At 37.2% G+C, this 115,000-nt stretch overlaps 1 protein-coding gene across 1 annotated transcript; it reads left to right on the plus strand.

The window, feature by feature from the left end:
• Positions 1-48,412: 48,412 nt before the first annotated feature.
• Positions 48,413-106,743, plus strand: LOC131068948 (uncharacterized). Its single transcript, XM_058004235.2, has 3 exons — positions 48,413-49,125; positions 105,220-105,257; positions 105,344-106,743. Exons 1-3 carry the CDS (start codon positions 48,978-48,980, stop codon positions 106,367-106,369), a joined length of 1,212 nt encoding a protein of 403 aa, XP_057860218.1. The 5' UTR covers positions 48,413-48,977; the 3' UTR covers positions 106,370-106,743.
• Positions 106,744-115,000: the final 8,257 nt, after the last annotated feature.

Genomic DNA, 115,000 nt, shown 5'->3' on the forward strand with positions numbered 1-115,000 from the left:
TTCTTCAACTCCGCCCTATGGTTGCCTTGCATGTGCACTTTCCTCAAAACTCCTTAATTTACACAACATCCTTACAAAATCGTTCTGGATATTAGAGAAAAATCCTTGAAAATTGGGGTCCCTCTATCTTCTTTCTTATTGCATCCTTTTTAGAATATGCCACTTCTTTCTTCTTTGGATGGCCTCACTAGGGCGATGGTTTCTGATTAGATCTTCATATTCATGGTAGAGGCCTTTTACCTTCATTTTCTATGTCCTAAGCTTATTTAGGTATCCCTCTAGATCATACTCCCGATCTTTTCCAACCTTAAGGCGATATGTATCTACCAAGAAATACTTCACTTTATCTAATGTCTCACTTCTAATAGAAAAGTCATCAAATGCAATGAGCCTAGGGAGGTTGTTAATCTCAAAGGATCCGGTTAATACTGAGAGGGGGGGTGAATCAGTATTAACAATAATTTCAAACTTAAAACTTGAACTTGCAAACTTTACCAAATTAATCATAAGCCAGTAATAAACTCTTTACCATTACCGGTAATCATTGATAACCAACTGTTAAATCGGTTTATCAGAACTGCTCATTAAGTGTTCGTCAACATGCATAAACTAAAAGTAAAACATAATAGCACATAAAAACATTCACCATATGAACACCATGTTTTTCACATGGAAACCCAAATAGGGAAAAACCATGGTGGGAATTGGTACCCACGAAAATTGTGCACTATTTCGGAATGCACCTTGTTAGGAGCCTAGCTCGGTTAAAAGCTTACAATGATGCCTTGTTAGGAGCAGACCCTGTTAGGAGTCACCCGGTTAAGGGATTTAGATGATGAGCCCTATTAGGAGCTTTGACATGTTAGGATCAACCTTGTAAGAGGCTTTAACACTTGGATGTTGAGCTACCCGGTTAAGGGATTTACAATGTAAGGCCTGTTAGGACCTACCCAGTTAAGGGATTTTGTTGTTGTGATTGTTAGAGAATAGTGAAAGATCTAGGTATAGCACTTAACTGCTTGCTTGATCAGATCCAATTCTTGCTCCAAATCTGCTACACTCTGGCAGATCTCATACTCTGGTTTGGCTTCACACTCTTTTCAAAACCACTAACACAATAAACATCAACTGTACCGACATAAATAACCTTTACAACTTAGTCGGTTACAAAACCCTAAGACTTACAATATAGATCTGATCTTTACAACTCATTACAGATCATTATTGATCATCATATGGATCATTACAATCAATTACAAATCAATTACAACTGTTGAATGATCACTGCACCTCGATCTGATAAAAAGTCAAACCCTTAGAACACTTCGCTAAGCACTTTGCATATTCCCAAGAAATTCGCTCTCCAAACATGCCAAAACATCTTTCAAACACTTCATATGGTTTATGCCACATCATCACCAGCATTTGAACTTGATTTAGATCACCGCCAAACCAAAAATTATTACCGGTTAAGATAATTCTTTACCGGTCCTTAAACCCTTCTTAAACCCTAGCAAAAATACAACAAAAATCATAAACATGATTTCCGATAACCATAACATGATGCAGTTCTGGTCAGATACATATTACAATGATACAAACTCACGTTCCAAACCACAACACTTCAATCATCACCAATCACCAGATCTAATCAAAACATTTCCTCGTTTACTGGTTAAGGTACTAATTCTTAGTTTCTTGATTCTTTATTGGTAAGGCATTTTCAGTAGACTAAAAAGACTTAGATGACAAAATACAACATAGTAAACATCAGTTGCCATCAATGACAACACAAATAACTGATCAAAGTCATCCAATCATGCAATCTCAATCTCTTCATCACAATGTCATCACAAACAGTCCTTTACCGGTTCAGTCATCATTCTTCAGCTGCATTCATCTGCATCAGTTATGCCAATCATGCCAACAGAGGTGTGTCCCCTTATTCTCTGTTTGAACCCACTTCTTCTCCATCCACAACATTTTCCACTTGAATTCAATGAATGCCAACCTTGGAGAAACAGTAAGTGGTAGAATGTGAGCATCCATATACCTTAATAATTGTGCAATCGGAATACAAGAAAAAAATCTCCAAAATTGTGGGTGAATGCACCCTCTGCAAATTGTATATTTTTTGGTTTAACATATCTTACCCTCAATACTTTTACAATATCCCCAGGAAGCCTTTGAATTTGGAACCCACACTATCCCAACACTTTCACCACAAAATGATCAAAAAATACTGAATAATTGGACCACTTGGACCCCTTATCCCATATTTGGGTCCACCTTTGCACTAGCCATTTGTTACCTAAATCGGGATCACATATATTTTTCTTTAAAGTTGCATCTCAATTAGTCATATTTTGGAAAATAATCATGTGGCACAATAAAGAATAATATTTAAATTCTAATGGAGCTTTCTCATCTTTTGCATTCATCAACCCTTCATGCAACTTATCCTAAATGTATGTTGCAAAATCATACAATTCATTGGACTGTGGATGCTGAATTTTATTGACATCATCATGAAATCTATGGGCATTTTTGACCTTCCACAGTCCATCCCCAAAACCTGGCAGAGAGCATAGTATGTTTTTATAAAATATTTTTCAAATGTAACTAGATCAAAGGGATCCTTCTCAATATTCAAAATATAATTCTTCCTATTTGGTACGTCCTTGTTTTAGTAGTGGGGGATCTCTTCTCATTTGAAAAATTATTTCTTGATGCCATATTCTGCTTCCAACCTCTTCAAGTCAATTGGCTTGAGGGCGCTTCTGTTCAAATCAAAACATTGAATAATTGCATCCCTCACTATATCAACCAAGATATGATCGGTTTTTGTTTTGACTGACATACTTGCAGGGTGGTATTGTTTCCCCAATTGGCCGATCAAAAGTGGCTCTACAGAAACATTGGGGACAACAAGCTTGGCTAGGTCCAAATTCTAGTAGTTTGAGACAAGTGTGGGCTTATCTCTGTTGCTATAGAAATAGTAGAAGATGTCCCACCCCCTTTTAGTGGTAATGGCATCTCTAAACCTCGAGATTTTATCTTAGAAAACATTCTTCAAGGTCTCTTGCATTTTTGACCCCTTAAAGAGCTCCAACAAATCTTGATTCAAGCCCCTTGCATCTCTCCTCTTCTTCTCTTCTAGTTCTTCTAATTTTTTCTCAACCTCCTCGGCTAGTTCTATGGCAGTTTTGGCCAGAGTCGAAGCAGTGGGGGCTTGTGCAAGTTTCTCTTTTTGAGCAGGCAGAGGGTTTTCAGCAACAGGAGGATTTTCTATAGCAGCTTCATCTTGCTCAGAAGATGAAGGGGCAGTTTTCTTAAGCGCCCTCCTTCGTTTCAGCTTTGGTGCCTCAGCCTGACTAGAAGGGTTAGGCTCAGCAACAGGATGAGGTTGTGGATTTTTTGGGTGCTCTTTTCCTCTTTGGCTTGGAGGATTTTGCTTGAGTGGGAGGGTTTAATTTTGCACTTGGAGGGTTTGGCTCAACAACTGATTCATTGGAAATTGCAGGTGATGGATGAACGACTAAAAATGGAATGGCATGGGTGATTTCTGGGTTGGTGGCTTTATTCTTCCTGGACTTTGAGTCCTCTCCTTGTCCGAGAGCTTTCTCAACAGTAGGGCTGGTGGTTTCCTTCCTTTTAGGGGCCATTTATATGTTATAGGGTTATGAATTATGCTTCTCCTCTAAATACAAACCCTACACAACCTCCTAAATTTTTAACAAGGACGTAGAGAGACAGTTTTCACAATTACTTACTTGTTTTCTAAAAGCTCTAAGGATGCAATTGAAGCTTTCAAAATCACTCTAAGTCACTTGGAATTTGAATTCGCTCGATCACTTGGAAGTTGGGTGCATAAATGAGTTATAAAAATTGGTTTTATTGATCGTAGAAGGGCTGCCATTAATTCCTTTGTGCAAACTTTGCGAGTTGGTGGCCTCAAAGTTTAAACTTCACCATTGATCTAAAAATGGATGACTACAATTGCATCTTGAGTTATTTGACTGCTGACATGGTGCCTTTTAACCCCCCTTCACCACCCTTTGATTTTTCTTTTATTTTTAAAAGTAGTGGCTTTAATATATTCCACCACCTTTCTCTATGTTATTTCTCCCTATGGGGTAGTGGGGAGTTCCTTTTCCTTATATCCTCTCATTGTCTCGCTAGCCCGCGGGGTCATGCTTGTTCAATTTTCCTTGCCATAGGGTAGCATAGACAACTTGCTCCTTTATTTCTTTCCTTCATCCTGCTAGCCCGCGGGATGATCATCTTCTTTATATTTGGCCTATGGGGTAGCGGGGTCAAGGCTTTCTCTTAATACTTTTTGTATGCATCTAAAATTGGTCAATGCTCACGGTGTCATTCTTTAACATGTCTGAGTGACCTTATTTTAGGGCTTTCGTATCTTATTAACACTTCTATGTCTCACACTTTACCTTTATCATTTGTCGACATCTTGTCATTCTTCTGCATTTCTTCCCCCTTCGACTGCATTTCTCACATTTTCAATTAGGTCTTGTCGACATCATTTTTTTCAAATTGTGATAGTTGTTCGTGAATCATCCTATCATGTCAATTAGACATTGTCAACCCTAATTGGTGTTGAATTAGGGTTTTGTCCTCGTTCTTTATCATTATCAATCATCATCAATCAATTATCAATCATTTTGGATCATTTTCCATCCATCTTCAAACATCAAATTGTCAATCTCTTATCAATTTGTGACCAAATCGTCATTGGTGTTTTGTCATTTGACCTTCATCAAGTCAACCTTTTATCAATCTTCAATTGATTTGTCATCGGTCTCAATCAATCATCATTTCTCATCAATTTGGATTGATTAGTCTTTGGTTCTTATCAATTGTCATCTATCAATTTGATTCCCCTTGTCAATTATTAATCAATTTGTCATTGATCAATATCGACTCTTTATCAATCATCCAGTCTTCATCATTTAATCATGATCGACCCTATATCAATTGATTTAGTCTTGTCATGACCTAATTGATATCCTTTCATTTCTAATCTATCTCCTAGGGTCCTAGGGTTTTGTGATTTAATCATTTAATCCTAATTAACACTCCCCTCTAGGTTAAATAAATCAATTTAGTTATCCTAGGTCTCTCTTGTAAAAATTAAATATTTCATTTAATTGGCTAATTATATCCCCTTTGTGAACTAATTAATAAATGAGAATTTATTAATTAATGTCACCTAATTTCATAATTTCCTGATTTATAATTTTCCTAATTCCATATTTTCTCTTTTCCACCTATTTACTAATTAGTTTCAAATATAATTTCCACCTAATTATCCCTCTTTAGTTTCCCCTATTTTTGTGCTTCCTTTGTCATAAGATGGAAGCACGATTCTCTCATTCATCGTAAGTGTTGACATAGCAACATGTCAAAGCTCTTGACATGGCAACTTGTCCTCACACTTTGCATTGGAAATTTATCATAGTCATGACATAGAAGGTGCCATAACCCTTCCCTTTTTGAACCATTGTGCCAATTTTGAATGAAATTGCTTTTCTCATCCTCTTTCATGCTAATTTCATCCTTTCATCAATTTGTCTATAAATTGGCCTCTCTCATCATTGATTTTCAACCACATTTTTGAGTATCCTTACATTGTTGTTTTCCCTCTACAATCTTGCTTCCATCACACTTGCAACCTTGTAGGTGATATCCACACAAGTCCCATTTGAAGGAGAAAGAAATCCAATGGAAAATTATGGAGGAGATATTTGCGTTTATAATGGTTTGCATTTGGTTTGATTATCTTGTCTTCATAACTATATTGAGTGCATTAGGACATTTTTCATTGCAATTTAGCTTTGCGGTTAGCTAATTTTTATTGCTTTGATGTTTTCCCGAATTCCTACATACATTTTCTTGGTGAACCTGACATGAACTAACTGGTTTTCTATTTTTTGAGTGCTTCTGAGGTGTTTTGCAGGTCTAATTTGCATAAAAGGAGCCTTTTTTAGGAGTTTCAGGCCTTCTGTGCCTATGCAGGCTACTTTTGTGCATGTTTTACTTAGAGTTGCGCCTGTGTGACATAGACTTGCGCTTGTGTGGCATAGACTCGTGCTTATGCACAACATAGGGTTATTTGTTAATTAAGTTTGAAATCTGTTTGTATCTTCACTATTGAGGGATTGTAAGGTTAAATTAAGCATTAATTCCATCAAACAATGACTTAAAATGAATTCGCCTAGTCCTAATTATGGTGGTTAAAGAACAACAATCCTCACATTTATCTTTTTAATGCAAATTGGTTAAAAGAACTCAAAATATATCAGTTTGGGTGATTAAAATGAACACCAAATTTTGCAAAATGATTCAATTTCATTTCAATTAGTCTAATTATGGTTTTATTAACTCACACAAGGCTAATTAGAATGGAAATGAACAACAATCTTTCACATTAGGGTTGTTAGGCCTTTATGAGTTACAACTTTTGCATTTCATTTTAGTGTGCTTTCAGGGTCCGCATTTTCTTGTTTAGGAATTGCATTACCTTATTTAGACCTAAATCCATCACGGGTCTTTGAAATTGAGACAATATCTTGCTATCTTAGTGGGTTTTAGGGTCAATTAGGCCAATTTTCATTAAAAAAATTAGGGTTTTTAATGCACACTATGACTTTGGTTTCTCAGGATTTGTTCTATGTTTGACAATTTTTTTTTGTTTTGCAGGTGCACTACACTTTTGCGCTTGTGTGAAGTAATTTTGCACATGTGTCACTTATACTTGTGCATGTGTGGTCTAGACTTGTGCCTATATGGCCTAGAATTGCGCTTGTGCAAGGGCAGAACCTGAGGTATAAATCTTGAATTTTTTGTGCAGATCATGTCAATTACTTTTTGTTTTCTATGTTTGGGCTTTCTGTGTTATTGATTATCTGTCCAACAACTTGGCGAATATAAATGAAGACCTAATCAATAAGACTACTAATGCATTTGATGTTGGACTCAGTCAAAGAAATCCTATCAAAAACTGAGTGTTTGTGTTTTGTAGATTAGTGCACATTTCAATTTTCTAAAAGATAAATAACACCATGTTTACTATGTCTTATTTCATTTCGTTTGTGTGGTTTTACCTTTAGAGGGTCTGCCTCTTGATTTGCTTGGCACTTCGCATAGGCATTGGTGAGAGGGAATGACCCAAGTGGTAACAGGCTAAGGCCAAGCTCTTCTGAACCACTATAAATAAATGCATTTGTGAGGAAACTCATAGGCAATGGATGCTCATGTTTCATACCGACATAAGTCTCCCTCAGTATCTATGAGATACGTAAAACCTGAAAGGGGTGGGAGACCTCCTTTAATGGAGCGAAATGCCACATGTATGGCCACCTAAATAGATGCCTTGACTAAAAACCTTCTATTTGTTGACTTATGTGTTGTGATACACGCATGCCTAATAAACCCCTCATGTACCCCTCAATTTGAGGTAGTAAATTCTTGGGAAGTGATGACCTAAGAATTTGAAGCTCGGTATGCCCGTAGAAGTGAGTGTTGTGGAGGGGAGATAATGCTACAAAGATTCTAACTATCCGATTGAATGTGGTATTTCACAAGGGGATTCAACAAATATTGTCCTTGCCAACCTTAGAATTTGTTGTCTAAGGTGCATGATTGTCTTGTGTCAAAGTCCAACAAGCATTTTGTCTTTCATGCTTGTCAAAAGGTGAATCAAAAACAATTTTCACAAGTGGTCATAAACAACCTTGATTTTTCAAAGTTCAATTAAGTTCCCAACAAGTCAAATACAAGTTTCAAATCAAAATAAAACTCAAGCAAACATTTCACATCTTTTTCCAAGTATTCATCCAACATTTATGAACATGGCTTGTCAAAACGTTGGAAATCCTTGTTTCAAAATTCATGTCATTTAGGTTAGGTTTTGCATAGTTCAAACCCTAGGTTTTAGGTCACATAAACATTAGATTTATTTTTAGTTTCCTTATTTTTCACTTAGGTTTAAAATCATTTCCCTAAGTATTCATTTAATTGTCATACTTGAGCTAGGTTTTCACTTAGGTGATATCTTGCATTATCTTTGTCATACCCAAACTAGGTCTTGGTTTAGGTTGCATCTTGCATTATCATTGTTATCCCAAAATTAGGTCTTCAATTAGGTCATATTAATTACATCTCATAAATATTTTCCTTACATATGTCTTTCTTCCATTAGGTCAATATCATTGCATAGTCCCAACCCTAGGTTTGTCTTAAGTTCACATTGTCATACGTTTGCATTTACCCCCCCCCCAATCTCATAACATTAGGTCATATCATATCATTGGTCTAAGTCATTTCCATATCATACCTTAGGTCATATTTTATAGCCCTAGGTCATATCATTGTGTCATAATCATAGCTTTGGTGCATATCATAACATAAGGTCATAACACATCTTGAGGTCATTTTCATATTGTATCTTGGGTCATTGTCATAATCATTGTCCCCTTTCATAATAATCCCAAATTAGGTTTTTTCAAGCTTGAAAATTTCAAAACTTTAGATCAAACCCTAAGTCATTGTTAAGAAGTCTTGACCTTGCCCGATATTTTTTCCTTTTGTCAAACCTAACTTAGTGCCCAAGCATATAGTTGAGACATTGTCATTTGTCCTATTGACATTTGGTCCTTTTGTCCTTCATTGTCTTAAGGTCTTGACTTCATTTCAATTTCCTAAGGGTCACATCTTTAGGGTTGCATTTTAAAGTTTTCCCAAATTTTCAAAACAACAAAAATATAGGTTACATTCTTACCCTAAGTTGCATTTTCATATCCCAAAGTCGCATTTAGTTGCATATCATCGTCATTTTCAAAATCAAAAAGTCCAAAACATAAGTTGCATTAGTTGTATCCGTCATTCAAAAATTCAAAAAAATCCCAAAAAAAAATCTTGCATAGTGTCATGCCTATTGAAAGGAGGTCTAAAGCAAATAAATCACACGAATCAACGTATCAAGCCATGTCTTTTTCGATGGACAATCCTCAAAATATGCAAACACAACAATATCATATTCAAACACTTAATGCAAGCATGGATTCGACAAGTAATACGACACCGCAATATGGGATGATATAATTGGGACCACCACCATATTACAAACCCATATTTATGCCAATGCAACCAAGATGTGGGAGTGTTCCACCAACACCACCAAGAAGTGCACCATTCGACTTTAATCAATTAAACCCACAACATGACATGCAACCTCAAACGACACATGAAGAACAAAATCGTTTACAAGGATTTGGATCAAATAAGGACTTTCAACAAGAAATTGATCCCAATAACTCATCAAATTCTTTGTCAGATTTAGATTATTCAAATGATATTGAAACATTAGTTAACAACCCTAAGATGGAAATAAAAATCAAAAAATTCTTGAGCAAAATACATAAGTTGTTTCCTGACAAGTTTAAGAATATGTTTAATACTGCTATAACTTCAAATGATCAAGCGAACGTTCAAATACAAAATGAAGTTGATAATCTTTTAAGTTTTGAACCTCATCCAAATAAAATGAATGCACAACAAGAGGTTCCAACCACACTACTAGAAAAACATGGCTCTAAATCTTTGAGTGTGAGTATTCCACCAAAGGCAACATTTGAAGTAGTTAATAATCCATTGTACAACACTACACCATATCCAGAAGATCAAATGGTGGTGGCAAAAAACATTGGAAAATGTGATATATCCAAAGACATCACAAGTTCTACAAAGTGGATCACAATCGCAAATGCGAGAACAATTTATGACTGGAATGCTTAATATTATTGATCTTCAAACCAATTCTACGATGCGACAGAGTTCTTATGTGCACTTGAGTTCAATACATGCGACAAATACACATGCACAAATGGCACGTAATTTACAAACATGACCTTCAATAATGGCAACGAAAAGAGCAAGTGGTGGTGCACAAGCACAACAAATATTAAAATAATTGAAAATCACACAATAGGCATCAATAAATGTGCAAACATGTAATGCACAACAGTAGTATCATACTCAACAACAAGCGGCAGTGCCTTCCACGCCATTACAAGTGAATGCAAACTTGCAACAACAATAGTCGTTTGGACAAACCTCACAGCAATTAAATGGGAATGTCATTCTACATATAAAAGTAAAACAACCTAAAGCACATAATCAAATCTTTTTGAAGCTAATGGGGTTTACATCAGGACAACAACATGTGGCACATAATCAACAAATTCCAAATCAAAATCAACAATGTCAGTTCCAACAACAGTATGTTCCTCAATATGAACATCAAGGACGAGCAAGTTATTATATGTCACAACAAAAATAAGCAATCAAATGTGCAAATGTAAGTGCAACAACCTCAAGTACAATACCAACCCCATATGCACATGGCCATTCTGCCTCAGTTAACATAGCAAATGTTCAAAGTATGGCAATCACTCACCAACAAGAGCAATATCAGAATATATACATGCCCGAGACACCAGAGACAGCGAGTTCAAAACATCAACAACCATTCAGGGGTAATGTATATCAACAAAGGGGACAACAGACGATGAATGATGAACCTCCAAGGACCTTGCAATCAGATCCATTAATGCAACAACTTGAGATGATGCGATGAAAAATAGAGGCATTAGAAACCAAAAGTACAAAGAAATTATATACAGAGTAGGACTTGTGTCCTAATCCATTTGGTAAAATCTTGTACATGCCTCCTTTTCCTAAACATTTTGAGGCACCAAACTTTGAGAAATACAAAGGAAAAGGTAATCCAATAGATCACATTTGATCTTTTTACGCAACATGCACTGAAGTGGTTTACGAAGAAACGTATTTGGTGCTCCTTTTTCCACAAAGTCTCGTAGGCCAATCTATGGATTGGTACTCGCATTTACCTAGTAATATCAAATCTTGGCGTGAATTAGCTAAAAAGTTTATCTCTTATTTTGTATTCAACATCGATAATGAGATAACTATGTTGGATCTATGCAACACAAATCAAAATCCAGGAGAACCTTTGATGACATTTTTACAAAGATGGCAAAGCTTGGTTAGTCGATGTTCTATTGATATACCAGAGGAACAACAGGTTAATATTTTTATTCAGAACTTGGTCCCTGAAATGATGTATCAGCTGAAGCTAAAGAGTCCAAGTACTATACAAAAGCTCATTAAAAAAGGAATGAACATTGAGAATGCTCTCATTGCCAAGGGAGTAATCAAAGTCAATAAGGATAATAATTTGAATAGCTCAGGTGATAAGAATAAGTTTTGTTCCAAGAATAAGAATGTCACTAATGATGGTGTACTTGATGCAAGGACCATAATCACGAATCAACCTAAATTTGTTATAAAACGACCAAGTGCTACCAATGCTCCAACTTCTCAACGGACTCAATAGACACAAAACCAAACAAGTAATGTAATATAGTAACCATAAAATCAACAGCGTAATCAGCGGCAATAAGGCCAACAACAAGGTCAACAACGTAGACCTTTCAGGTCAAGAGATGGGCCTCTTCGATAGTTTACACCATTAAGAGAGCCCATTGAATCGGTTATGCAATAACTAATCCAAGCCAATTCCATTAAGCTGTCAGATATCAAAGAGAAACCAACAGTAAAACTATATTGGTGGAATGATAATGCATACTATGAATATCATCGGTCCAAGGGACATAAAACTGCATCATGTTTTCAATTGAAACATCTTATCCAAGATTTGCTTGATCAAGGTGTGATAGAGGTAGATCCATCCACTGTAACTTCTAACGTTGATCATACAATTTTTAAGACTCCCTTACTTGATCAAGACAAAGGAAAAGCCTCGTCTTCAAACCAAAAGAGTAATCTGAATTACACCAACCTAAGTCATAACAATGTCATTAATTGCTTTCGTGCGTCAAATGACTATGTCAACCATAAGAGTTAAAGACCAAGATTCTTCCTGTGCAGTAACTACTCGTCAATCCAAAATAGTCTTAAAAGGAGCACCTTCCAACCCTCCTAAACCAACCTCAACGAGTCAGTACAACCTTCTTGACCATTTGGGAAAGACACCTACACAAATATTTATTCTTAAGTTATTGAGACTGTCCCCCATGCATCGTGTTGTCCTATACAAGACCCTAATTGAGTCAATTGTACCTGCCAATATTTATGCTGACCAATTTCAAGCTTAGATAGGACACCTAGCTACTTCCCAACATATTGCCTTTTCCAATAATGATATTCCTTCCGATAAATTCCATCATAACGATCCTTTACACCTTGAAGTTTTTGTCCATAACTACAAAATCAGACGAGTCTTGATAGACGGTGGAGCAGACCTAAATATCTATACTTTGAGAGTCATCATTGCGCTTGGCTATATTGAAAGTGACATAAAACCATCTAAAAAGATAACAATAAAAGCCTATGATGATAGAGAATTCCCATCCAAAGGAGTGATCTTCTTGCCTTTCAGAGTGGGTCCGATGACAATGGAACCAAAATAACAATCCCAAGAGATCTTAACCCATTTCAATTTTGTGCCAACCTAAAAGATACTCCATAATATCAGGTGCCAATCAACAGAGAGGTGTCTTCGCCTAATTATGTGGATTTCAATGCATTGTTAGAATCAATCAAAGGTAAGATGAAAATAGAATATCAAGGTTGTGGAAAATATTCCATGTCCCAAACATTCCTTATTGGCAAGCTACCTATGTCACCTAAATCACATGGAAAGCCACATTTGTTGAAAAAGGAATCCAAGACAAACATCCAATATCAACCCCCCACCACATTCACAAAGTGGGGTGAGTTAAACAACGAAACTTTAGATGATGATGTATCAAGTTGGATTTATAAGGATGAGGCAGACATAGCAGATACTCCACCTGTCAAATTGCCAGTAGATCAATATGGCAAGGGGTTTACCATCATGCAGAAAAAGGATATGATGGATGTAGTGGTTTGGGACCTGACAAGAAAGGAAGATTGGAGCCCATCATACCTGAAATGCGATAATAAGTTTTTGGGGTTAGGTTTCGCGTCGTTGCAAATTGGAACCTCATCTACCAAAGTGACTGAGTGTGGAAAAGGGTGTGATTTTGATGATGAAACGACACTTAAGGACACCCATCCTGAAACCGACTCTAATTAATGGGAGTGGGATTCTTATTCCTCCAACTCCTATGCCCTATAAAATGTCTTTATTGATCCTGACAATTTACCTATGGAAGACAAACATGAAATTTCTCCTCTCGTTAAAACCTATCCTAAAGCTTGGATACAATCATTTTAGGATCCAAGCATTGAATCCGACATGAGTAGTTCAGATAGTGACACCACTAATATCCATGTCTTCACTATCTTGACCCAAATTATCCTTGAAACTGATGATGGCATGCCCCTTGTATACCCACAACTTATCCAATGGGACCAACGAGGACCACTTAAGCTAGACTATTTCCAGAATGATGAGGCAATTGCATAATTTCTTGAACTCAGAGAAGGGATTCCAGAAGGTGATCATAAGGTCGAATTTGCTATTTACTTAGATTGCACAACATATTTCGGGGAGCCAACTCCATCTTCCAGTCGCAAAAATGAAAAAGAAAATAAAAACAAAAAAAATCAAAAGAATGGGTCTTTGGGTGAAAACCGTAAGGCGCCCTCTGACCATGAAAAAGTAAAAACAAATGACTTACCTGCAGGTGAAAACCTCTCTGAGGCACCCAAAGGTGGAAAATTGGATCTAACCCTGTCAAGTCAAGATAAATCAACATTTCTTGTGGAAATAACCCAAGAAATAAACTTGGGTAGGCCTGAAAACCCTAAGGTCATTCATTTTGTCGCTTCCCTATCAGAATAAGAGAGAATATATTTTTTCAACTTTTTTCTTGAGAAGCAAATCAACTTTGCATGGTCTTACGTAGATATGCCCGACCTTGATCCAGAATTAGTCCTTCATCACTTGCTATCGAAACCAAGTGCCAAACCTGTCAAACAAAAAATCAAAAAAATGCATCTGCACGTGGCCCTATTAGTCAAAGCAGAACTCAAGAAATTGCTGGATGGGGGATTTATCAGACCAATTGATTACGCAGAGTGGATCTTAAATTTGATACTAGTTAGCAAAGCAATTGGGGGCATAAGAATCTGCACTGACTTTAGGGATTTGAACAAAGCATGCCCTAAAGATGATTTTCCTTTGCCTAAGATTGACATCATTGTGGACTTGACCACTGGCTATGAGATGTTGTCATTAATGGATGGATTTTTCGGATATAATCAAATTCATATCGCTCTTGAAGACCAACACAAAATTGCCTTCACTTGTGCTTGGGGTACCTACTGTTGGAATGTGATGCCTTTTGGGGTTAAAATGTTGGAGCGAGATATCAGAGAACCATGACAACAATCTTCCATTATTTTATGTATGATTTTATGGACGACTATGTTGATGATCTATTATGCATATCCCTTACAAGAGATAGTCATCTTTCCATTCTTGGCCCAATTTTTTACCGCATGGAAGAATACAAGCTCAGACTTAATCCAAAGAAATGTGTCTTTGGGGTAACAACTAGAAAACTATTAGGATATATTGTTTCTCACAGAGGCATCGAAGTAGATCCTGCAAAAGTCAAATCAATAATGGATATGCTTCCACCTACAAATCTTTGTCAATTGAGAAGCCTTTAAAGGAAACTACAATCAATCTGGAGATTCATAGCCCAACTAGTAGATAAATGAGATGCTAAAAAGTGCTACAAATTCTAGATGCATGGAGATTAAATTCATGCGTTAGAACAAGAGCTTCAACCAGTTATATCTCCATGGCCCTTTTCTCAATGGGGGTTGGACCTCATTGGAAAGATCCACCCAACATCAGCAAATGGACATAAATTCATCATAATGGCCACAGAGTAATTCACCGAGTGGATAGAGGCTATACCCATGACCTATATCACTGGCACACAGGTTTCCAAGTTCATCTTGAACTATACCATATGCCGATATGAAGTCCCTCTTGCTATAGTCATTGATAATGGTCGTCCATTCAAGAACAAGGATGTCAGAGAACTCTGTGAGGAGTTTCACATTCAACATCACTTCTCAACTCCATATTATCCACAGAGTGCCAAGCCAAGGATTCCAATAGAACCATTATCAAGATACTCAAAAAGGTTGTCAATGATGTTGGTTGGGATTGGCATGTGTAGTTAAATATAGCTTTATGGGCCTTTTGCACTTCAATATGCACCCCTACTGGTGCAACACCTTATTCATTGGTGTATGGTGTGAAAGTTATTTTACCTTTGGAGTTTGAGATTCCATCATTGCGAGTCTCTTTACAACACCTGACAGATGATGAAGCATACAAAGTTTATAGGCTGCATCAGCTTGAGATTTTAGATGAAAGATGTGAGACAACTTTGACACATTTGTGAGCATATCAAAACCGTCTTCGTCGCACCTATAACAAGAAAGTTAGAGGGGACACTTCAAAGTTGGATACTTGGTCTTGAAAGCTAACCCTAAGAATTCACCTGAGATTATCAAAGGAAAATCTGAACCTAATTGGGTTGGGCCTTTCATTGTCACTGTAGCATATGGCTCAGGTGCATATCGGCTTGCCATCCCAAAGGGTGTACCATTATCAGATCCTGTGAATAGCTTGCACATCCAGAAGTATTATACATAATTTTCTTTTAGCAGTTCTCTAATATGATCTTGAGAAAATGACAAAAAAAAATGAAAAAAGTCTAAAAAAAAATAAAAATTGAAAAATACAAAAAAAAATTGAAAAAGGAAAAAATATCACCATAGTGAAAACCTGGTAAACAAGCGCCTTGTGTGAAAGCAAAAAAGTGAAAAATATGAAAAAATGATAAAAAGAGTAAAGAAAAATCCTTTGCCCTCTAGTGAAAACTTGGCAAACAGGCACTTTAGGCAAGTACCGTGGTGAAAACCTGGCAAACGAGCGCCACGTGTAGCAAGGTCGTTGCTCCACCATCTATCATGATTCCCTCTGTATATAGCACAAAGGTTTATCATGCCTATTCATTTTTATTTGACCCAGTATCCTTCTCTAGGCTTATGATTGGTCAACATCAGTCTTTTTCGGTCGATTGTCAATCCTTGTACATATGTTTTTTGTCCTGGTCATTGTACATATTTTGGACCTTAATTGGGGACAAATCCCTTGTCATGATCAATTGACGGAGTTATCATTGTGAAAAACTCGGAAGCTACGACATGTACATAACCTTTAAAGTCCTGAAAAAAATCATATAATGTCTTGAAATACTACAAAAAAAATTGCAAAATGTCCTAAAAAAAAGCACAAAAAAATATTTTTTTTTGCAAAAACCCTAAAAATTGGAAAACATAAAAAATTCAAAAACAATCGCTTTTGTTTCATTTCGCCAATAAATTGTCCCCTTTGTACATAAACAAACATTTGAGCAAACAAAAAACAAATGACATATTAAACACTGCACCTTAACGAAATCACGCTTTAATAGATGAGTTGTTCAACCAACCAAGCATTCAACCTGGTCAATTAGTCGCATCAATCAAAATGACATCAACATTATCAATCCTTTGTCAAATATTATCATGGGTCTTATACACGGTGTGGTATACTCGAAACCATATTGTGTGTTGTCTTAAATGGGGTATTGCATTCCCTGAAACCAGACAACATGATCGTCCTTTTGTCACAACACTGTCACTTTTGACAATGAAGATCAAAATGTTTGTTTGACTTGTTTGAATTTGCGAGTCTTATCTTTTTATTGATTTATCTTTGGCTTTGACCATGTTCCTATGTTGCTCAATGATGTCACTGAGTGATTTAGAGTGACCAGGATGGCTCATGGTCCTTTTTTGTTTTTGTCTTCTGTTTGTGGAGTGTTTCTAGCATTCTGGGGAAAGTATGTCTTAGGTGTTTGTGATAAGTGCGTTCGCATTGTGAACGCCGCACATACCTTGACCTTTAACACATGTAATGTCTTAGGTTGTTTTTGACTCATTCCTTGTCTACAATGTGTCTGTTTTACGCAAAGGGATTGCATTATCGCCCTGGCCTTCATTGCCACGATGCGTCGCATCCATTTTGTCATATCAAATAAAGGTTCTTATCTACTTTTTGTGCATTTGTGAAATCAAAATTTCTCTTCACCACTAACTCTTCTTTGTCTAATTTCCTCTTGGTAACTTTTCTACCATTAGTCCTTTCAGTTAGTTTGATCTAGTACTCTAATGCGCAAAAATATTTGCATCCTGAATTCATTGGTTAATGCATTTGAATATCATAACCATTTATTGCGTCACACAAATACAAATAAATAGAGCATTCTGTGTAACATCATTATTCATTGCATATTATATAAGAGCAAAAATACAAAAACTAGTGTATATTTCATTCATTGCATCACATGAAAATGTACATAAAGCATCCATACATGACATCATATAGACAAAAAATGCAAATCATAACATCATTGCATATTATATATATATATATATATATATATATATATCAAAAGTGTCGGAGTACAAAAATTAGATTGTCAGAGTCTGGTACAGCCCGTAGGATGACTGCCTATAAGATGTCTAAATCATACTGAGCGACTATGTCCCTATCACTATGTGCTCCCTTTGTCCTCATCATCTATGTCCTATCTCAAGGATGAAACTCCTCGTGTCCATGGTCCTAGTTGTGGTGGTTGCTTGTTCTCTCTAGCAATTAGGGGAGGGCGGCATATCTGCAATGGGGCATCATTTTGTCAAATTTTAGGGTTTCTTCCTATGGTCTGCATTTCCTTGTTTTGCATGAAAATTGGGTGCATTTATGTCCTATTCTATCCCCCTTAGGTCCCCTTTTTCCCTAGGATCCCCATCGGCTTCATCGACAAGTTTTTTCGCTTGCACGACTCGCTCAAAACCTATCTTTAGGCACATTTGTGCTTGTGCAGCCTCAACTTGCACCTGTGTGAACACTCACAAGTATAAAAAAAACTTCAAACAAGCGCAAAACTAGCCCACATAGGCACAATTCTCCTATTCATGCCTTGAAACATCCCACGAAATGTCCTAAAAGTATGTACCATTGACCAAAAGTAAAACATGGGTTTTTGAGGCCCTTACCCATCCTATTCCATTGTCTGGTTGTCTGTAATTGTGTACGTGTTCCCTGAGGTGCTCCGCCATTGGAATGATCTCCATATTTATACAATGTCTTTTGTAACGCTTGTATCTTTTGCATCCAATCTCTGATTTGCATTCTGTTTGCACCTGTACTTTTGTGTCGTCGTTGTCGATCAATTGACCTCTTTTTTGGATTTTTTTGGCCAATTCCTCGAGGGGGCATGCATATATCCTAATTTTCATGTGGGGCATATTCCTTGATTGTTCTTTGAAACAACGCTCATAGTCACATTGTCTCAAAGAAGGGCAAAATGTAGGCATCTAAGATTGGTCAATGCTCGCGGTGTCATACTTTAACATGTTCGTGTGACCTTATTTTAGGGTTGTCGCATCTTATTAAGAATTATTCTATGTTGCACACTTGATCTTTAACATTTTTCAACATCTTGTCATTCTTTTGCATTTATTCCCCCTTTAACTGTATTTCTCCCATTTTCAATTAGGTCTTGTTGACACCATTTTTTAAATTGTGATCTTTGTTCATGAAACATCCTATCATGTCAATTGGAAATCCTCAACCCTAATTGGTGTAGAATTAGGGTTTTGTCCTCATTCTTTATCATTATCAATCATTGTTGATCAATTATCAATCATTTTGGATCATTTTGCATCCCTCTTCGATCATCAATTTATCTATCTCTTATCAATTTGCGACCAATTCATCATTGGTCTTTTGTCATTCGACCTTCATCAAGTCGACCTTTTATCAATCTTCGATCGATTTGTCATCGGTCTCAATCAATCATCATTTCTCGTAAATTTTGGATTGATTAGTCATTGGTCCTTCTCAATTGTCATCTATCAATTTGATTCCCCTTGTCAACTATTGATCAATTTGTCATTGATCAATATCAACTCTTTATCAATCATCAAATCTTCATCATTTAATCATGATCGACCCTATATCAATTGCTTTAGTCTTGTCATGACCTAATTGATAGCCTTTCATTTCTAATCTATCTCCTAGGGTTTTGTGATTTAATCATTTAATCCTAATTAACATTCCCCTCTAGGTTAAATAAATCAATTTATTTATCCTAGGTCTCTCTTGTAACAATTAAATATTTCATTTAATTGGATAATTATGTCCCCTTTGTGAATTAATTAATAAATGAGAATTTATTAATTAATGTCACCTAATTTCCTAATTTCTTCATTTCTAATTTCCTAATTCAATAATTTATCTTTTCCGCCTATTTACTAATTAGGTTCAAATCTAATTTCCACCTAATTATCCCTCTCTAGTTTCCCCTATTTTTGTGCTTCCTTTGTCATAAGATGGAAGCATGATTATCTCATTCATCATGTGTTGACATAGCAACATGTCATAGCTCTTGACATGGCATCTTCTCCTCACACTTTGCATTGGAAATTTGTCATAGTGATGACATAGAAGGTGTCATAACCCTTTACTTTTCGAATCATTGTGCCAATTTCAAATGAAATTGCTTTTCTCGTCCTCTTTCATGCTAATTTCATCCTTTCATCAATTTGTCTATAAATTGGTCTCTCTCATCATTGATTTTCAACCACAATTTTGAGTATCCTTATGTTGTTGTTTTCACTTTGAAATCTTGCTTTCATCACACTTGCAACCTTATAGGTGCTATCCACACAAGTCCCATTTGAAGGAGAAAGAAATCCAATGGAGAATTATGGAGGAGATATCCGCATTTGTAATGGTTTGCATTTGGTTTGATTATCTTGTCTTCATATCTCTATTGAGTGTATTAGGATATTTTTCATTGTGATTTATCTTTGTGGTTAGCTAATGTTTATTGCTTTGATGTTTTCCAGAATTCCTACATACATTTTCTACTATCCCACCAACTCGCATTATGTTTATCAAGTCATTTTGATCCATGCAGGGTGAAGTTACCTTTGTCTTTAAGTTCACCTTTCCATCTCGCAGGATTATTTCTTCTTCACTTTTGCCCCTATGGGGCAACTACTTCACCCTTGCAATACATGTTATCCCACTACCCCGTGGAATACTCTTGTTTAATATAAAGTCATGCAGGGTGAATTTCTTCTTGTTAATGTGCATCCCTCTACCCCGCAGTGTTTTTTCAAGTGCTAAATGGACCTTGTGGGGTGATGGGGAAAGGCATAAAACACAAGCCCCCGCCATCCCGCAACACTTTTACGACGCCCAATATGGCCCTACAGGGGAATAAAAAATTCATCACTTATGTGAGAAATTAGCATGTGGACTTATAGCTGAGGGTAAAGGGGTTGTGGACAAAGCGAGCGCTAGGAAAATGAAACCCAAAACTCAGGAAAAAATTAAACCCCCCCCCCTCCCATATTAAAATGTGACCGACCCGAAATTAAAGACCTAGCACACAAGACTAGTCAAATAATGACTAAGAACCCTCACAACAACAACTTACAATATTGCAACTTGCTACTGTCGGTCAATGACAAAATAGAAAAAAGGTAGGGTACTTTAGCATGAGGCACAAAAGCCTTAAAACCCTAGCAATATTTCAAAACCCTAACCCTGGAGGGGACTTAGGGGGCAAATATAAAGGAAATACAATAAAAAATTTACACTCCTAACATAGTTCACACCTAATTTAGAGCTTATTAGAGATCTATATGGTAGATAGACTATTGTAGTTGGGGCAATTGATCATGCCTCATAATTGCATGCCTTCTCTCATTTTGCTCTAGATAAGCCTAAAGTTCCATTGAGTGGTTTACACTCTGATGAATCTAGAATGGATCAATTATCTAAGAAGTTTGGTCACTTGAACCTATGCGTACTTACATCATCCACCTTGGTTCGTGAGAATTGAGTTGAGATTCCCCCTCTTCCATCATCTTTCATCTTTAGAGATCAACTTAGGTCAACATGATGTTAGATGTCTTCTAGTTCCAACCTTGAGGGATGACTTCTTGGTAAACATTGCACAATTATACATTGAGTCACATATTGCAAATATTAGGGACATGATTGATAATATTTATTTCCTCTTTGATGATATCAACAACCTGCCTATATTCACTTCAACATTGCCTTTGGAAGTTATTTTATAGGTATCTTTATATAGTTGTTTGGACTCGTTTCATCTAATTTGACTTCTTTTGATTAAGACATATGGACCCTTGAGTAGTGTTATGAGGAACTCATCATGAGATGTCTTCTCCAAAGGTAGTCTCTCTACATTCCCCATTGGATTTTTTTCTTCCAAAAGGTTATCAATTTTGGATTATCTTTAGCATTCTTCATTGAGCATTCACTTTTGGTAAAGGAGTTGCTCCCTTGTTTGTGGGGGGGGGGATTCATCATCTCTTATTTTCTCTCTTATGGGGTGATTTTGATTGTACTTATCTAATCAAAGCAATATCTGGGGGGACATGTTGAGTTCTATAGCCTTTTGCACTTGTATGAATTTATTTCCTTTCATCTCTCTTTTGGAAAGGATTTTTTTCCTATGAGATTTTCGTATTTTCTTTGATTATGGGAGATTTTATTTCTTTGCACATGGGAGCCTCATCAAGCCTTGTATTCAAGATCCATTCATGCATTTATCAAAATATTCTTCATTAGTTTTTAGCTTCTCCCTAAGTTGATCTTAAGGGGAGGTTTTGGAGTATAAAGGAAATCACTTCATAATTAATTGATTGTTAATTACTTATCAGGCCCCTTTTACTTTATTCACTTGAACTAAACTTAGGAGTGCTTTTTCTATTATTAGATCGAGTTAAGTATAGGTCATGTTATCTCATTTCATAAGATGAGGACACTTGTCATGGTCTGATTTAATCTTCACCTAAGGTTTGCGCTAAGGTTTCTTTCTCTTTTTTACAAGGATTGTTCATTCATTGTAATCATTCATTGAGGTTTAATGCACTAGTACAATTATCATATTTTGAGCAAATCTATCTACCTGATCTCTGTTTGTGATAGGTATTTCAGTTGTAGGTGATTTCTAGTAGCTATAAGGTTCAATCATCAACTTTGATAGGCCAAAAGGTTAAATGGTGTATAGGTGTTCATGGAAGAAGTGGGGGAAGCTAAGGGTATATCAATAGATAATAAATGAAAATTAGAAAGAAAAAAAAAAGGGGTGTTTGTAGTAAAAAGGGATTGTGCAAAGGTTAAGACACAAGGTTTGTATAATTATATTTAAGAGTGATCATAGAAGCAGTAGGAAAAGGTTAAACATGATAGGGGATGGATGGAACACGATCATAAACTATATAAATGAGAGGGCATGGAGGGTTAATTGGAGTTTTTTAGAAAAAAAAAGGGGGAATATAGACCAAATTTTTGGGCACCAAGTAATTTTGTATGTTTTATTTATACCCCTGACATGGTTTTATGAAGGAAGAAGGATTTGATCCAAACAGTGCCTTTACTAGTGTAATGTTGGGAAAATGAGGTTCACTAGTTTAACCATGCAAAATAGGAACCAAACCCAATGCCATCAATTTCATTATAGCACAACTAAAAGGCCCAACTATAAACCCTTGGAAGAGCTAGGCACAATGGTTGATTTTTCTCTTTTTGTATTTTGATTGATTGGATGATATGGATGTTAAGAACTAGGTTTAATGATGCAATATTGACAATAAGCAACATAAAGAAACAAATGAAGATCTAAGAATCATCTTAGATGTACAAAATTGGAAAGTGGGTATAGAGAGGAACCTATGATATAAATATGAGCTCAAAATGGATGGACACTGTGGCTAGGTGTCCTGGTCTAGACAACTCTTCAAGTACAAAATAAGAATCCAATTGAACTAGAGAGCTTCTGAATTGTCTTTTGATCAATCTATAGGTCAAAACACTTGGACTATGGTGCTATACGCCCTATTCCTTATCCTTTTTGATATCTAATTACCTTTGTCTCTATTTGCACTATTCTCATGTACCCCTAAACTAAGTATTGAACCTATTTTTGAGCCTTCAATTGATGATGAAATTCTCTTGGGATAAGTCCTCAATGTGTTGATGTGACAAAATGATAAATCATCACAAAAATACATTATGAAAATATAATTGAAGATGCCTTGTTGTGGCTTGATGCTCCTTAAACTTAGATATGCTATTGAAGAATAATAATTTCTCTTGAAATGAAACTTGTAGATGATAAGATGAAATAAATTAGGATTGGTGTCTTATATAGAGTTCTCAAGGTATTTTCACTTTTAGATCGACTTACAACAGTCATATCCTAACTTTGAGGATAGATCTGGAAATGTCAAAGATGACACATCACTCACCCAAAATTTCAGCCAAAAATGTTGGACTATAGCAAGAGTTGTCATAGTCCTGAAAAAATAGGCCCAAATTTTAAGGGAAGTGAGAAAATGAAGCCCTGATATTAGATTGATAATTATATTAGGATTGACAACATTTAAATTGGGAAAAAACTGATTTAAAATTTAAAATGAGATTAGACCTATATAGACTTAAAATGTCAGAGGATAAATGACACACTATAAGTAAGGGCTCAAATAGGAATGTGTTGAAGTTTTTAAAATAGGATAAGGCTCATATTCTTGAGTTGAGTATTGTTTCAGGGCAAGGAATGGTCCCAAAATGCTTAGAGGAATGGAAAAACTAAAATGAGTTCTAAAGAGAGTGTGAAATTGGATTCAATTAAAGGATTGTAATTTATGACACTACATTTAGCTCCCACTTTAGCGAGAGTATGAACTTCATACTCTCAATAAAGTAGTAATGAAGAGAAAGAGAATCTGAGAACAAGACAATCTAAGGATATGATGACACTAAGTTTAAGGGATGCACAAGCCCCCAAACATAGGATCCTATCAATCCTTGCAAATAACCTTTGAATATGCATAAAGAAAACACCATTAATACCAAAGAAAACAAAAAATTCTAAGTGAACTAGTTGAAGAGACCTTGACGTCAAAATGCCTCAAACACTAATATCATTCTCAACATGTTATTGCAACAGCACAAGTGGACTTATAGAAATAATAAAGAAGTACACCTATTGAGAAGAGAAAAAACCATGATCCAACCACTAGCAAGGTATATTATACTATGGGTCCATGGAGAGAGAGAGAGAGAGAGAGAGAGAGAGAGAGAGGAGAGAGAGAGAGAGAGAGAGAGAGAGAGAGAGAGAGAGAGAGAGAGAGAGAGAGAGAGAGAGAGAGAGAGAGAGAGAGAGAGAGAGAGTAAGGTATATTATGTTGTGTAATCCATATTGTGCAACAAAATAATCACACTAGCAAGGCACACTATATTAAATCGATGTTTGTGGAGATACAATCAACAATAATAACCAACACCTATGTAGGTGTGGACAATAATGATAACGCTATCAAACCAAACTATAATAGGTGACCAATAAAAAGAGTTTAAATATTTATAACCTCACCTTAGGGGGTGCAATGTAACATAACACTGCCACTTTGAGGGCACATCAAATGAATTATAACAAGCAAAATGGAGGCCTTGTACTACCCCCCCCCCCCCTTCATATGTCAACATAACTCCACGTTGCTCTCTCAAGGAAGACAAAAATCAAGGATAACGCCTTCAACACCAAGGAGACACCCTTAACAAACATACATGTGTTCCGAGCTAGGAAGAAAGATGCTTGTAAAGGAAGTGTTTCTTTAAGCAAGGAAGATAAAGTTTTAGAAGAGATCTTGCAAAAAGTGTAAAGTGATCCTTTTAAAGGATACATGAATATCAAAGAGGGAGGAAGAGGTATTTGCCTAAAGATATCTACCTCTGAAAAGAGAGGACATATTTAATAAATATGATATATTTGAAATTGAGAAAGGGTAAGGAGATCAAGAATATACGCCTTGCTAATCACTATAAAAGGGGATTCATGGTGAAGGATTGCATAGTTTTTATCATTGAGGAGAGATCATTTATATGATACACACACTTTCAAGTAAGGAAGAGGCCCTAATTAAGGATACACACCTCCAAGAAATGATAACATCCTCGTGAAGGACATACAATTCTATGCAATAAAGGAGATCAAGTTATAGAAGATAGAATTTCACAAATGAAAAGTGGATACCAAGGAAGGAGGAACAATTGAAAACTATTCTTTCCCCGCAACATGGAGGCAATGATAACTACTTATGCAACAGAGGGTGGAATTATCTCTCTCACCATTCACCTATCCTTCTCATAGGGTCTTCTGACTTAACAGACAACAGTAAATATCCCAACCTAGCACATGAGGATGCTAGGTCTATCTTGAAAGGGAGTCAATCCCCTCTCCACTCTCTCTGCAGAACACAAAAACTACCATTAAAACTACCCTAACATTACCCATTCCACTTGGTCTTATCTTACAATAAGGTGGAATGGTAATAATTTACATCTTAGACTCTCAACCTCACAGACCACTCGGGTTCAAACACTTCCTGACACAGAAATGATAGGAACTCCTATCTTCCTTACCACCCAAACTCTAGACAAATGCAAGAACAAATTAATTCATAACACCACTAACAGAATATGAATTCTCCTACAGAAAGAGATCCTACAGGCCGAGCAAATAAGAACAAAAAAGAAAAATTCAGAAAACACTCGAGTTGAGCAGCAAAAAATGAAAAGTCTTTATTCCTTCTTCCTCCAGTCTTCTTTCAACAACGTAACATTCAACAACAACACCTACCTCATAGCTTTCAAGGCATTAAAAAACTACAGTTTCTGGACACCAACAGTCATACCATGACTGTTGGTGTTCTAGTTACAACCGACTGAACATCTTTTCCCATTTTATTATCATTGACACAAAACCGACCCTACAAGAAACATATTAGAAATAAATACAAAATGGTCATCATGGACATTTATTCAAACCCAAAATAAATCAAAATCCCTAAAACTCTTAAGTCACTCTTAGACCAAAAATGCCAGTTGGTGCTCCTGCACCAAATAGGCTATTGTGTTGCTCACTAAGTATGATTGTACATGAAATTGTACCACCACGAATGACAATAAGCCCCAAAAAGGTAAGCTACCTTTGTCACATAGTGAGAAGCAACATAATAGGAACTTAAATGTTATTTAGAAAGGGAAATATAAGGGTGTAACTCATTGTCACCCATTATTTGAATGATACCAATTACAATAAGTTGTTGAATCTTACACTCTAAATTATGAATTTCATTAGTGGAATGTCCATGGTTTTGATGCAAATTTCAAAGGGAGAGTAATCAATTTGGCTTGGAGAAGGTCAAATAAAATACTCTCTTGTTGTGATGAAAAGTTCAGAGATAGACATAGATGCATTGGACAATGGGGGGAGGGATGTCTAAAAAGGAAGAGGTTGGAAGCCTAAACCCTCTTTGAAAAAGTGTGATGTAGATTTCTCGTGAGCCTCAAAATTTTGTTGCACATATCCTAAATCATTTCTATTATATATATGTTTAGAACCAAATACAGGCCCATTGAAATGTCTATAGGAAAGGGTTCATTCTTAGTTTTAAAATCTAAAGATCCCTAATCATCATCAAGACATGTATTAGAAGAAGAGTTTGGAATGAATTTAGAAGAAGCTTGGATGAATGAAACACAAGGATCCTATAAGGCTTCATACTTGGATTGGGGGACCTTAAATACTCCCCAATAAAGGAATTTATAAAGTCTAAAGGACCCTAATTATCTTCCAAGAAAGCATTATCAATAGGAGATTGTGTTGTAGAATGACTCATAGTGTGAAAAGAAGATGTACATCCTTCTTTGTCTTGTACAAAATCAATAAGGATTGTGATTAGCTTTGATTGTGTGGAGTTCATTGTCATGTATAAATTTGATTGTGCGATGAAAGGTAGAAGGGACTACTTTTATAACATGAATCCATGGTCTACCTAGATGAAGATTACAATTGAGAGTATCAAGCATGACATGGATACGTGTGGGTAAAGTCACGAGTCGTACTATAATAGGTAATATGATTATACCAAGTGAGCTCCTACCAACATTATCAAGGCCACAAATATAGAGAAAATTAGATTGAAGGAAGGGATAATCCCAATTGATCATATCTAATAATTCAATGCCACAAACATTAAAGCCTAAACCATTGTCAATTAAGGTATGTCTTATCTTACGTTTATGAATGCATGGTGTGATCACAAGGGGCTCATTTTTATTTTCAATCTCCAAGGAAGGAAATTAATCAAGTCTGAGAACATAATATCTTTTGGTCTAGTAGAAGGAGGGGAAACTACATTTTTTAGGGCTTCTTGGATTAACCCATGGTATGATACTCAAGTTTGAATCAAATACCAATGAGAGATATTAGCTAAAGTAGCATGAAGTTGTTAATTCCTTATCAACATGTTGATGAAGAACATTTTTTGGATAGTTATATGTGTGAGCCACTATATGATAGATATGTTGTGACACTTGTTGTTCCATCCTATCTCTTTGAGTTTTTTTTAAAAAAAATTTCCATAGTTCAAGATCTAACCATGAGGTCTCTTTGGTTTCCTAGAAACAATTATAGGTTGGTGTCGAGGTTGAGGGGAATATTGAACAATTTTAGGCTTCACATGAATAGAAACATGGATAACATTGACTTTATTGGGTTCTAAAGCTTTATCTTTAGGAGAAAGAACATTGGAGACATTGTTAGTGATATATTCCTCTTGCACCAAAGAATCCTTATGAGTAGGACAAATTTTGGGAGAGGGACAAGTATAATTCATGAATGTTTCATTTCTAGAAGGGATAAAATCAAGTTAAGTGCTAATAATACCATCCTCTCACTCCAAAGTATTCTCATGAGTAGGACAAACTTTGGGTGAGGGATTATCAATATCCATCAATGCTTCATCTCTAAAAGAGATATCATTTAGGTCCATTAGAAGGTAAAGTGATATTAAGTAAGGTGTTTATAATATCATCCTCTTGCACTAGAATATCCTCATGGGAAAGGTACATTTTAGGAGAAAGATCAACATCATTCCTCAAAGTTCCATCCCTGGGAGGTAGATTTTTGAAATAAGTGTTAATAATATTTTCTTATACCAAAATGTCATCATGAATAGGAGGATCTTTATGAGAGGGATAGAGTAATACAAGGGAGGCCAAACCACTATCAAATCTATGAAATATATGCACCATGAGACAAAATAATTGAAAACACAATGAAAACAATTTGCTTTTTCATACGATAACAATGTGCAAATTTTATAAATTTTTAACCAATGTGAGTACATAAACAATGAACAAATGTATCTAAATAGGAGAATTTCATACAAAAAAATCAGATCTAAAACCAAAAATCAAAAGTTATGCAAATGTAAGAAGTGTTAGGTTTCTGATTAAGCAAAAACGGGTTTTGAGGGGACCCAAAACCCCTTACATCACAGATTTAAAGATAAAGCATTAAAGAAACACAAGAGAACCTAGGACTTAGAAACAAGACTGGTTGCAAACCAAGAGCAAAAAACCTAGTAGCCACCGAAAGACCAGCAAAAGGTCAGCGAGATGCTGGCAAAAACAACACCACAAACCACCTACTTAAAAATGTCTAAAGCCTGGGAGGCCTCCTTCTCAAGCAGTAGCATAGCCTTGGCAGCTTCCTTAAGGTCCAACAAGTCATATGGAAGAGATTCTTCCACCGATTTAGTGCTCTTCCTGGTTCTCCTAGTAGTGTGAGGAGTCAACTTTGAGATCGAGGCCCCAACATTATTTTCCAGATCCACATTTTTCTCATTATGAATACTCTCCAGCCTAGAAACCAAAGCATTCATGTTGATCGCATAAGCTTTCATCATAGCTGCACTATTCTCCATAATTTGGCTGATCTCGTTGTTCTTCTGATCATTTCTGCTCTTTAACAGTTCCACAACCTCACCATTCTTCTTTAAAATATCTAACATCATATTTTTCTCCCCCACAGTCCAAGTAGCATACTCATCAATATCCCATGTTGCCCTCTTATTGTTCGTCATATGCCTATCTTTTTGCTACTTAAGCTCCCCCTCTTCAATTTTGGCATTTGTGGCTCTAAGTTTTAAGTTCAAAGTCTTAATTTTATGGAACATCCACCTATTGAAATGGTAAAGATCAACCGCGGAGCTCCTTATAGTGCCCAATATGTCAATCAAGGTATCTGGCTTGTCCTATAATTCCTTTGAGTCTAAATCCATTGGCTCAGAATCTTGTTCATCATACTCATTCAGAGATAACTTACCCTCCTCCTTAGGATCAGACATATCATCCATGGAATTATCCCTCAATCTAGGAAGTGAACTAGCATTCTCCTCCTCCTCAGAGTCAGACTCCCCATTGTCATCACTAGTTCATACTCCTTATCATCCCCGGAATTATTTTGAATTTGCTTAGCCCTAACCTTACATAACTCATAAATCATGAGGATAAGGCCTTGATGGGCAAGAGGGATCGCTTTAGGGTTTTTAATGAAATCTGCCACATTATCATTCAGAGAAACATGCAAGATAATAAGGGACAAAAATCTTAATGCCAGGTGAAAATGGTTTAAAAGGACAAAATGATAGTTGTAGATTTTTGAAAACCTACCATTGACAGTGACATACTCCATAATTTCCCTAAGCATTTTCCTCCAAAAAAAGTTTTAATTTGAAGAGGGGTAAAGTAAGATTTGTTTGACTTTACTAGGTTATCCCTCTCCACATCAGACTTCGAGAAGGTCTTCACGACACTGTCAGACAGCTTCCGATCCCTAAAGAACTTCATGCCTTCCATAGACATACCTGTCACCTTTGCAATTAACTCCTCATCCAATTTGAAAGTTTGCCGAACAGGGTGACTTTCTTCTTAAACGAACCCTTAACAAAGGCTTTGGAGGCATGATCCTTCTTTCTGTGCAACTTCTCCATGAAACTTGCCACTCCTCCCTTCTGCAACCTCCTCCAAATTTTCTTTTCCTTCTTCCAAGCCTGGCAGCTCGGGGGTTCAATCTTGTTGAAATTGCCACCCATGTTGATGACTAGCCCAAAGATATCAGTCACAATCATACTCTAAAACCTTGACAGTGTAAACAGGGTAAATGAATGCTAAGAGACTCGGTGGATAAAGCCACCCAGAAAGCTTGTGAAAGAGCCAGATCATCCCGTCTAGAAGTTTCCCCCTATCAGAATAATAATTTCCATTCCTGCTCTCGGTAAGAAGTGTTAGGTTGACCAAAATGTAATTTTGGGAAAACATGGTTCACTAGTCTATGATGCAAACTAGGAATCAAACCCAATACCATTCAATTACATTGGAGAACAACCAATAGGGCCAACTACAAATCCTTAGGATATTTGGGCACAATGTTTGATTATTCTCTTCTCTTTTTTTTTAGTGATATGATGAGATGGATGCAAAGAACTAGGCTAAATGATGCAATATTAACAATAAAAAACATAAACATACAAATATAGATCCGAGAAACAACTAAGATGTGCAACACTAAAAGGGGGATGTAGAGAGGAACCTATCATATAAATTTAAGCTCAAAATGGATGGACACCATGGCTAGGTGTCCCAGTCCAAACAACTCTTCAGGTGAAGAATAGGAATCCAACTAAACTTGAGAGCTTCCAAACAATCTTCTAATCAATCTATAGGTCAAAACACCTAGACTTGGCACTAGGTGCCTTAGTCCTTGGCCTTTTTAATATTTAATTGCCTCTATCTCTATTATCCTATCCTCTTGTAGCTTCAAACTGAGTCTTGTACTTGTTTTTGGAACCTTCAAATGATGGTGCAACACTCTTAGGAAAAGTCCTCCATGTGTTGATGCAATAACATGGTAAATCATCACAAAATCTATCATGAAAACATAATTAAAGATTCATTGATGTAGGTTGTTACTCCTTAAACTCATATCTTCTCTTGAAGAATAATAATTTCTCTTAAAATGAAAACTTGTAGATGAGATGTTGAAATTAATTAGGATGATATCTTATATAAGGTTGTCAAGGCATTTTTACTTTTAGGGTTGACTTACAACAACCATATCCCAACTTCGAGGATAGTTGTATAAATGTTAAGGTTGACACATTAGTCCTCCAAAAATTTTAGTCAAAAAGCGTCAAACTATGGCAATAGTTACCATAATCTTGACCAAATAGACTCAAGTTTTAAGGGAAGCGAGATAATAGGGCCTAGATAATGGATCTGTAAATTCTATTAGGATTGATGACATTTAAGTAGGGGAAAAAGTTCTTTGAAACTTAAAATGAGATAGGACCCATGTAGACCTTAAAATGATATAGAAGAAAGGGCACACTAAAAGTAAGGGCCCAAATAGGAATGTGTTGAACTTTTTAAAATATAATATGACTCATATTCTTGAGTTGAGGATTAATTCAAGGCAAGAAATGGTCCTAAAACATGTAGAGGAATGAAAAAACTAAATGAGTGCCAAGGAGGGTGTGAAATTAGACTCATAATTAAAGGAATACATTTTATTGCACTACAACTAGTTAACAAAATATGGAAAACATAGAACATTCATAAGTCATAAAATATCATACATGGAATTCATGTATATCTGTATTATCAAGCATCATTCATGTATATTTCATATAGGTCTTATCTCCCTTTCTATATCCTTGCATATCCCTGTACTATCATTATATTCTCCATCTCTTACATATTACATATTACATCTCTCTCTCTCTCTCTCTCTCTCTCCTCTCTCTCTCCTCTCTCTCTCTCTCTCTCTCTCTCTCTCTCTCTCTCTCTCTCTCTCTCTCTCCTCTCTCTCTCTCTCTCTCTCTCTCTCTCTCTCTCTCTCTCTCTCTCTCTCTCTCTCCTCTCCTCTCTCTCTCTTCTCTCTCATATATATCCTATATTTCTTACATTATATCTTTACCTATACAAATATATATCTGATGGGACACGACCCATTCATATTGCTCCTGGTCTACATGATGTCCATTCAATTTGAGGCTCCACAATCTCTTTTTAGTGAAGTGTTATAGGATTTGTAGTAACTATTCCTGCATTACTATTTTCCTACTAGCATAACTGAAGGATAAATGATGAGAAATATGGGTAAAACCTAAAAGTTGGGTAAGAGATAGAAAAGTATGGTACATTATATAAAATACTTATGTATCACGAATAAATTTCCTCTAGCCTTATGTGTATTAATGCCATGTGTAAGCATGAGGGAAGATGTAATGTATTGATCACCGACGAATTGAACACCATCCTCAACTAAACTAATTAAAGAGTAAAATGTATAACCATAAGATCATTCTTCTTTATGTGTTTATAGGTGACATGTTTGCTCATGTTGGTCAATATGATATGTAGATAAAACATCACAATAATCACATGCACCATATTTTCCAAAAGGTACATTGTAATAAGGCATAAAGATGGTCCACATGACAATTGTCACAGGTATCTATAAATGTTCTAATCAAAATTAAACATAACGAATATGTAATATATCCTAATAATTAACTACTAGGGTTTGAAAGATTAAGATCATTATAGAAGAATCCTTCAGATAACACAAAATCATTAACATCATGCAATGGTAAGCACAAACTATGTTCACTAATTAAGTATCATTAATCTACTTAAGGAGACAAACCATTAAGAGATAATGGCTATAGGGTTATAGAAGTGGGACTATCACAAGATATATGATGGATATCCTTGTCATTTTGTATATGAATATCATGTTATGCTAGATGATAGTAAGAAAAACACATCCTTAGGAGATGTAGCACATACCAATTTTGGGAGTCTCCATTATGGATTTTAGGGAAGGGTACTAGGGGATTAAGATTCGAGACATTGAGATAGATAAAAATGATAATAAAAAAAGATATATTAATAAATTATCAAGAAATGAGAATGTTGTTGATTTTAAATACCAAGGTAACATGCTAAATATATATATATATATATATATATATATATGAAAGTTAATATGAGATCAGTGATCAAAGGCTTAAGACAAATCAATCTCAAGCTTTCTAGGGCCTAGGACAATATTGTGGTTGAGCTATAGTGCAGGGATGAGATCTAGTTTAGGGATGATATCACAAGTGCAATCTAGTCCACTACAAAATGTAAGCTTTATGATCTTTTGAACTTGTTCAGTACTATTTGTACCTAAATGTGCCCAAAAGCTTATGAGTTAACATGGCTTATCCTTTGATGACATAATTTCCTATTGATGAATACTAAGAGGGGGGGGTGAATTAGTATACCAAAAATTATTGTACTTAAACACTTTACTATACTACCAGTAAACTGGTATAACAATTTAGCAGACAAATCGGTTAGCACACATGCAAACCAAATAGCAAATAATGCATTCACCCACAAAAGCACAAACACCATAACACGAGATTTTGACGTGGAAACCCAAATGGGAAAAACCATGGTGAGATGGAACTCGCAAGTAACTATCTGCAGAATAGGAGCCAGACCAGTTAAGGTCATACAATGTTCTTTACCAGAACAGATCCTGTTAGGAATCTCAATCTCTGTTAGGAGATAAGTCTGATTAAAGACTACTTTGCTAGAGGATTTAGTTCCACAGATTTGAACCACCTTGTTAGAGGATTTACAAAAGGCTTTTGGGCCTACCCGGTTAAGGGCTTCAGACTTGTCGAAGATGTGAGTAATCAATAAGTGAGTGATCTAGCAAATAGCACAGATTGCTTGGTTAGATCCTTGATAGCTCATTCCTAATGCATTCCAGCATTACTTCAGTCTTCAACACATTCACTCTCTGCCTCTTCACGGAGACCTGAACTTCTCTTCTATCTTAACACTCACAAAACTCTTCAACCACCTTAAACCCTAGAAACAACATAAAACCCTAGACATGATGTCCTTATAAAGGAATCTTATTTCATGTCAGTCCAATAGGATTACATTACAATTTCCCAGGTTCAATATGTTGGCATATGCACACTCCAATGAGACATTGTAGGTGATTGAAGGTTTTGCCATTGATGGCAACCTTACAATCCTATGACACTGGCAAGGCAATCTACCGGCACCAGCAAAGTTAGATTCTACACCGGCACACAAACCACCGGCACCGACAATGAAAGGAAGCATATCGGCACAGAAGCCGACAAGAATTTTGTTGTTAATATATTTTGTTTATTATTGGAAAATCATTGTAAGCCGACTTGGAAAGTTGTAAAATGACTCTTATATAAGAGAGATCATTGTAGAACATTTTGAGAGAGATGGAGGAATGTAATTAGGCGAAATAAGGCAGACCTATTATACGAATTATAGGTTAAGGGTTTATGTAAGAAGTAGAGCAGAAACCGGTACTGGATCTGGCATTATAGATGCTATTTTGAAGCAGTACAAGACACTCGATTTATATAATCCATTTTGTAAGTTAGTGAGACTTCCCATTTTGTATTTGAGCAGTGAGCTCTACACACTTGGCCTTCCTGCATGTGCAGGCCCCTCTTGTAGCAGTAATATTCTCTTATTGGCTAGTAAGCGAATATTGTGGGTCACAAATCCCACCAAGGTTTTTCCCACACCGGGTTTCCTCATTAAAATATTGTGTTATGGTGTGTTTTTCATGTGGTTGCTTTTGTCTTTATTTATTGCATTACTTTCTGTTTACCAGGGTACAGTATTAATATGCTCTACATGTTTTAAGTTAAGAAAATCTTATAACCAGTTAAATACTGATTCACCCCCCCCTCTCAGTATCTGTGGGAATCCTAACAATTGGTATCAGAGCTTGGTCCTCTATTTTCAGAAGCCTAACAGCTTGAGGAAGATCTTGACACCGGTAGAGATGGAAAACTTGATGAAGCAACTTGAAGGAGCTCTCTCAGACTATGATGCAGAAAAATTAAAAAATATAAAACTTGAAGATGATCTAAAGGCTGCTCAGGATATCATTCAAGCACTTCAAGAAAATCTTACTATTTCAAGAAACAAGAGAAGACAACTTTGTGAAAAGATGCAAAATGAGAATGATGAAAAAGAAACTCTTAATGATATGAAAAACAAGCTGAAGCAAGAGAACATGACAACAAAGAATGAGATGCAGGATATGACTATGAGATTTTGTAAAGAAATTGAAGATAGAAAGAAGAATGAAGAAGACTTGACTAGAAGACTAAGTGATGTTGCAAATGAGAACACAAGACTTAGCTATGAAAATGATTTGTTGAAGACAGATCTGATGCACACACAGAATGACTCAAATGAACTGATGAGGTAGAAAGAAGTCTTAGAAAGAGAACTAGATACTGCAAATCAACATAAAGAGAAATTCAAGAAAAGCTCAGAAGAACTTGGTAACTTGCTAAAGAATCAAAAACCTAAAGGTGACACTTATGGAATTGGCTTTTAATTTGGTGAAAGCTCCGGTACTGCAAACACACAGGATCATAGCAAACCGGTAAGACAACCTACTGCTTATAAATTCAATGGCAAATGCTTTAACCGTAACAAGTATGGTCATAGAGCAAATGAATGTAGATCTAGAAACTATCAGAATACCAATGCACCCACTGGTCAATGTTCAAAATGCAACAAAGTTGGTCATAACTCTGAGAATTGCAGAATGAATGTAAGATGTTATGTTTGTGGAAGATTTGGACATTTATCTAATCAATGCAGAACACAAACCGGCATAGGTTATGGAAAGGCTATTCAGAGAAATAATGTGACTTGTTATGCATGTAACAAAATTGGGCATATTGCTAAATTTTGTAGAAGCAAGTCCTCACCGGTAGACAACAAAGGTCCTAGTTTTAAAGGAAAAGAAAAAGTTGAAGAAGTTAAGCAGGAATTCTCAAAATGATGGATCAGGAAATCAGACCTAAATGGTGTTGGGAATACTCCTCCACCGGTAGAACCAAGCAACACTCCACAGGCAGAACAAAGTAGCACTCCACTGGCAGGAGTCTCTTCATCTAATTGAAGAAAATCTCTTTGAGGGTTTGGCAATCAATGAGACATATGCTATTATTCCCTCGGTTGATGGTGAGAAGTTGAAATTACTTCTATATTGGCACTTATGTTAAGTGATTACTTAACCGACAAGCATTAAATGTGGTAGTTGGCAGTTCGACATTATAAATTAGTATTTTTGGCTCCATTTCACTTCACCGAGCATTCAAATATTCGAAGAGCGTGAAATTTCCAAAGCTAAGGCATTTCGAGCAAAGAGGCAAAGCATTTCAGCAATCAATCTTTCCAAAGGCAGAAAAAGGTATTTATAATCATGGCATCCTCTTCTGTACCTGAATTCATAGCTAACCCTACTGTAGTCAAGGTAATCAAACGCCCTAGGCTCGTATTTCAGTTAGTTCCCGAGATACCTAAAAAGGATGATAATGTTGGTGCATTTTCCCAAATTCCCAAAGGAGTTGTTTTTGCAGAAGACCCTATAATGTACATCCATTGCTATATAGAAGAATTAGGAGATGAAGAAATCAAAAACATGTACAAAATTGTCATATGTGATGACTCTGGAAATGTAAAACCTGAACACAAAATTGTTGAAACCCTAGGATTCACTGAAATTATCTGCATTCTGGAATTCCCCAAGGAAGTGATAAGGATAGTATTGAGCAGGGTTCATGATGAATTCTTTTGGCTAGATTCAATTCATAAAATTACCAAGGAAGTTGTGAAAGCTGTAACAGGGTTACCTTCCACCGGTAACAGACCAGACAAGACAAAGAAGGTCTCAAATGACCTGGTAATGAACCTAACAGGTGCAACATCCGACAAAAGGTCCTTAAGGGTAAATGATGTAACTGACATAAATGTGAGATTCATTAGCATGATTTCAGGTTACAAAGTAACTCATATAAACAAACTTAACTCAGTCTCCAGTTTATGCATAAAAAGTGCACATGATATGGTAAATGAGAATGTGAAAATTGATGTATGTGATTGGTTAAAGGATGATTTGATTGACAATTTAAGGAAGATCAAGAAGGATACGAAAGGAACATTTAGATTTGGCAACTTACTTGTATGCTTAATGCTACACATAACCAAACAAGTGCCCGGTATAGGTATCAAGAACCTTGGATTTGACGTACCGATAGGGAAACAGTTATCAGACTTGTTCAACAACATGGGTGAAAGCAAACAAAAGAATATTGATGAGTATTTTCAAGCACTAAAGGCCAGAATGAACAAAAGAGTCAGATTGTCATAGGAAATTGTTAACAAATACAAAGATGATATATGTTTTGTGATTAAAAAGGATGAGATCTAGATGGAAGCAGTTATCCCAAGAACAATTTGGGTTACTGAAATGGGTTATGAGACAGATGATCACATCATTGAAACATATGCTAAAGCCCTTCTGGAAGCACCAAATGAACCTAAGGAAGAGGTATTTGGTAGTGCTAAGACCATTGAAAGCCAAATTCAATCAAAGAAGAGAGTAAAGAAAGTTGAAGCAACTGTGAGAAGAGGTTCAAGGAAGGCTAAGGCTATCAAAGAAGATGTACTAAAACAAACCGGTATCACTAAAGATGAGTTATAGGCACAAAAACCAGAAACTCACCTCTCACCGGTAGCAACTTCTTCAGAGAGTGACATGCTAGCTGAATTTAAAAGAGTTGTGAGGAAAAGACAACCTTCACTAGTATCCATACCTTCACCTAGAAGAACTAGGCAAAAACAAGAAGCAGTAAGGCCCCCAGTCAAGAAGTCTACTCCTAAGAAGAAAAAGTTGACACCAAAGAAAAGGACTCAACAAAATATTTCTCCGATTGACAGACTGTTGGATGAAATCATAGAAGAAGGACAGTTGAAAAACATCAACAAAATATATGACTCACTATCAGTTGATGATAAAGAAAAGGTTGAAAACAGTGTTATTTTACACTTGGATATCTACAAGAAGTTCTTGATGCAAATTGTAGATAAAGTACCAGATGAACTATTCAAGAGACTGGAAGCAAGAAGACAATCTGTTATAGAGCTTGACAAGAAAATAAAAATTGAAAAATTACTTGCTGTCTACCCAGTTAACTCTCCAAAAGAAATAGATGATCTAATTGCAGAGGCTAATCGGTCAGTATTCTCCACTGCACACCAGCATATTGCACTAATGGTTGGAAGAGTAAATGAGGTTGTAGAAGAAACTGAAAATGCATGGGATATATTCCTTGTTGAGAAAGAAAAACAGGAAGAATATAGAAACCATAAACCAATCAAGGTATATCAAAAAGACAAGGACAAAGGTAAAGGAAAGGTTGGTGGTCCTCCAAGCATCAAAATAAGAGATAACTTATCCCCACTGCCTCTAATTACTCCACCGGTAACAACAACTGAAGATCAACCGACAAATGAGAGTATGGATATAGAGGATACAAATCCTAATCCTGAGGTCTTATACACAGTTGATGTTGATACTCAAAAGGTCAACATTATGATAGACAAGGACACAACCGATAACACAGATATGGCTAGTGAGCCACCGATAGCTGACAACATTGATAACGCTGAAGGTAAACTGACAGATGGGAAAACAGAGACTCCGACAGATCAACAAACAAAGAGACAAGCAGAGCAACAGGCTCCAGAACAACAACAGGTTCATGTGGAAACAGTTCCACTGACAACAAGAGAACAACAAAAACCTTTGCTTAAGGAAATGGAAGCACAGACTGACCTACCAGAGGTCACTGCAAGCAAGGATATTGCTCCCACCGGTGGGATTCAAAATGTTAGCTCTTCAACTGAAGGATTTAAATCAACAAATGTAACTAAAGTTCTTTTGGACTCCATTAAGAAAATAACAGATTGCAGTTCACAGGCATATAAAGCTATAGATGACACAATTCCAGTTTTGAAGATGATAGCTCCAAAATGCAATGTAGATAATAAGGATTCGTTGAGCCAACTCGACACTTTGTCTAAATATATTACTGACAGCACAATGATAGTTGAACAAATAAAGGAGGAAGCATTCAAAGAGAGGTTAGAAAAAGAAAAACATAAATTCTTGGAGGAACAAATAAAGAAGTGTACAAGGCAGTTTGACACACTTCTATCGGAACTGTGCAGCACACTCAAGGAGTTCAAAACATTGTACAAAGACAATTGTAAGACAAACTTTTTAACAGTCGACATAGACAAGAAAATGAGCAAGATACAGAAGGAAATTAATAAACTTGCTGACAATTTTGTTAATTCACCTGATACATTATCAGTTTTTGAGCAAAAGTTAACTAGTTTTGAGGAATAATTATTGAAGCTAAAGAGAGAAAATGAGAGAATAATAAACAAGGCTAAGAATATGAGATTAAGACTAAGTCCAAGATTGGATTATCTAGCATCCTTGAGGAAGGAAATATCTGAGGCACTAGTACAAGGACAAAAAACACCAACAGAGCATATGCAACACCTCACTGGTACAGTTCAAAGAACAGAGGCAGCAATAAAAGACAGTAAGAAGTTTTTGGAAAGCATAAATTTGGTTTTGGCGGATCTTTTTCAAATTGTAACCACCAAGTTACAAGGTTGAGACAGAAAACTACAACTCTATTGATACTTTGACAACCTTTGTCATTGATGCCAAAGGGGGAGTAGTAGTATGAGAAAATAATCAGCAAAAGACTTATCTGCTCAGGGGGAGCTCACATATTTTTGGTACACAATTTTTGGATTACAAGTTTTGGATACACTTTTTGAATTTTCTCATGAGTGTTGCCATCAATGCCAAAGGGGGAGATTGTTGGCATATGCACACTCCAATGAGACATTGTAGGTGATTGAAGGTTTTGTCACTAATGGCAACCTTACAATCCTATGACACTGGCAAGACAATCCACCAGCACCAGCAAAGTTAGATTCTACACCAGCACACAGACCACCGACACTGATAGTGAAAGGAAGCATACCGGCACAGAAGCCGACAGGAATTTTGTTGTTAATATATTTTGTTTATTATTGGAAAATCATTATAAGCCGACTTGGAAAGTTGTAAAATGACTCTTATATAAGAGAGATCACTGTAGAACATTTTGAGAGAGATAGAGGAATGTAATTAGGTGAAATAAGGCAGACCTATTATGTGAATTATAGGTTAAGGGTTTATGTAAGAAGCAGAGCAGAAACCGGTACTGGATATGGCATTATAGATGCTATTTTGAAGCAGTACAAGACACTCGATTTATATAATCTATTTTTTAAGTCAGTGAGACTTCCCATTTTGTATTTGAGTAGTGAGCTCTAGGCACTTGGTCTTCCTGCATGTGCAGGCCCCTCTTGTAGCAGTAATATTCTCTTATTGGCCAGTAAGCGAATATTGTGGGTTACAAATCCCACCGAGGTTTTTCCCACACTGGGTTTCCTCATTAAAATATTGTGTTGTGGTGTGTTTTTCATGTGGTTGCTTTTGTCTCTGTTTATTGCATTACTTTCTGTTTACCGGTACACAATATTAATATGCTCTACATGTTTTAAGTTAAGAAAATATTATAACCGGTTAGATACTCATTCACCCCCCCTCTCAGTATCTGTGGGAATCCTAACACAATGCATCTAGACATATTCTGTAACATGACATAAAAAGCACGGCCAAAGTGTCGGCACCGCCAAACAATCGGTGGATGGTGACTCATCACAAAATGCCAGTTGGTAACTCATCATAGAGTATTACCGGTTCATATAGAATACCGGTTTAAGCAAAATACCGGTTGTCGGTTTGACAAAATGAAGATTGAGAAATATGAGTTGTGCCACTTCGTTCCTTTGTACCGCTTGGGGTCTTCATACTGCTTCAGATCGGTAAACACTTTTTGCAAAACACCGATAGTCTAAAAGACTATAATACATCATACCGGTTGGAACAAATATCGGTTGAGCTTTAACTCATACATACAAAAAGTGATCTCAAATCAAGTGTGTGTCCATCAATGACAATCACAACATCAATCATCAAAAATGCCAACAATCTCCCCCTTTGGCATTGAAGGCAACACGTAGGAAAAAATTTAACATCTAAGTGTTTTACAACAAAAATATGTCATAATCAAAATTACTCCCCCTAAGCATATACACTGTCCCTTTTGTAGAAAATACAATGTATACTACTCCTTAACAGAAATAACATGAAAGTATACATCAAAAAATTCAAAATTTATACTTCTCCCCCTTTGCCAACAATGACAAAAGTATTGCAGACTAACCCCTATTTCATTAGTATTAAAATAATAAGTGTTTATGACAGTAACGAGTAAAACTTGTCAAAAACTGATTTAAAGTCCTGCAAAAATTGCTTCATGGATAAGGACCATGAGTCAAGTAGGGAGGTAGCTACCTCTTTCTCTGTCTGCATCTGGGAGACCTGTTCTTCCATGGCATCTATCATGCTCAACTCTTGAGTGACCGTTAGGGCATCAAGATTTAGATAGCACTTTTGGAGAATTTGCAGTCCTGGCAGTAGGACTAGTTGAAGTTCCTGCAAATTTCATGTCCGGTTGCTTATCTTTGCCTCTAGTCTTGCAGATTGCAGTTGAAGTCGGTGAACAGTTTGACCATATGTGGAAAAGCAATCATATGGCATCTTGAAGGTGCTAATAAATGACTGCATATCAGATTACAGTTTGTTCTTCTGAATGAGCACATCATCACAGAATAAATGAGGTTGGCAAATCTTGCTGAGTAGAAGATTGCCCTCATTCATTGCATCTCTAATGGCCTTTTGTGGCTTCTGGAGATCAGACCGGAGCTCTGTTAGCTTTTTCACCAGGGCAATGTCCAGAGCCTTTTGATGTGCCTTCTTGGCATTTGCTTCTACGACCTCTTCCAGGCTTTGTACCTAGTCTTCTACAATTGAGCATAGGAGCTTCAATTGTGCAAGTGAGGAATTGGTACTGGGAAGGTTCGTACCGGGTATCAAACTGGTAAGTGTTTTCACTGCAGTTTGGATAACATCTTCCTCCTTTTTCCTCCTTAGAGCATCCAATCGCTCTTGAGCGAGCTTAATGCTCTGCAACAACTCTGATTCATTTGCAGACTGGAGATCAATAGGACTGGTAATTGTAGCCGGTTTAGCCTGACTACCAGTTGCTATTAGAGTCTCCACCCGTGTGCTCTTTTCCGCCGCTTCCTTGTCCTTGGCTTTTTGCTAGTCTTCTTGAGCCTTCCTTTGCTCCTCTTCTTCTTTCTTTCTTTTCTCTTCTTCTTGTCTCTTCTCTTCATCTTTTCTCTTCTTCTCTTCTTCATCCTTCTTCTTCTCATCTTCCTTCTTCCTCTTTTCCTCTTCCTGTTTCTTCTCTTCCTCTTTCTGTTTCTTCTCTTCTTTGTTTTCCTCTTCCTTCTTCTTCCTCTCTTCCTCTTGTTTCTTGTTTTCCTCTTATTTTCACTTCTTCTCCTATTCTTTTCTTTTATCCTCTTCCTCTCCTCTTCTTTTCTTTCTTCTTTTTCTCCTCTTTTCTCTTATCCTCTTCCTCTTTCTTCTTTTTCTCCTCTTTTATCTTATCCGCTTCATTTGCCTATTTCTTCTTTTCAGCTTCCTGTTGCTTCTTTTCTTCTTCTGCCTTCTTTTCTTGTCCTGTTCCTTGTGATGGTGCATCATGAGTAACATTTTCACCATCTAAGGTGTCAACATCAACAGGGTCCATTTGTTACTGTGACCGGTTCTTCTTCACTGTCATACACCTCATCCAGTTTGCTAGTTTCCGGTTCTCGCTCAGCTTTTCTATTGGCTTCAGCCACTTGATGCATCTTAAGAGCTTCTTGAGCATGAGTATGTGTATCCTTGATCACTTCTTGACCCTTTCCTTCCAGTAACAGGAGTCTTCTTCTTCTCATGAAGAAGAGGCCTTTGTATTTATTCATAACTTCGAAAAGTTCTTAATTTGATACATTAGGAAAATGTTGAGCAAATATTTTCTCCCTCATTTCCTGTTCCTTTTCTATGGCAATGCGCCATTTATTGTCTAAAGAATTATACAAAGAATCTGGTGTCTCAGATCTAATTTCTGAAGGTGACCGGTCATTAACACACAAATACTTAATGATTTCCTGTTCAACTGCTTCCTTTTCATCATCATTGAAATCATCAAAACAATCAATTAAATCATTCAACACTTTTCTCCTAATATTCTTTATAGTTCTTTGACAATGTGTCAAAGGTTTGTAAGAAGAAATGTCAGTATATACCGGTGTAGATGATGCCAGTTCATTCTTTGTCTTTTTCTTTGTTTGCCTAGTCTTCTTCTTAGGCGGTTCTTCTAACACAGTTTCTTCTGAGTCAGATGTATTGCTTTTTGTCTTCTGCTTCCTCTCAAAGACTTTTGCAGGTGTTGCTTCTGGTTTCTTCTTAACTGGTGACCGCTTGGTCACTTTGGGACTGGCTGTAGTAACCGGTGCCGATGTTGAAGGCACTGCCTTTCCTTTCTTTTTAGAGGGTTCTACAACTGGTGTAACCCTTTCCAAATAGGTGCCGGTTCTTTTTGCCTTAGGATCAAGGGGTGAGGCGATTAGGGTAGAAGCATACCCGTCCAACATATCATTCATTACCTCATAGCCCATTGGCTCTACTTCTTCTTGCCTAGGCTCAATGGCCTCCATTATGCATTCATCCACTTTGATGGTGAAGCATATGTCTTCCTCATACTTTTTGACTAAATCACTGGATATCCTTATCCTTTGGCTCATCTTGCGTCTGAACTCATCAAAGTATTTGTTTAGTGCTTCTGGATAGCTGGTTCCAACTGCTTGTAGACTTTCCTTGATTTGTTTTGTTACTGGTTGGTCGGCACACCATTGAATATCACCTACTCCTGGAAAGTAGCCTTGAAAGTAAAAGAACAACCCAACCAGTAGTTGTCCGAACTTGAATCTCAATGCATTGTCCTGTTTGATCGACTTAAGATTCAACATAAGTTGTCTTTGCATACAAGTGCATAGATCAAACGATGCATCCTCCTCGATCATCCTGTAAGCGGCATTTATCGCTGCAGTAGAGACATAATTAATTCTACTAGCAGAGAACGTCCAGTAACCTATCACCATGCAAGCATACTTGACCAGATCATCCTTGATTGAGTTGAAGGTCATACCACGCGAGTCGCTCACTAAACCGATGAGCTTGGACATTTTAGTCTTGCTAATGTTCCTTAGGGTTGGCACTTCCCCTATATTGCAGAAACTGGTGATGACATGAATTGCTTCCGGTGTGATATCATGCGTCCGATCGAGGTACATCTTATCATCATGTACCCGGCTTAGAATAATGCGAATGTGATCATTCAAAAATTCTTCAAGAAAGTAAACTACATTTTGGAGTTTCTTCTTTTCCAGAATGCTGAATTTTGATTTAATCTTCTTATCCTTTCCGCATAATAGGCTTAGCTGGGAATGGATCACAAGAGACCCTAGGTCTTCAATTTTGCAGTCTATGTAATCAGAAATCCCTTCTTCTACTATAACACCAATCGGTACTTGAGACAAGGCATTATATTTCGACTTTCGTTGTATGAAGTCCATAGAATCAACAGTTGCACTAGAACTATCATGAGATGTGGAAGCCATGATAAACGAAGAATTATGAAAAATACCTCCGCAGATTGAAATTTAGGGCTTCACAATTTGAACTTCGCTTGACACTCCTTTGATTGCAGAGATACCGTTTTGCGTTCTTCACTCCTTCAACAGATGATAGCTTTAGATTCTTCTCCAGATTTTTGATAAACTCTTTGATTCGCAATGTAAATCGCTTTTCCTTCACTTTGTACTTGAAAAACTTATTTGCTCGAAAAAATGATAAGTGAGAAATGATTTCAAAATTCCTTTTAAACAAGTTCTCCACCTACCATAATAAATGCTCCAATATTAGGGTGTAAACCTTAATTTGCCTTTTACCGTTTCCGGTCTTCTATCGACTGACAGGTATCTCATACCGGTTAAGGTCTTTTACCGGTGTAAACCGAGGGTTCGAAGTATTTCGCCATTTGCTCCCCCTAAGCTTTTCTGATGCTTAGTTTGTCAGTTCCGTGATTTCCACACTAGGTGCAGAAACTGGTTCTTCTTGCAACACTCCTGGTTTCTTTTTCCAGGTTTTGTTCATATCCGCTTGAACAGTTTCAATATCAATCTTTCCTTTCGGAGTGATCGGTATGTTATCCGATATGTTCTTTCTTGTTCTGCAGAATCTGACAATGTGACCTGGTTGTTGCAATGATAGCAGACCATTCCAAGTGCTCTCCAAGGTCCATTATTCATGTTACCGTTCTTCCTCCTGCACGTTGCAGCAGTGTAACCATGACAATGACAGATCAAACAGTTCGCTCTCCATCCGGTTGCCGCTTGATAGCCACCTCTTCCTTACTGATGATTAAAGGTATTAAACCAGTTGTGATTCCAGTTCATAAAAGGTTCCGGACCAACTCCTTGAGTCCTCTGAGGATATCTTCCAGTGTTGTTCATAACACACCTGCATTCAGATGCTCTATGCCTAAACTTGTTGCATGCATAACAATTACCATTGAACTTATTGGATCTAGGTACATTGTTTATAAAGTAAGGAAAATTATTGTAGGCTTTGCTCCTACACACATTGGCAGTATGTCCTTCTTTAAGACAGTTAAAGCAAACATGTTTAAAATTTTGCTTACCTTTATCTTTTGATGCCGGTTGTTTCTTCGATGCTCCAGCATTTGCACCAGAGGTCTCACCTTCCTCATGACCGAAATAACCAAGTCCATCAGTATTCTTGACAGGTTTGGCAGATTCAAGCTTTTGCTCTAGCTTAACAGTACTCTTGTTGAACTTAACAAGTATTTCCTTTGACTCAGAGAGTTCTTTGGAAATAGCAGCATTTGTTTCCATCAAGTTTGCATTCTCGAAGATGGCTATGTTCAGTTCTCCTTGCATGTCTTCCTTTTCCACTTTGCTCGCATGGAGTTGAGCAGTTAGGGTACTGATCTCTTGCTTCAGCTTGGGGATTTCATGATCTTTGTCTTTTACCAGATCTTCATCTTTCCTCCAGTTCTCAAGCTCTTGGCACATTCGAATAGTCAGTCCTTCCAACTCTTTTCTCAGGTTGGAATTGGATTCATTCAACTTTTCTACTTCTTGAATTAGGGCTTCCATGTCCGCTTCATCAGAAGAACTATTTTCAGATAGCTCCATCAGTTTTTCAGCATGTTCTCTCCTTTTTGCCTGAGAGGCCTTATATTTGACCATAAGAGCATCATAGGCTTGCTCAGACTGAGTGAGCCGATGAGTAAGTTCCCTCATAGTGTATTCCCCCATATCTCTTTCCAAGTGGTTAAACTTATAGAAAGGTGAGCTCTGATACCAATTGATGAATACTAAGAGGGGGGGGGGGGGGTGAATTAGTATACCAAAAATTACTGTACTTAAACACTTTACTGTACTTAAACCGATACAAGTGAGTGATCTAGCAAATAGCACAGATTGCTTGGTTAGATCCTTGATAGCTCATTCCTAATGCATTCCAGCATTACTTCAGTCTTCAACACATTCACTCTCTGCCTCTTCACGCAGACCTGAACTTCTCTTCTATCTTAACACTCACAAAAACTCTTCAACCACCTTAAACCCTAGCAACGACATAAAACCCTAGACATGATGTCCTTATAAAGGAATCTGATTTCATGTCGGTCGAATAGGATTACATTACAATTTCCTAGGTTCAATGCATCTAGACATATTCTGTAACACGACACAAAAAGCACCACCAAAGTGTCGGCATCGCTAAACAATCAGTGGATGGTAACTCATCACAAAATGTCGGTTGGTAACTCATCATAGAGTATTACCGGTTCATACAGAATACGTGTTTAAGCAAAATATCGGTTGTCGGTTTGACAAAATGAAGACTGGGAAATATGAGTTGTGCCGCTTCGTTCCTTCGTACCGCTTGGGGTCTTCATACCGCTTCAGATCGGTAAACACTTTCTGCAAAACACCGATAGTCTAAAAGACTATAATACATCATACCGGTTGGAACAAATACCGGTTGAGCTTTAACTCATACATACAAAAAGTGATCTCAAATCAAGTGTGTGTCCATCAATGACAATCACAACATCAATCATAAAAAATGCCAACCCTATAAGTTAACATGGAATGTAAATATAATGATGTGATGATTAATGTGTGTCTCTAATGTAAAATCATGCTTGTCAAATCCTTTACTTCTCTTCCAATATCTTCTTGTGATTTCACCCTTTTAAAATACTTGTTATTTTCCCACCCATGGGACTACTTTTAGTAGGTGATGAAAACATTTCTGCAATGACAATTCCATAATTGTCAAAACCCACCATTTCACATGATGTGACGATTCCAACATTTTTAATTTCACTTATGAATTACGTCCATGACGTGGTTTTCTCTCGTGTTATAGTCTCTTCACTTTAGATCCATCATTCATGTTTTCATTCCTCAACTACCTCTTTATTGAACACATTCAACTTTCCAAACATATTATTAAGCAAATATTTAGCCACACATTTGTCAACATCAACCTATTTCATCACATATTTCTTCTTCTTTTTCTTATCTTTAGACAACCCAAAAAATCAAACATAAATTGACATCAATAATAGTCAGCAATACTTAACAGTCGCACATATTTTACCTGTACCACTCATTATCGACCAACTAAACCCCTAAAAACAGATTAACATTACACACAATTAACAAGTTTTAAAGATGCTTGTTGAACCTAGACAAACATGTAGATGACCCCCTTTATCTATTTTACATCTCAACCTTAATTAACCTCGTTCCTTTCTCCAAAGAAACTCACTAACTGACCTAAACCAACATAATCTAATCAAATACCCACTTAATCATCTTCTTTGACTACCTCAACTTCATCAACCACCTTTATCCCAATAATGAATACCAACACAACATGCAGTTGACAATTTGACTAAACTTGACCTAAAGAATTATGTGTTGATTTTTCATGCAAACAATACCGACTTTTGAAAGAACGATATTTAAACGCATCTTAAGAGTCTACCATCTATGTAAAAACCATTTTGACCTTTTAATGTCAAATAAGTTTTAAAATAGATTTCAGAGCATTGAAATGCATAAAACAAAGTATGCTGTATGTTAAGTAAACTCTGACCAAGTAAGTTGAGATCAAGCTGCTACTCCAACCTAATTGCAAAATATTATTAAAAAATAGTAATTTACCCCAAACAAGTACCAAAAATATGAAAACAACGCTTATAAAATCTGAAACCAATTTTTTTAATTGCAAGACGACAACCAATTGAGTGTAATCTCCTGAGAAAGTTTTTCGTTCTTTTTGGTTTTTTTGGTGAGTATAGGTACGAAAGGCTTATGGAAAGAAGACACCCATCTGGAAAAAAGAAACAAATAAATTAGCAGCTTTAAAATCTAAACCACATATCTTTCTTTGCCTTTCGTTTCTCTTTTGCTTTTTTCTGACTGGTCCCAATGGCTGCTGCTGCCTCTTCTTCAAAGATCTGAAATAAAAAAACTAACATAACAAACCAAACTGTTACTGCTGTAATTACAAGCTCTCACATCAGACGAGGGAATAGAAACAATAGCTAAAACGGGTTCCCTGTGCTGTGTGGCCGCAAGGCCGCTTGAATCAACAAACAGCAGGGGTGGGGGAGAGTGGTCGGTGGATCTGAACGACGCCCATTGGAATGGAAGGGCCAATGGAGGCTTCTCTCCACCACTTTCAAGAAGGTGGGATTTCAGGTCTGGGGGAGGAGGGCAGCTGCCACGTGGACACGGGTCGTCATATTCTTCTAGCAGCAAGGGCAGCAGGATTAGCAGGATGAGTGGCAGTGCACACCATCAGTACTCCGTGTCTGATGGAATTGTTTCCTATTTCAGCAGTCCATCCGAGAGTTTCAATGCGCACCAGTGTTGGAGTCCCATGCCACAGGGAGGAGGGGATTTTGTTGCTGCCGCTGCAGTTGCAGGTATTTTAATTTTAAGTTTTGGGTTTGATTTAATGGCGTGTTCTATTTTCGGGTGGAGGCAACACAGACCTAGGAATTTTTGGAATTGAATATTGGAGTTGGTTTCTAGGTCAGATTGGTTGGTTTAGATTTAATCACACCTTTCTGTTTATTTATTATTTGAATGGGCGTTGGTAGCAAACTCAAAGTGTGTTTATCTGAAATTCAATGACTCATGGTATATCAATGTTGCCAATGATTTTTTCTTTTCTTTTGTTGGGCAAATTATGGGCGAGATATGGTGGCCGCTATTTGTGGATTGGATCATATCCATAAGAAATGTAAACATGGGTCATCCTCAACCTCGCAACTGTTTCACCACAAGTTCACAACCTGCAGGATAAAGTTATGATTCGCCTTATTGGGTTGGGAAAATTTGAACCTTCCTCTTGCTTTCGTGAATGTTCGCCCCGATTACAATTACGCCACATTCTCTTGGACTTATTGCCAATTATTTTGGTCTGTACTGCTCATCTGGTTGCCAGTTCTCTTAGGTAGTACTGCCCTACTGAAATTAAAAATGTGTTTGATATTTCCCTTTCCTTTTTCTTGGTAAATCTAGAGAGTGGGCATATAAAACTGACATTGACTTAACCTGAGAGGATTTTTGTTGCCTTTTTTTTGTGTGCTTGTGGCCAAGCCCAACCTGTAATTTTGTGAAATTGAATCTCACATTTTCGTTGGGTGGAATTGCTTTTTCTCTTTTCTTTTGCTTAGCAATTTGCTCGGGGTTAAGGGGTCCGCAGTGTGAGGTTTACAGCAATCACTTTTCCTAGATTTGTAAACTTGGCTCATTCTGTGGAGTACGCTTGGACAACATTTTCAAGTTTTATAAACACGGGTCATTGCTCAAATGAACCTTGTAATCATTATTCTCAATTTTTAAACAGCAGTCACACTCAGATGCATCACATAAACATTACACTATAACTTTACCTTATGTGCTGGACTTATGAGCTGCCTTTTACAGTAGGTAGATTTGAACTTGGGTCACACTGTTGGGGAATGTGTCCCGTTAGAATCACACCCTAACCCTATGGACTGGTAGTACTTTTTTCATAACATTGATGTGTGTGGTACTTTTTTTTTAACTTCTTGGTAAGTCTTTAGTGTAAGAATATCGAAAAACAATGACATAAACCCAGAACCATTTCTTTGGGGGAGTTTTTCTTAGTTGACACATTAGAATTGTGGCATTCTATCATTGGTTGGGAAGCCCGTATTTTTTATTTATTGTATTTTTCTGTTTTGTAAAGTCTGTATTCTTGTGAAGTTGCATTTAGTTTTTGATGGGTAAATCAGTAAACACTAGCGTCCACTTGATACCACTAAAACATGGCTCAATCAACATAGTTGACTACTTTTGAGATGCCTTAATATCCAGTCATCTTAGGTCATTTTATGTATGAGGGCTCTTTTACTTTGAAAAATATAATAAATCAGTTATGCCACGAGACTGGAGGTTTCTTGAGGAATGCTGAACAAATTTAAGCATCCTCAACCTTCTGAGGCTGCATACACTTCATTATCTCAAAATAAACATGAGTCCATCACAACCTCAACTTAAGAGATGATATAAAATAATAAAATCATTGCACTTAGTTCTAATTGTTAAGATTAGGAGTTGTGCACCTTGCAAATTCACATAGAAAATTTATGAATTTATGAATTTAATATTGTAATATTGTGAAAATAATATGTTCACATGGAAAAATGGGCATCCCACATGGAGTGGCACTCTTTGCCACTTGTAAAATGTAATATGACATGTTTTTTCCTCTTCTATGTCATGTAAGATGTGTAAGAGATTCTACGACATTGTAAGATGCAAAAGGTATTGATGACGTGTAATATCATGCAAGAGGTAGATGAAAAGTGGACTTGGAAAAGTTGGAAGACTTTTTGACCTAGTTATGATGTGTAAGAGCAACTTGTAAAAAGGTAGAATATCCCAAAATGGAGCACCCAAATTTGGTGGAGGAATATGTAACATAGTGAGTTACATTCTTATATTGAAATGTTGACCCATCATTGATTTGAGTGTTGGAATTTGGTCCTTGGCTTTGGACAACCAAAGCAAGCTCATGATATTAGAACTATGTAAGAATGTATGGTTTCTAGTTTTGAACTTGCCTATATATTAGATCTTGGAATGGAGGTATCCTAGAAGTTGTTTTTTGCAGGGGGTTATGCTACTAGATTTTCTCTAGACAAAGGTTGAAGGTTGTGATTGAAGGGGCCACTACTTTGAATTGTATTTTAATTTTGAGGTTGAAGATAATACATTGAGTGCTCCTTTGATGTTGAGCTTTTTCCTAGGGGTATACCTTGTGTTGTGTGATCCTTTTTGTGTGTTGCATGTTGTTGCAGAGTCTTTAATGTTACATTCATGTTGTTGCAGGAATCTTGCATGTTGGTATTTTTGTTGAAGTTGTTAGATCTGCTCCTATTTAGCATTTCTTCTCTTTGGGTTAAGTAGGAAGTTACCTTGTGTTGTGTGATCCTTTTTGTGTGTTGCATGTTGTTTTTTTTTAATCTGTAATAGCGATATTTTATTAATATTATAGGAAAAAAAGTTTTACAACAGTTTGCCAGCCAAAATTTGAGCCGGTAGTCAATTCAAACCCTAGCCCCACCCTGCACCTACCGCCCATGCACCACCAAAAAAACCATCGTTCCCTATCACCAAAAGCTAAGAGATGTTTCACCAACATACAGGCCGTCAACTACCCATAGATTGCCCTCCCCCACTCGAGTTACATACTGTTGATGTATATAGCTGCGGGAGTATCCTTTGGAAGCCGACTTCACCCAAATAAGCAATTAGCCTTCGGCTTTGCTTATTTGCATCAGCCGATTCTAATAAAGGAGCGATTATTTTTCTATTTATTTATTTGTATGGGCCGACACATTCTATGGTAGTGCTTCATGTTTTATATAATTGTGGCCGACTTGGTGAAAGCCCGCCAGCTTATATTGATTTGCCTTGTTTCAATATAGCCGACCCTTGGTGAAGGGTTACCTACGGACGGGTATAAATATAGTTCGGCTCTCCTCTCTTTGGCATCGCTTAACACACACAACAGTTCGAATATCCACATCAGATTGAATATTGCCTACAACAATCCGTGTATCTTCTACAACAACTCGTGGATCAACTAGAGAAGACCGATTCATATACAAAGTAAAGTGTGAATTGTTTCATCTAAGCTTCAAGGAGTGAAGCAATTTTGTAAAGACATTTACCTATTTTGATAAATATAATAAGAGACATTTGTTGCTGGGTTTTTTCTCCCTCATGTCGGAGGGGTTTCCCAGGGTATATGCTGTGCAAATTTGATTGAATTATCTTATCTCTGCATTCTATTAATCTGATCATAAAATAACATGGTATCAGAGCGGGTTTAAAGAAAAGATCCTATCAGATTTGTTGAAGCAGTCAAGACAACTCCTCATCTAGGTCAGAGCTTCTTTGGTGTCAGTTTCTTTCATTGCATCTTGGAGACCTGTGGCTATTCTTTTGCAAATGAAGACCGCTCTGTATCGATTCAAATAAAGCATACTTTCAAGTTGTCGGGCATGAGTCCTGGTGTGAAGAATGGTAGATAAGCAATCGTGGCTTCTCTTGGTGTTTGCCGTAAGTCGACAGGGAGCGGATGGTTGAACGGGTATGATTGTTGTATAAACAAAGGCGTTTCTTCAGGTTTTTGCCGCGTATGTGCTTGATGTGAGGAAGGGGACAGCAATATTGTTCATCTCGCTGGTCAATGTCACTGAGTTAAAGGCCACTGCAGGAGAATTATTGGAACTTTATGGGGTCATGAGTTGTGCTTTGACTGTGCGATTCACTTAGGTACGATGATTGAAATAGCGTGGAGTTTTTCCTGTTGAACTGTGCATGGTATTTTTCCTTCACCAAATCAAATAGACAGAGTCTAAGGTGCCGGAACAGATGATAGCACATATTTGGAATGAAGCTACATTCCTTTGTATTATCGTTAGAAATATGTCTTGTAACAGATGATAGTTTCTTCATTGTATGAAGATCGGTTAGCATTTATACAATTGTATGGCTCTTGTGGAAGTTGTGTATGAAAGGAGAGCAGATGAACTACGAGTAGCATTACTGTGGGTATCTATTTCAGACATTATTGAACATCCCTGAGTACTGATAATACCATTTTGAAGATGCCTATTGTAAATCAATGGGGTTTGAGAGTGATTATGCATATTAGTACAACATCAACTGCCGGTGGAGTTAGCATATTATTTTGAAATCTATCTTATTCAAAATCCATTGAAAATCTTGCTTTGGTCGGTACTATCCCTATTTGGAAGGCATTTCCTTTTTTGGCTCCTGTATCTTCACGAGTTCATTATTGGTCAAGGTGTTTATTGTATGGAGTAGAATTTCCTTGAGGCAGCTCACGACTTCAATCATTGGCCATATTGAGGCCATTAATTAAAGCCAAACATGGCGGAAGGAGAACTAATTCCAACAATTGGTTCTCTGGTAGTTGTTGGCAGCGATTGAAAGTTATATATTGCATATTGATATCCATCATTGAGAATGGTATAAGGATGAATCCTAAATCGGTTTCTTTGCCCTCAAGATCTAGCAATATTCCATACTTGGTTGCAACATTATGGAGATGTGTAGACTTATTTTTAAGGGCACAGATCAAGTTTGTGCTGTTCATTCAAAAATCCATATCATCGATCTTCTTCGAATGGTGCCTGTACATGCTATGAGAGTACTGGTCGAGCCCTCAATGGTCCCCATGGAGAAGGTGACTTCATCTACAAGAAATGGATTAAGCTCCGTGAATGCTGAGCTGCTTTCAAATCTTGAGACAGTAAAGTTGGTAGAACTTGGAAAGTTTATAGAGAGCATTCATAGGGATATTGCCAATATGCTTGCAACCTTTTCCGTTCTATGCCTCCAACGTACCATGAAAGCACGGGATCTGAGAAATTAGTTAGAAAATAAGAGGATGCTTGCATGGAGCCTGCATGGAGCTTGCATGGACACTTTTGCAGTTATTGTATGAGGTCTTCCCACAGTATATAATTTCTACTGAATCGGATCCCAGAATAGCAAAGAGGTATTTTTGTAATGAGACTACTTGACTTGTTTGATTCTGAAGATCCTTGTGAGAGAGAGTATTTAAAGACTATATTGCATTGCATTTATGGGAAATATATGATGCACAGGCCTTTCATATGAAAGGCAATCAACAATATATTCTATCATGAATCAGGGAGACACAATGGTATTGGAGAGTTACTAGAAATTATGGGAAGCATAATAAATGGTTTTGCATTGCCTCTCAAAGAAGAATACAGTTATCATTCTGTATCTTCTGCTATCAGTTGAGACTACGAAGTCATACTTCCCTGCAACGACCTCGATCTGCAGGTCAAGGGACATTGCACGCCTAGAGATTTTCCTTTCTAGTCAAGTTGGAAAAAGCAGTGCATCGATAAATTTGAATGGTCAAAGACCATATTCAATTTTATCCAGCCATCACTTCAAATCTCAGTGTTGATGTATTCTGGGTCACTGTTAATATTGGGACATGGGCCTGTGATCATCCCATGAACCTGTAGAAGGAAGGTTTTGAACTGATCTGTGTGCAAGAGCAGCAAGTTCAATAAAGAGATAAGTATCTCATGTTCATGATTTATTTTTTATTTTTTATGTAGTTATTAATAATTCATGCAATGGTGAATCATGTATGCTTCCAGCATTAATTTGTTTATTTCTCTTCGAGTAGCTTGATTCCTTGAACTATTATTAATCTCTCTTTGAAATGCTTTCAGAACGGATCAAGAAGCAAAAGGATGATAAGAGATTGCATAAGGAATTCAAGAGAGGAAGAGCTTGCTATATTCTGTGAGGAAGTCATGCAGGCTGGAAAATGTATGGAGTTACAGCTTACAACCATTAAGACTGAGTTGAGACATCTTGAAGAGGAAGAGCCTATTTGTTTCTTCAAAGAGGTGGAATTAACATTCAGAGGGAGTTTGACAAACCATCTGAGGTAACCTTGGACAAGGACGTCAGAAGGTTGATGCAAGATCTTGAAGCTTCAGAGGGAGTCACATCATCATGAGGATTTGTTAATGCATTCTTCTCCGTGAGAGAGAAGTTTGAGGTGCAAGCCCTTGTTAATGCATTCTTCTTTGTGAGAGAGAAGTTTGAGGTGCAAGCCCTTGTTAATGCATTCTTCTCTGTTAGAGAGAAGTTTGAGGTGCAAGCCCTTGCTAATGCATCTTTCTCTGTGATAGAGAAATTTGAGGTGAAAGCCCTTGTTCCACCCTCTGGGAGTAGCCATGGTAGATGTCATGTTGAGAGACTCCATGACAACATCACTTGTGTTTGTTCACCCTCTGGGAGTAGCCATGGTGACCGTCATGATGAAATGACGACATCACGTTGAGTAACTTCGTGATGGGCACTTGTGTACATATTCATTTCCATACATGAGAGTAGCCATGATGGATGTCATCACGTTGAGTGCCTCCGTGATGAACTCTGTTCCACCTTCTGGGAGTAGCCATGATGGATGTCATTCCATGACAAAGATATCAGGAAGGATTCCTCCCTAGCTAAGAGGCAGTGTTGATGTATATAGCTGCGGGAGTATCCTTTGGAAGCCAAAATAAGCAATTAGCCTTCGGCTTTGCTTATTTGCATCAGCCGATTCTAATAAAGGAGCGATTATTTTTCTATTTATTTATTTGTGTGGGCCGACACATTCTGTGGTAGTGCTTCATGTTTTATATAGTTGTGGCCGACTTGGTGAAAGTCTGCCACCTTATATTGAGTCGCCTTTTCAATATAGCCGACCCTTGGTGAAGGGTTACCTACGAACGGGTATAAATATAGTTCGGCTCCTCTCTTTTGCATCGCTTAACACACACAACAGTTCGAATATCCACATCAGATTGAAGGGTTACCTACGAACGAGTATAAATATAGTTCGGCTCCTCTCTTTGGCATCACTTAACACACACAACAGTTCGAATATCCACATCAGATTGAATATCGCCTATAGCAGTCCGTGTATCTTCTACAGCAGCTTGTGGATCAACTAGAGAAGATTGATTCTTATACAAAGCAAAGTGTGAATCGTTTCATCTAAAGCTTCAAGGAGTGAAGCGATTTTGTAAAGACATTTTGCTATTTTGATAAATATAATAAGAGACATTTTTTGCTTTGTTTTTTCTCCCTCATGTCGGAGGGTTGTCCCAGGGTATATGCTGTGCAAATTTGATTGAATTGTATACTCTCTGCATTCTATTAATCTGATCATAAAATAACACATACATCACATCATTTACAAAAAGTTTTACATAGTCAAAAAAGTAGCCCTTACCCTAAAATAATATCAAGCACTACAAAAAACTTCACCCATATACAATTCACCATAGCTAGTGTGCCCTTGAAGACAAAGATGTATTGCAAAAAAAAACAGTGTCAAAAGGTCGAGAATTCACCACCATTTTCAGAATTTCCGCGCCTTGTTGCCCGCCCTAGTCGTACCACCAGCCTGGTCCCTCCGCACTTGCTGTGAACGCCGACGATCCCTAGTGCTGGGCTCACCACCTACGAATGCCAATGCACCTCCCTTCTGTGCCTCCTTGTTTCTGATGAATGTCTTAATTGTGTCCCACTCGATTAGGGCCTTCGCTCTCCGCTCTTCCCTGTCACAATCCGGTGGCCAATGCATGAACGGAATGAGCTCATAAATTTCCTATGCCCGCGGGTCCTCCATACCTTCCCTCATGTCAAAACCTGCCCTTGGCACTGCCCATTCCAAAATGGAGTCTAGCCCGACAAGCCATTCCTTCTCCAGGATAGAGTTCATTACCCACTTAATTGTTTTTGTGGGTTCACCCAGGTCCAAACTGCAGGCAATCACCATGCAAATGCTGTCCATGTTGGACTTGTATTTGTGCTTGAATTGCAGGATAGTGTCGCCAACTAGAATTTCAATCGCCTTATAAACTCTGCCTCTCCAAATACAAAGAGGCGCTTCAACCTCCTAGCAGAGATTTGGCCATGGAAAGCAACTTGCTGTTGAGAGTTGATAAGCGTGAAATTCGCCTCCATCTTGCTCCCCACCACAAAGAAAACTGTCACACACCTTTGCAAATGCTGCCACCAACACACACACTGGCATTCTTATAATGCCACCTCGCCCAACCCCCTTCCCATCAATCCTACTCCCCTACCTTGTCATAAATATTCACATGCCTCAAGGGACACCACCTCTAATCATCCTGCCAAGTGATCGACCGAAAATCCTCAAAACATACTTCTCCCACCACTTCAAATGATGCCGCCCATTTTGGAAGGACGTCAGCCTCTTGATTGCCCGAACGCCTTACGTGGCTCACCTCATAATTTTGTAAGGAGTCCAACTCAACCTTAATAGCAACAATATATTTTTTTAAGTGCCAAGCCTGGATATCACCAACAATGATTGCATTAATGATTACCAAAGAATCCCCTTCCAAATGAAGGGTGTTTAACCCTAGTTTTTTCCCCATCTTGATCCCGAAAAGGGCCGCTTCTGCCTCCGCCACATTATTCATTCTATTCTCAATTCTTTTTCCTCCTATTGCCACTATGTTCCCCTCCTAGGGCCGAAGGTCCTTGATTCCCTTTGGAAGCCCCATTGAAATTGATTTTATGCCATCCCTCCCTTGGTTTTTCCCAGCTTACCTCCTTCTGGACTTCTCTTCCCAGATGCACCCGGGACTGCTCCTTAACAGGCCGTGTGTTGCATGTTGTTGCATAGTCTTTAATGTTACATTCATGTTGTAATAGGAATCTTGCATGTTGGTTATTTTTGTTGAAATTGTTAGATCTGCTCCTATTTAGCTTTTCTCCTCTCTTTGGGTTAAGTAGGGAGTCTCATAGTTTTACCTAGCGTCCTTTCATGAATGTCAGTGTTTATTTTTTGTTGGCTATCCAAGACATCTTCTAACTACGTCTTGTACTTAGATCCTACAAGTTTTTGAAGTCCTAAAGAATGTTCTTCCACTTTTATGGTTCACTTTAATATACTTTTGCATATCATATTATCAATAATATTGAGTTAATTCATATTAGAGTAGCTACAAATGGTAGGTCTCTCCTTGCCAATATTTTAATAGTTGAACGCTCCTTTCCATTTTGAAAGCTGTTTTATATTCCCATTCAAAATCAACATTTATTGTATTTCAAGTGATTGCTAGGGTTTGTACTTTATTGGTATCCATAAATCATGAAAATCACAAAGAGAGAACTAGGATGCACACCTTCATCCTAACTAAGTCATCTTAAGGGATAACTAAATTAATAAATGAAACTATTAAAGTTAAGCATGCCGCAAGTGCTTATCCTTATCATACTTGGGAATATAGAATGTTTGGATCACAAGAGTCTTAAAAATGAAAGCATACACACAGTAACAGCAACATTATATTGACTTGGTGGTCAGCACCTCCTTCGGGGTTCGCGAAATGGCTTAACCGCCTCTTGTGGATCTGGGTAAGTCTGGTGTTTGTAGCGGGCGTTGATAGCTCGAGCTTTTGGCGCAACGACAAACATACCAACAATTGGTATCAGAGCCTTGGGTCACGGGCTCGAATCCCGGGAGGTCTCCTTCATTCCGTCAGTGTGGATCCCTCAGTCGGTGCTGAGGGGGAGATTGTTGACTTGGTGGTCAGCACCTCCTTCAGGGTTCGCGACATGGCTTAACTGCCTCCCGTGGATCAGGGTAAGTCTGGCGTTTGTAGCGGGCATTGATAGCTCGAGCTTTTGGCGCAACGGAAAACATACCAACACATTAATCAGAAAGAAAAACTTAGATACTTGTCAGTCCTGAGCTCCAGCTCTCCTTATCTCCTGAAGTCCTGCTGGTCCTCTGCTCAGATCTGTTTCCACTAACACTACATGTTTGTTCCTTTCTTCCGCTTCTAGCTTCTGCACTGAGTGCGAGAGGCTCACTGGTTCAGCTTGATTGCCACCTATGCTTTCTAGAATTCTGCTTCAGCCTTGGTAGTGTGGCCCCATTTCTGTTTGAGTTGCAGAAGTCTGATGCAGTCACAGCCTCCAAAGGAGGAAGGACTGGCAAGGCAGGTCAATGGCTGCTGCTAACAATGCTCAGAATAAATCGATCACAAACACTTCTCACATTTCTCATGTTTTGTGGTATCTCCTTACTGCCTTCTTTTACTCTGATATATTCTCTCTAGATAATCCATTCTTGCATTCAGTGCCTCTTGATCAAACAACAGTGCATCTATTGATTTAATAGAGCTTGTCATTTTCAGCTATGCCAACGAGTACATATGCAAGAAGATTGCTCAGAGCTCTCTGCCTTTCACTTTCTTTGGTAGCTTCCAATGCGAATTGGCTTGAAGTGAGTCAATGAGCTGCCCTGCTGAACCATTAGACATGAGTGCAAACTTCACTAATGTGATGGCTTTGGCATCTGCTTCTGTGAATGCAGCCTCTAAGAGGTGGTCAGAAACATATAGGTTTCCAGATTCAGCTATGAACTTATCACTCCAGCGAAATGCCATAGTTTTCGTGCACCACCTCCAACCTAGCATCAAAACCTAGAGAATTAAGAATACAATTCTACTTGCTAAGATGCAAATAGATAGATAAACATATGATCTCGCTTGTGATGAATCTCTTGTGCTATTTTAAATTGCACGAGACCGTGAAATAAATTGTGATGTGAAACTCTCAAACTAAGCTATTTTACTGGTTTTGGTGTAGGTTAAGCTGATTTTTTGGACTGCAAGTTTGTACAGCCTGGTTAGAATTGTTTAAAATAATTAAAAATAAATTATATAAAAAATATGAACTTCATATCTGAATTAACAAAGTCGACCATAATATGCCTAAAATAAACAAACTAGTCATCAAATGCTATCAAATCATTTATGATAATTTATTATTTAATATTTATTCTTTAATTTTTAAGTTGCCGTTGTTAAACAGTGGGTGCGTAGATGGAAATGCTCCAAGTACAGCCTGGAAGCATTGCAGCATCCCATAAATGATTTAAGTATGCCCTGAGTTTGTAATTGATGAATCTGAGGCATGCTTGAGGAGGGCACTGTACCAGGGGCAAATCATATGACACATTCCAAAGCAGTACCGGTACTGATATGAGGGCCTAAATAGAAGAATGTACTTATATTTGGCTTTCAAACACATATCTCCAAAAACTCTAAAAACAAACACCAAAACTTGAGGCCAGTGAGTGCCAACTAAGGTTAATGGGATGGATTTATAATCAGACCATGGCATGAATGGACCAATGCTGTAATGAAATAACTTACACAAATGAGGAAGATAATATGAAATATGTTGCAAATATTTTATAATATCGGAAACTTACACTTCGAGGACACAAACCTCCAAATATCTCTAATGAAAACACACTTCACAATATGATGATAAAAGAAGACTCACTACCTCCTATATATACCCTACTTATGCCTAGGATATCATTTAGTCCAACCTAAATATGACTATATAGGCCCAAGGCTGACCTAACTAACTAAGATAATGTAACCTTATAAGGAGTTAAGGTAGCCACAAGATGACTACTCATAACCATATGTATACTCGAGGATTAAGGGCGTAGCATGCCCCCCTCTTTAGAGAAGCATTGTCCTCAATGCTCACCAAGTGTGGATTCTTCTGAATGAATTCTTCATCTTCCCATGTGGCATCTTCAACTGGTAGATTCTTCCTTTGAATGAAATATTCGTTGAGTGTTCTAGTCCTCAGATTCTTTGTACGTGTTTGAAGAATGAACTTTGGTTCCAATATGATTCTTCCTTCTTCATCTAGCTCTGGTAATATTTGTTTGTGTAGGGATGTTATTCCCTATTACTCTCTTCAAACAAAAACCATGAAAAACTGGATGTATCTTGGTTGTTGGAGGTAACTCCAATTTGTAGGTAACACTACCTATCTTTTGTATGATTTGGTATGGGCCATAATATTTTGGTGATAACTTATTATTCTTTTCCTGTTGTTTCAATGATATTTGCTTCTTCATTTGATTTTGTGCCATGGCCAAATTCTCCTCAAGTCTTGGAAGTACTTGTTGTTGATGAATCATGTGGTACTCCACAACTTGAGCTCTTGGTGACACCCTCAATGATGATGTGATGGAAGGAGGATGTTATCCATGCAGTGCCATAAAAGGAGACATTTTTGATGAACTATGGAAGGAAGTCTTATACTACCATTCTGTTAGTGGTAGCCAATCTACCCATCGTGATTGCTTACCAGAAGTGAAACAACATAGATATCCTTCCAAACACTTATTAACAACCTTAGTTTGCCCATCAAATTGAGGATGGTATGAAGAACTACGAGCCAATTGAGTTCCCAAGCATGAGAATAAATCTCTTCAAAAGTTACTTGTAAATATAGGATCATGGTCACTACCAATAACCTTAGGCGTACCATGGGCTGTGGGCCAAGCTTGATTGGCGAGAGCTTCTTGTGGTAAAGCATGAGGTGCAGTCTCCCCCCAACTCACGTGGTACTAGAGGACGTGTTGCGCCAACATCACCGGTCACGTTAAAAAGTTTACCTGGTGCACTGTAATTTATTAGGGGGGGGGGGGCTACTTGATTCCTGTAGCCTAAAAAGTTAAGCCTTAGGTGTATCATGTATCTTTTGTATATACTCCAAAAATGCTTTTGCCATTGTACTTGCTGTAAAAGGATGTGATAATGTAATAAAATGGGCATATTTAGTTAAGTGGTCCACCACTACCATGATGACATTCTTACCTTGATATCTTGGGAGACTTGTGATAAAATTCCTGGAGACCTCTTTCCAACGCTAGCCAGGAATAACTAAGCACTGCATGAGACCCGGTGTCTTAACTACCTACCCTTTATTTCTTTGGCAAACCAAACATTCAGCCACAAAGTTTTAAATATCCCCTTTTAGTCATTCATAAATATTAAATTAACTATTTTCCCTAAGCTTGTCTGATTAACCCACAGAAGAATAAAATGGGTTAATATTGACCAAAATCCAATTCATCAAAAGGGGACATGACAAGTCTTCCCTCCCAAAATTGCTTGTCCTCAAGCAGTTTAAACATTACCTCAAGGGTTCTAATACCAAAGTGATCTATCATGATAAACTTTATGTCAAACCTTGATCTTGTTCTTATGTGGTGCAACATCTTTTGCCAAGGAACACCTTGCCAACTTGAAGACTCGGATTCTTTTGTACCAATGCCATGAATCAAGCTACAATAACCATGAATTCTGAGCTCTTGGACGTGTAAATATTTGATGCATTCTTTCTCACACTGCAACTGGTCTACATCCTCCCACAAAGAAATACCAAGTGCAGTTTTGTCCATCTTCCTTCTTAACCTTCTGAAGACTCTCTGAACAGTGAACTTGAGTTGAGTGATATAGATGTAGCAATCACCAAGGTGTAACCAACTTACTAATGCTATCGATTGATATGTTATAAATCTCCATTCATTTTTCATCAATATCCTTCCTTTTACAACCTTCTGTCCCAATTGTATACATGCACTAGCACTTGACAATTTGTGCCATAAACACTTGAAACTTATTATTGTGCCACGAATCTGCTTTTTACACTCAATGAAACTGCTATAACCATCAATGCATCCTTCACAACAGCAATTACACAATTTGAAAATAATTACCCTTTTTTCCTTGGAGTTGTGGGGATACTTACTGTAGCTAACAACATTGTTTGTTCCAAACATTACCTGAGCTTTAAGGATGGTGCATGCAACTTCAATATTGGATATATAGCAGCAATAGTGTAGCTGAGAGATATAAATTAACATTATATAACATTAACACATACTCCTCCCACCTCTAAATATTGACCTTGCAAATTGTCCCGGATCTCTAGCTAGTGATGCACTGTCATTGGGAAAATTGTTAAAAAGACTCCTGAAGTTCATGATATTATTAAAAGTAAGATTTTTGCAACATGATGGACTATGATAATATTCATGGCATCCTCTACAACAACCTTCACATATTCTAGAATCAAGTCTTTCATTCATCTCTATACTGCTGAAATACATATTGCAAAAATACTCATCAATTAATCCATCCTTCACCGTAACTTGTAAAAGGTTAATTTCAGTTGCATGGATTGATTTTAAATAGTAGATGCACAATGGAGAAGCAGCAACAAATAATCTACAAGAGCACCAAATCCCACATGCTAAATTTGCAAGCATGATCCCATGAAATGAAAGGATTACCTCTTCAACCTTTCTCAAAGCTTCAAGTGTGGCATTCCCATACTTTCTTATGACGCATCATTTTTATAAAGGATATGAAATTAGTCTATCATGTACCTTGTTTTGCCACAAATTCATTTTTATGGAATGCATTCCCAATTTTAATGACATCCCTTCTCCAAAAGATACATTTAAAGTCAACTAGGATCATATGAAATTGCTTACCTGAGTTTTGAATGACTTCATTACTATAGGCACATGAGAAGTGACATTCTTTGAATCTTGGCATTTGATTCATAGGCTGCAACCATTGAACCATATGATTCTTTACTTCATTTTCCTTTTGCCTTTGTTTATTCAATATGAAATTCCTTGTATAAGTTGCTAATCTGGCAAGCTGAGATTCATCATTACCAACTAGTGTAGACCCCTTGTTATGTGCATGCTCTTTAACGCAATCATCTTGGAGTTCTTGCTCATGATCACATAGGGAAGCAAGTGTTAAGGATAAATATTCATTGCAGCCCATAGAAAATTCTAGAACATACTGTAATCTTCTACCATTAATAGAAAATCCATTTTCTGCAATTGTCAACCTCATGTTCTCAATTTGAATGAAGCCATACCTTCGCATTAACGAAGCTCAATCACCTCCTATTGAAATATCAGATCCTTCCACAAATGGATGTAAGAATTCTGAAATGAAAATAAGATATGATTGGGTTACCTTCATTAGCTCATAAGTTACTTCTTGCATTACATTCTCTTTCATGATTGAAGTACTCTTGATATGATCCAAGTATGATAACTTTGCAATCTTCTTCATGCTAGGAATAATGAAGCCATCTTTTGAATTTGTATCCTTCATGTAAACTCCTCCATATATCCAAGGGTAGAAAACTTGCATGAAGCTTGATTCTAAAAGCACCATGCCAGGCTGAATTGAAGGTTTCCACATATAAAAAATAAGCCTATGTTGCTTATTGGAAGAAATAATGTTTTGCATGCTCTCCTTTATTGCACCACTTTCTGCCAAAAGAGCTTGTACTTCATCTATTAACTCTTCTCTAAGAACATGGAGTATATCATGTTAAGTTCTTTCAAAATTCTGTGATCAAAATAGAAGAGATGGAGATATGATCTGAAAGTTGTATTTTATCTGCTATAGCGTGTTTTAAAGATGCACTACACTTATCAATTTCGGTGTTTGCATCCTCCTCAATGTAAGCATGCTATATAAGTGGATGAGGGGTTATGTAGTGAAGAGATATGTCTTCCCATGTGGGAAAGACACATCTCTTCCCTACGTACCTCTCACCACAGTTATTAAACTAGTCATCGTTTACTTACCTGATCGGAAGGAGTGCGACTTGTTTGAGAATCGCTTTACCACCCAATACCATGAACGGTGTAACTGTTGGTCAAACGCGATAAGTTAACTTTGGTTTTATTTATCATTAGTTAACGTTAACATATTAGTATATTTAATCAAATTAATATATATATATCGGAAGCATGAAATAGTACGATCGACGTTACAAAATTAACACTCCCTCTTAACTAGGGAGGACACATTTCATGTTAGAGAAAACATCACAATTCATCCATTGATTGTGAAGAGAGGAGATATCACACCATAGTGATATCCAGAGATATGGTTCAACAATGAATATCAAGTCTCATGATACTCACCATAACTCATAGTTATCAAGTAAGGTATGTTCACTGGCATCAAGTCACATGATGCCTACCATACTGATAATGATTTCATGGCATGTCCACGAATATTATATTCATAATATTCACCATGAAGATCTCTATCATAATTATGGTTTATTTAATGATATCAACCAACAGATATCTACCATAATGTCTCAGAGATATATATACTATCATGACATGTCCACAGATATCAAGTCACATGATATCCATCAAGATAGTTAAATTGATAATTGTAAAATCGTCACCTTACAATATCAATTTGAAACAAGTGTTCATTATTGAAAAGTCGTCACCCTTCAATAATGTTCACAGAAGGCCCATGCAGTCATGTAGTCTCACACATGACAAATAAAAGAGTTTACACACTAAACATCTTTAAATATATTAGTATATCAGAATAAATGAGACTCTATCTCAAAATTAAATAACATTTTCAACTATACCAAGTTTATCTCTAAAGTGTTCAATCTTGATCTTGGAGAGAGGCTTGGTAAGAATGTCTGCAATTTGATCACCTGTACTAATATAATTCAGTCGGATCACATTCCTTTCCACCATATCTCGAACATAGTGATAAGGAATCTCAATGTGTTTAGACCTGTCATGAAATACTGGATTCATTGAAAGCTTGATGCAACTCTGATTGTCACAGTAGATGACAGTAGGATTTAAGGGCTGACCAAACAGTCCTACAAGCAATTTCCGGAGCCATACAACTTCTCTTGCTCCCATGGAGGCTGCAATGTATTCAGCTTTTGTAGAACTCTGAGCAACTGAAGACTGTTTTCTACATATCCATGAGATCATTCCTGATCCTAAACTGAAGCAACATCCTGATGTGCTTTTCCTGTCAACTATGCTTCCAGCCCAATCAGAATCAGTGAATCCATGTAGGTCAAGTTCTACATGTTTATATTTCAAACCAAAACCAATAGTTCCTTGAAGATATCTCAGAATATGCTTTGCAGCAACAAGATGTATTTCCCTGGGTTCACACATGAATTGACTTAGTGCATTTACAGCGTAACATATATTAGGTCTTGTGTTTACCAAATACATCAAAGATCCAATAATCTGTCTGTAGAGTGTAGGATCTGCAAACTCAAATTCTGCAGCTGTTTCCTTTAGCTTGTGCAAATTTGTCTCCATAGGTGTGGTCATGGATCTACAATCCAACATTCTAAATCTCTTGAGTATATCAATGGTGTATTTTCCTTGATTAAGGATTATACCATCTGCCTGCTGCCAAACTTCCAATCCAAGGAAGTAGTGAAGAATTCCTAAATCTTTCATATCAAAGTCAGAGGCTAATTCTTTCTTACATCGAGAAATACAATTATCCTCTCCTGTGATTAGTAGATCATCAACATAAAGAATAAGAATTAATAATTCACCATTGATTACCTTGTAGTAGAGATTTGGATCTGCTTCATTCTTGAAAAAACCCTAATTCCAAGAGATAGTGATCAATTCTTTCATACCATGCTCTGGGGGCCTGTTTCAGTCCATAAAGAGATTTCTTTAATCTGCAGACATGTGATTCAGCCTTATGAATCACAAAACCTTCAGGTTGCTCCAAATAAACTTCTTCTTCAATCTTACCATTCAGAAAAGCAGTCTTGACATCCATTTGATGGACTTTCCATCCTTTAGATGCCGCAATAGCCAAAACTGCTCGGACATAAGTGTATTTGGCAATAGGAGCAAATGTCTCTTCATAGTCAATACCTTCTTTTTGTGAGAAACCTCTGGCAACAAACCTTGCTTTGTGCTTCTCATTGCTGCCATTTGCTGCATGTTTGATTTTGAAGAGCCATTTAGAAGATACCACCGATTTGCTTTTAGGCCTAGGCACAATATCCCAGACATCCTTTTTTCAGAATTGACTGATACTCTTCTGACATAGCATCTTTCCAAACTTGATGCTTGAGCTCACCTCCAACACAGGAAGGTTCTGCATCAATGATCTCACTCATCAAGGCAATATAACTGGAAAATAGGTTAGGTCTCTTACTTTCTCTGAAGGTCCCCTTTGGAGCAGCATAATTTTCAGCTTCTTGAAGCATCTTTTTAGCCCAAAGTGGTCTCTTCCTAGTTTCGGGATAATTTTCTTCTAAAGGTAAGCCTTGAACTTCATGCTTAGCATCTTCATGGGTCTCCCTCTGAATCTCAGGGGTGGAATCCTCGTCCAAGCTTGTAGGAGGATCTTGGTGTTCTAATTCATTAGAGCTTTTGGACCTCCTGAATGCTATGTCTTCCTCAAAGATGACATCTCTGTTTAGTTCAATTTGTCTTTGACCAGGTATGTATATTCTGTAGGCTTTAGAGGTTTCACTATACCCAACAAATACTCCTTTCTTTCCAGAAGGTTCTAACTTTGACCTCTTTTCTTTGGGGACATGAATATAGACTGGACACCCAAAGATCCAGAAATGACTTATGTCAGGTTTGTTGCCAGTAAAGGCTTCTTCAGGGGTTTTATTGTCAAGAAGAGAATGAGGACATCTATTTTAAATGTACACAGCTGTCCTAGATGCTTCAACCCAAAATGAGGTTTCTATATTTTGGTCAAACAACATAGCCCTAGCAGCTTCTACTATAGTCCTATTCTTTCTTTCAGCTACCCCATTTTGTTGTGGGTTATAAGGTACAGTTAACTTCCTCTTAATCCCAACATTTATACAATAATCTTTAAACATATTAAAAGTGTATTCCCCCTCATTGTCTGTTTTTAAGGTTATGATTTTCTTACCTGTCATATTTTCTGCAAGAGCTTTGAATTCCTTAAATTTAGAAAGGATTTATTCAGACTGTTTGTACCTCAGAAAATATATCCAGGTCTTCCTAGAATAATCATCTACAAATATTACAATATAAAAATACCCCTAATGACGGTACAGACATGGGTCCACATAAATCAGAATGAACTAATTCTAATACATTTTTGGATTTACTGTTGCTAGAATTAAAAGACCCTTTAGTATTCTTTCCCAAGGCACACCCTTTGCAGTCTCCTTTAGATTTTTGACTTAGCTTGGGTAAGCCGATCACCATCTTCTCTATCTTAGGTAGGGCATGGAAATGAAGGTGCCCTAATATTTTGTGCCAAAGTTCATTCGAATCTGGAGTCTCATGAATCAAGGCCAGAGGTGGAGTGGTGCAAAGTCTGTAGAGGCTCCCTTGTCTTACTCCAATGGTGTGGGCTTTATTGATGGTGGAGTTCTTTGGCCAAGCAAGTACCTTTCCTTCCATAAAGGTTAATCTGTAACCCTTATGAAACTGAGACAAGGTTTCTCTTTATACCAGGTACAAATAGAACTCCAGTCAGCTGTAGGGATATGCCTGACTTTAGGTTGATATTGTAGGTTCCTATTCCCATAACTGGATAATTTGAGTCATCACCAATTGTCACTTCTTCATTTAAACTTTCCACAAGTGTACCTAGGTGCTCACGAAATCCAGTGATGTGTCGAGATGCTTCGCTGTCAATCACCCATGTGTTGAAACTGGAGGTGACTTGACTAGAGAGGGCTGAGTAGAAGACTAGCTTCTCGGAATTACTCCCTTTCTTAATTTCTGCCATTGAAGCTTGTTGTTTGTTCCTGTCTGGACACTTCATTGCATAGTGCCCATATTGGTCACATCTGAAACATTGTACTTCAAAAATGTCTCTCTTCTTCTTTGAAGACCTCTTCCCATTTGAGTTGTTGTCCCTCTTTCTCTTAAAGTTCTTCTTCTTTCCTTTCTTGTGGGAATTAGAGTTTAGAGCTTGAATGTCTTCATTACCATTGTTTTGTTTTATTCCTCTCGTGACAAGCCGAGATTCCTCTTGAATGCAATCGGTTCTCAATCTATCAAACTTAGGAAATTTAGAACGAGCACTGATTCCTTGAATGAATGATTCCCATGAGGTAGGAAGTCCATTTAGGGCCATCATAGCAAGTTCTTTGTTGTCTACTAGATGTCCAATAGTGGATAGTTGATCCCTAAGCTCAGTGATCCTCAAGAAATAGGATATAACTGTTTCTCCTTTATTCATCTTTATATGGTGTAGTTGATTCTTTAGGGTGAGAACCTTGCTAGTGTTGTTGATTTCATAAATGTTAGCTAGTGCTTTGAACATCTGAAAGGCCGTCTCATATTTAGAAATGACTGGTACAATGTGGTCTCTTACTGAATCCACAATTATCTTAAGGGCCTTCTCACCGTGTCTTTGCTCCACTGAATTTTCTTTGTATCATTAGAGGGTTCAAGAATTTCACTTTTGACATGGGAGTCAATTTTATTTTCTTTCAAAACAAGCATGATCATGAATTTCCAAGATACCAAATTTGATGCTCCATCTAATCTATCTTCAAACCTAACTCTGGTTGCCATTAGGATTATGGGAATGTGATCTTAGCAAGAGCCTAGTGAAAGTTTATGAGATTGTTACAGAATTTTAATATGATCTTCCTTAACTTCGCTCTGATACCATGTTAAGTTCTTTCAAAATTCTGTGATCAAAATAGAAGAGATGGAGTTATGATCTGAAAGTTGTATTTTATCTGCTATAGCGTGTTTTAAAGATGCACTACACTTATCAATTTCGGTGTATGCATCCTCCTCAATGTAAGCATGCTATATAAGTGGATGAGGGGTTATGTAGTGAAGAGATATGTCTTCCCACGTGGGAAGACACATCTCTTCCCTACGTACCTCTCACCACAGTATATAAGCTAGTCACCGTTTACTTACCCGATCGGAAGGAGTGCGACTTGTTTGAGAATCACTTTACCACCAGATACCATGAACGGTGTAACCGTTGGTCAAACGTGATAAGTTAACTTTGGTTTTATTTATCATTAGTTAAGGTTAACATATTAGTATATTTAATCAAATTAATATATATATATATATATATATATATATATATATATATATATATATATATATATATATATATATATATATATATATATATATCGGAAGCATGAAATAGTACGACCGACGTTACAAAATTAACATATCAAGCAACATACCTTTATTATCAATTGTAGGATTGCATTTTAAGGAGTAATTCATGAATCACAAACATTGGACTCCTACAACTTCATTAGAGTTCACAAAATAACATCGCTGATTTTTTCTTTTTATTCACCTTCGCATCTCGGTAAAATTATTTTAAATTTTTATCTCTATTTTAGCTTTGCATTTGGTAACAATGATATGCTCACTAAAGTGGGGGCAAAATGTAATGTCGTAAATTACACCCCGTGCGATTCTGCACAACACAAGTGTCTTTTATTTATACTGAATGGAGACCTTGTTCAAGAGTTAAAGAATTCCACAAAGAAATCAAATCTTCTATCCTTTTTTCCATTTTTAGCAAACTCCCCAAGCTGACATAATTTTTGTATTGGCATAGGATGAGGCAACAAATCTGAAAATTGAGAATCTTTTCCAAACCTTAGGCTGCTTACTAAGAATTTATTCTCTTTTTTGACATTGATAATTGTGGAAACACCATCATGATTCTATTTTTCTACTTTGGGGCTGCAATCAACATGCTTATCTACCATTTCCATGAGAGAAATTATTGGGACGTTCTCTACACTTTCTTCCATCTGAAAGTCCATTATTGGTGCTATTTTTGAATGTACAGAGGAAAATGCTTGTCTCCTCATCTGGAGCTCCTCACATCCAAATAACAAGGCCTTTCTTTTCTTACATTTATCATGGTTTTGTTGATGCAAGCAATTATTAGACATCAATGAAACATATTTTATTATCAAAAAGTTCTTACCTTCTACCTGCATGTTGGTTATGTCTAAGATACCTGGATTCCACAACATCATCCATGAGGTATTTTGTACTCGTGAAGAATGATTTCCCTTCCACCTTGTATCTCCTATTGCTGGTTTGAACATCCTTGAATTATTTGCAACAACACTTTCATCCTCAAATTGAGACTTCTTAATAGAAAAAGATTCATTTGAATTCACCTTGACTTTGTTACCAAAATCAGCATGCTCCTCTTTTGGAAACTCTAAAAATTTAGCTTGAAAGCCTTCTTGTTCTACCTTCTTCTTTTCATTTCCTAGAATCTCAATGGTTGTTCCTTGGACACCACTAAAATTCATGGGAATAACCTTTTCAATTTTGGACACCTCATATTTGGCATGCAGTCCCAATTTTGAATTAACTTCATCAAAGGAAACACATTCTTCTTGTGAAATCTCATCTATTGAAATATCTTTTTCAATTAAAAATTTATTACATCCAACCTCTAGCTTTGATTCTTCATTTTTTTGTAGAGACATTTCCTTTACTTCATGATCTTGGATCTCCTCCTCCTTTTGATTCTCCTCATGTATTTCTTTATCCTCTCTTAGCTGCTCTTCTTCCTCTCTAGCCTTCACAAATTACCTGTCAAAAGATATTACCCTTTTGAAAGCTGCAGGCTTACCTTGGTATTCTTCAAAGATTCTAATAATCTCTTCATCTCGAGGCATAGTCCTTCCCATACATTCTAGATTTGAAATGTTGGAAATTCTTTAATAATCAGGTATTTTCTACAGACTAATCAGAAAATTTTCTTGCATTGTCATTATGCCTCATTCTCTTAAACATCGATTCAAAGAAACCCACGATTCACATCAATCATTCAATACCCAGCAGGCTCACTAGATTACGCTCTAATACCACTATAATTTCCTCAATCCAAAATTGAAGATTACTCTAAGATCTAGGATTTAGATACACAAATGCTATACCAAATTTTACCGAAAACACCAAAACTAGCTAGCTAGTCTGGCACAGAAGAGGCCAATTTAAATGAGACCTTAGAGAATGTATTGAAACTAATATTTCTGATATGAGCATCATATAATCAGGTCTGAAACTAATTTATTACAACAACAACATAAATATTTTCAAACTCTAATTTTTAAGCAAAACCCAAATAACTATTACAAGCAAATGCCATAATGTCATTGTAATTACCACAAACTGATTTTGTTTGATTTCCAAATGAAAAATACATAGCATATTGTAATGTCCCCTTTTGGGATATCCTATATTTTTCCCTAGAATTCCCAAGAAGCTATGAAGTATATCTAGGAAATGCAAATTGCCAATCTTTAAATCTTGATTTAGATCCCAGCACTTGAAAATATATAAGCCTGCTGACTATTCTTATTAATTGTGAAACTGATTGTTTCTTCCTTGATCGTGTTTGATGTATGAGTACTTCTGCTCTTCTTCAATTGCCTAATTCCTTTTACACTTTCATACTATATTAAGAGACACATCCATTTGAAAAGAGACTCCCATTTTAAGGGTCATATCTCCCCATTGCTTGCCTTATCATTCAAGTCAGATTTGCACTTCTGATTATAGATTAAATGCTGCTTCCTTTTATTCTCTTCCTCTTTTCTCCCCGTATCTAATTGAATTTGTCTTCCCTCTTATATCTTCAAGTGGGGAGGAGTCACACCTCTTCAACATGTTTGCCCTTTGCAATGATCACAACCTTCATAATTACTATTATGGAGACATAATTGGTAAAAAATTAGTTGTATTTACAAATGATCAGGCGATCATTAAATAATGTACAAGGGGACGTTGTTTCTAAATAAGAAACAATCGTTATTAGAAAGAATCTAAAAAATACAATATTTACATTATTGACCATTAATTAACAATAAAGAATATCATTCTAATACCCTCCCTTAATGGTCAATCTGTCAACAACACCAAGCAGCCCCCTGAATTTAGCAAACTTATCTGGACTGAGCGACTTGGTGAGAATATCTGCTGTCTGCTCCGCTGTTGGAACATACAACAACTGAACTGAACCTTCTTCTTCTTTGAATCATCCTGAGACTGACTGGAGCCCTTCTGCTGAGATGACTGGGAGGAGTGAGATTTGCCTTTATCCTTGTGAAAGGATTTGGCTGCAAATGCTTGCTCTGAGGAGGATGAAGTGGCACTGCTACCAAACTGTTGTTTCCAACGATCCTGCTGCAGAAGTTTGGTGCACAACTCTGGAAATTTCAAATCAACATTCGTAGACGTAATGTTGAGAGTCTCTATGAAGTGCTCGTAGGATTTTGGTAGACTCTTTAAGGTTATGACTACCATATCTTCCTCCATTTTTCGACCAATAGCTTCGAGCTGATCTCGAATGTCCTTAATCTTCGTGAGATGCTCCTGTAAGGACATGCGTTCATCCATCATGATGGAGAACAACTGGTTCTTTAGGAAGAACGCTCGGCTTTTGTCGAATGTCTCATGCAATTCCTTCAGATGCTTCCAAATTTCTGAGGCTGACTTGCTAGAAAGAATCTGAGGTAACTGGTCATCTGTGACAGAGAGCTTAAGAAGCATGACAACTTCTCGATTGCGATTATCAAATTTGTCCTGATCTGATCCGGCTGCGGTAGGATGAGATTCTTTGTCCAAAACAAGATCAAGGCAACGATATTCGAAGATTGTTAGCATGCGGTGCTTTGAGGTGTTATAATTCTTGCCATTAAATCATTGTCTGCCTTCCAACATCAAGTTGGTCAATGACGCCATCTTGCACGTTTTCCAATGCATGCAAAATGAGAATCTGAAAAGGCATGAATCTAAAATAGAGGCAGAATCATGTATAGACTTCGAAAAGAACGAAATACGACAGACACGGATTTCGAGATTTTTTTTTGTCTAACCCAAAAGTCTCTGACGACAACCTAGATTAGCTTACAAAAAAACCACAAGGAATCTGAAATCAGAGTGTAGATCCGATGGCTCAAAAATCGAGGCACAGAAAACGATGCACCCAAAAAATCGGATAGTGACCCAGTTGAAGGTTCAAAAAACCCACCACGAATCTGCAGACGGATTTGAAATCTGAGAAAAGACCATAGAGTTGTAGAGAAAACCCTAGGGCATCAAAAGAATGTAGGTCGTGGAAAATATTCCCGCCGAAAAATGCAGACGGAGGTCGCAGAAGAAAATCCGACGAAGAAAGAAATTCGGCTGCCAAAAAAAAACAGTCCCGTCGCTGCTTTACAAGACGCGAGTTCGCAGATTGTGAAAAATGAAGATCAAGTCGGGAAAAAACAGGCTGAAAATCCGACGCTGGAAGGAAAGTCATCGCGCGGGCAGAGACGCAGTTTGAAGCAAGAAAAAATCACAAAACCCACGTCGCACAATGCAGAAAACACTTCGTGTCAGGCTAAACAAAGAGACGGGCCGATGAAGAATTTGTGTCACGTGCAGAGGGTTAATGGCGTCGCGAATACACAACCTCATAATTTTTATTTTTATTTTTGAACCAAAAAAACCGTTCTTCAAAAAACTTAAAAAATTTGTTTCAAAATTTTAATAGAACAATTTTTGTTAATCTGCTTTGATACCATATTATGGAGACATAATTGGTAAAAAATTAGTTGTATTTACAAGTGATTAGATGATCATTAAATAATGTACAAGGGGACAATGCTTCTAAATAAGAAACAATCATTATTAGAAAGAATCTGAAAAATACAATATTTACATTATTGACCATTAATTAACAATAAAGAATATTATTCTAATAATTATCACCTTTTGAAAGAGTCACAACCCTTCATTATTTCTGCCCTTTTGAGATAATCATTTCCTCATTTCCTTCCCATTCCTTCTTCCATTTACCTTTCCTTAATTCCTGTGCTCCATTCTTTTTTTTCCCTTCCTCCTCTTCCAAATGAACTTTTCTCCCCTTTATATCTCATGTTTGAAGAACTCTTCATTAGCATGCCTCTTGACTTTTCATTGAACTTAATTAACTTGTAACTATAGTATATTATATTTTATTATTTATTTATTTATATTTGAATTTAATTATTATTATTTATTATTAAATCCTATTTCAGAAAATGGACATTGCACATATGACCTTATACAAGATTGATAACAGCAACAAACCGCTCAAAACACATCTAGAATCACTGCAGCAACATTAGTAAACCCTTAACACAAACAAGGGAAAACTACTCAAGTCTCAAACTACTGAAATCTTGAAGCTCCAATGCAACCTCTAGATGAAGTTGCTCTATGTGAACAATGGGGTTTCGCCCACTATCCACTTGAACCTCATGGGTTTCCGTCCATAAGCCTCCAATCTCCAATGGGTTTCCGTCTAGTGAAGAATTTTGTAGAATATGAAGTTGATACAAAGAGAAATCGAGAATTCGAAAATGGCACAAAGATCAATCCCCAACATATGCTTTGTATTTATCTTGTCCTTGACCAATATGGTGGGAAAATAATTAATTAGAAACATTACAAATTCCCACTCCACTCTTGCCTTTCAAATTTGCTCTTGGTGGGAAAATCATTAATTAGAAATAATTCAATTTCCCACTCCACTCTTGCCAAATATTCTCTTGGTGGTAAGTCATTAATTAAAATATTTCAATTTCCCACTCCACTCTTACTTGCCAAATTTTCTCTTGGTGGGAAATTTTGTCTGCAAATTCATCAATTAGAAATATTTTAAACTTCCCATTATGGCATAAAATCCAACACCAAGTGTTTCCAAATATTTTAATTGAGTATTTAAATGTCCTTTTAATATTGAAAATATTTGGACATTCATAAATATTAAATTAATTTTCCCCAAGCTTGTCCAATTAACCCATAAAAAATGGGTTAATATTGAGCAAAATCCGATTCAACAAATGGGGACATGACATTGTCCACTCAGCGACAAGGGTTGGCTATCTGTGTTAAATAGATCATACGTGCCCTCATCGAAGATGAAGCCTAGAAAATTTTGCTTCGGCATTACATCTCCTCTGGGTATACAGCTCATTGACTTGCTTGGAAGGAGATTGATTTTCAAACCCTTTGACCATGTAGGATGTTCACATTGAGGGAACTTCTATTGCTAAAAACATGTGGAGAGCTTGGGAGGCCGTCAAACCTTGGCTTTTTTGGAATGGTTTAGGCTTTTGTGATGGCATTTCCATCAATCAATAGAATATTTGGTGGTCTTCTCTTCTACAGGACCAATGTCATCCCTTGGCTCCTTTGCCTTGGGTGCAAGCTTTATAGCTACGCAAAAAAGACATTAAATATTAGGATTTATTCTCCAAAAATTCTGCAAATCTCATGTCATGGAATGAAACAAAGGCTAAGTATCGCCTCTCTAACTAGGGCTGGGAGACTTTTGACACGGCTATAGGGACAATTCTGATTGATATGGTTCACAAAATTTGTATTCAATCTTTGGACCTTGGTGGAAAGATTGGAAGTGGAGTCCAAACATCACCTTTTGTAATTAATAAGCTTCATTTTGGATATCATTGGCTTTCTCCTCATTTGTTCATGGTGCCAATTTTAAACTAGAGATGGCATTTGGAGTCATTGCACTCGATTTGGCAACGCAAATTTTTTACCATCTGATTTGTTGTTTTGGAACCCAACATAGTCCACTTTGCTTGGTGTATTCTTTTCCAAGGCTTATTGATGGGATCGTTGTTAGTTCATATGGGCATTCAAGAGCCTCATTGTGTAATGTCCCCAATTTTTAAGTGACAATTAATTAAATTGATTTTTATTAAGTTGTCAAAAAAATAAATAAAATATTCAAATGATGACTTAATAGTAATTAATATAATTAAATAAAAAAATAAGATAATGTCACTTTATTAAATAAAGTTTTCAAATGTTCAAGTCGGCCTTATCTTCTAGAAAGTTCTCAAAGGTCTTTATAAGGAGACTTGCTAGGAGAAGTAAAGCATGCTTTTGATTTGATAAATGTTTTATGTTTCCTAGAGACGAAAACCTTTCAGGAGTTGATAGAAAGGTTGGATAGAAACCCGACTCTTCTTGGGAATGGATTCGCGACGGAGTTCACAATTGAGTCAAATTTGTAAAATCTCCATTGGAGACTAATTTGTAGAAAATAAGAGATATATGCCGAATGAGGTATGTAATATCTGATTTGGAGAAATAAGGTTTATATCATTTTGAGTATTATAATATCTTTTTGATGTGAGCTTTATTGGAGAATTATGATTATCTGTCGAATAAATAAAGATCTATATTCTAAGAATTGCTGCTTGCTGAATATTGGAAAATATATTTGGGGGGCCTGATTCTTATTGGATTTGTCTTTCCTAAAGTGGATGCTGGAAATCTTTCAATTTCTATTGCTGAGTGAATGACAAAAGTATTTATCGAAGGATTATAGAGTTCATTGTGATATTTGTTTGGAGCAGTAAATGTATTTTGGAATCGCCATTTTAATTACTTGGCCGAAGCTATTCTATGTTTGGCGATTATTTCTTGTATCATGGAATAAATATTTGGCAAGGCAGATACTAGGAACAAGAATCAACATTCTAGAAATCTCTTAGCGGGGACAAAGTTGCATCACTCGATGCTTCATATTAACCCAATATATATTAAGGCAAAGCATTGATGTATCGGGGAATAGATGACACGTGACCTTTTAGTTCAAATAGAGACTCAGTAGCTGGAGATGGAGCTTCCTAGGAGAATGGAGGGAGAGATGAACTAAAGGTTTATCTCCATGATTAGTCAAGTTTCCTATCCTGCTAGGCGTTTCATTTGCCTGAACCTATATTCCTTAATAATTTGCAGTTCCTTGTGCTAAGGAGCTTCTATGGAGTGCAGATGGTTGTCATTCAATACACAAACATAGTAGCAAATTCATCACAGTCGCAGACTGGGGGAAGTTGGAGTTAATCTGCACCACCTTAGCTTGACAAGAGGGTAAGATAATAAGTTGGCGACTTCCAACGCCAAATATTGATTTGCGTCAATCCAATCATTGCCTATACATCATATTGAGGCCTTATCGAGGGGAAGTTGTAAGTCTATTTTGATAGTTTGTACTCCTGAAACTCTCTTATAATAAAGATATTAGTTTTAAAGTTCTTTGCTGAAAAGCTGTGTAATGATTTATATGAAGTTCAAATTGATTTGAATCAAAGTGTGACCAATTATTCCATTTTTAAGGTGTGTTAGTGTTGATTTTAGGTAATCAGATGTTAATCTAGTTACCTAAGTTATAAACCGATTGAGAATAAGCAGAAATAACAATAAGAACACACAACACAAGACACAAGTACCCTGGGAAAACCTCCCTCTTGGAGGAAAAACCCAGCATGAAAGATTCAGATCAGATTCTTAATTATGAGCAGATTACATGAATCAGATTACTTATCTGATTTGGTTGCCAATCTAGGGCAGATTGAACCTAGCATATGCAGCTGTAGTGTGTCTTCAGGGAGAGCAGAATATCGACATCAATTGAAGAGGGAGGTCACTGAAGTATAGCGCATCACCTTGCCCAGCAAGTTGTCCAATGGATTCGCTCTCTAAGATGCCTGATTCGTTGACTGTTCTTGCATAAGACTGATTGCACTTGATAAAAAGGATTATAGAATGAATCTTGTTTATATACAAGATTCATGTTTAAGTCTTTCTTCTAAGTCGGCCTTACTAATTTCCTTTATTTTACATATTTCAATTTGCACTTTGGCGCCCAATTTGGGGCCTACATAACTTGCAACTTGTGACACGTTTCCTGTTTGGGGCCCAGCCCTATGGATTGCTTAACCACACGTTACATTTAGGTGTGTGTTTCACACGTTTCATGTGGAGGAATACATAATGTGTTGCGTGTGAACATTTATGGGTCCACACATTAGGAAATGGTCCTTCACATGATACAACGTATGGCTATTGGGCCCAACCCATTACAAATGAACAATACATAACTAATTCACACGCCACATAGTAAGAATAGGTCCAGCCCTATTGAATTCTAATGTTGCCTTCGGCAATCAGAATTCAACTTTTATTTTTCTACCTAGTTACAAAAACCAACAGCTAGAAGTTGAGGCTTTGTTGCAAAGTAAAACAAGGATATTTCACATTGCCCCTTCTGTGGCAGTTGGAGTCTTTTAAGCACCTTTTTGGGTTTGTCCCAAAGCCTAAAATCTTTGGAGTTGGTTTCATGGCTTTTTTCGTCCTTTTCAACTAGAGCCTTTTTCTTGGTATATGGTTCTTTTGGGAGATTGCCCTTGTATCCCACACAAATTCAACTAGATATGGCATGCTTACGAGGTGGAGATTCTCTTTAGCTTTGTTGATTAACATGTTTCACTATTTTCTAAAGCCATTATTTTTTCTTATGTGTTATTATAGATCCAAGTGCAAATCAACAAAGTTGCCCTGGAAGTGGTTCACCTTTAAGTTCTACTTGATCGTTGGGGGAATGCCCTATTACGAAGAGTAATTGGTAAAAAACTTGAATTAAATTAGATGAAATTGTTAATTTAAACCCTAGGTATGATAATCAGATTTATCTTATTCAATTATGCCCTGGTTTGTATTAGATTTGCAGTAGTTTAGTGAACCAACATGCATTAAATTGTGCCCTAGATTGTAATCAGATTTGCAGAACTTAGTAAGACAACATAAATCAGAAATATGATAGAAGACAAACAAGCATACCCTGGGAAAACCTCCAAGGAGGAAAAACCCAGCATGAAAGACCCACAGGTCAGATTATATATTCTCCTCTAAATAACAGTACAATACTTAGCTCGAATCTGATCTTGACACATCAGATCTGTCCTTGTATGCTTCAATGACTTGCCTCAAGATATGCTATGTCCCCTTGGACAATATTACACCAAACTGAATAATTCGCCCTCTTCCTTAGGTTCACACAGCAGAGCTAATTTGCATTCTGAGTTAATTGAACTTTGATGATGTTGACTTGCAAAATGATCTTTATGTATACGCCTCTTTACTTTATTAAGGTCGGCCCTTTCTTGAAGTCGGCCTCCTTATATTTTAGGCGCTAATGTTATTTGGTGCTAATATTTAATAGATGTGTTTTAGCGTGGATTTAGGATAGGGCCACGTTAGGGTAGGACCCGGTCCTAAAGGAGTTCGGATGTTGCCTTAAGGCAATCCGAATCCCTATACCCTAGTTACAATCAACACTCCCTCTTAACTAGGGAGGAGGAGAATACATAATCTGAACCTTTTACGTTCCATCTAGCACACAAGCATAGAATGGATCTAGCACACAAGCATAGAATTACATCTTCCACCTAGCACACAAGCATAGGATGGTTCTAGCACACAAGCATAGAAAGTGTAATACATCTGTGGGTCTTTACATTATTACAACTATCCATCTAGCACACAAGCATAGATTGGATGAAATTCATTCTTGCACACAAGCAAAGAATGATTCAAAGTGCTACCAATAGTCACTGAGATTGAAGCTCCCTCTCAATCAGGGTTCCGTTTTCCATGACACCGAGTCTAGCTCTGAAGTACTCAAACTTCACTCTAGATAAGGGTTTGGTGAGGATGTCAGCAGTCTGTTCATCTGTGCTAATGTACTTTAGGTGAATGGCGCCTCTCTGCACCATATCCCGAATGTAATGATAGTGTGTTTCCACATGTTTGGACCGATCATGAAATACAGGATTTACTGACATCTTTATACAGCTTTGATTATCACAATGAATGGTGGTAGGATCATTGACTTGACCGAATAATCCAACTAGAAGCTTACAGAGCCACACTGCTTCTCTGGATGCAACAGATGCGGCAATGTATGCAGCTTCTGCAGTGCTTAATGTTACTGAAGATTGCTTCCTGCATGCCCAAGAGATTACTGCGGAGCCCAAGTTGAAGCAGATGCCTGAAGTGCTTTTCTTGTCCTTGACACTTCCTGCCCAATCTGAATCTGAGTAACCTTTCAGGAGGATTGGGGTATTAAGTGTATACTTCAGTCCATAACCAATCGTGCCACGTAGATATCTTAGAATGTGTTTGGCAGCAACCAGGTGAACATGTTTCGGTGAGCTCATGAACTGACTGAGGGCATTCACAGCATAACAGATATCTGGCCTAGTATTGACTAGGTACATCAGGGAGCCAATCAACTGTTTGTACTCAGAAGGATCTACAAAATCTGAGTTAGCTGCAGAAACACTTAACTTCTTTAAGTTAGATTCCATAGGAGTACGCATAGGTTTACAATCTATCATTCTAAATCTTTTCAAAATATCAATAGTGTATTTTCCCTGACTTAGAAAGATTTCATTAGCTCTTTGCCATACTTCTAACCCTAGGAAGTAGTGCATTAGACCTAAATATTTCATTTCAAATTCTGAGGCTAATTCCTTTTTACATCTTATGATTAATTTATTTTCACCCGTGAGAAATAAATCATCTACATACAAAACTAAAATAAGCATCTCATTATTATAAATTTTCAAGTAAATGTTAGCATCAGCATCATTCTTGGAAAACCCTAAACTTAGTAAGTACTTATCAATTCTTTCATACCAAGCGCGAGGAGCCTGTTTGAGCCCGTATAAGGCTTTCTTCAACCTGCAAACATGAGAATCTCTTTTATGGATTACATAACCTTCTGGTTGCTCAATATAGACTTCCTCCTCAATGACTCCATTGAGGAAAGCTGTTTTGACGTCCATTTGATGCAGCTCCCAACCTTTGGCTGCAGCAATAGCTATTATAGACCTAATAGAGGTATATCTAGCAACAGGGGCAAAGGTTTCTTCATAATCTATTCCTTCTTTTTGAGAAAAACCACGAGCTACAAACCTAGCTTTATATTTTTCAATACTACCATCAGCATTATGTTTAATTTTAAACAACCATTTAGAGGAAACGACAGACTTACCTTTGGGTCTGGGTACAATGTCCCAGACATCATTCTTGATGATAGACCCATACTCTTCATCCATGGCTAATTTCCAAGCATGATGGGACATAGCTTCACCGATATTGTGGGGTTCAGATACAATTATATTGCACATCACAGAAATGTAGTTGGCGTGATTTTGGACACTCTTGCTGTTTCTGAAGGTTCCTCTGGGAGCAGCAAACCCTTCAGCATCTTGAATTGTATTTCTAACCCAGAGTGGTCTCTTCTTGCAAACCACAATATCCTGAGGTATATCGGTAGATTGCATGGGTTCTGATGAGTCATTCTGAACTTCCTGATCTAGGAGATCAGTAGACTCCTCCTGTAACTCAGGGTTAGCATCAACAATTGAATCTTGTTTTTCCATCATCATATCATCATTGTTGATTAATGAACCTTTAGATCTTTTGAAAGCAATATCTTCTTCAAAGGTTACATCTCTACTTACCTCAACATACCTTTGACCTGAAATGTAGATCCTGAAAGCTTTGGAAGATTCGTTGTATCCTACTAGGATGCCTTTCTTTCCAGATGGATCCAGCTTGGTTTGTTTTTCTTTAGGCACATGAACATACACAGGGCTTCCAAATATCCTTAGGTGACTGATGTTAGGTTTGATTCCTGAAAATGCTTCTTCAGGTGTTACATTCTTTAGGACTTGATGAGGTCATCTATTCTGAATATAAACTGCGGTTTTGGATGCTTCTGCCCATAGAAAAGGTTGCAAGTCTTGATCATGAATTATGGCTCTTGCAGCTTCAACAATGGTCCCGTTCTTTCTTTCAGCAACTCCATTTTGCTGAGGGTTGTAGGGAACACAAAACTCCCTCTTAATTCCTGCTTTAACACAAAAGTCATAGAAGCTACCTGAGGTGTATTCACCTCCATTGTCAGACCTCAAACATTTAATTCGATTTCCTGTAGTATTTTCAACTAAGGCTTTGAATTCTTTAAATCTGTTTAGGACTTCTTCAGACTCTTTAGATTTAAGAAAATAGATCCATTTTTTCCTAGAGAAATCATCTATGAAGATAACATAATATAAGAACCCACTAGGAAATGCTACTGACATGGGACCACATAAATCTAAATGAATAAGCTCTAACCTTTCTTTAGCCCTACTATCGCTTTTATGAAAGGGATTCTTTACATTCTTACCCATTGCACAACCTTTACAAGCATCATCATGAGATAAACTGAGATTAGGCATACCTTTGACCATTTTACCGAGAGTGGGAAGAGCTTGAAAGTGAAGATGACCCAATCTTCTATGCCATAGCTCGCATGATTCAGGAGTCTCATGAATGAGAGCTTGAATTGGATTGGCTGCAAGCTTATATAAACTATCACATCTATGTCCAATAATACGAGCAGATTTGAAGTTAGATTTTTTAGACCAAGCGAGTACTTTCCCTTCAGAAAATGCTATTTGCAAACCCTTATCTTCTAAAGCCGAAATAGAAATAAGATTTCTTTTAATACCAGGTACAAATAGAATATCACAGAGTTGTAAGGAAATACCAGAATCTAGTTTTAGAGAGGTAGTACCAGAACCTTTTACCGAGTATCGAGCATCATCACCGATTACAACATGAAGATTGGTGTCTTTTTCAATCAGATCTGAGAGATGCTCACGAAATCCTGAGATGTGTCTGGAGGCGCCACTGTCAAGTATCCACGAATTGCTATCCGTAGGAACATTGCTGGAAAGAGCAGAGATAAGAAGGTAGTCTTCACTTTGTTCGGCAACCTCATTTAAGTTAGCTTCCCTTTCCTTTGGGTCATTTTGACAATCTCTGGCATAGTGACCATACTTATCACATCTGAAGCAACGAATGTGAGAGGAATCTCTTGACTTTTTCCTTGGATCATAGGAGGAGGATCTAAAATCTTTGCTTCTCTTTTCTTTCTTCCAATGACCACCTTTCTTAGATTTAGATAAGAGAACATGATTATCTTTGAGAGAGTTTTTGAGTTTTCCTCTTACCTCAATTCGAGATTCCTCTTCGATGCAATCAGATTGAAGACGCTCAAAGTTGGGACGATCAGCTCTTCCACCAATGCTACGAATGAATGGTTCCCATTCATCTGGTAGACCATTTAATGCAATCATAACAAGGTCTTTATCTGAGATTTGGCAATCAAGAGTGCTTAGCTTGTCCTTTAGTTCATTGATCTTCATGAAGTAGGCTATGATTGAATCTTCTTCTTTCATTTTTATGTGTAGAAGTTGCTGTCTTAGGGCAAGAGCCTTGCTGAGATTGTTGACTTCATAGATCCCTTCCAAGTGTTTGATCATTTCTCTGGCAGATGTAAACTTTGATATGACAGTAACAAGATGATTCTTGACGGACTCAATTATGATCCTTCTAGCCTTGAGGGAATCTTTCTTGAACAGTTTCAGCTCTTCAGCATCTTCTGGAGGAGACAGCCTTTCTTCTTCTACAAATTTCAGTAGGTCATTTTCTTCAAGGATCAACAGAATACGAACTTTCCAAGCAGCAAAGTCAATGGCTCCCTCAAGCCTATCTTCAGCCTTTAAACCTGAGATCTTTAATCTGAACACAACAACAGCTATATGCAACAATTGATCTGCTAAAATCAGAAGTTAGTAACACCTAGAGCTCTGATACCATGTTAATTATAAACCCTAGGTATGATAATCAGATTTATCTTATTCAATTATGCCCTGGTTTGTATTAGATTTGTAGTAGTTTAGTGAACCAACATGCATTAAATTGTGCCCTAGATTGTAATCAGATTTGCAGAACTTAGTAAGACAACATAAATCAGAAATATGATAGAAGACAAACAAGCATACCCTGGGAAAACCTCCAAGGAGGAAAAACCCAGCATGAAAGACCCACAGGTCAGATTATATATTCTCCTCTAAATAACAGTACAATACTTAGCTCGAATCTGATCTTGACACATCATATCTGTCCTTGTATGCTTCAATGACTTGCCTCAAGATATGCTATGTCCCCTTGGACAATATTACACCAAACTGAATAATTCACCCTCTTCCTTAGGTTCGCACAGCAGAGCTAATTTGCATTTTGAGTTAATTGAACTTTGATGATGTTGACTTGCAAAATGATCTTTATGTATATGCCTCTTTACTTTATTAAGGTCGGCCCTTTCTTGAAGTCGGCCTCCTTATATTTTAGGCGCTAATGTTATTTGGTGCTAATATTTAATAGATGTGTTTTAGCGTGGATTTAGGATAGGGCCATGTTAGGGTAGGACCCGGTCCTAAAGGAGTTCGGATGTTGCCTTAAGGCAATCCGAACCCCTATACCCTAGTTACAATCAACAGAAATGATCAAGAGATCATTTAAAGAATTACAAAATCGATGTTTCTAAAAAGAAACAATCGAAAAAAGAAACTAACTAATTATTTACAACATATTACAAAATTGACCATTAATTAATAATAATATAACATATTCTAACACCCTCCCTTAATGGTCAATTTGTCAACAACACCAAGCTGCCCCTTGAATTTAGCAAACTTATCTGGGGTGAGAGACTTGGTGAGAATGTTTGCAGTCTAATCCACAGTTGGAACATACTGCAACTGAACTGATCCGTCTTCAACAAGCTTTAGAATAAAATGACAATGAGTTTCCACATGCTTGGTTCTTTCATGGAAGACGGGATTATCACATAACAAGGGAGTCGGACATGCTTGAGATATTTGCATGTCCGCAAACATCCGGCAAAGCCAAACTGCCTCACAAGCTGCCTTAACTGCTCCTCGATACTCTGCTTCTGTCGAAAAGAGAGAGCCACTACTTGCTGCTTTTTACTAGTCCATGTGACTGCACCAAATCCCAAATTGAACACATACCCGGATGTTGATTTCTTGTCATCAACTGTGTTGTTGTGTAGCTAGGTCGGATCCCTTCTAGGGTTGACCTAGTGCACAAAATGCCAAGTGGCTTGTCGGCCTTGGCATTTGGATATCTCAGTTGTATGAGTCTAATTTGGGGCAGGCCCTATTTGGGCGAACCAATCGTGTGTAACTTGTGATTAAGTTAAATGTAACTTGCAACTAAGGGAGACTCATATGTAACTTGTAATATATAGATCTGACCCTATCCTTGGCGCCAAAAGTATATGGCCGAGTTGAGATCTATTAGGAGGTATTGATTCATATATATGCAAGGTCATGATTGCATCAATAGCAATGAATTCAATAACTTGAAGATCATGTAGTGTGCTCGGGGGTGACGATAAGAGCTTATCGTCTATGGTTGGGAAGGCAACAGATCTGATGTTTGCCTGTGGTTAACGAGCACTACCATAAAATCAACATGGTATCAGAGCGGGTTCCTTCTATAGAGCCTAACCGCTTGAAGGTAGATCCTGTGCTTTTGCGAGGGATTTGAAAACAAAGTTTCATAGTTTGGATTATGTGTATGTCAGGGACGCTTTTTGTGGTTACTGGGGCGGTGTGCGCCCTGGGAGGATCTGGTTGTTGATAAGATTGTTAACAATGGCATGGGCCTTGTTCCGCCGGAGCGTGTTGCGAAACTTTATGATGCATTGCACTCGTATTTGACTTGGGCGGGGATCGATGGTGTGGAGGTCGACGTTATTCATATTTTGGAGTTGTTGAGTGAGGGCCTTGGCGGGCTGGTGGAACTGGCTAAGGCTGAGGGAGTTCGTGAGGAAGTACTTCAAGGGAAATGAAGTGATTGCCAGTATGGAGCACTGCAACAACTTTGTGTATCTGGGCATTGAGTAGATCACCCTCGGCCGTGTTGGACGAATCAGAGATTGCATTCAAGGAAGGAAGATTGTTTGCACTTCTTCACAGAGGAAGAATCGACATTCAGTGGGAGTCTGACGTATCGTCAGAAGTAACCTTGGACGAAGAGGTCAGAAGGTTGAGAGGGAGCTTGATGCTTTAGCTTCAGAGGAAGCATGACATTTCAGCTTCAGAGGGAGCCTAACATTCAGCTTCAGAGGAAACCTGCTTCAGAGGGAGCCACATCATCATGAAAATTTTGTTAATGAGTTCTTCTCTGTGAGGGAGAAGTTCAAGGTGCAATCCCTTGTTAATGAGTTCTTCTTTGTGAGGGAGAAGTTCGAGGTGCAATCCCTTGTTAATGCATTCTTCTCTGCGAGGGAAGTTTGAGGTGAAAGCCCTCATTCCACCCTCTGCAAGTAGGTATGGTGGATCCACCCTTTGCAAGTAGGCATGGTGGAGATGCATTCTTCTCTGGGAGAAGTCTGAGGTTAGAGCCCTCATTCCACCCTCAGTGAGTAGGCATGGTGGTAATGCACCCTTCTCTAGGAGAAGGTTGAGGTGAAAGCCCTCTTTCCACCCTCTGCGAGTAGGCATGGTGAGCCCACCCTCTACGAGTAGGTATGGTGGGTATCATGGAAGAAATTCCATGATGTGCTTGTTTACCCTCTGGGAGTAGCTATGGTGAATGTATTATTCATGGGAGTAGCCATGGTGGTAGTCACTATGTGACTTGGTTATTCAGAAGGAATACTCCCTAGCTAAGAGGGAGTGTTGTTGTGTAGCTAGGTCAGATCCCTTCTAGGGCCGACCTAGTGCACAAAATGCCAAGTGGCCTGTCGGCCTTGACATTTGGATATCTCAGTTGTATGAGTCTAATTTGGGGCAGGCCTTATTTGGGCGAACCACTTGTGTGTAACTTGTGATTAAGTTAAATGTAACTTGCAACTAAGGGAGACTCATATGTAACTTGTAATATATAGATCTGACCCTATCCTTGGTGCCAAAAGTATATGGCCGAGTTGAGATCTATTAGGAGGTATTGATTCATATATATGCAAGGTCATGATTGCATCAATAGCAATGAATTCAATCACTTGAAGATCATGTAGTGTGCTCGAGGGTGACGATAAGAGCTTATCGTCTATGTTTGGGAAGGCAACAAATGTGATGTTTGCCTGTGGTTAATGAGCATTACCATAAAATCAACAAACCGAACCTGCCCAATCTGAATCTATGAAACCATTGAGTCTAGGATCGTGACTCCTAGTGTAAAGAAGTCCATAATCAGAAGTGCCTTTTCACATAATGCAGCACACGCTTCGCTGCTAACCAATTATCAGCCTTGGGGGCTGTCATGAAGCGTGAAACGTAGCTCACTGCAAAACTGAGATCAGGTCTAGTGGTAGTGAGATAGATGAGACTACCCACTAGTTGCCTGAATGTTGTTTCAGTTGCCTGAATGTTGTTTCATCTACTAGAAGAGAATTGGACTTGGCTGACAACTTCAGTCTTGTCTCCATAGGCGTGGAAGCAGGTTTACAATCCTACATTCAAAACCTATCAAGCAAGTTCCTGGCATACTTAAGAAGAAATAAAAATTCTACCATTAGTCTGCCAAACCTCAACACCTAAACAATAATGGAGAAGCCCCAAATCTGTCATGTCAAAAGCCTTGCATAGGTCTTGTTTGATTTTTGCAATCAAATGTGTTGAACTGCCAGTAATGATCAAGTCATAAACATAGAGAACAAGAAAGAGAACATCATCACCAGAGTGTTTGATATACAGATTAGTGTGAGAAGGGCAACGTTGAAAACCATGAGTAACCAAGTACTGATTCATCTTGATGTACCATGCTCGAGGAGCCTATTTGAGTCCATAGAGTGCTTTCGTGAGTCTACATACTTGATGTTCTTTGTCGACAACCTTGAAACTAGGAGGTTGCATCATGTAGACTTCTTCCTACAACTCATTGTTGAGGAAGGCACTGTTAGCATCCATCTGATGGACTTTACATCCAAATTAAGCAGCAATAGCGAGAAGAAGACGAATTTTACTCATCTTGGCAGTAGGAGAAAAAGTCTCCTCATAATCAATGCCCTCCCACTGTGTGAATCCTCAAGCAACCAATCTGGCCTTCTATTTATCCAAGGTACCATCTGCATGATACTTGACCTTATACACCCATTTGCAGCTAATGGGCTTCTTCCTTGGAGGAAGATCAGAGTGAACCCAAGTGTTCTTCAAAAGGCTCTAGTATTCTGCATCCATTGCTTGTTCCCACTATGGACTCCCTTTTACCTCTACATATGTCCGAGGCTCATAAATACTATGAATGTTGGCCATGAGAGAAAATTGACTGTAGACTGCTATTTGCTCTTGTTTCTGGAAGATCTACCCTCAATGAGCTCATCAGGATGAAGATCATTGATGGTCTTAGCCCACCATTTAGGCTGGAGAGTAGAAGAACCAACATCGGATGCTGGAGGAATAATTGGAACCGGAGGTGGAACAAGATTTGGAACAGGTGGAAGATTAGCATCATTCAAAGCAAATTCAGGTAGTGCATCATCAAATTCAAAATCTGCATCATCCCTCCCGTCAGGTGAACCAAATGGAAGACAGACACCTAAATCAGAAGCCTTCAAAGGCTGATCCTTAGAATTCTGCTCAGACGAGGAAAGTTGAAATGGTCCTCGTTCTTCATCAAAGACAATTGATTGAAGATAAGACGATCAATGTCTACATCAATTAGCCAATAAGCCTTGTGGTTGTTACTGTACCCTGTAAACATAAGCTTTTGACTCTTGGAATCCAACTTGGAGCGCTTGGCATCTGGAATCCATACATATGCTAAAGAGCCAAAAAAATTCAAATGACTGATCCTGGGTTTGTGACCAGTCCAGGCTTCCTCAGGAGTTTTCCCCTTTTAACAGCATGTGTGGGAGATCGATTAAGGAGATAGACTGCAGTATATACTGCTTCTGCCCAATATTTCTTAGGAACATTCTTGTGTTCCAACATTGACCTAGCCATTTCTGTAATGGTGCGGTTGCGATGTTCTACAACGCCGTTTTGTTGAGGGGTGTATGGTGTGGTTAATTGACGTTTTATGCCATGTTTATCACAAAAAGTGGAGAAAGCAATAGAAGAAAACTCCCCCCCATCAAAATCTTTTTCTACTAAGGCCTTAAATTTCTGAAATACAGGAAACACATCTGATTTCTGTCTAAGAAAGTACACCCACATTTTACTACTGAAATCATCAACAAAAAGCAAGAAATACCTGCACCCAGTAATAGAAGGTGTATTCATTGGACCACATACATCAGCATGGACCAACTGTAGTACCTTAGAGGCTCGCCATGAGTCACCATCCTTGAATGGTGTCTTGTGCTGCTTCCTAGCCTGACAAGCTTCACACACTCGTTGATTCTGAGTTTGAATTTTAGGTAGGTCATGTACAAAATCTTCCCGAACAAGTTGAGCAAGATAGTGAATGTTGAGGTGACCATATCGATGGTGCCAGAGACTGCTGATAGAAGATGATTTAGCTACGAAGGCATGCTCAAGAGAATCACCCATATCCACAAGTTTGTAAAGACCATGATCTTCAATGTCAACAGCTACAGTAGTGCGTGTCGCACGATCTACAATCGAACACTTGTGTGCACGGAATATCACATCAATCTGAGGAGAGTGTTGCATAATTTGGCTCATAGAGAGAAGGTTTAGTTCCATGCCAGGAACGTAGTATACATTGAGAAATATAAGATTCCTCCCACTAGACTGTATCTGAATGTTGCCCTTATACTCTTCACCTCCTCCAAAAATGACTGAATCAGTATAGGGAGAGAATTTTGTAAACCAATCATGCTTGTGAGTGAAATGTCGGGAAGCGCCAAAATCTATATGCCAGGCAGAAGACTTCACATGGTTTGCAGGTCTTTTAGCCATGAAGGCGTAAAAGGCAGACTCTTTCTGCTTTGTGTGCTCAGTGACATTGGCCTTAGGTTGAGACCCTCCCTGCTTCCGCTGTTTGGAAGCCAAACGATTGCAACAATCCTTGATCATGTGGCCATATTTATGACAGTAGTTGCATTGAACCTTCTTCTTTGAAGCATCTTGAGACTGACTGGAGCCCTTCTGCTGAGATGACTGAGATTTGCCTCTATCCTTGTGAAAGGATTTGGTTGCAAAGGCTTGCTCTGAGGAGGATGAAGTGGCACTGCTACCAAACTGTTGTTTCCAATGATCTTGCTACAAAAAGTTTGGTACACAACTCTGGAAATTTTAGATCAACATTTGTTGAAGTAATGTTGAGAGTTTCTATGAAGTGCTAATAGGATTTTGGCAGACTCTTCAAGGTGATGACTACCATATCTTCTTCCTCCATTTTCCGACCAATAGCTTTGAGCTGATCTCGAATACCCTTAATCTTCATGAGATGCTCCTGCAAGGACATACGTTCATCCATCATGATGGAGAACAACTGGTTCTTTAGGAAGAACGCTCGGCTCTTATCGGATTTCTTATGCAATTCCTTCAGGGGCTTCCAAATTTCTGATGCTAACTTGCCAGAGGGAATTTGAGGCAACTGGTCATCTGTGATGGAGAGCTTGAGGAGCATGACAGCTTCTCAATTTTGCTCGTTAAACTTGTCCTGGTCCTGTTCGACCATAGTAGGACGAGACACTTTTCCCAAAACAAGATCAAGGTGGCGGTATTCCAAGATTGTCAACATGCACTGCTTGCAGGTGTTATAATTCTTGCCGTTGAATCTCTGATTGCCTTCCAATATTAAGTTGGTCAATGACGCCATCTTGCACACTTCCCAATGCACGAAAAAACGAAAATCAAAGAGGCAATAGCATAGGATCCGAGGCATGAATCCCAATGTAGAAAACGGAGGCAAATGCAGGTACAGACTTCAAAAAAAAGATGAAGTATGACTCGCACAAATTTCGAGAAAAAATGGTGGATGACCTAGAAAAATATGACGAAAACCCAAAAAAATATGGGAAAAACCCACCAAGAATCTGGCCTTAAAATAATTTTTGGCTAAAAACAGAGGGTTTTCTGTAAAATCCTAGCCGCAGGTTGGAATGTAGCAAAAACCCAGAAATTGAAATCTCAATATGTAGAAATCGCACAAAACACCATACAAAATCCTCAGAGAAAGTGCTGCCAAAAATAAAATGCAAAATCGCATCATAGGTCGCAGAAATCTGTTGCCAAACAGAAAAATCGTGGAAAAAAAAATTCTCGCTGAAAATTTTCATCGCGGAAAAAGGCCGAAAATCACATGCCATCGCGTGTCAAAATCCGTCGCAGAGAAGACACCTAGATGTGTCACTAAAGAAAACGCGAAATTTTTTGCGTCGCATGGCAAAAAGGTTACCAGAAATAGATGCAGGTTGCAGAGGAATCGCATCGCGATTTTAAAAAAATCGTGCAGAGGACGCAGGTCGCAGAAGAGAAAAATGATGGCAGAAGAAAATCACGAAAAATGGTGAAAAAACCAGGTCGCATGAAATAAGAGCGAACACCACCACAAAACAGACCCGCCAAAACCTCGCAGAAAATTATGTTCGAAAATCTGCAGATGAAAAACCAAGAGGCATCAAATTCTAAAAAAGAATTTCAAAATTCTTTAATTCGGCTTTGATACCATATTATGAAGAGTAATTGGTAAAAAAACTTGAATTAAATTAGATGAAATGATCGAGAGATCATTTAAAGAATTACAAAATCGATGTTTTTTAAAAGAAACCATCGAAAAAAGAAACTAACTAATTATTTACAACATATTACAAAATTAACCATTAATTAATAATAATAGTATAACATATTCTAACATGCCCCATGTGTTGTGACCAAAGTTTCCTCATCTCTCTCTTCCTCTCTGGGCTGCTCGCCTGCTTGCGGGCATTGGTGAGGTCAAAGTCTTTCTGCTTGTGGTAACTGTGCTGCTCAATTACAAGCTTCTTTCCCGGTTGGCAAAGACAATTGAGGTCACCAGAGTGTGTTATGGCCTGTTCAGCAACACTTTGCCTCCCTGTCACCTCACCTCCCACAAGTGGAACTCCCATGTGGCCTGTTGGTGGAGCTTCTAGCTAGTTTGATTCCAGCAAGTTTCCTTGGTTGATTCTGAGCATTTCTCCACCCTGTGTTGATAAAGATAAAGATAAAGATGATGAGGGTTGGGACCCTCCCGTGGACACTTTGGACCCTCCTGACATATGGGGTAAGCTGGATGACTGGGACCCTTCTCCTCCCTCCTTTCCTACAGCTGGGTTTTATATGTTTTTTGATCTGGGCAATAGACCTGTTTGGATTCGAGGGGTGTGATTTCATATCCTTTTTTTTTGTGAAATATGCGTTAGATTATTCTTTTATAACTGATAATGCTGACACTTATTCATAAAAAAATTTCTACTATTGACCAAGACTACACTGTTAAACTTGTAGGATCATCTTCTGTGCTGTCTAATGTTTCAATGGCAGCGATGCTGCAAACAAATTGAGCAAAATCTGGGACTGCTTCTGCAGTTGCATTTTTATTCATTCTTCTTAAAAAAGGAGTACCAGGCTCCAGCATTATTTATCAAATGAATAAAAGAAGATATACAAATGCCAGTCAAATTTTGAATGAGCATTTTAGCATATCAATTGAGAGCTTCAGCACCTTCCCAAGCAAGTGATTCAGTAGAGAGCAGAACTTGACAAAGTGGTCCACATGAAGTTGTAGTGCCAGTGTACATGTGTCAGAAATCTGAGCATCTTCACTAAAATCATTGTATTTGTTTTTTAAATCATTGGACTATAAACATAGCAGCACTACTAAAATGGGATTGGCTTGGCAAATCAAAAGCATAAATGGGCTTCAGTTACTTGGGATATAATCATAAAAAACTTTGGAATATAAAGAACACTGAAATATTCATAAAAACATAAACAAGAACATTGCTTTTCTGTTTGATGCAGTCCAAAACAATTATTAGTTTTTGCTTTTCAAAACTAGACCAGGGTTTGGTGGTGGCAGTGCTTAGTGAAATCAATTAGTACATCTTGTGGGGTTTGGGGTAGTGGCCATAGGCTAAAATTAAGGCCCTTCTAGGCCATAGGGATCTTCATGGCATATGCCATTTTTCATAATTTCAGATCTTTTAACCATAGTTTAACTCTTAATGAGTACTGGTGATTTTTTATCAAAAATGAAAATTTCTAGCTTTAACTTGTGAGTCCTCCAAAAGGAATATTTACTGCAAGTTTTACCCCTGGACTTGCACCAATACTTTGCAAGTCCAAGAGCAAAACTCCAATGCTGCAAACATACAGTTTAGAGACACAAAAGTACATGAAAAAAAACATTTTGAACATTGAAAGTACGTGGTTTTTTCCTTTTAAGCCCTACATGCCTAAGGGAGAAGATCAAACCAGTATTTGAGCTGTTTTGAGCAAATTGAAGTGAGTTTATAGCAGACGAGATTGTTGATTATATGGGATTTTCAATTTTAATCGTCATAAATTCATATCAATTATCAGCTGGCTAATGTATTTGCATTGTGATGGGATTTTGTATTCAAATCTGATTATAAAATGCTTTCCCAACATTTTATAGTCTCATTTGATACATTTTGCATAAAGTTTGTGTTTTAAGAAATTTAAATATTTTTTAAAGTTGCTAAGTTTTTGGTTTGATGACTTTTGAGTATACAAACTATTGTTTTAACCAAACTCCAACTCTTTTTTAAATAAATTTTAATTTTTAAATGACTTTTTTTAACAGTCCCCAAGGAACATCATACTGTCCCCAAGATTGTTAGGGATGTCCAGATGTCTCCTGTTAAGGTTTGTAACTTCAGGAGACATCATTTCCTGCAATTTATGTGAGATTTGTCTTGCTGTTTGCATCCTTTCTCAGTTCGTGATTTTGCTCAACCTCTTGAGCTCGTTGTTTGTTGCGGATTATTTCCTTGCTTCCAAGTTGCTGGAAGCATTTTCGTTCTTGTTTATATCTGTCACTGCCCCTCTTGATCATGCACTTATGGATGCTTCACGTCACCAGCTGTTTTTTTATTTTTCCCTTCGTATTTCTTCTGGGAAGAAATTCTTTCATTTAGCCTTCCGTCGGTGTACAAGACTTATGCACATCATTGGCTTTGTGTTTACTGTTGGTGCAAGAGGAGTTATGCATTCTTTAGTAACTGACGTCGAGTTTATGACGTCATATCTCTCCGTCTTCCATCGTCTCTGGCTATCTACGTGTTCTTGTTCTTCCTTATCAGTGTTCAGTGTAACAGCTTGTATGCGGAGTGCAGTTTAACAAATTATATGAAAGTGTGGTGCAATTTTTATGTAGACAATTTATTATATATACTTCAGTGATCATCCGTGTCGGGTTGGAAGAATGCTATATCTGCAGCTACTGTGATTTGTTCGGGCTTTTTCTTTGTTATCTTTGTGTGTATGATTGAGGTCATAATATACATTGTAAAAAGAGTATATGTCGTGTGAATGGGGGAAGCCATTCTCAGAAGTTTATTTTTATTCTGTTGATTGTAGTATCTACCATTGCTTGTGAAGCGTGACAGCACTGTATCAGATTTGTATTGTTATTAAAGCTTATTTTAGTGTGGCTGGGTTTTTCACCCTCAGGTGGAGGGTTTTCCCAAGATACGATTTTGTGTTCTTGTAAGATTTCTTATTTCAGATTTCTGAGTTTTTATCTTTCTGGTTCTAAATTTAACATCTCCTAGTGATTCTGGAGATGGTAGGACATGTCATGATGTTCTCCTAGAGGAGAATGTCCTTAAAGACACCCCTGCTTCTGTAGGGGCATCCTCGAGACAAGCCCTTGTGGGGGGCTTGGATGTGGAGGATAGTGGGGGGGACATTTAATCCCCATCTTGTCATGCCTAGGACGTCCCTGTTTTGGGAAACTGATCAAAAATTTGGCAAACTTTTCCCAGATTACACTTCTTGTATATCCTTTTTTGTTAGATGGAAACTATTAAGAGAATAAGATCATATTGTTAAAGTTAGAACTAGAAACATAAGACACAGAAATCTGAAACTTAGCAAATCTCACAAGAACAAGATACACAGAATTTTATCCTGGGAAAACCCTCCACCTGAGGGTGAAAAACCCAGCCACACCAATAATCAAACTTTTATTGAAGGCACAAATTTGAATACAAAGCTCTCAAGCTTAATCAAGCAAGGATCTAAACATGATTGTTTGCTCTTAACAATCAACAAAATAAGTCAATAACATCTCAGAAAAATTGATGGTTTCTACCATACGACTAGCACATAAGCTCTCTGTAATATGAAATACTCACACATCAATCATATATGAAGAGAAGATACAGAAATGCAGATGAAGATCCAAGGCTTCTCACACAGATGATCTCATAAGCAAATATATATATATTGACTCCCTTATTAACATCTTGCACACTCCCGACAACCTACTAATGCCACAATATATAAGAACAAGGCTCGAAGATATCTCTTGACGGAGGAAGACGGAAAGCTGAACAGCCATAAGCTATCGGCAGTTACAAAGTGAGCCGTTTACATAAACCGGTTATTGAAAGAGCCACATAGGCGATGAAACAATCTGAACCTCTCAACGGATGAAATACGAAAACCGCTGCCAGCACACACGAGACTCCCACGAAGTTGTTATTTCATGCACACATGTCGGTGATGGTTATCAAGGAAGCCTTTACCCTTCCAAAGAATCAAACGCAGAACTCAAAATTGTCGAACAATATAGATTTACAACCATCGCAGGAATAATGAAATCTCCTGCAGCTACAAACATTAACACTCCCTCTTAGCAAAAGAGATATCATTTACGGATTTTCAAGTCATGGAGTCTCTCAACATGACAAACACAATGGCTACACCCATGTGTAAAAACAAAAATTCATCACAGATTCTCTCAACGTGATAGCATCGTGGATTCACTCAACATGATGTTCACCATGGCTACTCCCATGTGTGAAATAAACACAAGCTCTCATCACGGAGTCACTCAATGTGATGTTGTCATGGAGTCTCTCGACATGACATCCACCATGGCTACTCCCAGAGGGTGGAACAAGGGATTTCACCTCAAACTTCTCTCGCAGAGAAGAATGCATTAACAAGAGCTTGCACCTCAAATTTCTCCATCACAGAGAAAAATGCATTACAAGGGCTTTCACCTCAAATTTCTCCATCACAGAGAAAAATGCATTAACCAAATCTTCATGATGACGTGGCTCCCTCTGAACCTGATATCAACCTTCTGACCTCCTCTTCCAAGGTTGCCTCTAATGGAATAACAGGCTCCTTCTAAAGCTAGATGTCAAGTTCCCTCTGAAGCTGAAATGTCAGGCTCCCTCTAAAGCTGAAATGTCAGGCTCCCTCTGAAGTTGAAAAGACCATGATCCTTGGAATATGACCATCCTGAGATTAGAACAAAAACCTCCTCGCAGTTTGCTCCCTCTGAGCCCTCTTGTTGATCAAGAGGTATGTTGGAGCATACCCCAATTCCAAATCTCCCATCAGTAGAGTGACCAACACTTCCAGCAGTATGAAACTTAATGATAGCTCAGATGATGCTTAGATATAGCATTCAGTTGGAAGTTCACAAACACATGTTATGCACCTAGAACATGTGTAGCCTCCACCTATAACAAGCACAAATAGAAATAATGATTCACTATTCCAATGTTATGAAAATTCACGAACATCATTCAAACATAAAAGAAACTTATCTCTTTATTGCCGATTCCCATTGAGTTAGTCCTGTAGCTGAGTCTTATCTTCTCATAAGACTCCTCCAGCACTGTTCTTTATATCAAGAATCTTTTGATATGCATTAAGGTCTACTAAAAAACACCACATATTGAGTGTTCTCTCCTTTGAACAAAACAAAGATTGCAAATTATAGCAACGACAACAATGTGATAAATCATCACAGCAAATACAAGCTGATAGGAATGTGTTGTGACGTTTTCACACATCGCCCCATTGCAAATGGTGACCCTTGCTTTTTTGCTTTTAGGGTTTGTTTTTTTTAGGTCTTTTAGGGTTTTGTTAGTTAAGCCTTTGCATTTTGAGTGCTGTCGGGAAGATCAATAGGATAGCAGGTCCTGCTGGAGTAAAGTCCTGATCCTGAAATTTGGCTAAGTCTGGAATGTCCTGATCCTGAATTTGACTAAGTCTGGAAACTGAAAAACCTCAAAAAACTAGATTTTGCAATATAACTCCTGGAGGTCTGAGAGTTCGAAAAGTCAAATTTCGCTCCTGACCCTCTCCAAGGGTCCAAGGCGAATCGCTCATGTCCCTCACCAAGGGTCCAAAGCGAAAAAGCTTAGTGGAGTCATTCCTGACCTTGTTTGGACAAATTGAGACATCAAAGGCATGATGGAGGACAAAATGAACGTGATAGAGCATCCAGAATTGATTAAGGACGATGAAATGATGAAGTATTCGTCTAGAAAGGTAAATTCGCTCCTGTCCCTCACCAAGGGACCAAAGCGATTTTATTCATATACACATTTTTAGACCTTGTTTGGACTCGAACTTTTATTCATGGCGTGTAAAGAGATGATATTTTCCTCAGCGAAGGAAATTTGAAGTGAAAAGTAAAAAGATTTGGCCCTGAGAGCAAAAATCGCTCCTGTCCCTCACTGAAGGACCGGAGCTTGAATTCCAATTTCGCATTATCCTCGCAAGATTTAAGTGGTTTCGCGATTTGAGGAGGTCAAGGGGAGTGTGCTCTGTCCGTTGAATATAATTTAAGTGGGCCACAAAGGAGAAAATCAACCTAAATGACAAGTTTGCTTCTGTCCCTCACCAAGGTGACTGGCTAGGGCGCTCCTGTCCCTCTCCAAGGGACCAGAGCGATTTTCCCTCGAGACAAGATTCGGGCAAGAGAAAAACAAGTTTTACGTTTGAGGTGGGTGAAGGAAGACGCAATCGATCCGTTGAAGATAATTTTTGAAGCTAGCAAAGGACGAATTGGCTTGTAATTGCAAAAGTGCTCCCGTCCCTCACTGAAGGACCGGAGCTTGAATTTCAAATTTGCACTGTTCTTGCCGGATCAAGACAATTTTATGATTTGAAGAGACCAAGGAAAACATGATTTATCCATTGAATATAATTTGGAAGGCTAACAAAGGACGGATAAGCTTGGATTTGCAAAATAGCTCCTGTCCCTCGCCAAGGGACCAGGGCGAAAATGCTTTAAAGTGCACTCATTTCAAAGATCGAATAAATTGAACTCGAAATTCTAAGTAAAAATGCCATCTTGGACGTCAAAAATGAGGTCTTGGACGTAAAAAACAAGAAGTGTGAGGTCTAGAATGCGATCGCTCCTGTCCCTCACCAAGGGACCAGAGCGATCTTGTTAATAGCCATTATTTTTCATGATTGGGCGCCAAATATCCTTCAAATTACATTAAATGCCAGATTCGATAAAACCTTGAAATATTTTTGGCATTTAATAAAAGCGCATGGTATTTAATAATTAATTTTGAGCCTAAAAAATCGAATTTTTTAATTATAAAGGCATTTAAAATTAATTATTATTATTTTAAAAAAATAAAATAAAATTGGAGCGCTTGGGGTATTATTTAATGTTTTTATCAAGTCGGCCTCTTCTTTTATTAATTTTTATTTATCTTTTGGCCTATTTTTCCAAGTCGGCCCATGGAAATAAAATGGTGAGCGCTCTATATATTTGAGGCATGTTTTTCATTATTCAAATCATTCACTCATCATTTCAAGTGCGATTTGGAAGAGCAATTTGAGGAGCGAATTTCTACCAGGAGTGGAGACTAAGAAGGGCGAAATTCATCTTGAAGGCTATTGGAGAGGCGTATTTCTTGCTAGATTGGAGGATAAATTCCAGATGTTTTGAAGGTATTTGAAGGCGAATTTCCAGATCTTGAAGAAGCTAGTGGAAGATGGAATTCTTTTCCAAGCTAAAGGGGGCGCATTTTGCTAAAGGGAGTCTTGATCTACATTTTGCCTAGTGAATTCTCCTATTTTTGCATCATTTTTTAGAATTAATTCCCAAGTGGAGGTATGGCATAATCACCTTGGCACCATTTTTGAAGATTTAAATTTTGCTTTGAAAATCCTAAATTAGGAAATGATAACTCAAGATTTATCATGAGGTTTCCTAAATTAAAATCTTGAATCTTCCCTTTAAAGTTTAATTTTTTAGATTTCAAGATATATTATTAATTGTGAAATGTTGTGTAGGTATCAAGATGGCGACTCCAAAGCTCGAAAGATCTACAAGTCGAAAGACTCTTCTCCAAGGACGGTCAAGCAAGGACAAGGGTGACCTCCTCCAGCCTAGCATCGACAAGGACGACCTTCTTTGGACTAACGTCATCAAGGGCGACTTCTCCAATCCAGTATTCCAAGGCGAGGTACAACAATCATCCTGCAAATCAAGGACACAAGAAGTTAGAACAAGGGTTCGTTGAAGAAGCAAATAATTTCAGATGAATTAATTAAAGCTAGCTTCTCAACAACATTAAGTTGAATATCTACCAAGTTACAAGTGTCAGACAAGGTGGCATCCCAGTCATCGCTCATCCAGTCAGTGTGGTCCACCTCAGCATTTCCAGATTCAATGTACCTAACTCATGGAAGGTGGCACAAACTTCGATGTACCTACCCCAGCTATCCATTGGTGGAATTTTCTAGAGAGGACATGTGTCCAAGCAATACAATTTTATCATTGGTCAAGCATTAAATGTTATGTAATGGTTGTAACAAACCCTAATTAGGGTTTTCATTGTTGAATCTTGGCCATTGATCTCGAATTGATCTAAGCCATCGAATTGTATTGAGGGCACTATATAAGCCTTGGCATTTCATTTTGTAAAGAGCAATAGTTAGAATAGTTAGGAATAGTTGGAAGCAGTTAGAAGATAGAGAGAGAATAGCAATTAGAGTAGAGTAGAGAGAGAAGGCAAAGATTGTTGCCAAGATGTTGTTGTAAAAGACTTGTAACTTCATTGAAGAAATGGTGAAATTTATGGGTCGATTCGACAATTTGCATGGTCTTTATACTTCTCATGTTTGATTTTATGATTAGATGAGTGGAAGAAATGTGCTTGATTGATGGTGAAATTCGTATATCCATACTACTAGCAGTTTGTTGATTGCAGACTTGCCTTGCGTAGTCAACTGGAATCATTCAGCTTAAGCTTAACTTCAATTGTCGCTTCTTCATCGATATGCATCAACTTAATGGTGTCTATGCCTGCAGTGATGATTTGAACATCATAAAGCTTTCCTTCGAAGATCGCACTAACCTTGTGGAGATGTTCCTATGATGTCAAAACAAGACTTAGTTAGAATTTCATCAAAGATCATTCATTGCTCTTATCTTCTTAGTGTTAGGATTAGATCCTCTCCTCGCCCTCTGTCTTTTTTCCTTTTTTCAAATCTAAGCTAGTGAAAATCCTGTGTTCTAGCAATATTCAAAGCAAATCAGAAGTTCAGGCATCAAATGTAAGTCCCCTTGTGATTCCAGCAAATCACATCATACCACAAAGAGCTTATCCACACGTAGAGACCCTACATACAAGAACCTTGAAGTCATCCCGATTGATCCTTTTCGCGACATCTTCAGCATTCGGAGGCTTTACTCAAGAGAGGATAAGGTACCTTTAGGTATTTTATTCTGTGTTTGATAGTGTACAAAATACACGTCAACAAAATGCAGATGCCAGATAAGAGCAATGACACACAGAAGGTGTGATCTTGTCCTTCCAAAACAATAAAACGGACCTCACACGATGTGATATCGCAATGCAGAGATCCTGTTGAGTTTTGCAGGGCTGCTCAAAAAATTCGAAATAGGAAGAAATGAAGTCGCAACTTAGAGAAAGGTGAAGTCTTCAGAAAAAACATAGTTTGAATAACATCAAACAATAAACAAGCAACCCTCCCAGATTCCTGAGACCTCCTGTGAGAGAGATAGCCTCAAACCTTGCTCTGATAGCATGCTAAAGTTAGAACTAGAAACGTAAGACACATAAATCTGAAACTTAGCAAATCTCACAAGAACAAGATACACAAAATTTCATCCTGGGAAAACCCTCCACCCGAGGGTGAAAAACCCAACCACACCCAAAATCAAACTTTTATTGAAGGCACAAATTTGAATACAAAGCTCTCAAGCTTAATCAAGCAAGGATTTAAACATGATTGTTTGCACTTAACAATCAACAGAATAAGTCAATAACATCTCAGAAAAACTGATGGTTTCTACCATATGGCTAGCACATAAGCTCTCTGTAATATGAAATACTCATACATCAATCATATATGAAGAGAAGATACAGAAATGCAGATGAAGATCCAAGGCTTCTCACACGGATGATCTCATAAGCAAATATATATATATATATATATATCGACTCCCTTATTAACATCTTGCACACTCCTGACAACCTGCTAATGCTACAATATATAAGACTAAGCCTCGAAGATATCTCTTGATGGAGGAAGACAGAAAGCTGAAGAGCCATAAGCTATCGGCAGTTACAAAGTGAGCCGTTACTGTAAACCGGTTATCAAAAGAGCCACATAGGCGATGAAACAATCTGAACCTCTCAATGGATGAAATACGAAAACCGCTGCCAGCACACACAAGACTCCCACAAAGTTGTTATTTCATGCACACAGGTCGGTGATGGTTATCAAGGAAGCCGTTACCCTTCTAAAGAATCAAACGCAGAACTCAAAATTGTTGAACAATAGAGATTCACAACCATCGCAGGAATAATGAAATCTCCTGCAGCTACAAACATTAACACATATATTTCAAACACAAGAAGCATTTATATCCTTTATTTCAAAAAGATTTAGATGTATATCCTATTAAAAGGTTGTGTCAATAAACAAATCTAGAAGTCTTAAATCAAGAGAATGATCTGCACATTTCACATAAGGCTTTTTATTTCCAATACAGCAAAACCATCTCTGTAAAGCAATGATTCTTAGAAGAGGAGAAATTTTAGCAGGTTAAGTCTTATTTGAGTGTAAGATGGTTTCATGGATTTGCAAGACATTATATGGCCCTTACCCAAGTCATCTATGATCGATGTCCAAAGGTAAGCTGCAAAGAGGATGTTAATTAAGAGTCATAGCCTAGGTGGGCATCTGTAAACTAATATGAGTAATAGGTTGACACAAATGATAAGGAAAAGAGAAATTTGGGAAATATAAGGAGACTTGAAAATCATGCCTTGGCTATAAATTACCGTGTAATTATTAGCTATATGTAAAGTACAATCAACTTAGAACAAGAGTAAAGATGCAATGTGAGAAATATTGCCAAAATAAGTAACCCAATGAATAAACAGTGGCGGGGTTAATTTTATGTCTTCCGTTACACGCTTTTTAATGTTTAGGGACTTCCCCATAAAAGTATAAATAATATTGGGTTTGAAGCCAATTGTTAGGGGTTTTGACTTTTGACTCTTCCATATTTTGCTTTAAAACAAGGACTATGTCTAGCATGACTTGACCTCAGATCATAATCATGGCAAATCTGTCTCACCACAAAGCTATGACCCACTGGATATATGTCAATTTTATGTTGTTTACTATTTTGTGGATATGTTGTGATAAGTCAAAGTCGTAACTTTTCATAAAATTTAAAAATTGGTAATTTACTATATACTAAAAGTGGGTTAGTAATATTCATACATATATTCTGCATAATTGATAATTTGATATTATGAAGCATTCGAGTATCCCCTTCTGTTGTAATGTGCATATTAGTTTCAAGATCCTTTATGAATTATATTGCTGTATATGGATCATGATATATGAAGCTTTCCTATGTTATTGAAGTGATTAGAGATCAGAATTACAATATTGTAGAAATGGATGGACTAATCTATACATAGATACTGAATAGTTGATGTCATAATTGTTGACTAGGTTGAAAGGATCGGAATACTAAGAGGGTGGGGTGAATCAGTATTCCCACAGATATAAAAACTTTTACCAAACTTTAATCTTCCGCTAAAATATCAAACTTCATCAAACATGCTTAACAAATATAAAACAACAAATCTAAAATAAACATGAAGAACACAACCACAAGAGAAACATCGGATTTTATACGTGGGAAACCCAAATGGGAAAAACCATAGAGAGTGTTAACTCTGACGAGAATATAACTAGTTATATGGTGTTTACAAAAAGGGGTGGCTCACTGCTAAATTACAAAACGGCTCACTGCCGAACTGCTCATTGCAAAGATATAAAAGACGGCTCACTGTCGGAATGCTCACTGCAACAGAAAAGGTTGAACTGAAAAGGATTGCATCTCCAAATGCATGAGATCAGTTCCAAGATTAAGCTCAAATCACAATTTACAAACCCTACAACAAATCCAGTTAAATATCTCTATACAACTGTCCTGCAGCAGGTTTGGTGAAGGACTATTGCACCACTGCAACACTATCTGCCTTCGCTGTCTGCAACTCACATTTCACACTCTGCTTCTCTGCTATCTTCGCTGCTATGTCTCTTTTGCATATACACCTCATATATTTCCTTAATCTCTTGTATATCTTTCACAACACATGCTACTACATATATATATACCGGAGGATACAAATACGGAACAGTGTGTCGGCCAAGCCCAACACGTTATCCAACATAAACAAGACACTCACGTCAGCCTCCGCAAGATCTCTACACGCTTCCTTTTTTACCCTTCATTTTCCAATGCATATACCGAGATTACCGGAATGGGACAGGGTCATCCGGACCCAAAGATACTGACCCATTATCACTAAATGTAAGCACAACATCTCCAAATTCCAAAGATACAGACTACACATATGCCAAGAATACCACAACATGAAACTCGAAGAGATACAACTAACATGACCAAAACAACTAATTTTGGAACACATAATTGATACCGGGCCAATGAGAACTCATAATTCTGGAACAAAGATCTTCCAAAAATTACTTCAGAAATCACTTCATTATATCACCTCCATCATAACATCTGCCCATAGCAAAAACATCTGTCCATAACAAAAGAACTGCACATACCGACTGCATACAATGTCCGGATAGTACAGAACTGCAAATACCGTCCGGTCCAAACCGGATAACTGGTTTGACATCAATGACAACAATGTTCACACAAGTCTAACAATAATCATTCTCTCTAAAGCATATTCTGGCATGCGCTTTTGTAGAGTATGTGGTAGTTTTGATATCCTTTTACAATTTTTTTTCTATATATGAATTATGAATAAGAAATTAGAAGGTACTCCAATGTTTTGTAAACTGTTCCTGACGTGATTAAAGATCAGAATTATATTATTTAGTTGATTTGTGTTGTCATTATTGTACTAATTTCTGGGTATTATAGTGATTTGCATACTATTAGTTATTGCTTGAGTGCTTGAAATTCTGTTTAGTTATTATCCTTTAAATTCTGATAAAAAATTGCAGTTGCTAACTTATATTCTTTGTTACAGAATCAAGATCTGCCTCCTCATTTCGATCATACAAAGAGGTAATTGATGTTATGCCTACTGCATCCAAATTGTGAGAGGACCATGAAAAATGCAATTGAATAAATCTGGTTCTTTGGTTTTCCAGGGATGCCTTGGCACTGGAGCATCCACGTGTCCATGTAGTGCTGATTCTGCATCATCTTATTCAGACATTGGGGATTGTGAGCAAAATGCAGTCATACATTTTCCTCCTGCACATAAAGGATTTTCTGGTCGTTACTCTTTTATGTCAAAGCCAGTCCATCCAATGCCTTTTCCAGATCAGGTTATGGAAACTGATGGTCAAGTGGTAAATAGCCATAGATATACATCTACCGAGTGGAGGAATTCATTTCGATGGCCTGATAGTTCTGTTCATGAACTGAAACCTTTTGGAGATGACTTTGGCTCAATGCAATCCTTTCCTGAGCTTAATTCATCTTCTCAAAGAGAGAGAAATGGGTTGACTAGTGCAAATAGTCCTGATGTTGGCTGGGAAACTGAAAACGCTAAGTATAAAAATATGCGTTGTGGTTTTGGCTCATCAACTTCAGAAGTACTGAGATGTGGGTTATGTGAAAGATGGTTATCACAGAAATCACCATGGAGCTCACATAGGATGATAAGATGTGGAGATTTCCCACCTTCAGGTGTTCTTTCTTGTGGCCATGTTTACCATGCAGATTGCCTAGATCAGACTATTCCTGAGTCACAAAAGCATGATCCACCATGCCCATCATGTGCTGGAGCAATTAATACTACTCTAGTATCTAATATTGAACTACCAGCTTCTGTTACTGGACTACAGACAATGCCTGCATCCGTGGGCAGATGTCCAAGGTTTAGAATTGCTGCTGATGATAATAGCCTTCCCTCCTCTGGAAAACAGAGCCATGCTCGTCCAGATTACATGGCTGACATACCAGGAAAAAAATGGCATATGCAGATGCCTGGTTCTAACAAGAAGTCATTTTTAAGCAAAACTCTTTCAAGAAAACATTTCTTTAAGGGAAAATCGATCAAAGAAATTACTGCAGAGGATTTCGGTTCAAAGAATGCTGGTTCTTCTATGAACGTTCATCATGATATTAAATCAGCAGATAACTGTGTTGCTGGCTGCTCAAGAGGCTAATTGTGCCATTAGAAATCATGGTGCTACTACATTTCATTGGGTACAGCATGTGTTGTAGATTAAATTTGGATGATTGAAGGAAAATTTTAGCATGACTGAGCCCTAAATGTCATGAAATGGGAAGCCGGTGTATATTACTCGTCCAACTCCTATGTTAGACATATTATGTGCTTGCAGGTAACCACCCTGTTCTTTATGAAAGTCATAGTTTTCTGTTTAAATTAATTTCTACACTCTGAACCCGTCTTTTTGAGTATACCTATTGGTGTTAGCTCTCTCTTGTTATGGTTAACTAAGATTTTCCAAGGCAATTGTTATTCATTACACTCTAGCATACTTAAGAGTATATACAGGTTTTGCCTTCCATGGAATAATTGCTCTAAAACACCATGATCTCTGATTCATGTTTATACATGGATTCATCCCCATGGCTTTCTATTCTTGTAGACAGGTAAAGAACTTGACTGTTTTGTTACTTGTAATCATAATTTCTTGTTTCTTTATTTATATGAAACCGTTATTACAGTAAACAAGAGATTTTCCAGGCAGTTGTTATTCATTGTACTGAAGCATGCTATAGAGCATACGCAGGTTTGCTTTCCATGGATTAATTGCTGTAAAACACCGTAATTTAAATTTTTGTTTTCATGTTCATATATATATATATATATATATATCAGCTATTCTTGTAGATGGGTAAGGCTCTTGAACTGTTTTGTGTGTAATTACCATTCTTCCTTTCTTTATAAATGAAGCCTTTTAGTGACCACTGTGCATGGTATGGACTATTGGAAGTAATAGTAGGCAGAGTGAGCATTTATCTTATATATATATATACATCAGATTTTTGGAGCTATTCTTGTAGACAGGTAAGGCTCTTCTGAACTGTTTTGTATGTGTAATCACTGTTCTTCCCTCTTCATAAATGAAGCCTTCTAGTGACCACTGTGCATGGTATGGATTCATGGATAGTTTGTCAGAGTGAGTATTTATTACATATATCAGATTATTGGAGCTATTCTAGTAGACAGTAAGGCTCTTCTGAACTGTTTTGTGTGTGTAATTACTTTCTTTATTTATAATTATAAATGAAGTCTTTTAGCGACCACTGTGCATAGTGTGGATTCATGGAACTAATATCTGGCAGAGCGAGCATTTATTTAATATATATCACATTATTGGAGCTATTATTATAGATGTGTAAGGCTCTTCTGAACTGTTTTATGTATGTGTAGTCTTCTTCTTAGAAATGAAACCTTTCAATGGGCAGTGTGCATGGTATGGATTCATGGAAGTAATAGTTGGTAGAGTGAGCATTTATCTATGCTTTTTTTCATACACTCTTCATAAGGTTTAAAGAAATAATGTGTCATGGTCTTATTCGTTGATTTTGAATTTTTCCTGTGGAGGATTGCAAATGGACAAGATATAGAAGCTAAGAGTGATGATAACATATATAGATTTGCGACATATACGTGAATTGGGCACGTCTGAAGCACAGGAAGATTTGGATGTGTTTCTAGTGATGATTAATGATGCATAATGCTACTTGTTTTCATCAGTGATGATTTTTACATTTTATTTGCAAGAGGAACAGAAGCACCATTATCAAGGAATGCACCTCTTTTAATTGGCTAGAGGTTAAAATTTTGCACATTAGGGACTACCTGTACTAAGATGTACCAATTTGGAAGCACAACTTTAGGATGCAATTCCCTGGGTTTATGTTTTAGCCTCTTCTATGTTACTAATGTTGGTTAGAGGTGTCTGTTTTACAGGTATGTTAGATTTTTCCAAAAACTGTGCAATATCCCACTGGTTGATGATTTTGCCTCGGCAAAGGTTTTTATTCCTCTATGATATATTACAATAGTTTGCATGGAGTACACCCCATACTCTATCCATCCTCTCAGGAGGCATCTTCAGATTTGGAGTAAATGCCTTGTGGTTTTATGATCTATTTACAACCAAATCAAGTTGTGCGAATCTTCTACGCAACACATATAAGATTTAGGCTACAACCAATTATCAATCTCTTTTACAAACTTGCAAGATGGATGTAAATTCAACTGCTTGAAAGACTACCATTTGAAATTGTACGAGGATAAAATTCAAATAATGCTTTGGATATGAGAAGTTTTCTTGCAAATCACAATAAGAGTGCTATAGTTCAAGACTGCAAGATATATGAAAAATTTACATCAAAAAATAATAATATAGTTGGAGCAAATTAGTCGAAGTATAAGGCCACAGTTCAAAACAAGACATAAATAGGAGATGGAGTGATGTTTTATCTAAGGAGAGATTTCCACAAGGGACATTATATAAGCTTAAAGTGAAGGAATTTGGTTCTCTTAAAATTATTAAGAAATTTAATTCAAGCAATACACATGATGTTGAATAGTTGGAAGATCTTTGATATATCATTAATATTTTAAATTGTAGATTTATATGGTTATCATGGAGAATCATATGACATTATGGAGATAGATTGGGTAAACAAGTGCTTAAACAAGAAACAAAAGCAATTAAGGGACACAAGAAACAAAAAATATGAAGAATATTTGGTGTAGTGAAAGACAAGTCGATTATGGTTTCTACATGGATAAAGGTTGTTCAACTTGGTTATCTTTTAGCTTCGAGCCTTGAAGAAAATTGAGAATTATTTTTCAATTACTAGGAGTTTTCCATAAGGAGCATTTGTGGTGTAATAACAATCTTGCATCAACTATTTTTTTTCCTTTTAATGTTTTTTTATATGTTATCTAGTTTTTAGATGTTTTGGGCTGTCTACATTAAGTTTGTGACATCACAACTTATTGTACTTATGTTTCTTAAACCAAAGCTTTATGTTTGTAACAAGATAAATAGTTGAAATTCTATGAGCTATGCAACAACTAATTTCTAAGACCTTGGATTGTAGTTGGGAACATAAGTCTTGTGGATGATGAAAATATAAAAACATTAGAACAAGAGCAATACAATCAAAGTATATAATTTCACTTTCAATCATTCACTAAAATAGAGTGTGAGATCAATGCATAAAACAAAATAATAAACAACTATACCTTCACAAAGACCTTAATTGCTCCATTGGACTTGTGTGTACTTTGATGATTTAATATGTTGGTTGTTTATTTCATCAGTTTGACTATAGCATTCTCTAGATATGAGATTGACAAGATTTGGATACTTGATGATTGATGAAAGATGGGCTTGAATTATAGACTTGGACTGGTATTGATCAATGATGGAGGTTGATCGAAAGAATCAATGGATGGAAATGATCGAGAGGAAAAAAGAAACGTGTAAGTGACACGTGTCCTTATGGAGAGAAAAAAAAAGAGAGAGATAATTAATGGCATGAATTAGTTGATTGATTGCATGGAGCAGTGAAGTGGATTTGATTGATAAGTAGACTTAAGAGTGATTGTAAGTGAATTGATGAGATAGAGGTGCATGAGGAATTATTAATAGAATAAATTTATTTAATTCATGTGCAAGATGGTGAAGGAGGTGGATGGGTCTCGTGTGCTTTGTATTTGTGAGGCCCAAAGGAAGCTTCTATTAGATTGAGCTATACTCAGAGATTATAAAGTTACCTTTGACATGATGTAGTCGTTGTCATGTGCATAAATTCCCTCCACCGCTACTAGTTATTTACTATAACATGATGATGTGAGAGATGTTTTGAAGCAAAATGTGGTTTATTGCAACATCATGGAGCATATACACACAATTAAGCAATGCTAGATTTGTCTTTAAGTTGTGGTGGAGGAGATAGCAAAAAGGTTGCAAGTGATTCTTCATGAGGAGGTCATTCCTTTGTTCTTTGGTTGTTATAAATTTAAGAAGGATAAAATTAAGATGGAAGAACAAAATAACTTCTAAAGGAATATGGTATGTTCAAATTGGAATTTTGATTATATTGTCTCTTTTGGGGAGAGGCTTACATAATTTGCCTTAGACCCAACCTATGTTTACTAAATTGTATTTTGTTATAGTAGGGGGTGTGGATTAAGATATTTGGGTTGTGATGATCTATTAGGGAAGGGTGTTGGTAGAAGACAATGGTTGTGCCTATTATGAACTCAGATAATTTGGTTATTTTTTGTTGATAGATTGTCAACTTGACTAATGGGAGTTCCCCTAATTTTGCAGTTCCTTGATCTGAATCAGGTTATTAACAAAAACATTTATAAGTAATTAACATAATATATATATTGTTATAGTAGGGGGTGTGGGTTAAGATATTTGGGTTGTGATGATCTATTAGGGAAGGGTGTTGGTAGAAGACGATGGTTATGCCTATTATGAACTCAGATAATTTGGTTATTTTTTGTTGATAGATTGTCAACTTGACTAATGGGGGTTCCCCTAATTTTGTGGTTCCTTGATCTAAATTAGGTTATTAACAAAAACATTTATAAGTAATTAATATAATATATAAAATAATGGTTTGTGTGAAGTTACAAAAGGAGATTGAATTTTATTTTCTTTTTATGCAGCAACTTGATGCCATTTTATTACACTTCAATAAATATCCACGGTTAAATATAAGCGCATTAGGAGATTTTTTTAGATAGATTAGTGTCTATATTTGGGATTATAGAGTCATTTGTGTGATGTTGCAACTTTTATCCTAACAATAATAGTTCTGGCAATTTGAATCAAATATCACAATATTGCAATGACATAAAGTAGTTGATTATAGATTATTCATACATAATTATTCCTTTTTATCTTTCATTAATATTGCCAATCTTATCATCGTTCTAGATTCTAGAAATATTTGTCACATTCCTTGAATATGCATTGACTAAAAGTGAATATATATGTGTGTGTGTGTGTGTGTGTGTGTACATATATATACATAGTTATTCCTTTTTATCTTTCATTAATATTGCCAATCTTATCATCGTTCTAGATTCTAGAAATATTTGTCACATTCCTTGAATATGCACTGACTAAAATTGAATATGTGTGTGTGTGTGTGTGTGTGTGTGTGTGTGTGTGTGTGTGTGTACATATATATGCATATATATGCATACACATATACATAGTTATTCCTTTTTATCTTTCATTAATATTGCCAATCTTATCATCGTTCTAGATTCTAGAAATATTTGTCACATTCCTTGAATATGCATTGACTAATATATATACATGTATATACATGTATGTAATAACCCACCATATTTAACCCAACAAAAATTTGACCATTTTTTTTTTTTTTGGGTTAAATTTAATCATTTGTGTTTGATTCAATCGCATACTCTGGGCATCCATCCATTTGGATTAGGCATTCATCCATCCAGGATGAGCATCTAACCATACGGGTTAGGCACTTGTCCATACGGGACATAAGATTTCATCTATCCAATACGGGATAGGCATCTACCCATACGGGGTAGGCATCTACCCATACGGGGTAGGCATCTATCCAAATCGGGATAGGCATCTACCCATGCGGGGTAGGCATCTATCCAATCGGGATAGGGGGTGCTCTGGCCAGAGACTTAGACTCATCGGGACCATTCGGGTCCTGAGCCACTCGCTAAGTACTACACTCTTCTAACAGAAGTGCACCGAGGTCGCCGTCCTTAGGAGTAATTGAATAACATAATACAAGCTTGAATTCCGCTTCAAAATTTGGCTTAAAGCCTCGAGAAGTCAAGCGAATCCATACGGGATTCCTTCCGAGTATGCGTTGAATTACCTTTTTCCAATTTTAATTATCTTATCTTTCTAAATAGGATTCTTACTCAATCTTTCTTTTACCAAGCCTAGACCCCACCCACGAACGCCTAAGTATGAGGGACAACTCCGTCCCAAGACTGCTTACATACCCGCTTCGGCACGGGATCAAGGCGTAAAGTATGTAGTTCTATTTTCTATTATATGGTTTGATGTAAACTGATTAGTGGGTACCCAACCCTTTCTAGGGTCAATGTCCCAAACAGTTTCTCTGCAGTTGCTACCCACGATGGTAGCACTTAAACAAAGGCTCAAGATGGCTTATTGTTTGTGGCCTAACAACTACATCCTAACACCTATCATGAGCGTCACCCTTGGCCAAATTGTCAATCACCAATATCTCTTCAAGATAAAAAAATCAATTTCATAAAAGCATTCTACTTAACCAACCCTAAAGGGGTTTTACTATGGTTTATCTCAACAAATGTGAAATCATTTAAAAATTATCTTATTAGGTTATCGATCCAAGGGGGATTACCCGCCCCTTGGATTTTAACTTCCAAGTGTCCCTTATTACTCCCCGACGATTTATAGGGACGATGCCACAGACGTCGTTGATGTAGCTTTATTAGGCGTTAAGTGCAGTAGTTCAACACAACGACATTACCCGTAAGCGTGACCCAGAGGCACCATATATACCGAATGCTACTATGTTTTGGTTTCCATCTTCCTTTATTAGTTTTCTAACTACGAGCTATGAAAACATCATACCTGAAAACAACTACTAATTGAACGCGTAAAATTTAATTAATTGAAATGACTACTTGGAATATAACTTGCATAACAATGACCATCATGAAACTTGCATAATAATAATTACATGTATACTTGCATGAAAACGTCATTAAATGTAATTAATCTATAAGTAATTTGCATGCTACGAAACATCAATAAATGAAATTAATCTATAAGTAATTTGCATGCTGTGAAACGTCAATAAATGAAATTAATCTATAAGTAATTTGCATGCTACGAAACATCAATAAATGAAATTAATCTATAAGTAATTTGCATGCTGTGAGACATCAATAAATGAAATTAATTTATAAGTAATTTGCATGTTATAAGAATAGTGCAACTTGCATGATTTAGCGAATCCAAAAATAGCGATTAAATTTAGGTATTTGATTCAAATCGTATTAATGTAAATTAGTTGCTTAATGCCAACTAAGTGTCGAATGGATCTTACATGGAATGAATGATTCTAATTAAAAGAATTGATCCAATATAATTTACGAATATAAAATTTACCAAGGACACTTTAATCATGAATTCACTGAACAATAATCCCCAATATTTATAAACTTTTCTAAGTTAAATTCAACAACTTAAATTTTATACTAAGGAAAGAATTTAATATTTCCTAAATTGCAATTATTAACAATTAAAATTAAAATTTAAGCAATTAACTTTAATCCCAAAGTAATTACTAAAAATTCTAATTTGCAAATTAAAAAGATTATATATAAAAAAAACTATTTACAAAAATGAAAAAAAGCGAATTCCCTTTTTCTTTTTATTGTTTTATTTGCAAATGGGGGAGTGGGGACCATGGGTCTCATCACCCCCTTGCGGTCCTGCATGTGCAAGCCCGCAGGGTTGAGGGGGCCTCATGGTCCCCTCCACTCCCCCTGCGGCCACTAACAATGACCGCAGGGTAGTGGGGGGTACCGCTACCCCCGACAATTTCAATACCCGCCGCCCCTGCACGCTGCCATCATGCCTTCGAATATTTTTTGAAGACCGTGCTGTAATCATTAATATATTTTGACATTTGAATGCAGTTTAATATAATTATAATGTGACATTAATATACATTAACATTCAAAATAAACTTTATATATATATATATATATATATATATATATATATATATATATATATATATATATATATATATATATATATATGGTTTCATATTCCCTTACTTAAAAAAAAATAAAAGAGAATTTATTTATGAAAGTAAGAACATGGATAAAATAGATGATCAAATAATTGTTTTTTTAGATTGATTTTCACAGTAAACAGGAGTTTAACATTTACAGAGAGAGAGAGAGAGAGCTTTATCCAGCATTCACAGGGAGGGAGTTTAATTCCAGACTTCACAGGGAAATTGTTTATTTCCAGGATTCGTTTCCAGTATTCACAGGAGGATTTTATTCAATTGATATTCACATAGAGGTCTTTGTTCAACTCATAGGGAGATTTATCTAATTAATAATTAGAAAGATTTAAAATAACCACACAGAGATTCAAAATAATCACAGAGGAAATAATCACAGAGAGATTTAAAATAATCAGAGAGAGATTTAAAATAACCATAGAGGAAATAATCACAGAGATTTAAAATAACCACAGAGAGATTTAAGAATGAGATTCAGAATTCCATTCGAAAAACCAGAGAGATGGATTAAAGGGAAGAAAATAAAGATTCAAATCATATAGGAAGAATTTTAATCTCAGAAAGAGAGAGATTTTAAACAAATAAAAGAATATGATTTTCTTTTTGCTAAAATCTTTGGAAAAAGGAAAAAAAAACAAAAAAGTAAGATCTTGGGCATATTTTCTTGAGGGAATTAAAATAAATAAATAACTATCTTTTACGTGCACTATAGGAAAGCATCATCATTATTATTTATCCCCAAATAAAGATTTAAAAACAAATAAAAAATTTCTTTATATGAAGGAAGATCTATAACTATTGATAATACAAATTCCTCATAAGCGAATGAGAAATAACAGGGAGAGAACCTGGTTTATCGAGCTTGATGTTGAATCCACTGGTTATCCTTTTGATCCTTCCTTGCAACTTGAGAGAAATCCTTCAACAACAACTTAGAATTCCTGCAACGAAAGATGAGACTACCAAGGAAA

This window comes from Cryptomeria japonica, chromosome 7, assembly GCF_030272615.1.
Source record: "Cryptomeria japonica chromosome 7, Sugi_1.0, whole genome shotgun sequence".
NCBI classification, from domain to species: Eukaryota; Viridiplantae; Streptophyta; class Pinopsida; order Cupressales; family Cupressaceae; genus Cryptomeria; species Cryptomeria japonica.

Excerpts from the sequence above, each read along its gene's own strand:
- LOC131068948 (XM_058004235.2), top strand. The coding sequence starts at position 48,978 with ATGAGTGGCAGTGCACACCATCAGTACTCCGTGTCTGATGGAATTGTT. Across the intron at positions 49,126-105,219 it reads TGCTGCCGCTGCAGTTGCAG|AATCAAGATCTGCCTCCTCA; the intron begins GTATTTTAATTT and ends TCTTTGTTACAG. Across the intron at positions 105,258-105,343 it reads CATTTCGATCATACAAAGAG|GGATGCCTTGGCACTGGAGC; the intron begins GTAATTGATGTT and ends TTGGTTTTCCAG.